Source organism: Oncorhynchus tshawytscha, linkage group LG10, assembly GCF_018296145.1.
Source record: "Oncorhynchus tshawytscha isolate Ot180627B linkage group LG10, Otsh_v2.0, whole genome shotgun sequence".
Taxonomy (NCBI): domain Eukaryota; kingdom Metazoa; phylum Chordata; class Actinopteri; order Salmoniformes; family Salmonidae; genus Oncorhynchus; species Oncorhynchus tshawytscha.
Window position 1 is genome coordinate 61322791 of NC_056438.1, and position 144179 is coordinate 61466969.

At 43.3% G+C, this 144179-nt stretch overlaps 4 protein-coding genes across 6 annotated transcripts in view; 3 read left to right on the forward strand and 1 right to left on the reverse strand.

The window, feature by feature from the left end:
* Positions 1-7488: 7488 nt before the first annotated feature.
* On the forward strand, positions 7489-35102 carry dspa (desmoplakin a). 2 transcript variants are annotated; one of them, XM_024435798.1, is made up of 24 exons: positions 7489-7527; positions 9006-9090; positions 9654-9775; positions 9993-10134; positions 11768-11893; positions 11994-12053; positions 12175-12342; positions 12656-12760; positions 12940-13035; positions 13218-13343; positions 13675-13827; positions 14006-14160; positions 14359-14485; positions 14796-14982; positions 15261-15511; positions 15816-15997; positions 16218-16356; positions 16605-16798; positions 17292-17454; positions 17600-17683; positions 17858-17965; positions 18371-18469; positions 18667-20493; positions 31013-35102. In XM_024435798.1, the coding sequence occupies exons 3-24, from the start codon at positions 9684-9686 to the stop codon at positions 34232-34234; spliced, it is 7806 nt and encodes a 2601-aa protein (XP_024291566.1). In that variant the 5' UTR covers positions 7489-7527; positions 9006-9090; positions 9654-9683; the 3' UTR covers positions 34235-35102. The 2 variants fall into 2 exon arrangements, with proteins under 2 accessions (XP_024291566.1, XP_024291567.1); XM_024435799.1 differs by having other exon boundaries at positions 18667-19164.
* A 3380-nt stretch (positions 35103-38482) lies between these two features.
* On the forward strand, positions 38483-104259 carry LOC112260575 (tensin-3). The gene is given in 27 exon segments (XM_024435800.2): positions 38483-38909; positions 47828-47998; positions 48371-48421; positions 48754-48876; positions 49643-49707; positions 51327-51410; positions 52163-52275; positions 55377-55437; positions 55821-55896; positions 56110-56239; positions 56475-56540; positions 57085-57186; positions 67279-68562; positions 77721-77884; positions 78354-78486; positions 78614-78697; positions 87693-87834; positions 88853-88994; positions 88997-89447; positions 89683-89769; positions 89982-90113; positions 99901-99996; positions 100228-100305; positions 101385-101465; positions 101722-101905; positions 102093-102161; positions 102292-104259. Coding segments are annotated over 26 exon segments (4323 nt in total). The 5' UTR covers positions 38483-38909; positions 47828-47848; the 3' UTR covers positions 102467-104259.
* A 17423-nt stretch (positions 104260-121682) lies between these two features.
* Positions 121683-136173, forward strand: LOC112260576 (insulin-like growth factor-binding protein 3). Of its 2 annotated transcripts, none has more exons than XM_042328824.1 (4): positions 121683-122297; positions 123119-123384; positions 128077-128196; positions 134912-134970. In XM_042328824.1, exons 1-4 carry the CDS (start codon positions 121928-121930, stop codon positions 134939-134941), a joined length of 786 nt encoding a protein of 261 aa, XP_042184758.1. In that variant the 5' UTR covers positions 121683-121927; the 3' UTR covers positions 134942-134970. The 2 variants fall into 2 exon arrangements, with proteins under 2 accessions (XP_042184758.1, XP_024291570.1); XM_024435802.2 differs by lacking the exon at positions 134912-134970 and adding an exon at positions 135867-136173 and having other exon boundaries at positions 121693-122297.
* A 2016-nt stretch (positions 136174-138189) lies between these two features.
* The window catches only part of LOC112260577 (insulin-like growth factor-binding protein 1), a 6742-nt gene continuing 752 nt past the window's right edge, over positions 138190-144179 (reverse strand). The window contains exons 2-4 of the mRNA XM_024435803.2: positions 144004-144143; positions 139432-139560; positions 138190-139279 (exon numbers count right to left, since the gene is read on the reverse strand). Of these exons, the coding sequence (XP_024291571.1) occupies positions 139163-139279; positions 139432-139560; positions 144004-144143 (386 nt within the window). The 3' untranslated portion in view covers positions 138190-139162. The remainder of the gene's footprint in view (positions 139280-139431; positions 139561-144003; positions 144144-144179) is intronic.

The window sequence follows — 144179 nt, forward strand, 5'->3', positions numbered from 1 at the left end:
ACTTTCTCTAATGTCCCACCATCAGATACAGATGGGGCCTGTTCTGGTTCACGGCCACATAGAGAAAAAGATGACACATTGGGTCTGCTCACAGGATCCACTTCCTCCTGGGAGGAGTCAAAGACAGCAGCCACCTGCTGTGGAAGTTGTGTTGTACATGCTTTACGCTCCCTTAACAGTTCATCCAAACAATCCTGTACCTCACTGGCTGTCCAGTCATGAAGGGGGTTGCATTTGAACACTTGGGCCAACTCTTTATCAGGTCAGTTGCATACAAACATGACTGCCAACTCTGAGCACTGATTGGGCAAGGTTCTACCCTCGCTTACAAGGTACTGTTCAGCTGCTTCTGCAGCTTTGTTAGGCCTAATCCAGAAATCTAGTGGACCCTCATTAGCGTAGGGTTTGATTGAGTAGAAATCAGCTAATGGCATACCTGAGCAGATAGTATCCCCAAAGTGTTGCTTGAGAACACTGAACACTGCCTTGTGACAACAGGGTTGTTACACATCCAGACTTTGGTCACATCCAGTGGCCTCCTCATGAGCCTAGCCATCACCTCCCCAACATTCTCAGACCCAGTGTAACCCCTCTTCTCTAGGTAGACTCCCATTAGCTCCTCCCACTCCAGGACAGAGTACTTATCTGAGCCATCACCCCTAAAGAAAGGTGGAGCACTAACATCTGACTTCACAACCAGATTCAGCTTGGACGCATCAATAAAAGTTGACCCACATTGCTCAGGCAGGGGAAACTGCTGGGGTTGGTGAGGGGGATGGGCAGGAGAAAGACTTGAAGCACCTGGCTGCAGTAAACCCGCTCTGATAGATTCTCCTATCTCTGAACCAATCTGCTTAATAAGGTCACTAAACTGACTCGGAGGTGTCCCATTATTACTGAGGACTGGGGATGATGGTACATCAAAAGACAGGGATGGGATACCCTGATCAGGTGGAGTAAACAGCCTACCCCTCCCAGTGCTTGTAAACTCAGGACAAGCAAACACTCTACTCTCAGGAGCTGACTGTACAAATGGTGTAAATGCAAGGACACCCCTCCCTCTAGTCACACTAAAATCCCCAGCATAACTCATTTTATGGACTTGAGAGTCTTCCTCCGCTCAATAGAGCACTAAAATACAATGTCATTTACTGCATTCAAATACAAAACAAATGCAGTGAACAAATTCCTTCAAAACATGCAAATAAACACAAATACCAGTATCTAGTGAATATGCTACATTCATCTTCACTATTTACAATATATATTCGCAAACCACTTATCGCAAACCATCAACACGTGTGCATGCACAGCTCCGGTGGTCGGCTTGAGTTGATCAGTCGCCAGGTCGTGGCACCAGTTTGTAGCGTGGTTCGTTCTGCGTTGTGTACTTTTAATTAGGACACTGCCACAACTATAGGTCTGCTGGTTGGATTATTTTTATTTGCCATGCACACGAAGAGACAACACACAATACTTTAGCCCTTGGCGCAGTCACAGCTCTCCCGCAACTTGCTAGCCGAAGGTCAGGCAAAAGAGAACAATAAGGGGATCCGGAAATACAGATAACCCGCGATGGGCCAAACCAAAATATACAAAACTTTTACAATCACGTGTATGTACAATTTTGATATGAAAAAAGTGTTGTACACCAAAAAAATAACATTAGCTATGCAGCTGTAATTAAATTTTAAAAAACACTGAATTATTATTATTATTAGCAAATTATTAACATCCCCTCTTGACCTGGCCTATTTAAATTGGTCCTATTTGAATTTGGTGCATAATCTAGGGGAACAACATCACACTGCTACACATAGTCACTTTAACTCTACCTACATGTACATATTACCTCAATTACCTCAACCAACCGGTGCCCCCACACATTGACTCTGTACAGGTAGCCCCTGTATATAGCCTCGCTATTGTTATTTTACTGCTGCTCTTTAAATCTTTGTTACTGTTCTTTTTTCTTTTTTAGTAATACATTTTTTACTTAACACTCATTTTTTCTTAAACCTGCATTGTTGGTTAAGGGCTTGTAAGTAAGCATTTCACTGTAAGGTCTATCTATACCTGTTGTATTCGGCGTGTGTGACAAATAACATTTGATTTGATTTACTTAAACTGTAGATAGAGAATGCAAATGACACATAACCCAGTTAATTATTTCTTTGTTTGGGATTCAAACGAAATAAACGCCACTAGGCTCCATTTAGTACCAGTCTGCCACAACTCCAGCTCTCTACAAGCTCCTAGGACATAGCCACTTACTGAAGGTCTACAGACAATGTTGTATCTTGCAGTATCGTGTACACGGCTGACCTCCACTGGCAGACCTAACCAACAACACTACTGTCAACTGTGGGATGGGAATTATTATGTAGATCCTACTCACATAAAGATCAAAGACATAGATCTAAAAATGTACCTGTAATGTAGCACATGCATTTTCAAGGTAATTTTCTTACTCAAAGTGGCTCTGGGCATAGTTTTCATGACAAAATAGCCTGTTCCACAAAAATACAATTATTCAAAGAGCAAATGTTTCAGCAAAACTGTTCATATTGTGCAATATCCCTAATATGCTGCATTACTAAACTTTTCCCACAAAACCTGGTCCTGTCAATGTAGCCAGTCACATGGGTGTCTGCCAATAGAAACCTGACCTGTCCTCACATAGCAAAACCAGCTGTCTCATTCAAACCTGCTTGTTTGTCACTGTGGCAACAATTTCAGGTGTGGCAGGGAGCCGCCCCATAGGGGCATGAGTTGACTTGTGTGTGTGTTGGAAACTGGAAACACTCACCAGCTAGGTTGGTGATTAATGATCGGCTGGAAAGCACTGGAGGTTTGCCTCAGGCTCACACAGTGCTGTCAATTCCAACTTTACTGCTGTGTAGAATGCCCTCTCACTCTCTCTCTCTCACACACGCACGCACGCACACACACACACACACAGCATATGTTTTACTATCCTTGTGGGGGACCTAAAATGTATTTCCATTCAAAATCATACTAAACTACTAAACCTAACCCCTCCCCCTAATTGTTATCTGCGGGGTTTATTTAGTGGGTAGATAGAATCACAAAGTCATTTGATATTGTTTGGAATGATTTTAAACTATTTTCTTCAAACAGGAAATTCAAATGTCAGCCTTTGTATTAAAGTAGTCGCCCCGGTTGACTGGCAGGCTTCCCAGACTTTAGAATGTTCCTTAAGTTATCTAGTATTAGTGTACCAAGTTTGATGATTATTTCACCTATGCACTGGACTACAAGAGGTAAGAGGAGATTGAGAGAGGTTTAGAGGTTAACACAGGGTATTAAAAATAAACACACCCCCCTTGATGACAACGAGAGAGGTGGGTGAGGGAGGGAGCATACATGAAGGCCCAACCCTGTGTCACACCAACTGTACTGTTTAGTCACCACTGAGAGAGTCTGCAAGAGATTCATAAACTCTGACAATGCAACAGAATCCCTCTACACTCACACTTTCCATACTATAGAATTAGACATTAACAACACATACAAAAATGAGGCATGGACATGATAATTGTAACCCATTGTCATATTTCTATTAACTATCTGATGATGCCAACCCCAGTCTGTTGGAGGGAGTTAGTCAGAGTGACACAAGTCTCATCCTGCCTCAGTTGCAGTCTCTGTTAGGTGATGATAGATAGGTGGTGCTCTGTCCTGTGTTCAGAACAGTTCAATTACACTATACACATGATGTTTGTGTAACCGGCATGTTCAGTCTCGTTCTGGGGTTTGTTGTTGGTGCAGTAGGGATTGTTAAACATCTAAGGAGAGAAAGAAAGGAGAAAAGCAAACATGATCATTCCATTGCTGCTGAAAAAACCAAGCAAACAGGATGTGTCTCTTGGGTGTGACTGTGTGTTTGGCCCCTTCAAGACAAGAACAATGGCCTGGTTCTGTTTGTGCATATAGTGCTGGGTGAAATACTGTACATTGCCAAATAGAAACATTACTGTCCTGGTATGGAGGGGTGTCTACACCCCCCCCATATCCATACCAGAGAATGTGCATTTTTGCATGTGTTCCAGTAACACCTATGAGAGGTATACATGTATATGCACATCACTGGTAGAGGTCGACCGATTATGATTTTTCAACGCCAATACCGATACCGATTATTGGAGGACCCCCCCCCAAAAAAAACTGATACCGATTAATCGGCCAATTTATTTACTAATTGATTTGTAATAATGACAATTACAACAATACTGAATGAACACTTTTATTCTAGCTTAATGTAATACATCAATAAAATCAATTTAGTCTCAAATAAATAATGAAACATGTTCAATTTGGTTTAAATAATGCAAAAACAAAGTGTTGGAGAGGAAAGTAAAAGTGCAATATGTGCCATGTAAAAAAGCTAACGTTTAAGTTCCTTGCTCAGAACATGAGAATATATGAATGCTGGTGGTTCCTTTTAACATGAGTCTTTAATATCCCCAGGTAAGAAGTTTGAGGTTGTAGATATTATAGGACTATTTCTCTCTATACCATTTGTATTTCATATACCTTTGACTATTGGATGTTGTTATAGACACTTTAGTATTGCCAGTGTGACAGTATAGCTTCCGTCCCTCTCCTCGCCCGTACCTGGGCTCGAACCAGGAACACATCGACAACAGCCACCCTCGAAGCATCGTTATCCATCGCTCCACAATAGCCGAGGCCCTCGGAGAGCAAGTGGAACAACTACTTCAAGGTCTCGGAGCGAGTAACGTCACCGATTGAAATGCTATTAGCGCGCACCCCGCTAACTAGCTAGCCATTTCACAACGGTTACACCAGCCTAATCTCGGGAGTTGATAGGTTTGAAGTTATAAACAGCTCAATGCTTGAAGCACGGCAAAGTGCTGTTTGAATGAATGCTTACGAGCCTGCTGCTGCCTACCACTGCTCAGTCAGACTGCTCTATCAAATATCAAATCATAGACTTAATTATAACATAATCACACACAGAAATACGAGCCTTAGGTCATTAATATGGTAAAATCCAGAAACTATCATTTCGAAAGCAAAACGTTTATTCTTTCAGTGAAATACGGAACCGTATTTTATCTAACAGGTGGCATCCCTAAGTCTAAATATTGCTGTTACATTGCACAACCTTCAATGTTATGTCATAATTATGTACAATTCTGGCAAATTAATTACAGTCTTTGTTAGGAATAAATGGTCGTCACACAGTTCGCAATGAGCCAGGCGGCCCAAACTGCTGCATATACCCCGACTGCTTGCACGGAACGCGAGAGAAGTGACACAATTTCCTAGTTAAAATAAATTCATGTTAGCAGGCAATATTAACTAAATCTAATATTTAACGCTTGTTAAATCATTACCCGTTTGGCGAAGTAGGCTGTGATTTGATGAGAAATTAACAGGCACCGCATTGATTATATGCAACGCAGGACAAGCTAGATAAACTAGTAATATCATCAACCATGTGTAGTTAACTAGTGATTATGTTAAGATTTATTGATTTTTATAAGATAAATTTAATGCAAGCTAGCAACTTACCTTGGCTTCTTGCTGCACTCGCGTAACAGGTAGTCTGCCACACAGGCTCCTCGGTATCCAAAAATGCTGATTACCGATTGTTATGATAACTTGAAATCGACCCTAATTAATCCGCCATTCCGATTAATAGGTCGACCTCTAATCACTGGTGCTTGAGGAGAGAAAACCATAAATATTGTAATGTTCTATAAGAGATCCTAATAGTGGATCCTGCTGTTCCCTACATATCAAAGATATAGCTCATGATGCAAAAAATAGGATCACATTCTATGATATGATGTATTATATTATACAAAATACAATTAAACATGTCGGTGCATTGACTGATGTTTCTTCATCTTGAAAGTATTGTAATTTATTGATGAGATGCTGATATGAATGGCTTAAACTTCACTATAGTAATTACTAGAAGGGTGTGGAGATAACAGAGATAGAGATTGGTCAACACACACACACCCACACACACAAAATAAGGTTAATGTCTGGCCACTATTTGTAAGTTATAGATGGAGTGGTCGATAACATTGAGAATGTGATTGTCGTAATGTTGACGGTATAATGGCTGCTCATACAGCAGCAATACATGTTTATTTTGTATTTGGATTACTCAGCACCCCTACATCACACGGCTATGGATGGTATTGTAACTCACTTCAGGTCAACTTCACTTGTTCCAGCATAGAACAATCTATTCACATGTGTGGAGTTTCTGTCTTTGAGTTAATGTTGACACTAGTTCAGATATAGCCTATTGCTCATTTATTGTCTGCTCAAAGGCCACTATACTATCTCTTTCTCAGACACTCTCTCCCTTTCACTCTCTCACTCTCACTCATGCACACACCTATGTGTTCAAGTCTCGCATAGCTCCAGGCAGAGTTTAACCTCTGACTCAGACTGGGTGTGTACCTCCTCCATGTCTCTCTTCTCCTTTCCCTTTATTAGCCTGTTGCTCAGACATCTGCTGTACACTATGTCTATATCGAATTGATTAAACTAATAAAACCATTACTTTTCATATTATCGTATTTTGCTTTCTAATGATAAACTAATAAAAACATTACTTCTCGTATTATCGTATTTTGCTTTCTAATGTTGCAAACAGAGAAGAATATTGTCCCAACAATTTCACAGTAGCCTTTAATCCCTTAATATCAATTTCAGCAATTCGTTTGAAAAAGGAGAGACCATAACAATTAAAGAATTAAAGAACTTCACAAGATTGTTGAGGTCGGGAAGGTCGAGTGAGGACAATAACGCTCTTCGCAAGATTCTTGAGGTATGGAAGGTTTAGGACCGTTATTATCGTTACTCGACCTTCCCAATAATCTTGTGAAGAGCGTGACAAATGAGTTCATTCTTTGCACAGCTCTCCGTCCTATTCCCAGCAGGAGAAAGTTAACTCCACCCAGAAATTTAGTCCACTGACGAAAATTAACAAGGGCGTTTTTTCTTTTGAGACAGGTCTCCGTCCAAAAACAACACTCTTCCGTGTTCTCACTAGTACAATATCTGCGCAACGGGAGACGTCGTCGACTGTGCGCGCAGGGACGAGCTCCATTGACGTTTAGGACTACATTTCTTTCAATTCCATTTACCTTTTTTAACAGAATTGCAAATCATAAACAGGACTGGAAATTAGTATGTACGGCTCTCAAAGTAGACTTCCGACCATGATTCGGAGGACTAATTCTCGACCAGACCTGACGAGCGGCAGTTTCACCATTCCCAGGAATGACGGCAGCCAGGTCTTCGTCGGTGGAAACGGTTATCAACAGGAATATGGAGATGGATACACCTATTCACAAACTTACTCCAAATCTTCCTTGGGGGGAGGTGGAGGTGGCGGTGGAGGTGGAGGAGCCTACGGAGGGGGTGGTGGTGGGTCTTACGGAGGGGATGGTGGAGGGGAGGGGGCTACGTAGGGGGAGGTGGAGGGGGCTACGGAGGTGGAGTGGGAGCAAGGTATGTAATGTGTACCTTACATGTATAATTACAGTTAGCCTAAATAAAGCACAGGGGAAATTCAATGGTAACAAAATGATGCCCAGATTTGCAGATTTTCACTTAAAATGTATACCAAACAAAAACCATTGAATTCAAAGTTTAACTAACCATAACCAACCACCATGAATAAGGACTACTTTTAACTATGTTCACTGAACATTTTACAAAAACACATTTACAGAAAGAACTGTGCAGACACAAAGTTTGGTAACAGAATACAACTGAGGGACACATTACCGTAATTCTCTTACCAAACTTTGTGTCTGCACAGTTCTTCGTGTAAATGTGTTTTTGTAAAATGTTCAGTGTAAATTGTTAAAAGTAGTCCTTATTCATGGTGGTTGGTTATGGTTAGTTAAACATTGAATTCAATGGTTTTGGTTTGGTATACACAGTAGTCCTTGTGCATAGAGTTGTATGGTTTGGTACACACAGTAGTCCTTGTGCATAGAGTTGTATGGTTTGGTATACTTTGAACTCAGTCTCAGCATAATTCCGTTACTGTGGCAAAAATGTCATTGGACCAATAGGCCTACACGAGAGTTTTAGAATATAACATTTTATCTGAATTTTTGTCAAAATGTATAAATACCCCCATTTCATGATGTTAACTTCAAAAATATACAAGATTTAAAAAAAAAATGACTGACACCATTCAAACAATAGGGTTTGGAACTATAAAGCCAATTATCTGAGAATCATATTTTTTCAGATAGAACCTTATAGTGCCAGACTCTAGTGTAAATATCAACCTGGACTGTTTTAGATAAGTGTTGAATAGACCATTCATTATACATATATACAATGAAAATGAATGAAACTTTGTTTTGTCAAATACATAATAACAGTCTATTTTATCTGCATATATTATATCATTAGATCATTAAATACCCCAAAAATCCACTGTTTATTTAAAATATTTATTAATTATGATTACATTTAATTACACATTTAATACATTGAAATCAATGGCCTTTGATTTGAGAAATCAAAAGTATGATATATCCATAGCATTATACCCTTATAAAGTGCTGTTTCACATTAAGTTTAGATGATAAAACTACAGTCACACAATAGTGGTCAATTCCCTTATTCTATAGAGTTTCAATAGCCTGGGTTACATTATCCAGAATACAATCACAGACATTACTCAACACATATTCTGGGTCAGAGCCAATATATTAAGATCCATTGGGCTGTGTTCAAGAGCTGAAACGTGTTCGAAATGTTCAACACACCACACACACACCTTAACTCGATCCTCACCCAGCTATTGCTCAAGAAATTATGTCATCGAATGATGTCAACTACCTTGTTAATATTGTTCATATTAGTATAATGCAGATTACGAAAGTTATTATAATGGATGCTGTGTTTTACAATATAATGCAATATAACAAACTTTGATGGTGTGTTCCTTGTTTTGTCATGTTAAGTGTGCAGAGCATCCAAAAGAAAGCTTTCTACCTGCAAGGCCAGTGTCAGGAGTACCTGCAGAGAGTACAGCAGATTCTCCAGGCAGTAAGTACTCCGCATAGGTCAAAGCATAGTTATGGATGAAATCACACTTAAGCATGCATGACTGCATTTACACAGACACTGACACAAGACCATGTTTGGTTGTGGAAGAGCAGAATTTAAATAGTTTTAGCTTTAGCATAATGACATATCTTTTCACTTACAAATATGAAGCCATATTTTTTTCATTGATGTCTGGGATGTTTCTATGTAAACAGAAACAAGTTTATCTGTGTTGATGCAGCATTGGTAGCAGCTGTGGTCTTCAGCTGTGCTGATAATATCTCACTCATCTAGAATTACTCAATAGAAAAGAGCTCTTTTTGCCTTTTTTGTCCATGAATGGGACATTTTTTACAGGTCTGCCATCTTCATTTGATCACTCAGCCCCTACAAAAATGTCAATTCATTATAATTCACATAATTATTCACATTTCTTGTTGCTGCAGGATTATTTTCCGGCTGTGAGCTTACTGGGCAGTCTTTTGGATAGTGTGGGTATGTTGACAGTACTGGGTTGTGTATGTGTGTATTATTGTACTGACCATATGATTGTCCTCCCCCAGCGTGGCCCAGCGGTGGAGGTGGACAAGCTGATGACTATGTCCTCTGAGACTATAGACCAACTGAATGAATTTGCCATAGAGCTGCAGCAAATGAGACAACCCAACGACATCATCATCAGGAGGCAAGGACAGCTGTCTGTGTGAGAGAGAGTTAGAGAGGGACGGAAAGAGTGCATCTGTGTTTGTGTACATGTGAGAGAAAGAGAGAGTGTGTGTTTGTGTGTATTTGATAAATGCATTTGCATGTTTGTTTGCGTTTACATTTGTGCTTAAAAACAGATGGGACAAATCTCCTCTTATCTTTCATGTCTGACACTTCCTGTCTCTCCCTCCCTACAGCGTACAGCAGCTCCAGAGCATGCAGAGTGGGATCATCTCCTCCATCAGTGGGACAACCCAGAGGCAGAACAGAGGAAGCATTGGCTGGGAGGAGAGAGGGAGGTCCTACGCTGATGCCATGTCCTGGATAGGCCAACAGAAGGTATTATAAAACCTGCATAATTTATTTAGTGATTCCCCATAAAGGTTGATTGTATAGGGTGTAACAGATGGCTTCATTGTTCTGGAACTCACCGCCTAGACAATATACCATCCTCATCTCCAAGCTCTAAACCGGTATAGAGCAGTAGGACATTGTGTGTGAGAGAGTGTTTGTGTGTGTGTGTGTGTGTGAAGGGAGGTTGAAGCATGACACCCATCTTATCGCAGAATCTGACCTGCTGAAACACAAAACCACCACAATGCCAAAACATGGACGCTCAGAAAGAGAGAGAGAGGGACAGAGAGATGAGAGCGAGGAAGACAGGAACAGAGACTTATCAAGAGAGACAGGAACATGGGAAAAGAAGGAGAGGAGTGTAAAATCTGACACACACCACTGACTCATTCCAATATGGGACATGACTGATCACTTACATGCATACGAGAACACACCCTACACGCCTTGCTTCCAACAAATTCACTCACTCACACACCACTCCCTGCCTCTCCCTCTCTCCCTATCCCTTCATCTCTCTCACCCCTTCCCTAATCATTATCTCACCTAAGCTCTTCCTTTGTTCCTCATTGCTCAGATTTTTTCAACTCCCTCTGTGTCTTTCTGGCTTTGTCACTGCATGTTGTGTACAGAACTTTGTCTCCTTCTCTATCACGTTGAGTCAATAAAGGTATTGGCAAGAGTGTAACGTCTCCTGAATCTCTCCCCCCATCCCCCACCTCTCTCTCCCTCCGTCCTTCCCTCTCCCTCCCTGCCTCTCTAGTGACCCTACTGTATATGAGTTGTTACATAGCCTCTCTCCCCACACATATCTCCCTCCACCATATCTCCCTCAGGCTGTCCACAATTTAAAAAGTCATGGGGTGGAGGTGGCTGGGGTGGAGGTGGTTGGCCAGGGTGGAGGTGGTTGGCCACCCACCCACCCCCAGCCAGTTTCTACTGAGCAGAACTCAACCCTTTTTCTTATCAAAGCTGAGTGGATTGGAGTGAACTCTACAGGGGGAATAGTTGGAATAGTTTCCTGCTGATGACAGACACACTGATCAGTTAACGGTTATTTACTGCCATCTAGAGAATAGACTTAGGAAGGACACATTTGTTCAGCCTTCCACACAAACAGATAATTGGTTTCGCTAGCACTTTATCACTTTGTCCGACAGCTGGTATGAACTGGTGTTCACCAGAAAATACTCAATAGAATTGCTAACTACATGACACTAAATTTTACTTATTTGAATGAATCCTGAAGCAGAGAGGTTGTTATTCAGTAATACTAATGCTATTATTGTGTATAATATTGAGTTAACACGGCGGCAGGGTAGCCTAGTGGTTAGAGCGTTGGACTAGCAACCGCAAGGTTGCAAGCTCAAATCCCTGAGCTGACAAGGTACAAATCTGTCGTTCTGCCCCTGAACAGGCAGTTAACCCACCGTTCCTAGGTCGTCATTGAAAATAAGAATTTGTTCTTAACTGACTTGCCTAGTTAAATAAAGGTTAAAAAATTAAATAAAAAACACAGGCAAAACCTCATAATGTTGGTGCCATGATTTTACTTTGACTCAGTGTTGTTCGAGAAAATAGAGCTCTATCGCCTGTATATCTGTCTGTCTGTCTGCAGCGTCTGATCGAGACGTCTCCGTGGGGTGACGACGCGGCCACCATCGAGCAGCAGATCCTCAGCCAGAACAAGTTACACAGCTCTATACAGAGGAGCCATGAGGTGGATCACGCCAGGGATGAACTGGTGCGTACGATAGAGTTGACTATAACAGGTGCTCCATGGTCAGGTAATATAGCCATGAAAAACCTCTGTTCCTAATAATCGTCTGTGTGTCTTAACTCAGGCCCAAAAGGATGACAAGGGAGGCCTCCATTCCCTGCAGCAAGAATGGGACAGTCTGCAGGTATGAGTCCGTATTAACAACAAACTATTTAACCAAATAAAGTTATTTGATCATTCCTTTCTTCATAGTTGTATTCACTTGCCTCATTGGGCTCATCTTTGTTCATCTTCTCCTCTGTCAGAAAATGTCATTTGCTCGTACGGGCCAGCTGAGAGAGCTGCAGAACATCATCGAGGAGATCTCCAGGGCCATCATGTGGGTCAACGAGAGAGAGGAGGAGGAGCTGGTGTTCAACTGGGGAGACAAGAACATCGACGTCTACATCCCCAAGAAACAAGAGAGCTACTCCGTAAGGCCTTACAATACTGACATGAAATGTATCTATTCAGTGCACTTACTACTGTAGTCTCGTGTTATCGCACTTCCAAAGTCTTGTTTTCACTCTGCTATTTACGAATGAACATGAAGTTGCAGAATATCAAGGTCTGGTAACCATGAGGAGATATGCCTCCTAGGGTGCGACCCAAATGGCACCCTATACCCTATTTAGTGCACGCCTTTTAGTGCACTGTATAAAGAATAGGGGCCATCTGGGACGTATAACTATACTTTAGTAGTCCTTTTGTAGGTTTACTCACAGACAGTCTATCTTTCTCTCCCAGAAACTGATGAGTGCCCTGGAGGAGAAAGAGAAGGAGCTGAACAAACTGAAGCAGAAAGTGGATGGTCTCCTGAAGAACAATCACCCAGCTTCAGACAAGATAGAGGTGAGAGTCACTTTAGCTAGATTTTCAGAATTCCAGTAACATTTGGAACATTTTGGGAAAGTTACTGGATTTGTATAATTGTATGCTTAGCTCCCCTTTAAGCAGTGAAGTGGTAACATGATTTTGTTCTACAATATTAATGAAGTTGCTACTAACTAATAGGGTTGTTTGTTCCCCAGGCCTATATGGACACTCTGCAAACCCAGTGGAGCTGGCTGCTCCAGATCACCAAGTGTATTCATGTCCACCTGAAGGAGAACGCTGCCTACAGCCAGGTGAATACACACGTAGACATACTTGCATAAACACTAAAGTGTGCATAGACGCACGCATGCACACACACACACACACACACACACACACACACACACACACACACACACACACACACACACACACACACACAGATCACAGTATCTGTATCCCATGTTCTATTAACCTTCCCTCTCTACTGCAGTTCTTCAAGGAGGCCAATGAGACCTACAGCAAGCTGCAAAAGGACCATGAGATCATCCGTAAGAAGTTTACCTGTGATAAAGGAACACCTCTGGAGAACCTCACTGAGCTCCTGAAGAACCTCGAGGTACCTAACACTGAATGACACCTGAGAATGTTTCCATATGGGATCTTTTCAACAAATATTTGATATGAGTAGCAAGCATTTTTGCAGATATCCCTCTTTGACCTCCTTGCTACTCATTATTGAGGATAACTCGATCTCTCACCTGTTTGCATGGCATGATTTAGAAATGGAAATGTGAACAAGATAATGCAAATGTCATAGGGTATATAACAACTATATAGGATGCTTAAAGTTATTTAAAATAGTGGTACCATATTCTTCAGGGAAAGGTATAGGACACGTCCTGTTTCTGTGACCGTTACATGACCCGTGTGTTTGTTTCCCCATGCAGAGAGAGAAGGAGAGGGTTATGGAAAATAAGAGGCCGGTGAAGCACCTGGTGAATAAGTCCAAGAGCATCGTGAGGCTGAGACCACGTAACCCTGAAGAGAAGAGCAGCACAGCTGTTATAGTACAGGCCCTGTGTGACTTCAAACAGGACCAGGTCAGCACCCACACATACGTACACACACATTTTAAAGTGTTAACCCATGAACTGATGTCCCTTATACAAATTCTTACAATACTACCACCCCTAACACACACATACAACATTTACATAGAGAAGATCCGCAACAGTAGTGAGTTTACACTGTTTTGCATGTGTTCTGTGTGTCCTACAGAAAGGGATCTTAAAGGGGGACGAGGGTATCCTGAAGGACAACTCCCAGCGCAGTAAGTGGCAGGTGACGGGTCCTGGAGGTCTGGACATGCTGATCCCATCTGTGTGTCTCCTCATCCCCCCTCCCAACCCCCTAAGCATCGGCCTGGCCAACAAGTAAGACCCCCTCGGCAACCACACTGCTTGGCACTATGACATTTTTGCCATTTAAATGGACTAAATAACAGTGCCATAAAAATGACATTACAGTACTTACAAATAATTTAATGAATGCTGGTGTCAGAATATGTCAACTGACTTTACACTGTTATGACACAAACAGATTAGTAACTGATCCTATGTTGTGTATTGCAGGAATGAACAGTACTATGAGGCTATCATGGGCATCTGGAATCAGCTCTACATCAACATCAAGAGCCTCATCTCCTGGCAGTACTGTGTCAAAGACATCAACCATATCAACTCCCTCACCCTCACCATGGTAAGGCCTTAAACAAGACTATGACTTACACTGCTGACAATCTGTCATACCAATCAATAGTGCTACTCTCACAATATGAACAAGGAACAAAGGTTTTAGGTGGCAATACAACACAACCATTTGGAGATATTAAACGTTGTGTTTGTGTATTAGACATCTCAAGTGTTGGTCTTATTTAGACATTATTTAACTCTAACATCTCATTATTTTTCATCCACAACAAGAAGTAAGTAAATGTTTAATGAGCCCTCTTAGCCCACAGTAGTTGTAAATCTCACTCTTCCTTCCTCTCCATCACTCTCTCTCCTAGCTGTCCCAGATGCGTCCTGAGGAGTACCGTAACATCATTAAGAGTCTGGAGACTCACTACCAGGAGTTCCTCCGCAACAGCCACGGCTCTGAGATGTTTGGAGAGGATGAGAAGAAGAAGATGGAGAGCCAGTATTCAGGAGCCCAGAGCCACTACGACACACTGGTCATAGGGCTGCCTACATACAGTGAGTCCAAGGGTGCCTAGTCTACCCAGTGGAGCTTCTTAGATGGCTTAACGCCTTCTCTGTCTACATTACAAACTGCATCAGTTCAACTGAATTAGTCGGGAAGGTTAATGGAATGAATTTAATAATAACCAGTGGATACTGTGACCCAATTGCTACAGATGTTTGCCAAGAAATCAATTAGATTATGTTGGATGTCAGTTATAATAGGAATATGTATGGCTACTCAATTCGATGCCAGTCCACTAAATTCAAATTGGTTCCATTTCATTTCACAGATCAATCCAACGTGGTGGTGGTCCAGCCTGAGCCGCCCATCAAAGCTAACACTACCAAGATCACCCATACCTCATTGAAGGAGACCAGCATCTCCACCCAGGGCTCTAACATGAGCCTGACCCTGCTCAGTGACCTCCAAGCCCTCAGACGCAGGCTGGAGCTGGCTGAATCAGGCCTCAGCCACCACCTCCATGTTTCCCTGGGGGAGAACAGTGTGCAGGAGTGCTCACAGCACCTCCTGAAGCTGGAGGTATGCAACTGCATCTCATCATTCATTCAATAGATGAAATGGGCCTGTGAGAAACATACACCTTCGCATTTCTTCCTCCTGTCTTTGATGTAATTTATGAGATAGCATGACTGGACAGGTGAACGCAATGTAAGGGAACCTGTGTGGTCAATCCTATCCAATTGTGTTTTTGAATGTTGGATTCATTTAAAGTGTTCAAAGATAGCCAATAGATGGCCACAGTGTCTTTCTCATTGAATAATGTCAATCATCTTAAATGCAAACTATTCTACATGATGGACTATCCCTTGTTCCTGAATCTCAGGGCATACACAATGACCTGGACGGTGTGCGTGATGAGTACCTGAGACTGAGGGAGAGGGTGGTGAAGCAGCTGGAGGGGACGGCAGCAGACTCGGAGCAGGCCAAGTTCCTCAGGAAAGAGCTGGATCTCCTCAACCAGAAACTGGGAGATCTGCAGGGGCTGTCCTCTGCCTACCTCCAGAGGTACGGCTCTCACAGGAGCTCCTACCTCCTAGTCTTCTTCCTATGTTATGAAGTAGATGAGAAAACTAACTGTTTAGCAAATGTTTATTGAGGGTATGTTTCACCTGTGTGAAATGGTTGTAGTTTGTTGTGGTGTTGTTTGTTGTTTCACTGTTGAAAGGTCTTGTTTATTGAAGTGGTTTTGTAACGTGGTCTCTGTGTGTATGTGTTCCCTGGGTAGACTGTCATATCTGCAGAACTTGCTCCAGAGCCTCATCCAGGCTGAGGATGTCATCAAGGTCCACGAGGCCCGTCTGACTGAGAAGGAGACCACCTCCCTGGATCTCAACGAGTTGGAGCGCTACAGAGCTACACTCAAGGTCAGACACACCATCAATCACCACTGCTGTCAATTCATATCTGTCAGTTAGTTCATCTATCTGTCAATCAATTCGGATTGTGAGCTGTGTAATATTGCCCAAAAATATATGTATATACTGCTTTTGCAATTCAATATTCTAATTGTGCATTAGTGTTGTAGAACTGTGAGAGGGAGTATGTTTCAGCAAGATTCGTATCAGTGTCCAATAGTGTGTCTTGAGCATTGCCTGTTTTCTTTCGACTACAGCAAATGAAGTCTGACCTGGAACATAAGAGAGACCTTCTGACGGCCATGGAGAGTGACCTGGCCAATGCAGTCCACGTGAACAGTCAGATCTCAGCTTCCTTACACAAGTGTGATGTGGACCTGTCCAAGTACTCTGAGCTGGTGACCCAGATGTCTGACCGCTGGAGACGCATCCAGACCCAGATCGACAGCAGGCGAGGACCCTTAGATCTCTAAACATCCACTTCTCACATACACTCTCACAAACTCTTCAATACCCAGGCCATGATACGTATTCAGTTCTGATGTCACCTCTATGCCCATGTAGTGGATCCTTCTTGCTAGTATTCAGCAACTATTGACCATGGGACTAACTGTTCCTCTTCTCCCTCATTTTCTCCAGTAAATCAAGCTTTATTTATACAGCACATTTCAGACATGGAATGCAATGCAATGTGCTTCACAGGAAAATACAACTAAAAAACGATGAAAATAAAATCCTTTATATTTACTACACAGCACACTTAAGAGGATAAAAACAAAACAATAACAATACAAATTGACTGACTAAAAAGCACCGTAAGGAAAATAAAATCTTAAAAGGTGTGTTTTAAGATCTCTTAAATATGTCCATAGTTTCGGCCCTCCTCAGGTCTTCTGTCAGGCTATTCCAGAAGCTGGGGGCATAATTACATCCTCTCTCATCAGAGTGTGGGACCTGGAGAAGCAGGAGAAACAGCTGAGACATTTCCAGCAGAGCAGCGGAGTGGTTGACCAGTGGATAGACAACGCTAGACAGCGCCAGGACACCCTGCAGACAGCCAAGTTTAGCAACATCCAGGCTGTCATGGAGCACCTCGACCAACAGAAGGTAGGCCACTGCACAGCCATCCCCAAAATATATATTGTTATTGTTGTTGTGCAATTCTGTACCGTACAGACACTGACTGGTTGTTTCAGGTATGATTGATAGTTTCTAATGCACTCGTGACAAGCCCAGTATGTTTGATGGACAGGTGCTGCACAGTGAGATCAAAGGGAAGAAGGAGAAGGTGGAGGATGTACAGAAGGATGCGGACACCTGCGCTGCCTCCATTAAGGTGAATGCCATTCTTTCACAGCCTGTCATTCTCTCGACACCTTCAATGTGGTTGTCACTGAAAGTATCTTACCAGTTAGAATACCACATCAGCACCTAAAACCCTTCCATACTGTAGCATGTACAATACAAATGCTAAGTGCCTGTGTTCATACGTGGTGCTACTTCATTTCAGGACTATGAGCTGCAGCTGGCCTCCTACAGTGCAGGACTGGAGACCCTGTTGAACATCCCTATCAAGAGAACCATGCTCCAGTCCCCTGCCACTGTGGTCAGACAGGAGGTAATGGAGCAGCCTGTCCAACAGCAGTAGACAGTGTTAAAAATACATCAGGGCTGTATTCATAAAGCGTCTCCGAGTAGGATCAGTTTATCTTTTTAGAGCATAATGAATGCGGTTATATGGACAGGGGGGCAGATCCTAGATGTTTTATCAATACAGTGACTGGTCTTTACCCTGCTAATGTGGGTAAATGGGATCATGACGCCTGAGGTAGCATAAGGCCATTCATTACCATTATGTTAATCCAAATGTGGTAATCCTTGTTTTTTGGATTGATTTTCTATTTGTCTCTATTCAAAAAAGTATCCTACATGTTGGCAAATAAGGTTTCCAATGAACTCTGTTGTAGTGGCTGTTTTTTGTGGCTGCTTGTTTATTTATAAACTCTATAACTAACTCCACTAGGGTGCTGACCTCCAGTCTCGCTACATTGAGCTCCTGACCCGCTCCAGTGACTATTACAAGTTCCTGGGGGAGATGCTCAAGAACATGGAGGAACTGAAGGTAAGGGTGTGAAGGCACAATCATAAGAATAATGGGTTTGCGATATGTAATATATGTGTTCCCTCCTAATAAGACTGTACATTATACATTTCTAGTGATATGACTTTCCCTGGTTACGATTGGATTAGGGTAATCTGATCCTAAATCTGTTTTTCTGGTGAACTACTATCTCATTGCGACACTTTTTCCCTCCTCAGATTAGGAACACCAAGATTGAGATGCTGGAGGAGGAGCTTCGTCGTCTAAAGGAGGACATCGGGGGCCACAGCCAGAAGAACCGTTCCTTAGAGGACGCCCTGTCCCGGTACAAGCTGGAGCTCTCACAGTCTAAAGAACAACTCATCTCCATGGAGGAGGTGAAGAGGACCACAGCTGTGCAGGTCAGCGTGGCCAGGGAGAGCCTGGACAACACCAGCAGCCAGCTGACTGAGCTCAACGACAAGTTGGCCCGTCTCACCTACCAGCTGGACGAGGAGAAGAGGAAGAAGAGGCTGGCTGAGGAGCGCTATACAAGCCAGCAGGAAGAGTACGAGGCGGCCATGCGCCGGCGCCAGAAGGAGCTGGATGAGCTCAACTGGTCCAAGATCGACTTGGAGAAGGCAGTGAAGGACAAGGAGCGCGAGCTGGAGAGGCTGAGGATGCAGCTGGAAGAGGAGGCCACGAGGAGGCGTGGGGCGGAGCAGGAAATCTCTAAGGTAAGAACCCAGTGCAACCAGGAGATGAGCAACCTTAAGCAAACCTTTGAGTCGGAGATCCACGTCACCAAGACCACCATCCTCAAGGCTTCTCAGCAGAAACAGGAGGACACGGCCGAGCTCAAACTACAGTGTGAGGGACTAGAATCAGATAAAAGGGATCTTGAAGAGGAGTTGAGGAGGTTGAGACTGTCTGTGACTCAGACTGAGGCGATGAGGAGGAAGGCAGAAGATGAGGCCCATCAGCAGAGGTCTACAGGGACGGAGGAGTCGAGGAGGAGGAGAGAGCTGGAAATACAGCTCCAGACTGTGGCCACCCAGAGAGGAGAGGAGGAGCTGAGGCAGAAGGAGGCGCTGGCCGAGGCCACCAGGAGCAGCAAGGAGAAGAGCAGGCAGATCATTCTTCTGACACACAACCTGGAGGAGGAGGGCAAGAAGAGAAGTGCCCTGGAGATTGAGCTCACCAAGCTCAGGCAGTCCTACACTGAGCTGCAGACCAGTAATGCCACCTCTCGGGAGGTCATAAACAAGCTCAAGATCTCAGAGCAGGATATCCACCTGGTCCGAGTGGAGCTGGAAAAGCAGACAAACGAGAGGACCAAGGCTGAGACAACTGCCACCAGGCTGCAGAGCCGCATCCGGGACCTGCAGGCTATGGTGGACGGTCTGGAAGCGGACATGGAGAAGCAAAAGAGAACAACCCAGGATGAGTTCACCCGCAGGAAGAGGATTGAGTCTGAGCTGGAGAAGATGACCCAGAGCTGCAGAGAACACACCACCACCCTCAACACCTTCAGGGCCAGGCAGGAAGAGGTGTCCACCTCAGGGAGGAAGTATGAACAGGAGCTCAGGGCTCTCCAGGAGGCTCTGGACAAGAGCCTGCGGGAGCACAAGGCCACCACGGAGCACCTGGCACTGGCATCTGCAGAGTTAAAGGCTCTCCAACAGCAGCTCTTCCAAGAGCAGGGGAAGGTCCGTGAAGTCAATCTCCGCAACGAGAGCCTCTACAAAACCATAGAGGAGAAGAGCCGGCTGCTCAATGATGCCACCACAGAGATCGAGAAACTTCAGAGCCTTACTCAGAATCTGACCAAGGAGAGGCTGAGGCTGGAGGAGGAACTGAGAGGAGTGAAGCAGGAGAAAGAGCAACTAAAACTTAACAGAGATAGTGTGGATGGAGAGAGCCAAGCCCAGATCTCATCCCTGCATGTCCAGCTGCAGAGCAGCAGCAAGATGACACTGGAACTCCAAGCCCTCATCAAGGACCTGACCAAGGAGAGGGAAAAGCTAAAGTCGGATTTGGACAAAGTCCAAAAGCAATCCATAGAGGTATTTTGATTGTTCTGAGGGGCAAATTCCAAATAATTCAAACAAATCTGCATGAATGAATGAGTGGCACTGGGAGGATTAAATTCAAATAATTTACAGTGGGGTCCAAAATTATTGGATCCCTTAATAAAGATGAATGAAAAAAATATTTTTAAAAATCATACAAATACTGAGCTATAGTGAATGGTCAAAAAAAGATATACACTACCGTTCAAAAGTTTGGGGTCACTTAGAAATGTCCTTGTTTTCAATGAAAACATATATGAAATGAGTTGCAAAATGAATAGGAAATATAGTCAAGACGTTGACATGGTAATACATAATGATTATTAATTGAAATAATAATTGTGTTCTTCAAACTTTGCTTTCGTCAAGTAATTTGCAGCCTTGCAGACTTTTGGCATTCTAGTTGTCAATTTGTTGAGGTAATCTGAAGAGATTTCACCCCATGCTTCCTGAAGCACCTCCTATCAGGAATCAAGGTAAGACCCAGATGCAGACACGTCGAATTGACAATGGTTTAATAGTCCAACAGGGGCAGGCAATAGACAGGTCAAGGCAGGCAGGGGTCAGTACCGGACGGCAGACAGGGTCAGGGTAGGCAGAGGTCAACAATCCAGAGGTGGGGCAAAGGCAAAGGTCGGCAGTCAGGGTCTGGCAGAGTGGTCAGGACAGGCAAGGTTTAAAACCAGGAGGGCGAGAAAAAGGACAGACTGGGAAAAGCAGGAGCTAGCAACAGATAAACAGTGAACACATGTATAAATACACAGGGGATAATGGGGAAGATGGGTGACACCTGGAGGGGGGTGGAGACAATCACAACAACAGGTGAAACAGGTCAGGGTGTGACAGTACACCCCCGTCTAGGGGCAACATCTGGCATCCTTCCCTAGGCGCATACCTGGTTGACCAGGGTGTCGGCGTTGAAAATCCACAATGAGGACCCTGGTGGGGGACCAGCACCTCTCCTCCGGGCCATAACACTCCCAGTCAACCAGGTACTGGAACTCCCTGCCCAGAGGTCAAACCTTCAGGGCTGTGAGACATAGGTTTGACTCTGGACACATGAAAGGTGGGATGTATACGAAGGGTACGGGGAAACAGAAGACGAACAGCAGAGGGGCTAATAATTTTGGAAATGGGAAATTGGCAGATAAACCGGGGGGAGAATTTGCGGGATTCCACCCGGAGGGGCAGATCCCGGGTGGATAGCCATACCTTCTGCCTGAGACAATACCGGCGACTCGTGGTTGAATGGCAATCCGCCTGTCATCGATACCTGAAGGTGGTCTTGAGGACGGCTGCCGTGGCAGAGCAGGGAATGGTGTTTTTTTAATTGTTTATTTCTTTCACCTTCATTTAACCAGGTAGGCTAGTTGAGAACAAGTTCTCATTTGCAACTGCGACCTGGCCAAGATAAAGCATAGCAATGTGAACAGACAACACAGAGTTACACATGGAGTAAACAATAAACAACTCAATAACACAGTAGAAAAAAAGGGAGTCTATATACATTGTGTGCAAAAGGCATGAGGAGGTAGGTGAATAATTACAATTTTGCAGATTAACACTGGAGTGATAAATGATCAGATGGTCATGTACAGGTAGAGATATTGGTGTGCAAAAGATAAATAAAAACAGTATGGGGATGAGGTACAGTGCCTTGCTAAAGTATTCGGCCCCCTTGAACTTTGCGACCTTTTGCCACATTTCAGGCTTCAAACATAAAGATATAAAACTGTATTTTTGTGAAGAATCAACAACAAGTGGGACACAATCATGAAGTGGAACGACATTTATTGGATATTTCAAACTTTTTTAACAAATAAAAAACTGAAAAATTGGGCGTGCAAAATTATTCAGCCCCCTTAAGTTGATACTTTGTAGCGCCACCTTTTGCTGCGATTACAGCTGTAAGTCGCTTGGGGTATGTCTCTATCAGTTTTGCACATCGAGAGACTGAAATTTTTTCCCATTCCTCCTTGCAAAACAGCTCAAGCTCAGTGAGGTTGGATGGAGAGCATTTGTGAACAGCAGTTTTCAGTTCTTTCCACAGATTCTCGATTGGATTCAGGTCTGGACTTTGACTTGGCCATTCTAACACCTGGATATGTTTATTTTTGAACCATTCCATTGTAGATTTTGCTTTATGTTTTGGATCATTGTCTTGTTGGAAGACAAATCTCCATCCCAGTCTCAGGTCTTTTGCAGACTCCATCAGGTTTTCTTCCAGAATGGTCCTGTATTTGGCTCCATCCATCTTCCCATCAATTTTAACCATCTTCCCTGTCCCTGCTGAAGAAAAGCAGGCCCAAACCATGATGCTGCCACCACCATGTTTGACAGTGGGGATGGTGTGTTTAGGGTGATGAGCTGTGTTGCTTTTACGCCAAATATAACGTTTTGCATTGTTGCCAAAAAGTTCAATTTTGGTTTCATCTGACCAGAGCACCTTCTTCCACATGTTTGGTGTGTCTCCCAGGTGGCTTGTGGCAAACTTTAAACGACACTTTTTATGGATATCTTTAAGAAATGGCTTTCTTCTTGCCACTCTTCCATAAAGGCCAGATTTGTGCAATATATGACTGATCGTTGTCCTATGGACAGAGTCTCCCACCTCAGCTGTAGATCTCTGCAGTTCATCCAGAGTGATCATGGGCCTCTTGGCTGCATCTCTGATCAGTCTTCTCCTTGTATGAACTGAAAGTTTAGAGGGACGGCCAGGTCTTGGTAGATTTGCAGTGGTCTGATACTCCTTCCATTTCAATATTATCGCTTGCACAGTGCTCCTTGGGATGTTTAAAGCTTGGGAAATCTTTTTGTATCCAAATCCGGCTTTAAACTTCTTCACAACAGTATCTCGGACCTGCCTGGTCTGTTCCTTGTTCTTCATGATGCTCTCTGCGCTTTTAACGGACCTCTGAGACTATCACAGTGCAGGTGCATTTATACGGAGACTTGATTACACACAGGTGGATTGTATTTATCATCATTAGTCATTTAGGTCAACATTGGATCATTCAGAGATCCTCACTGAACTTCTGGAGAGAGTTTGCTGCACTGAAAGTAAAGGGGCTGAATAATTTTGCACGCCCAATTTTTCAGTTTTTGATTTGTTAAAAAAGTTTGAAATATCCAATAAATGTCGTTCCACTTCATGATTGTGTCCCTCTTGTTGTTGATTCTTCACAAAAAAATACAGTTTTATATCTTTATGTTTGAAGCCTGAAATGTGACAAAAGGTCGCAAAGTTCAAGGGGGCCGAATACTTTCGCAAGGCACTGTATTTATTGATAGACTATGTACAGCTGCAGCGATCGGTTAGCTGCTCAGATAGCAGATGTTTGAAGTTGGTGAGGGAGATAAAAGTCTCCAACTTCAGCGATTTTTGCAATTCGTTCCAGTCACAGGCAGCAGAAAACTGGAACGAAAGGCGGCCAAATGAGGTGTTGGCTTTAGGGATGATCAGTGAGATACACCTGCTGGAGCACGTGCTACGGATGGGTGTTGCCATCGTGACCAGTGAACTGAGATAAGGCGGAGCTTTACCTAGCATGGACTTGTAGATGACCTGGAGCCAGTGGGTCTGGCGACGAATATGTAGCAAGGGCCAGCCGACTAGAGCATACAGGTCGCAGTGGTGGGTGGTATAAGGTGCTTTAGTGACAAAACGGATGGCACTGTGATAAACTGCATCCAGTTTGCTGAGTAGAGTGTTGGAAGCAATTTTGTAGATGACATCGCCGAAGTCGTGGATCGGTAGGATAGTCAGTTTTACTGGGGCAAGTTTGGCGGCGTGAGTGAAGGAGGCTTTGTTGCGGAATAGAAAGCCGACTCTAGATTTGATTTTCGATTGGAGATGTTTGATATGAGTCTGGAAGGAGAGTTTACAGTCTAGCCAGACACCTAGGTACTTATAGATGTCCACATATTCAAGGTCGGAACCGTCCAGGGTGGTTATGCTGGTCAAGCGTGCGGGTGCAGGCAGCGAACGGTTGAAAAGCATGCATTTGGTTTTACTAGCGTTTAAGAGCAGTTGGAGGCCACGGAAGGAGTGTTGTATGGCATTGAAGCTCGTTTGGAGGTTAGATAGTGTTGCGGGCATACTCAACCCACACCAGCTGCTGGCTCCAGGAGGTGGAGTTGGCGGAGACCAGGCAGCACAGAGTAGTCTCAAGATCCTGGTTGGCTCGCTCCTACTGGCCAATGGAGGAGGGGTGGAACCCAGAGGACAGGCTGGCCGACGACCCAATGAAGGCGCAGAACACCTTCCAGAACCGGGACGAGAACTGAGGCCCCCAGTCAGAGACCGTGTCCACAGGTAGTCCATGGATCTGGAAGACGTGCTGCACCATGAGCTGGGCCATCTCCTTGGACAAAGGTAGTTTGGGGAGAGGAATGAAGTAAGCGGCCTTGGAAAACCGGTCAACCACAGTCAGGATTGCAGTGTTGCCCTTAGACGGGTGGAGACCTGTGACGAAATCCTGGGATATGTGGGACCAGTGTCAGTGAGGGACAGACAGTGGCTTCAGAAGACCAGTGGGAGCTTGCCGAGGAGTCTTATTCTGAGCACAGACCGTGCAGGCGGAGACAAATACGCAGACATCTGGAACCATTGTAGGCCACCAAAAGCACTGTGGCACGAAGGCCAGGGTCTGACGGGAGCCTGGGTGGCAGGCAAGCCTGGCACAACGGGCCCACTCCAGGACCGCAAGACATTCTGGGATCCAGGCTGGTACGAGAAGGAGAAGTTGAACCATGTGAACAGCAGGGCCCATCTGGCTTGCCTGGAGTTGAGGTGCTTGGCGGTGGGTGCGGAGATACTCCAGGTTCTTATGGTCGGTCCACACGATGAATGGGTGTTCCACCCTCTCCAGCCAGTGCCTCCATTCCTCCAACACAATCTTCTCCGCGAGAAGCTCACAATTCCCCAAATTGTAGTTATTTTCCGTGGCGTTGAGGCGGTGGGAGAAGAAAGCGCAGGGATGTAGCTTGAGGTCAACAATCCAGAGCTGGAGCAAGGGTACAGGTCGGCAGGCAGGCTCAGGGGCAGGCAGAGTGGTCAGGCAGGCGGGCTCAGAGTCAGGACAGGCAAGGGTCAAAACTAGGAGGGCGAGAAAAAAGGAGAGACTGGGAAAAGCAGGAGCTGAGAACAAAAACACTGGTTGACTTGACAAAAAAGACGAACTGGCAACAGACAAACAGAGAACATAGGTATAAATACACAGGGGGTAATGGGGAAGATGGGCGACACCTGGAGTGGGGTGGAGACAATCACAAGGACATGTGAAACAGATCAGGGTGTGGCACCTCTCACAAGTTGGATTGGCTTGATGAGCACTTCTTATGTATCATACAGTCAAGCTGTTCCCACAACAGCTCAATGGGGTTGAGATCCGGTGACTGTGCTTTCCACTCCATTATAGACAGAATACCCGCTGACTGCTTCTTCCCTATATAGTTCTTGCATAGTTTGGAGGTGTGCTTTGGGCCAATGTCATGTTGTAGGCTGAAATTGGCTCCAATTAAGTGCCGTCCACAGTGTATGGCATGGCGTTGCAAAATGGAGTGATAGCCTTCCTTCCTCAAGATACCTTTTACCCTGTACACATCTCCCACTTTACCACCACCAAAGCACCCCCAGACAATCACATTGCCTCCACTATGCTTGACAGATGGCATAAAGCACTCCTCCAGCATCTTTTCATTTTTTTCAGTCTCACGAATGTTCTTCTTTGTGATCCGAAATCCTCAAACATAGATTTGTCTGTCCGTAGCACTTTTTCTCCAATCTCCCCCTGTCCAGTGTCTATGTTTTTCTGCCCATCTTAATCTTTTATTTTTATTGGCCAGTCTGAGATATGTTTTTTTCTTTGCAACTCTGCCTAGAAGGTCAGTATCTTGGAGTCGCCTCTTCACTGTTGATGTTGAGACTTGTGTTTTGCAGGTACTATTTAATGAAGCTGCCAGCTGAGGACTTGTGAGACACTCTAATATAATTGTCCTCTTGCTCAGTTGTGCACCAGGGCCTCGCACTCCCACTCCCACTTTGGCCAGGGCGCAGTTGTAAATGAGAACTTGTTCTCAACTCAACCTTGTTAAATAAGGTTAAATAAAATAAAACTTCTCTTTCTATTCTGGTTAGAGACAGTTTGTGCTGTAATGTGAAGGGAGTAGTACACAGCGTTGTACGAAATCTTCCATTTCATGGCGATTTCTGGCCTTCTTTTCTCAGAACAAGAATAGACTAACGAGTTTCAGAAGAAAGGTCTTTGTTTCTGGCCATTTTGCCTGTAATCGAACCCACAAATGTTTATTTTACCTTTATTTAACCAGGTAGGCAAGTTGAGAACAAGTTCTCATTTACAACTGCGACCTGGCCAAGATAAAGCATAGCAGTGTGAACAGACAACAACACAAAGTTACACATGGAGTAAACAATAAACAAGTCAATAACACAGTAGAAAAAAAAGAAAAGAGTCTATATATATTGTGTGCAAAAGGCATGAGGAGGTAGGCAAATAATTCCAATTTAGCAGATTAACACTGGAGTGATAAATGATCAGATGGTCATGTACAGGTAGAGATACTGGTGTACTGGTGAGAAATGCTTGTTGAAGTTTTCGATTATGTCACGGTCTTCCTCCTCTTCATCTGAAGAGGAGAGGCGAGAAGGATCAGAGGACCAATATGCGGCGTGGTATGTGTTCATAGTGAATTTTAATAAAGAGAACACTGAACACTATACAAAAGAGTAACAAAAAAACAATAAACCAAATACGACCGTGAAGCTACAAATGACACCTGTGCTGACACAAGCCACTAACATAGACAATCACCCACCAACAAACAGTGCAACCCAGGCTACCTAAGTATGATTCTCAATCAGAGACAACTAATGACACCTGCCTCTGATTGAGAACCATACTAGGCCGAAACATAGAAATCCCCAAATCATAGAAAATCAAACATAGACTGCCCACCGAACTCACGCCCTGACCATACTAACTAAATACAAAAACAAAGGAAATAAATGTCAGAACGTGACAGATTAACATGGATTTATCAGTGGTGACCGTGTTACCTAGCCTCAGTGCAGTGGGCAGCTGGGAGGAGGTGCTCTTTTTCTCCATGGACTTTACAGTGTTCCAGAACTTTTTGGAGTTAGAGCTACAGGATGCAAATTTCTGCTTGAAAAAGCTGGCCTTTGCTTTCCTGACTGACTGTGTGTATTGGTTCCTGACTTCCCTGAAGAGTTGCATATCGCGGGGACTATTCAATGCTATTACAGTCCGCCACAGGATGTTTTTGTGCTGGTCATGGGCAGTCAGGTCTGGAGTGAACCAAGGGCTATATCTGTTCTTAGTTCTGCATTTTTTTGAACGGAGCATGCTTATCTAAGATGGTGAGGAAGTTACTTTTAAAGAATGACCAGGCATCCTCAATTGACGGGATGAGGTCAATATCCTTCCAGGATACCTGGGCCAGGTCGATTAGAAAGGCCTGCTCACAGAAGTGTTTTAGGGAGCGTTTGACAGTGATGAGGGGTGGTCGTTTGACTGCAGACCTGTAGCGGATACAGGCAATGAGGCAGTGATCGCTGAGATCCTGATTGAAGACAGCGGAGGTATATTTGGAGGGCCAGTTGGTCAGGATAACGTCTATGAGGGTGCCCTTGCTTACAGATTTAGGGTTGTACCTGGTGGGTTCCTTGATGATTTGTGTGAGATTGAGGGCATCTAGCTCAGATTGTAGGACTGCCGGGGTGTTAAGCATATCCCAGTTTAGGTCACCTAACAGAACAAACTCTGAAGCTAGATGGGGGGCGATCAATTCACAAATGGTGTCCAGGGCACAGCTGGGAGCTGAGGGGGGTCGGTAGCAGGCTGCAACAGTAAGAGACTTATTTCTGGAGAGAGTCATTTTTAAAATTAGTAGTTCGAACTGTTTGGGTATGGACCTGGAAAGTATGACATTACTTTGCAGGATATCTCTGCAGTAGACTGCAACTCCGCCCCCTTTGGCAGTTCTATCTTGACGGAAAATGTTATAGTTGGGTATGGAAATCTCAGAATTTTTGGTGGCCTTCCTAAACCAGGATTTAGACACGGCAAGGACATCAGGGTTGGCAGAGTGTGCTAAAGCAGTGAGTAAAACAAACTTAGGGAGGAGGCTTCTGATGTTGACATGCATGAAACCAATGCTTTTTCGATCACAGAAGTCAACAAATGAGGGTGCCTGGGGACATGCAGGGCCTGGGTTTACCTCCACATCACCAGTTCCAGATACTGAACTAGTCTACAGTTAATGCTCCAGATACTGAACTAGTCTAAAGAAGGACAGTTTTATTGCTTCTTTAATCAGTATGACTGTTTTCAGCTGTGCTAACATAATTGCCAAGGTGTTTTCTAATGATCAATTAGCCTTTTAAAATTATAAACTTGGTTTAGCTAACACAACGTGCTATTGGAACACAGGAGTGATGGTTGCTGATAATGGGCCTCTGTACACCTATGTAGATATTCCATAAAAAATATGCCATTTCCAGCTACAATAGTCATTTACAACATTAACAATATCTACACTGTAGATACACCGTAGAATCTTCTGAACGGTAGTGTATATATTTTATACTAATACAATTGCTCATAGAAATATATTTTGTTTATTAAGAAGTTATAAAAAATGCTCAAAAGATAGGGGTAAAAATGATTGGATCACATGTTTTCAATAATCCAGCTCCCTACCCTTGCGAGGATAGCCCCACTGAGCATTGGAGAACACATTGGGATGGATCTTAGACCATTCCTCCATACAGAATACCTTCAGATCCTTGATATATTTGTTGATTTTGTTGTCAATTAACAATTTGTTTATGGATTTTGATGTGTGCTTGGGGTTATTGTCTTGCTGGAAGATTCACTTGTGGTCTAGTTTCAGCCTCCTTGCAGAGGCAACCATGTTTTTTGCTAAAATGCCGTTGACCTTAACAAGTGCTATTTTCATGTTATCTGACCCAAGCACCACCTGGAGTTTGCTAAACGCCATTTGCACTTGGATTTGAACCGGCGCTATTTCTTATTTTATTTTTATTTCACCTTTATTTAACCAGGTAGGCAAGTTGAGAACAACTTCTCATTTACAATTGCGACCTGGCCAAGATAAAGCAAAGCAGTTCGACACATACAACAACACAGAGTTGTTACACATGGAGCAATGGTCATATGGCATGAAAATAGGGATCTTTGGCCATGCACACCAGCGGTGCGTTTGACCTTTGAAAGAACAATGCATATGCAGAAAATATCTCATCCCTAATGTAAAGAAATGGTTAATTGAACAGAAAATCTAAGTTTCCGGACATGATCCCATTGAAAACCTGAGGTTTGATTTGAAAAGGGCAGTCCATAAGCAGAGACGAAGGATATTAAGGATCTGGAAATATTCTGTATGGATGAATGGTCTAAGATGCCTCCCAATGTATTCTTCAATCTCATAAAATATTTTAGAAAAAGTCTCAGGGTTGTTAACTTCACAAGGGGAGGGTGCTGGAGTATTGGAAACAGGGGAACCATTTTTTTGTGTAAATACAAATCTCTTTATCTCATAAATATAGCATTTCCCCAAAAAATATTTTGCACACTATGGCTCAGTATTGGTATTATTTGTTTTATAGTCTTTTTTGCTCATCTTTATCAAAGGATCGACTAATTTTGGACCCCACTGAATGTGATGATTCATTGTTTTCTATGATTCTGATTCTGATCCACTAAGGTTTTGGCTAACCATTTATGGGGCATTTTTAAACTATGTATAAGGCATTTACAAACACTATGCTCACAATGTATTAATCATTATTCCCACATTTGTAAATGTTAGCTAGAAATTCACACATTTATATACACACCTGCTCTTTCAATTACATAAATTGACCGGGTGAATCCAGGTGAAAGCAATGATCCCTAATTGGTGTCACTTGTTAAATCCACTTCAATCAGTGTAGATCAAGGGGAGGAGACATGTTAATGAAGGATATTTAAGCCTTGAGACAATTGAGACATGGATTGTATATGTGTGCCATTCAGTGCCTTTGAACGGGGTATGCTAGTAGGTGCCAGGCGTATCAGTTTGAGTGTGTCAAGAACTGCAATGCTGCTGGGTTTTTCACTCTCAACAATTTCCCGTGTGCATCAAGAATGTTCCACCTCCCAAAGGACATCCATGCAACTTGACACAACTGTGGGAAGCGTGGGAGTCAACATGAGACAGCATCACCTTTGGAAAGCTTTCGACACCTTGTAGTCCATGCCCCGACTAATTGAGGCTGTTCTCAGGGCAAAAGGGGGTGCAACTCAATATTAGGAATGTGTTGTACACTCAGTATATTTCCTTAGATATCCTGTGTTGTGTGCTTATTCTTTTATCAGGGACTGATGGATTGACTACCAATGGCATGCCCATCTTTTTTGTTGAAATTACACTGGTCACCAATATGTCTTGTTCTCTGTTTCCCATCCAGACCTCCATGATTGTGCAGAAGTCTCAGACCCACTACACTGAAATCCTGTCTGATAGGGACGCCCTTCTGATCAAGTTGAAGCAGCTGGAACAGGACAAGTCCCACCAGGGTCACTATAAAGAGGAACTGAATCGCATCAAGGTTTCCCTGGAGACTGAGCTGCGCAACAAACAGCGTCTCCAAGAAGAACGAGATAAGATGCAAAAGGACTTCACCTACTGGAAGAGCCAGTACGAACTGAAGGAGACCCAGATGAGGCAGAGCGACTCGGACAAGGGCAAGATGGAGAGGGAGAGACTCTCCCTGAAGAGCGAGTTGGAGCGTATGATAGTGGAGCTGAGGACCGTGGAGGAGAGGTATAAGGGCAGACTGCAGAGCTCAGAGAGGGAGGTGTCAGACCTGGCCCTGAAGAGAGACACCCTGGAGAAGGAGTTGCGGAGGCGTCAGCAGAGACCTGACTCCATGAGCATCCAGACCCAGACAGATGAGAAGGTGGTCACCGTGGACCCGTCTAAACTGGTTTTCGATGGGGTCCGCCGTAAGGTCACCGCCCACCAGTTGTGTGACTGTGGCATTATCAGCAAGGCCACCTTGGAGCAGCTGCTGAAGGGAAAGAGGACCGTGGAGGATGTGGCCGTCGACATCCAGCTTAGCCTCAAGGGAACAGGCGTCATTGCAGGCATGGTCAGAGGACCCCAGGGCAGGATGTCCATCACTGAAGCCAAGACCAAGAACCTTCTGAGCAAAGAGAGTGCCCTAATGCTACTGGAGGCCCAAGCTGCCACCGGCCACATCATGGACCCCAAGTTTAACGAGAAGATGTCTGTTGATGTTGCCTCCTCCAGAGGAGTGGTGGACACAGACGATAGAGACGCCCTCATGACAGCTGAAGCAGCCAGTGCAGGCTTCAAAGATCCATACACCGGCAAGCTGCTGTCCATTGGACAGGCTCTGAAGCTGAAACGTCTGGACAAGGAGACAGCCCTCCGGTTGCTACAGGCCCAGGAGTCTGTTGGAGGAATCCTAGACCCAGTTCTGAGTGTGTTCCTCCCCAAAGACCTTGCCCTTGACCGCAATCTGATTGATGAAGACCTCTACAGGGCTCTGAACAAGAAGCCAGCCTGCTATCTGGATCCAGTCACTGAGAAGAAGATCAGCTACAGTGACCTAATGTTGAAGTGTAGGATTGAGCCCGCCTCTGGCATGCTGCTCCTCTCAGCCCCGGAAAAGCCCATGACCGTGCAGGGCCTCAGGGGAGAGGTGTCCGTCACAGAGCTGATCAACTCCAACTTGCTGTCTGAGACAGATGTACAAAAGCTGAACCAGGGCAAGCTCAGCAGCAAGGACATCGAAGACAAGCTCAAGAACTACCTGCATGGTTCTAACTGTATAGCAGGGATCTATGATGAAGCCAACAACAGGGCAATGACCTTCTACCAGGCCATGAAGGATGGTCTGCTCAGACAAGGAACCACCCTGGAGCTTCTGGAAGCCCAGGCTGCCTCTGGCTTCATGATCGACCCTGTCAACAATGTCTGCCTGACTGTGGATGAGGCCTGGAAGAGAGGCCTTGTGGGCAAAGAGTTCAAGGACAAGCTGATGTCTGCAGAGAGGGCTGTCACTGGATACAAAGACCCACACACTGGCAAGACCATCTCCCTCTTCCAAGCCATCGAGAAGGATCTGATTGAGAAGGGCCATGGGATCAGGCTGCTTGAGGCTCAGATAGCCAGCGGTGGCATCATCGACCCTAAGGAGAGCCACCGTATCGATGTAGACATCGCCTACAAGAGGGGCTACTTCGACGAGGAGATGAATGAGATCCTGTCCTATGAAGGAGATGACACAAAGGGCTTCTTTGACCCCAACACCCAAGAGAACCTGACCTACCTGCAGCTGAAGGAGAGGTGCATCACAGACCCCAAGACTGGCCTGGTTCTCCTACCCCTGAGAGACAAGACCAAGCCCCAGCAGACGGTTCAGCAGAGCAGCCAGAATACCATCCTCCGTAAGAGGAGGGTAGTGATCGTGGACCCTGACACTGGAATAGAGATGACCGTGAGGGAAGCCTACCATAAAGAGCTCATTGACTATGACACCTTTCTAAGTCTTTCAGAGCAGGAGTGTGAATGGGAGGAGATTACCATCACAGCTTCTGATGGTTCAGCCCGTCTGGTGGTGGTGGACAGGAAGACAGGCACCCAGTATGACATCCAGGACTCCCTGGACCGTGGCATCATTGACCAAACATCTCTGGAGCAGTACCGATCAGGAACCCTGACTCTCCCTCAGTTCGCTGACCTCATCACCAGCAATAGCAACCTCAGCGAGTTGACAATGACCGCCAGAAACATGGAGGATGTGGCCACCTGCAGCAGCCCCCCCCAGGCCCGCCCCTCTTCCCCCACCGTCCGCAAGCGCTTCAATAACATCTCCATCATCTTCTCCCCGCCAGAGGAGTTTGACGAAGGGAGCCCTGTTGCGGCCATCTTTGACACTGAGACGATGGAAAAGATCACCATTCCGGAGGCTTTACGGAGAGGCTTAGTGGACGCGATTACAGCTCAGAGGTTGCTGGAGGCCCAGGCATGTACTGGAGGCATCATCAACCCCACAAATGGTCAGAGGCTCAACCTACAAGATGCTGTTCACCAAAGCATCATTGACAATGACATGGCCACCAAGCTGAAGCCAGCCCAGAAGGCCTTTATGGGCTTTGAGGACATGAAGACCAAGAGGAAGATGTCTGCGGCCGAGGCCATGAAGGAGAAATGGCTGCCTTATGAGGCCGGACAGAGATTCCTGGAGTTCCAATACCTGACAGGAGGTCTGCTGGAGCCCGGTACGGGCCAGCAGACCTCTATCGAGGAGGCAATCCGACGAGGCTGGCTGGACGGTCGTGGAGCCCAGAAGCTCCAGGACACACGGAGCCACGCCAAGAACCTGACCTGCCCCAAAACCAAGCTGAAGATCTCCTACAAGGAGGCCATGGATAGCTGCATGGTGGAGGAAGGCAAAGGCATGAAGATGCTCCAGGCCTCCTCCATATCCACCAAGGGCATTAGTAGCCCCTACAACGTGTCCAACCCAGGCTCCCGTTCGGGCTCCAGGACTGGCTCTCGTACAGGGTCTAGGAGTGGCTCTCGCAGGGGCAGTGTGGATTACTCCTCCAGTTACAGCTCCTTCACAACTTCTTCCTCCAACACCTTTAGCTCCAACTGACAGTTCTATTATTAAACACACTTACAGAGAAAAGAGGGTGTGGAGTTGATTGGAGTAGACTGCCTATGTGATGTGGCACATTTGTTATGGTTATGGAAAGTGGGTTAGGTGGGGTTAGCATTTGTGATGTGGTATATTTTTCATTAATTGTGTTTAGTTGGTGTTTTGTGCTGTCAACTAAATCTGGTTGGGGGCATAAAGGCTGGGTATATTGAGAAATATGTTAGAATGTTTTGTTAGGATTCATTCTGGATCTATGTCAATGTTTAGATTTGTTTAAACTTGGGTAAAAAGGAATGTGGTGTTGAAGGTGTTGAAATATATAACATTTTACCAACAAAAAAAAACTGCTTTTAAATTGTACTTAGCTTTGTTTTTATGTAGACACATGGTTGTTGTTTGATTTGAATGGGAGGGAATCAATTACTGTTTCAAAGATCCTTCGCTCACAGCATCCCTTTGCTCTACAACAGGGGTAGGCAACTAGATTAAGCCACAGGACCATTTTTGTCTGCGCGAATGGCCTTGCCTTGGAAAATAGTAAGAATCATTTGTACACTGCAAATTGACCACAACTAAGCCCCAAAATAGATTATATTTGAAAATAACATTGATACACAATCACTTTTTAAAAACATTATTTGTGAGAATACTTGTGAAAATATTTTGTAAATTAAACACATTTTTAGCTGAATGGCTGGTGATTTTAGTCTTTTTGACCAAAAACTAACCCCCACTCTACTTGATAATGGCATATATTTTGCAACACAATGTGCTGAATTATAAAACAAGTAATAAACCATTATGAATGAAATAATGTTGTATTCCAAAGGATTGAAAAATAAAAGTTTATAATTCCCAACAGTCATTTGTAAGTGTCCTGTAGAGTTCTTCGTAGGTCCATCATTAGTCTATAAAGATTTAGGAAGCATAATAATAGGGAGAATATTCCCTCATACTATGATGATAATGCAATGCTGCTTTTCAACTGTAACACCAGTGTTCCACTAGTGTATACACCCTTATGTTATCCAGTCCTACCTGTCTTTCCATAGGTAGGACTGACAGTGAAGATTTGTGAAGAACAGAATCAACAACCTTTGCATAATCAAAACAGTTGCTTTGTGAGGTGTTCACTGTCAAAGGTGTAAACCCATGTACACTGTTATCCATTGTTATGTAAATGCAGCCTGAATAGCACCAGCAGGCCTTGCCTTGGCCCCAAGTCAGAGCAGGTCCACCGAGGCCCAGGCCCAGTGAGTCCCAGGAGCCAACACATGTAAATCCTCTGTGGAAATGCACCGATAGTGGGTTCACCCATAGATGGTGCTAACGGCTAATCATTGACGGTTTGCCCAGGGAGTTGGCTTGCGCTCTCACAAACTCAATGGGGTTATTGAAGAACAAGTCCCATACCACTCATACACTGTTCTAAATATTTTTTTGCTGTGGAAATTTACCACACAATCTTAACTGACAACTGCAAATAAGCCATATAATGAAAATGTATACAATCCTTTCATAAGATGATATAATAACATGAAGCTGTTTTAGATGACAACAACCCAGAAATGTCAGTGTGTGTGTAGGCTGGTGATATGAGGACTGTTTTTTTAGAACAATGGCAGGCTTTATTTTGGACAGAGTCAATCATTAGCTGGTCACTCCTTCAGTAACCAAGGTTCGCCACTCACAAAGTGCTGTTATGTAAGCCGGATTCCACTGTCCTCAGGTCAGCTACCAAAGAATTGAATCATCTCCAACATGCCACGGGTCATTGTAACACTGCTACACAACAGAAGGTACAGTTAAGTGAATTTCAATAGTGTTCAAAATGTGTTCTTCTGAAAGCCTGTGGCGACTGCAACCTACTCTATAGAGATGATCTGTCATTACAATGTATTCTTTGTAAGTTTCGGGTTATGCACTTTCTTCCACGTCAACATGTCACACGTCCTGGGGATTGGTATAGCTGTTGTTGCCGATAGTTACTGTAGGTCTATGTACTTACATTTTGTCTGTTGTCTTACTTGCATTTAATGTGGTCCCAGTGGTTGGTATTGCTGTAACCCACTTCCGTTCTTCATGTGTCGTCTTGACTTGCTTCATTCTAGATAATATGCCAAATATTCATAGAAAAATAAACAGTTCAGATGGATAAACATTATAATGATAATATGGGTGTATTTTAGACTGATCTATAGATGAAAAAACATATAAAACAAACACAATAAACCAAACACAAACAAATATTGCTGCATAGGGAATACCTCTCATCTGATACTTACTATACATCTATTGACAGATGACAATCAATAGTCAATTACATATTTTGATGGTGGTCACATCTTTATTCATTTTTACCAGCTGTATATGGTGTATATACTGTACATTATAATGAGCGTAAAGGTCACCCTTGTAAGAGCTACCGGGGCGGCAGGGTAGCCTAGTGATCAGAGTGTTGGACTAGTAACCAAAAGGTTGCAAGTTCAAATCCCCGAGCTGACAAGGTACAAATCTGTCCTTCTGCCCCTGAACAGGCAGTTCACCCACTGTTCCTAGGCCGTCATTGAAAATAAGAATTTGTTCTTAACTGAATTGCCTAGTTAAATGAAGGTAAAATTTAAAAAAATATATATACAAAAGTATGTGGACAACCCTTAAAATTAGGGGATTCTGCTATTTCAGCCACACCCGTTTCTGACAGGTGTATAAAATCGAGCACACAGCCATGTGTGCTCGACAGCCATGCAATCTCCATAGACTGACATTGGCAGTAGAATGGCCTTACTGAAGAACTCAGAGACTTTCAACGTGGCACTTGTCATAGGATGCCACCTTTCCAACAAGTCAGTTTGTCAAATTTCTGCCCTGCTAAAGCTGCCCGGGCACTGTAAGTGCTATTATTGTGAAGTGGAAACGTTTAGGAGCAATAACGGCTCAGCCGCGAAGTGGTACACCACACGAGCTCACACAATGGGACCGCCGAGTGCTGAAGCGTGTCGCGTGTAAACATCGTCTGTCCTCGGTTGCAACACTCACTACTGAGTTATAAATGGCCTCTGGAAGCAACGTCAGCACAAGAACTGTTTGTTGGGAACTTCATGAAATGGATTTCCTTGGCCGAGCAGCCACACGCAAGCCTAAGATCACCATGCGCAATGACGTCGGCTGGAGTAGTGTAAAGCTCGAAGCAGAAGCAGTAGAAACGCGTTCTCTGGAGTGGCGAATCACGCTTCACCATCTGGCAGTCCGACAGACGAGTCTGGGTTTGGCGGATGCTAGGAGAACACTACCTGTCCCAATGCATGGTGCCAACTGTAAAGTTTGGTGGAGGAGGAATAATGGTCTATGACTGTTTTTCATGGTTCGGCCTAGTCCCCTTAGTTCCAGGGAAGGGAAATCTTAACACTACAGCATACATACATTCTAGACGATTCTGCGCTTCCAACTTTGTGGCAACAGTTTGGGGAAGGCCCTTTCCTGTTTCAGCATGACAGTGCCTCCATGACGCGAGGTCCATACAGAAATGGTTTGTTGAGATTGGTGTGGAAGAACTTGACTGGCCTGCACAGAGCCCTGACCTCAACACTATTCACCCAGCATCAGTGCCCGACCGAACTAATGCTCTTGTGGCTGAATGGAAGCAAATCCCAGAAGAGTGGAGGCTGTTGTAGCAGCAAAGGGGGGACCAACTCCATTTTAATGCCCATGATTTTGGAATGAGATTTTTGACAAGAAGGTGTCCACATACTTTTGGTCATGTTGTGCATTTCCTTGAGGGCTCCAGACACTTCAACAAATGGCTCAACTAAGCAGAATAGATTTCAATGATTTTTGTTTTACTTGTTTTACTTGTTTTTGTTTTGTTTTACTTGTTTTACAAATGTTCAGCATAATGTGCCCCCCTGTTCCATCACCCCCACCCATCCCCCTGTCAACTCTGTGTGTGTGTGTGTGTGTGTACGTGTGTGCGTGTGTATGTGTTTGTGTGTTTGTGTTTGTGTGTGTGTGTGTGTGTGTATGTGTGTGTGTGTGCGTGTGCGTGTGCGTGTGTGTGTGTCCATCCACTGGCCCGCTTTGGCAAAAACTGAAGCAGACATGGAGGCAGTATGAGAATGTGTGTGAGTGAGAGAGAGGTGGAGTGGGTGGAAAGGGAGGAGGGAGGGAGAGTGGAAGAGGGAGGGATCAGCGAGGGAGGCAGCCCCAGCCCAGCCACAGTGGGAGGACTATCCCATGCCAGGACTTGTGTCTGCGGCAGCACCTAGCAGCCTTCACTGACTGAAGGAAGTGTGTTGGGGGTTGAGTGGAGCAGACCAGTGCAGCAGTTCAGGAACAGAGTAGGGCTTCCATTTTAACAAGGCCAACAGAAGCCAACAGCCAGTAGTAGGAGTCAGCTGCAACAGCCTGGGAGGGAGCAGCAGTGGGGGCGGCAAAGCCGGACAAAGTGAGCTCACAGAAGTGCCTCTGATCACCCTGCAACCGCATTCCAGCACAGGAGAATGAGCCAGTCAGCCTCCTCTAAGCCTGTGTGACGGGACCTAAACTAAACCTCATCTTCTCTTCTCTTCTTTGCCTGGACATTATCACCCTCCTCTTTTTCAGCAGTGTCTGACTGACAAGGGATTTCAAAGGAAGAGGGAGAATAAAAGTTCCTATTTTCAGTTTTGAAACGGTAAGGTTTGGAGTTTTAAGTAGTTTGTAGTGTTTTACTTGCAGGGGAGATGGTTTTTGTGTTGTGCTAGTACTTCAAATCAGTTCTTGAGTAGTTTCATGCAGTCTGGTGATGTTATCAATGCTTCTCTCTTTATCCTGTGGTTCAAGCACATTGCATTCAGTGGAATTCATTCAAAATATAAAATGGGGGCATTGCTTAGTCTTTATTTACTTTGGCTCTGTGCCCTACTTGTGAGTGTGTGTGTGTGTGTCTGTCTGTGTGTGTATGTGTGTGTCAGCGAGGGGACGGGGGGGAGAGGGGGATGGGGGGGGACCATGCGGAATTCTGAAGAGAGAGAAGGGGGTCATTCAAACTCAACATGCAGTGTGGGTGTGATTTCTTTGAATGATACAGTGAGTGTTGTTAATTAAAAAACCATGATCTCTTCATCAAGCTTTGGCTGCAGCTTTTCACACAGTGAGAGAATCACGCCACTGTGAATGTCCTACTGGTTAAGCTTTCTTTTGTATTGGTTTGGTACTCCATGATAGTTGGGGCTTTGCTGTGCTGGAGACCTTTCAGAGCTAGCATAGTCCTCAATGAGTCTGCAGCATTTCTTTTTTCATTTCATTTTTTACAAAATTTGTTGAATGGCTGGTCTGCTGGGAGGAAGAAAAGATGGAAAGAGAAAGAGAGATATACATATTCTTCAAGCCACAGCTGCTGTGTGGTATTCCAGGCCTCGGGGCTGCACTTTTTAGGCAGCCATTGTTGATGACATGTACAAGAGTCCCTCTTACCTCACATTGGCTACACCCTCCTCCTTACCTGTCTAGATATCTCCATTTCTCTCCTTCCTGTAGCTATCTATCTTTAAAACAAACAGAAGAAAAGCTCTACTGCACCATGAACACACACATAAGAACACACACATACAGATAATGTTTAATAACTACAATAGGAACTGTGAGACAAGTGTAGAAAGAACACAGAAAACATGGGAGTTCAATTCTCTTCTCTGTCTCTCTCTCTCCTTTGATAAAAGAGAGATTACAAAGAGCTAGCTGAGAGACAGATGGATAGGACCCTGATAATGTGGTTTGGAAGAAGGCTAGTGTGTGTGTACAGTAAGCCAAGTAGAAAAAGGCATTCTGTTCTTCACAGGGCAGGGACTGACTGTAGGGCTGAGGGCTGCTGGGGCAGTATAGTGTCACAGAAAGGAGCAGCTAGCCGCACAGCACACATATGTAAGCCATTAGCCAGAGTGAAGAGAGGGAGAGCACTGAGAGAGAGAGAAAACGGGAGGGTAATCCATTTTGGAACGCATTCCTCTATGACCTTGGGAACGAAGGTGGTAATTAGGTGGTGCTTTAGGAGGCTGGTGGGTGCTGCTGCTGCACACAGATTCAGCCAGAGGCAGGGAAGCAGCTCGCTTTCATTTCCCTTCAAAACATCCTGTGAAAATGAGACACAACTATATGATTGAGTTCCAGAATTGCTAAATAAACAGCATTAAAAATATCCCCTTTTCTCCAGTTCCCCCTCCTGCTGCTTTTACAGATTCCACCGTTTTGTTTATTTCGGCCCTTCGGTGTTGAATGGGCCTCAAAGCCACAGCGTAAATGCATCGAGCGAGACAGGAAACAGGCAGAACAAACTATGGCCTCTTCTCCCCAAAGCCACTTCATCCATCCAGCCTATTATGTTGTTGTGGGAGATGTTATCCTCCCTGACTGTTTAAAGTGTGCTGCTGCTGCTGCTTCTATTCATGCCAGGTATAAGAGCATGCATGGTGCTCTGTCTGACTGACTGATGGGAATTAGGGTGGGTTATTAGATGGTGTCCAGATTTGAATGCTAAATACCTTCAGGAGCCCACAGTCTATGCAAACTAGCAGTAGCACTGAGAAGTGATATACTGCACCACAAGCAAAGAACATGCAGTGTTGAGGTGAAGAGTTGAACCTCAGCCATACAAAACTAAAGCGCAGGCTCAGCTATTCCAACCTTCCATATTGTGTGTGTCCACTCCCTATAAAATAGAGTTGGACAAGAAAGACACAAAGACAACATTGGCAACAATATAAGAATTCCAATGCTCCATTGAACTCATATGCTTGTTTGCAGAGGCCTTAACTCTGTGACCCAAAGCCAGCGGAGATCCTACAAGTACTAAAAGGTGAAAGGACGGGTTGCAAATGACATATGACAAGGGCCTATTAAAAAACATTCCACCTTAGCAGTCTCCCCATAAGCAGCCGGACTTCCTGAAACGTTTAAAAACATGTCTGGTGTGGCTGAGGGTCGAAGATGAATGTTTCCCTGGCTGCCGAACCAAGCACACTGACTCCCAGAGAGACAGTAGGCTATGTGTGGCTGGTTTTTACATTGGTCCACAGCACGACCATGTCCTCCCATGCTGGGCTCTACTGAGCCATATCCCTCCCTTGCAGAAATATCAAATTTAGTTGACTTAGCTTTCATCCTTCATTCCACTATTCATAAATGGAAGTATGGCACATCCGACTTAATACCATATTAACTTTAGGTCCTGATGGAGAGGCTGACTCTACTTTATTGACCATAGATTTGGGTTTTGGCAATGTTTGGTTCAGAGAGAACTGGGAGGTTTCTTTTCTGGAGTGTAAAGTTGGTGGAGATCCATCTGCTCTCCTTTTCACCACTGGAACATATTTTGGTTTAATGTGACCATGGTGAATTCTCATCTAACCCAATAATGGACTGCACTGCCACAAACTGTCAGTCATGAACCAAGGCCAGCCAATAGGAACACTTCTACATTTGATGTTTTGAGTCATGGAATGGAACTTACCACGAGCCAGCCAAGGGGTGATTGTTGGCCATCACATGTTGGCAATATATCCTAAGAAAGTAATAGTGTGGTGAACCTACATCCAATAAGGAATATTGGCTATTCCTGAGCAGTCAAATGATTGAGTAGATGGTGGCTATTTGATGCCAACCACTATCCCATTGATCTTTAAATCATGGACTTTGTTCACTACATTCTTTCCCTGTTCAATACCTCCCGTATTTATTGACTGATCTACTGGTCCATTGAAATATGCCCAATTTAGTAAGACATGGCTATTATTGTAGTTATTGATCTGGTTTCTGGCCAGACACTGCTGGTGAAATAGTACCTGCTTGGTAAGTCAGGACATATGAATGATATTTACCAATAAAACTATGATTAGGACTTCTAAAGATGGCCAGCTGTGGTAGTAAGCACTGTGGACTTTATGGCTGCAGAGTGAGTTTTATCCCCTCCGTGTGGCTTAAGACACTGTCTTTAAAGGATTATACTGCTTCCCTCACCTTAAGCTGTTTCATGTGCTGCTCCTTTTCCCTCTACACCAAGGACTCCCTCTCTCGGTTTTTCCATTCCTTTAACAGCCATAGTTTATGCTCGTTTCACTTCTCTTGAGTTTCATCCACATCTAATGCTTCATTTCAATATCCATCCATATATATGTTTTTTTTTAACAAATCACTCTCACAGTCACACATACACACAGTCTCCACTCCATCATGATCACCCGAATGTGCCTTTCGTGGAAAACGTAACTGAGGATTCTGAAGACGTGTAGCAACCGGACTAATAACATACAAACAAAACTTGGATGTCTTAATTGGACTTTGTTGCTGTCGTCCAATCCTATGATCCCAATTGGATGACTTTATTATTTGTGACAGGCCAGAATGCTGAGTTTTTGTCAACCGTTGTCACCAACATGTGCTAAAAAATGAAAACAACCATGATGTCACTGTTCACATGATTGGGCCACGTTTCCATCCTCTGAGGCTGACCAACATTGATTACTAGTTGGTGGATTTTATCCTCAGCATATCAACAGCGCTCAGTGTTTCCTCTGCGTAGGCTGTCACTGTGAATAAGAATGTGTTCTTAACTGACTTGCCTAATTAAATAAAGGTTCCATTTCCCGGCAATTTAAGATGGAATATTCCATGCAGTGTCAACTACAGCCAGGTGAGAGGTGTAGTTTCCAGGACTGATCAGGGCTGGGTATCAATAATCTGAGATGCTACCTCTCTTCGCCTCAGACCTCTCCTTCATGATGACTGAAAGAAAGGAAACCATTGGAGACTATTGAGACGCAGTCCCAGGCCTCACAGTGCTGAGTGATCTATATACATCTAAGCCTCGCTGACAGCGCCCACGCACCACAGCCCAGCCAGCATTTATCCATACCTCCAGGGGCTGTGTCAGCCAGGGGTTCCCGAGTAGACACACCTAAATCCCCTAGAATCCTTACCTACACTAGTATACCTGTTTCAGCTTGTTCTCTATGAAGCCTGCTGCTGGCAACCTACTTTTCAAACACCACTCTGCTTAGCCTAGGCCTACGCCTTCTCATCCGCCATTACTCTACTGTCTACTCCCAGTCATTGTGCCATGGGTGGGCTGTGCTTTCCGATCCTTAGCTCGGCTGCCTGGGACGGTTGTTTTGCCCTTGTGGCCGAGCGCCATGCCCTGAACCAGGAACAAAAGCACTCCTTGTAAATTAAAGAGCAATGATCTGTAGTGCATGTTGGGGCAAGTCACTGCTGTTTTCCTGACATGACTGATGAGAGACAGAATGGGACTATGGGAGAGAAAGGTTTAGTTGAAAGGAACTACCGCAGTGTAGAGTATGTCTGGATGATTTATAGTGATATGTGATTGAGTATAAAATGATGGAGTTTTAGGATTACATGAAATAGATGAGTGGGTTTCCCTAACTTGTTTAAAATATCTGTGCTCATATTGGAATGTAGATTTGTCATCAGGTATACTCTGAAATATGTTTTGATGTATCTAATAATAAAAAAAAGTAGGATAGTTTTTATGAAATAATTAAATGTCAATATAATGTAGGCCTACCCTCCATAGAGCTTCGTGGGATGAGGAAGACTTTGCCCACATTGATTCTATCAAATACCTTATCAAGGGCCGACTATCAAACACAGACTTTAACCTCAAACAGACTTTCAACTCAAACAGGCTTTAACCACAGCGTTTTGAATAACTTTATTAAGTACAGTGAAATGTCTTTCTATACCCAAAATAAAGTTATCAATATCAATGTAGTTCTAAAAGTAACATAAAGTACAACAAAAACACATATACAGGGTCAGTTCCAATAGCATATTTACAATGTGCAGGGATACTGGAGTGATAGAGGTAGATACAGTACTGTATGTAAAGGGGTAAGTTGACTAGGCATCAAGATATATGGCAAACAGAGTAGCATCAGTGTATATTATGTTTGTGTGTGAGTGTGTGTGCGTGTGTGTAGAGTCAGTATAAATGTTATTTGTGTGAGCAAATTAAGTGTGTGTTTGGGTGCATTTGCGTGTGTGTGTTTGTGTGTATGTGTGTGTGTGTTTGTGTGTTGGAGTGTCAGTGTGCGTGAGTGTGTAGAGTCCTTTGAGTGTGCATAGAGTCAGTGCAAAAAAATGTAAAAAATACAAGGGTCAACTCAGGTAGTCCATGTAGCCATTTCGTTCTCTATTTGGCAATCTTATGGCTTGGGGATTGAAGGTAAAGTACTAGAGGTTACCCATCTCCTCTCTCTGAAACTATGCTCTGACACTTTCTTAAACACAGTCCAGTCCAATCTCCCTCTCACCTAGTCCCCTCCGCCACTGAAAACACAACCCTCAAATGTTGGCCAGTCAACCTTTTCATACATTTCTAGACAGTTTTTCCTGCAGCTTCCGGAGAAAATGGACATACCCTGCTATTACACTAACTGCAGACCCTTGTGACACCCCCTACATACACACACACACACACACACACACACACACACACACACACACACACACACACACACACATGCACACACACACACACACACACACACACACACACACACACACACACACACACACACACACACACACACACACACACACACGCACACACACACACACACACACACACACACACGCACACACGCACACACGGCCCCTTTTCATTCTTCTCCGAGGGGTTTAAGCCCCTGGGTGCAGTGGTCCACGGCCCCCTGGTTTTATGGTCCTGGCCCCTTTCTCCAGAGTCCTTCAAAGTGTTTGCCTTTAGCCTGCAGTCACTTCAGACTTGATTACAGTTTTTAACAATCACTTTGGCACTAATTTCAGAACCTTGTGGTCCTTTTTCAAAACTCTAGACACAAAACTCAAAACGGCCATCACTTGTAACACAGGCTGTCCAATGTTAAAAACATTGCATTGTGCATTCATATCTTTAAAGAAACCTTGCACTTGCAGAATCATCGGTTAAAATAACTAATTTTTCATGAAATACCATAGGAACATTAATTTAGATCACCCACACACAAGATACCTATAGTTTCACTGTGTAGTTGTTCATACAATCATTAAATATTGTAGTACAAAATATGTGATACATGTTTCATGATGCTACTACACGTAAATGCATCACTGTAAAAGGACTAGTAGAGAGAATACTACAGACAGAGTGGAATCATTTAATAAAATATTACATTATTACATTTAACCATGCTTGCACCATTTGAGCATGGTGGAACCTGACATTATCCCACACAATGACATAGGTCATTCTATCAGCTCTACAGACCTGATTTAGCTCATCAAAGACGGTTACATTCAAACAGCGAATCATGTGGCTGCCTGCAACTCAATATATAGAGTATATAGAGTAGAGAGCTCTAGATGTTGTTCGACCAAACATTAGAACGGGCAAGATGCGTAATCTAAGCAACTTTGACCGTGGTATGATTGTTGATGCCACACATGGTGATTCCAGCATCTCAGAAACAGCTGCCTTCCTGGGAATTTTATGCACTAGAGTCTCTAGAGTTTACAGAGAATGGTGTGATAAACAAAACACATTCAGTGAGCGGCAGTTCTGTGGACAAAACCACCTTGTTCATGAGAGAGGTCAGAAGAAAATGTCCAGACTCATTCAAGCTAACAGAAAGGCCACAAACGCTCAAATAACAGCTGTTTAAAACAGTGGTGTGCAGAAGGGCATCTCTTAACGTACAATACCGTGAATAATTCAGGCTGTTGTGGAGGCAAAAGTACTAGATGGGTGTACCTAATAAAGTGGCCGGTTAGTGTACAGTAATGTCAAATCTGAAAACATGGTCTGGAAAAGTGGTACATGTGACCATAGAAACAGTGTCTGATAAAGAATGATGATGAAATATTACATCCATAGATAATGTAGTCCAATTGGTTCATCTTCCACGGTAATTGGTGTCAATGGATCTCGTTATCCTGAAACCTTCATGATCTAAACATGGAATATCGTTTGTCAGTTTCCGTAAAACTATGCATTAAGAGTAACGCAACAGTTACTTATCATTTTGAACAGTTGTATCAATTGATAGTTAGATCATTGTAATGGAATGAATAGACTGTCATCTCAGATGTAATGTGTGAATTGCATTTTGAAATGGTGACACTTTGATGTTAAGTAGTGTCATTTTGAACAGGTGGTTTTAGTTCAATGAACAAGTGATCTTAGCTTTATTGGTATTGTATCCAAGCAATTAGAAAGAGAGTTAAAGCTTTGAAAAATGTGCATTTTGATCATTGGTTGTGCATTTATGTCTAGAGTTTTGAAAAATGACATCAAGGTTCCGAAAACAGTGCCAAAGTGATTGTAAAAAACTGTAACAGGCACATTCAGATCTTTTCACTGTTAATCACAACAAACAATCAGGTGACCGGACTGAAACACGACATTTCGATTCAATCCCTTTGTCGTTGGGAGTGTGTGGTGTTAGGGTCGGAGCAGAAATACATTCCAAGCTGACTATTTGTGGTCATCCTGTTGGTCTAGATTAGATAGAGGTCAGGCATGCAATAAACTGACACGTAGATATTGAGAGTTTTGTTGTTTCGTAATTCTATCTCTACACAGCCATGCCAAAGCTATCCCTCCGTGGTAACTAACGTGAAATCAATACTGATCTGAGTGTGTTGTGAATTTATGAAATTTCCTTCGGTTTGATTCCTTACGTTGATTCTCGTTGTTACTGAGATTATAAAACTGATAGAATGACCTACAAATAAAACATGATTCTGATGTGAAAATGATTCCTAGAAGAATTCACGCTGGGATTTGTATTGTGGTATTTTGGATGGATTATCTTCGTAGGGGCGCCAGTTAACTGCCTGCCTGTTGTTTAAAGAATCACTTCCCTATTTCCCAGCTGACAGGAAAGACAGAGCACTAGGCCAAAACACAGATCACAGATGGATAGATAAGAGATGTGTGGATGAGTGGGGGAAGCCTCTCTCTCCCGCTCTCTTTCTCTCTCCCCAGCAGATACACAGGAAGTTCATGACCATGAGGTCACAGGAACAAGCCATATTTCAGGACTACACAGCACACGACTGGTTTAAACTGGAAGACAACGGAGTTTTCATGTTTTTTTGTTGTTTCATTGTTGCTGTCTGTCTTGTTTTTACTGTGCGAACTTGAGAATGATCAGTTGGTGACTATTTCCTTGTTTTCATATTCAAAAGTAGTTACTTTTTCCATGGGGTAAATGGAAATTAGGAATACAACTAAAGTGAACATAGAAGTGGAAATAGTGTTTCATCATCATCTGCAGTAACCTATCATGAGGCATAATGGCAGTCAGTGTGGCACCTGTGCAGACAGACAGTTAAATGTAAACATATGTCCTCCTTTGTCATACAATCTACAGTAGGCCTGTGTTCCTATTGTAAAGGTATCAGTGGGGTGGCAGAGCACAATGGCTGACACCAAGGACTTTGCTCATCAAACATTGACTAGAGTGAAAACATGCATCCTGTCAATGGGCAGAGGAAAGTGTGTTGCAGGCCCTGAGGCATCTCTCTCTCTCTCTCTCTCTCTCTCTCTCTCTCTCCTTCCCTCCCTCCCAACAGGAAGAAGACCCAGATGTGAGAATGGATGAGGGATACGAACTTGACCTGACCTACGTGACTGAGCGCATCATTGCCGTGTCCTTCCCTCGGACATGCTCAGAAGAGATCTACCTCCACAACCTGAAGGATGTCACACGGATGCTCAAGTCCAAGCACGCAGATAACTACCTGGTCAGTTAACACTACTCTCGTGCATGTGTCTCACACCATTCTTCATCTCACTTGTAGTGCATAGACTATTGAGAGTTGTAGTTTGCTTTGTTTATTTGGTTTAAAGTGTGACTGTTATTCACCCTATGTCATTGTCTCATTGACACATTTTGTGGTTTCTAGAGAAGTGATGTTGACAGGACAAGAGCCTACTTTAACCTCAGCTCAACCATTTAGTGTGGAGCGCTGTGAAGCTTTCTTTAGTTCATATGGGAAAGAGGAAGTGAAAACGGTTGAAACAGTTACTTTTTAATAAGATAGTTATAAAAGGCATATAATAAAATTGCAACACAAATGTATGTATTCATGCGTACATATCTCTTTTCTTTCTAGATTATCAACCTGTCGGAGAAGAGACATGATCTCTCTAAAATGAACCCTAAGGTAAAGCAACCATACTGTGTTTTTCCAAATGTGCAACATAAACAAAACATAGGGCAAGACACGAGGTGCTGAAGAGATACAGGTATCAACAAGCTGCAGAATGACTCGGCTGTATTTGCTATAGCTAAATCAATGGATATAAGTGGCAACATGGATCTCAACCGTATGTGTTTGAACAACTGTCTAACGAGATAACCCTTTGATTTAGAAAGGCTGTCTCTAGGATTTCTGGAGACTCTGTGCGTGCTAAATAGATTGTTTAGGTTGTATAGAGGTTTTATTGATTAGAACTATCTATAACAGAGTGTGTGCGACCTACCTTGTGTTTGCAGACTCTGGACACGGGCTGGCCTGACCTGCATGCCCCTCCTCTGGATAAGATCTGTACAATTTGTAAGGCCATGGAAGGCTGGCTCAACGCTGACCCTCTGCACGTGGTGGTCATACACTGCAGGGTGAGCAGCATCCTCATCACTCTGTCATCACCCTCTCACCATCTCCCAGTTATTTTCTTCTGGCCAAAGATCACTTGTCTCACCTTATCATATAAAGTCATTGTCCAGTAAAAAATCGAACTTTTTTAAAATTCTGTTAACTCATACCCAAATAATGTTGTTGACTTGTCTCATACTATTTGTGGTCAAAGCATACATTTGAGCAAAAAACACTGGTCAAACAGACCATTTCCAATGTACAATCAGCTGTGAACTCGCATTAATATTTTTAATGACCGGTATACGCCCACACCATTCTATAGTTGGGGTATGCCCACACCATTCTATAGTTGGGGTATGCCCACACCATTCTATAGTTGGGGTATGCCCACACCATTCTATAGTTGGGGTATGCCCACACCATTCTATAGTTGGGGTATGCCCACACCATTCTATAGTTGGGGTATGCCCACACCATTCTATAGTTGGGGTATGCCCACACCATTCTATAGTTGGGGTATGCCCACACCATTCTATAGTTGGGGTATGCCCACACCATTCTATAGTTGGGGTATGCCCACACCATTCCAACACAGGGAGCATTCAGCAGAAGGTACTACCGGTTGGCGAGTGGGGTCATGGTAATGGTTCCGGGGAGTTAAAAAAATATTTATTGTTTATTTATAATCTAATAACACTACCTGGTACTGTTGCAAATGATTATGCCTAAGCATTGGCACACAAATATGAATGAATTTGACATCTTGTCTCTTGTCTTGTATTTCAGGGTGGGAAAAGCAGAATTGGAGTGGTCATCTCATCGTTTGTGATTTTCACTGACATATCTGCCAGGTAACTGCTGCAAAAAATGGCATCTCAAGTAGCTTTTTATCAATAGTTTCATTTATTGAGGTTTAGCATTGTGAAATATGACTTCACTCTAACCAAAATATCTGACCTCAGGAGAGAGTGAGTAGCACTGATTGAATGTTTGGGTCCAAACTCCTTGTCAACTCCAACCAAATGTCTCAGATAAATATAGGCCTAGAAACAAAGATAATCTATTTCACTGTCTGACCACTACTGGTCCACTCAGCCCTTTCACTGAATTCCACAGTCATTCAGAACTTGAGTCAAACAATCAATACATATGGTTGTGGGATCAAAGGCAAGCCACAAGTCATGAGTCACGCGTACAGAATTACACACTCTAAATCAACATGGACAATACTAGACAGTTGTGACAGTCAGCTTATGACAGAAACGGACGTTTATCACAAAGGTCAATGTAATTTTCTCTGAATGGACCTGGAAATTAATTTAGCAATTAAATATGAGTTTCAGTAAGGCACTTGAGTAGAAAATAATTTCCCCTCAAGCACATGCAGTTCCTGTAAGTGGATAAAGTTACACAAACAAAGATGAAAGTCATTTACACTCTGAAAGGATATCCAGAGCAGCTGCAACTCAGCTAATCCCTAAAGCCAAGAACCGACTGCAAACATTTAGCGAGAAAGTGGTTCATAAGGTGAAGGGAAGTGCTGTGTGTGTTTGTGTGTGTAGGTGTGTGTCTCATGGAGATCCTTTGTGCAAACAGCCCCCGTGTGATATGGGTACACATTGGCCCAGGCCTGGCTGGAGAGGGGAGAGAGAGGCTGATAAAGAGGGAAGGGGAGAGAGAGAGCAGAACAGAAAAAGAGTGAGGACGGTGAGGGGAGGAAAGAAAGTGAGGGGGAAGAAGAAGAGAGGCAGAGAGAGGCAGGGAGATTTAGAGGGAGATATATGGTGGGAGAGGGAGAGAGAGGCAGAGAGAGGCAGGGAGATTTAGAGGGAGATATATGGTGGGAGAGGGAGAGAGAGGCAGAGAGAGGCAGGGAGATTTAGAGGGAGATATATGGTGGGAGAGGGAGAGACAGATGAGGAAGAGAAAAAAAGACAGAGAGAGAGCCCTCTAGTGAAAAGCCCCCAGCGCCGGTTGGTTTGAGGCCTGTTGGTACAGCAGTAACTGGGTACACACTCTGACCTCTTTCTCCTCTCCTCCTCTCCTTTTTGTTTACTCTGGATTGTCTTCCTCTCTGGTTACTTTCTCTCTTCATCGCTGTCAGTGTGTGCATGCTCACATTTGTGTGTGTGCGCATGTGTGTGTGCGTGTGCATGAGTGCGTGTCAGAGAGAAACAGAATATGTATTGAATAAGTGCCAATGTTTGTTTACAGTGTGAGTACCTCCACTCTGTCAGCCAGGAGGGTCTCTGGTATAGGCTGACGACTTACGCTCAGTTCAGTTTAGTTCACTGTTCCCTTTTTTAAAACTAAAGGTCTTAACTAAAGCTTACTTACCATCATTGTCAGGAGTGTTTACCCTGTCAGTGCTTAAACCCTAAACAGTAGAGTAAGTCAGTGTTTAAGCCTAAACAGGAGGAGGGTAAGTCAGTGTTTAAGCCTAAACCATGTCTGTGTCTGTCTCACATAGTGCTGATCAGGCCTTGGACCGCTTTGCAATGAGGAAGTACTATGACGACAAGGTCTCAGCATTGATGACACCTTCTCAGAAAAGGTATGGCCTCTTCTCAGGCACAATATTCATCTCCTCTCTAGTACTGAGGAAATGCTCATTGTGTGATATGGATGGTGAGGTAAAGGTGTTTCCCCACACCCTCCTTCATCTGCCTCCATTCCTCCCCATTCCTCCACACACGCACACACACACACACACACACACACACACACACACACACACACACACACACACACACACACACACACACACACACACACACACACACACACACACACACACACACACACACACACACACACACACACACACACACACACACACACACACACGCGCACATGTTAGGGCAAGTTCAGGTCCCAGTCCCACCAAGACCAATAGAAAACCTACTGCATGTCTTTGTCTTGTTTGTCCATTCCCATAGAAAAGGGCCTGTGATAGTCGCTCCATTGTGTGTAATTGAAACAGAATGGGATCCTGTGGTGACCTGGTGCAATCTAATCCTGCTGCATCACACTGATTCCCTGTGACTCAGTCATGCTGTGGGCGCCTCATAAAGAATATTCCCATCACAAACACACAGGCTCAATGCATCTCAGAGCGGTCCTTTTCCCATGTGTGCTTCAGTAACTGGATTGCAATTGTCATGGATGGACTTATCCATTGATGTCAGGGTTGTAAGTGATCTGTTGTTGTCCACCGTAACCTATATGCAAAGGGGTTTAGTTAGTGAGGATCATCTAGCTAGCTATTGTGTGGATTACTATATCTCTTCTATTCTTTCATGCCAGGTATGTTTGGATCCTGAACAGTCTCCTGGGTGGGTCGATGAAAATGAATGCTTCTCCACTGTTCCTGCATTGCATCATTCTTCATGGGATACCCAACTTCAACCCTGCAGGAGGTAACTGAAAACACTCTTTTGTTCACCTATTGGCCGACTAGGAGATACAAATGCAAATATTCTACTCAGTCAATATAGATGGCAGGACAATCGAAACATGTAGTGTATCTGAGTTTTAAAACGGCTTCTGAAGTTTGTTGTTTCTACTTTGACATTATAGTCATGATTTTCCCTTTCACAAAATGTATTAACCCCTACAAAAATGTCCATTCATTATAATCCACATAATAATGAACATTTCCTGTTGCTGCTGGATTATTTTCCTGCTGTGGCAAACTGCCTCAAGTTAAAATCCTACATCTGCAGAAGCTAAAAGTCTGACAAATAACTACCAATAAAATCCCTATGAGGCTATCTAGATAGAAGTGGGATTCTCAGAGATCTTGCATGCTAAATGAACCTCTCCTTTCACACGGACTGAAGCACACATGCATACACGCACATGCACATATGTAAATACGCACCACAGAATAACTTCTTTATGGTTTGTAGTAAGGGAATCCACACCCATTTTTTTTTACATAAACAAATGTTTTTTTTATACACATTTCAAATCAACAACAAAGGCTTCCCTGAGATGGAACCAGTGACCTAATTTGAGCCGGATACTGACGGAACAGGATCTGGCACCTCTCAAATTTGGACCTTTTTTTCCGAAACCCATTTGCCAGGGTCAGTTCCTCTCTTGGCATGAAAAATAATTGTCACTGTTTGCAATGTGAAAAATTATAATAAAATCAATCAGAGTTATTTCAGTTTGCCTTCTCTGTAATTCTCCTGGCACCTAAAAAATGTAACGCGTAATGTGAAAACATACCTGATATTCTAAGAATTGATTGGTGTTGGGCCGAACCGGGTTTATGGTTTGCGCAACATTGTAATCTGTATAGACCATTGCTGTGGTGAGAGAGAAGCACACCTGTATCTCTCACAGAACTAGAATGACATTCACTTTCTGTGATCTCTCCCTCTCTCTGCTCTGATAGACACGCGCCTGCAATTCTCATCTCTCCAGGATTGCACATTGTTTATTTCCTTTAGAATCATACACTCTTAGCTAAAAAATATGCTATATAGTACCAAAAAGGGTTCTTCGCTGTCCCCATAGGAAAACCCCTTTTTGTTCCAAGTATAATCCTTTTGGTTCCAGGTAGAACCCTTTCCACAGAGGGTTCTACATGGAACCCAAAATAGTTCTACCTGGAACCAAAAGGGTTATCCTATGGGGAAGGCTGAGGAACCCTTTTGGAACCCTTTTTCTGAGTGTAGCTGGAGGAAGGTTGCGGGAGGTAACACAGCACCCCTGATGAATTGAAATACATTTGCCAAAGTTATAGAATTACTGCTGTCTGTTCAGAAAGAAATGAAATCATTCTGAATACCACAGCAGGATTAGACCAATAATTTAGGCGCAGATCAAAAACGTTTAAGCTTTTTTTTAGCCTAGCTGCAGATTGTGTGTAGCCCAATCACAAGGCATGCCTACAGTCAGGAACGTGCGGCAAATCTGTCAGTGAACAGCATGCAGCCAAAACAGGCTTTTTGCAATATTTCAAATAGCCAAACATTGCGGTAAAACACAGGTTTGAAAGCAAATGGATTCTGCTGAAAAGAGAAGAGTATTGTCTGTAGGCTACCAGATATGTGATCAACTTTTAAATAGGCCTATTGAGCGAACAGCATTGTTTTACAAAGTAAAACAAGAAAGACATAGGCTTTTGGCATGAGCGCATCGGCCATCGGCGGTGAGTGAGCTAAAATCAAATCAAATCAAAGTTTATTTGTCACGTGCGCCGAATACAACCTTACAGTGAAATGCTTACATACAGGCTCTAACCAATATTGCAAAAAAGGTATTAGGTGAACAATAGGTAAGTGAAGAAATAAAACAACAGTAAAAAGACAGGCTATATACAGTAGCGAGGCTATAAAAGTATCAAGGCTACATACAGACAGCGGTTAGTCAGGCTGACCGAGGTCGTATGTACATGTAGATATGGTTAAATTGACTATGCATATATGATGACCAGAGAGTAGCAGCAGTGGAAAAGAGGGGTTGGCGGGTGGTGGGTGGTGGGCGGGACACAACAGATAGCCTGGTTAGCCAATGTGCGGGAGCACTGGTTGGTCGGCCCAAATCAAATGTTACTGGTCACATACACATGGTTAGCAGGTGTTATTGCGATTGTAGCGAAATGCTTGTAACGCTGTGCATCATTGGGTGAGTCAGTGAAACTGGAAAGCTGTTTTACACTATAATTTTCTCCCCATATTGTACAATATGTGTGTTTCCACACATACAGGCCTAGGCTATTGATGGATTCAAGACCAGGTTGTTTTTATTGATCTCAGATTCTCAATGTGTGAGGTATTTAAAAAGATTATGCTGAAGTCTCCAGTCATCTTAAACTATGTAAAACGATGTAAAAGGCTACATTTCTCCTGCACCCTCTTCTGCAAGCGCCTCTACTCCACTGCTCTATGCCAGCACGCAAAAGCCATGATATGCATGCAATGCTTTATTATAAATATTCATTTATGTATTAAATATTCATTTCACTTGTTCATAAATATTCATTTATAATAGCACCCCAGGTCAGCCCCTTCTCGGCTCAATTTACAAATGAAGCACTGGATGGAACTACTGGTACAAACCTCTGTTAGAACAGCAGTTGACCACAGTGGAAACATACAGAACATGTTGCATGTGACATGCCTATAGGTTGCTTGAGAGGCTGCCAATGTTTCACGTGCCGCTTACATAGAGATATGCCTAGTAGCATCTTAGAGACTGACAGAATTTGTCAAGTCGCAAATTGTCAGGTCAGATTTCCTGTGCATTCTCTGTAACAGCCCACAAGAAGCTTGAGGGAAAGGATTTATGCCATTTCATTAGCAATACATCTAAGAAATTATGACTAACTGTCACTTGATACCAACATGAATTAATACATGATACAGTATAACATAACATTAATGAATTCATGATGCAGTACATTGATACAATGCCATTTCAAAAGGTAACCTAATCATAACACTTGTTCATTTGGTCCCCATTCTTTCTGCTGAATTCCACTCTTTTCTATTTCTCTTTTTTCAAGTGTGTTGCCCATATCTGAAAGTGTACCAGGGAATGCAAGCTGTCTACTCCTCCGGGGTCTAGTAAGCACACATTTAAACCCCCTACTCCTCAGGGGTTTAGTAAGCACACATTTAAACCCCCTATTCCTCAGGGGTTTAGTAAGCACACATTTAAACCCCCTACTCCTCAGGGGTTTAGTAAGCACACATTTAAACCCCCTATTCCTCAGGGGTTTAGTAAGCACACATTAAACCCCCTACTCCTCAGGGGTTTAGTAAGCACACATTTAAACTCCCTACTCCTCAGGGGTTTAGTAAGCACACATTTTACAATTTAGTTTCACAATAAGTGATACCATTTTCTTTGAAGCATAATTGGTTGTTGTTCTAATTCACTGTCTGTGAGTGTCAGTGATTGGTCATAGAATGTTCTCTCTGATTGGTTGTTTGTCTCTATTACCCAGTCACATTGGGCCTGGGCACAGAGACAGGATATGCATCAGTCTGGAACCTGCTCAGCTGCTAAAGGGAGACATAATGGTAAGAACAACTTCTCATAGCATCACATAACATATGTATTGGAATGTATTGGGTATAACATACAAAAAGAAATATGGAAGTCATGATAGATAACATTAACAGAAGACTTTAAAATGGTAAGAAACATAGCAGATGCCAACAACTGACTTGATAAAGGTCACATGAATAGCCACACAAACTGCTGTTACACCCTGTCTCCCCCTGTCTCTGCAGGTGAAATGTTACCATAAGAGTGATGTCACTTCGGAGCGTGAGGTGATCTTCCGGCTCCAGTTCCACACGGGAGCAGTGCAGGGCTACAACCTGATGTTCGAGAAGGAGGACATGGAGACTGCCAATAAAGGTACACACACACACACACACACACACACACACACACACACACACACACACACACACACACACACACACACACACACACACACACACACACACACACACACACTTGGAAAGGCCTAGAGAATGTCTCTGCTGGACATCATTTTCCTTTATAAAGACCACATATGCAGCATCATTCATTTTTCCGTTGCGTTACAACGTAGCCACACTCACGGCATTCCTTTGTGTTGACTCTGCAGAACCTAGATTTCCTGATTACGGGAAAGTAGAGCTGGTGTTCTCCGAGGGCCCGGAGAAGATCCCAGGTATTTTTCTAAATCCTTAACCCAGTTAGAAAAGCAGGAGGGTTTGAAAACCTCCAGACACATGGTGCTTTCACCACCTAGCTTCCCCCTCGATCCCCCCTCCTTCCCCCTCTTCCTCCTGCCGAGATGAGGATGTGGAATTCCGTAGAGGGGAAATGTAGTGTGAAGTATGTACTGACAGATAGGTAAAACAGCATAGCATGCCCTGCCTCCCAGCCCCACAGGAGGGTGTGTAGGGGTGTGTGTGTGTGTGTGTGTGTGTGTGTGTGTGTGTGTGCGTGCGTGCATGCCTGTGTGAGCTCATGCATGTGTCCGAGCATGTGTGGTCTACACAACTAGTAAAAAGCAACATTCCTTCACCTCTCAGTTGGAAGATGAAAACACTCCGGCCACAAATCACTTCTAGGAAAGAAACACAAAAGGCTTCTTTCCAACAGTGTTCCTCAAAAGTTTAAACCTATAAGATTGCCCCACTGATCCCTTGCGGTTGATTGGACCATATAAGAACCATCTCAGAGTGAATCCTTGGTTTTGATTGGTCTAGGTGCAGAGCGCTGGCAGAACGGGGCAGACGTCAGTGTGGACTACAACACAGCCGACCCTCTGACACGGTGGGACTCCTACCAGAACATCAATGATGGGGAAGGTAACAGCAGTCACTCTGACTTATTTATCCTCATTACAGTGTGGAAGATAAAGCTTACAATCACTCTAACTTACTATCACATGATCCACCATAACTAACAAACAAGTTCATCCAGTTATCAAGCCATATCTGGGTCAGTAGTATAGCATGTCAGTTTCACAAGTTTTATCAGGAATTTATCTGCTTACATTGTCCACTCTGCCATTACTAGGGTGTTTTTTCTGACCAGTAAAATCTCTGGGCCACATGTAGGCTGTCCCTGTCAGGAACAACTCCTTAACCAAGCTCCAGTTTTACCAACACAGGTACACCCAGGTAAAACCAATCAAACCGCATCTGATTCAGTCACTGCTTATTTTTTATAAATGAACAAATGGATAATTCCTTAGAGAGGCCAACCCACTGGGCACAGATGTCAATTCAGCATCTATTCCACATTGGTTCAACATAATTTCTTTGAAATTACATGCCATCAATGTTGATTCAACCAGTCCGTGCCCAGTGGGAAGTGATAACTGCAATATTTTTTCCAGTGAAACAGATCTCTCAGCAACCCTGTAAACAGTACTGCAGAGCTTGACAGATTCATAGTCCTATGCTCTGGTTGGCCCACCTCATTCTGTACTGTATCATATAGGGACCACAGCGTGATTACATTAACACACACACAGTCAGTCGTCACTGGCCTGGTTTATGTGGCAGTGGGACCCATTGCTCATAAGAAAGATTTGCACCAGGGCAAGTTGTATGGAAAACTGCTTTATTTACTATGGCGAACAGAGGATATAAAGGATAGCATATCCTTTTGATGAACCAAAGGCACAGAGATTCTCATACTGCTAAGAATGGCCATGTCAATCTCAGCTTGGGTTAGGGTTAGGAAAATTCTAGTGAGATGTTTCAGTAGGTCTTTTGGGTTGTTATTTGCTAGCGACAGAATAGTGCTGCTACCATAGGGCATACAGCAAGCCAGGGGTCATAGAGAGAACGGGTAGCTCCCCAGAGAATTCTGTTGTTGTTGTTGTATCAAATTAATAGGCATGCTTCAACCAACCCACTCACGCAGGCGGGGGTGTGCTCTCTCTCTCTCTCACACACACACACACACACACACACACACACACACACACACACACACACACACACACACACACACACACACACACACACACACACACACACACACACACACACACACACACACACACAGTCAGGGCGTCCCCTCCTTGCTGTGGTGGTTGCTGCTCTGCCAGATCTCTCTTCTCAACCGCGGAATTCACAACAACCTCCCAGAATAGAGCGATATGGTGGCATTAAACCATGAATCCACCCAGGCCCGTTATACAATAAGCATTTATATATAACACCCATAGAAGCCATTTGATGATAAAGACAATTTGTTATATTGCTTTTTTTTAACTCAACTACACAACTTTTATGTTTGAAGTGTTAGATCAAGAGTCTCTGGGCGCGTAATGAAAGAGCACATTTTTTAAATGAAAATATTAATTAAAGGCATACAACAACAGCCTAAACAAAAAATAAAAGTGTTGCTTTGAGGTATTCCTGTGGAATATTTACGGCCTTGTTTTCTCATGGGAACTCTAGATTGGAGTGGAAAGACTGGGAGCTCTACAGGAATTCAGCAGCTACTTACCAGTCCATTGGCAGCTCCCAGTGTCCCTCTGACTAGCTGACAATCAGTGGGTTAAGGGAAGGAGAAAGTAAATAAATAAAGGTACTCTTGCCATTTTAAAGACTGCTTACCACCTCAGTGTTATGTATGTGGAAAGCCAACATCATTTACTTCAACGGCTTTTTAAATCTAATCTATTTGAAATTTGGGTTGATCTTCTAGTATACCATGGTGCATTGATCTTTAATGAGGGATATAAGAATAGGTCCTTTAGAAACAAAGCCTATTAGATTTCTTTACCAGGATTTTCTTTCCAGGATTTTCTTTTACACAATACTTTACCTCACACAACTTACTGGAAACTGAACTACTCTTTCCTGGGTAAATGTCCTCTCCATCAACAGAAACAAATCCAGCCAGTGTTTGTTTTGTTTTTTAGAAACTCACTTCCCGTGTACATGAATCAGGGGGTGTCCCTGTAATCATTACCAGGTGTGTCAACAACCGCCTTTGAGCCTATTCACAGATAATGCCTAGACCACAGTAGACTTCTCCAGTACTGTGGGCTCCCATCTCTCTCAACTCTGTTTCTGCCTCTAGCTCCCGGTGAGTGAGTCAGTGAGTCAGTGAGTCAGAGTAGAGCCATTTAACAGGCCGGCTGGATTAATGAGGAATGTTTTAGCTGAGGGCTGTCTGGCTGGGCCTCAAACTGGGCCTTAAAGGGAAGATTGCAGAATTAGGTTGCCATTAAACATTCTGATTTGCTTCATCCTTCCAACTAAATGTCCCAATATGACATATCACTTTACATTTGCAATTTACGAGAAATGTATATTTGATCAGAATTTGACTGAAGTTATGTAAGAAAATATTTCAGAAATGTGACATAAAGAGGAGCACTAGCAGGGCGAAACTGTCCACAAGATGGTACAGACCCACATCATGCAGAGTCCTACTATTGTTTTTGAAAAAAATGTTTTGGCACCCTGAATAAAGGGAACATCTGACCATATCCTGTGATTTATTTATTATGTATCATTCTTTATGAAAACACATACAGCTCACGGGCTTTTTTCATAGCCCTTTTACACCCCTGGCTTACCCCTACTAGCTAACCACTGCCTTGAAACACATCACTTATTAGCAGTTCAGCACATCAGCATTTCTCCTACTGTTAGATATTAGACATTGAAAGTCTATAGCCAAACTGGCTAAAACTCTGTTGTTGGCCGATGGTAGCTATAGCTAGCCACATCCTAATCTGAGTGCTACTCAAACATTGGCTACCATGATATCCTGCAAGTTATGATCAATAAAGATCAGCCAGTTTAGCAAAAATAAAGACATACCTTGAAATAAAGAATTACATTAATCCGATTGGAATTTTACAATTTACAATTTAAAACGTATTCTATTAATGGAGTTGCTGTAGCTTTCTTTCTAGCTAGCTTCCATCCCCAAACCCCATGCTAGATCTGTGTGAGTGGGACAGTTCCTTATGCATGGCCAGGTGCACTTACAGTGCATTCGGAAAGTATTCAGACTGCTTGACTTTTTTTTAAATCCCTCAGAAATCTACACACAATACCGCACAATTACAAATCAAAAACTTTTTTTTAAAATCTATTTTAGCAAATGTATTAAAAAAAACGGGAATATCACATTTACACAACTATTCCGACCCTTCACTCAGTACTTTGTTGAAGCACCTTTGGAAGCGATTACAGCCTTGAGTCTTCTTGGGTATGACACTACAAGCTTGGCACACCTGTATTTGGGGAGTTTTCCCATTATTCTCTGCAGATCCTCTCAAGCTCTGTCAGGTTGGATGGGGGGAGCGTTGCTGGACAGCTGTTTTCAGGTCTCTCCAGAGATGTTCAATCGGGTTCAAGTCCGGGCTCTGGCTGGGCCACTCAAGGGGATTCAGAGACTTGTCCCGAAGCCACTCCTGCGTTGTATTGGCTGTGTGCTTAGGGTCATTGTCCTGTTGGAAGATGAACCTTCGCCCCAGTCTGAGGTCCTGAATGCTCTGGAGCAGGTTTTCATCAAGGATCTCTGTACTTTGCTCCGTTCATCTTTCCCTCAATCCTGACTAATCTTGCAGTCTCTGCCTCTGAAAAAAATCCCCACAGCGTGATGCTGCCACCACCATGCTTCACTGTAAAGATGGCGCCAGGTGCCCTCCAGACATGACACTTGGCATTCAGGCCAAAGAGTTCAATCTTTCAGCCAGAGAATCTTGTTTCTCATGGTCTGAGATTCCTTTAGGTGCCTTTTGCCAAACTCCAAGCAGGCTGTCATGGGCCTTTTACTGTAGAGTAGCTTCCGTCTGGCCACTCTACCATAAAGGCCTGATTGGTGGAGTGCTGCAGAGAGGGTTGTCCATCTGGAAGGTTCTCCCATCTCCACAGAGGAACTCTGGAGCTCTGTCAGAGTGACCATTAGGATCTTGGTCAGGGTTCTTGGTCACCCTGACCAAGGCCCTTCTCCCTATTGCTCAGTTTGGCCGGGTGGCTAGCTCTAGGAAGAGTTGGTGGTTCCAAACTTCTTCCATTTAAGAATGATGGAGTCCACTGTTTTCTTGGTGCCCTTCCCTTTTTTGGTACCCTTCCCCATATCTGTGCCTTGACACAATCCTGTCTCTGAGTTCCTTCAACCTCATGGCTTGGTTTTTGCTCTGACATGCACTGTCAACTGTGGGACCTTATACAGACAGGTATTGCCTTTCCAAATCATGTCCATAAGGCTGTAATGTAACAAAATGCTGTAACGTAACAAAATCTGGAAAAAGGTAAGGGGTCTGAATGCTTTCCGAATGCACTGTATATAGTTATCTTGGTTTTTCATAATCTACTAGCAATATAACATGACAAAACTCTTTGGGCACTTTAGTACCTACAGTTGAGGTCGGAAGTTTACATACACCTTAGTCAAATATATTTGAACTCAGTTTTTCACAATTCCTGACATTTAATCCTAGTAAAAATTCCAGGTCTTAGGTCAGTTAGGATAACCACTTTATTTTAAGAATGTGAAATGTCAGAATAATAGTAGAGAGAATTATTTATTTCAGCTTTTATTTCTTTCATCACATTCCCAGTGGGTCAGAAGTTTACATACACTCAATTAGTATTTGGTAGCATTGCCTTTAAATTGTTTCACTTGGGTCAAACGCTTCGGGTAGCCTTCCACAAGCTTCCCACAATAAGTTGGGTGGATTTTGGCCCATTCCTCCTGACAGAGCTGGTGTAACTGAGTTTGTAGGCCTCCTTGCTCGCACACGCTTTTTCAGTTCTCCCCACAAATGTTCTATAGGATTGAGGTCAAGGCTTTGCGATGACCACTCCTTAACATCCTGAGTAATGTCTTGAGATTTTGCTTCAATATATCCACATAATGTATCCATAATATATAATATAATATATCCACATAACAATGGTCATTATGGTCAAACAGTTCTACTTTTCTCAAAAAAGTATGATCTTTGTCCCCATGTGCAGTTGCAAACCATAATCTGGCTTTTTTTATGGCGGTTTTGGAGCAGTGACTTCTTCCTTGCTGAGCGGCCTTTCAGGTTATGTCGATATAGGACTCATTTTACTATGGATATAGATACTTTTGTACCCGTTTCGTCCAGCATCTTCACAAGGTCCTTTGCTGTTGTTCTGGGATTGATTTGCACTTTTCACACCAAAGTACGTTCATCTCTACGAGACAGAATGCTTCGCCTTCCTGAGTGGTATGATGACTGCGTGGTCCCTACTTGCGTACTATTGTTTGACCAGATAAACGTGGTACCTTCAGGCATTTCGAAATTGCTCCCAAGGATGAAACAGACTTGTGGAGGTTTACAATTATTTTTATGAGGTCTTGACTGATTTCTTTTGATTTTCCCATGATGTCAAGCAAAGAGGCACTGAGTTCGAAGGTAGGCCTTGAAATACATCCACAGGTACACCTCCAATTGACTCAAATTATGTCAATTAGCCTCTCAGAGGCATCTAAAGACATGACATCATTTTCTGAAATTTTCCAAGCAGTTTAAAAGCACAGTCAACTTAGTGTATGTAAACTTCTGACCCACTGGAATTGTAATACAGTGAATTATAAGTGAAATAATCTGCCTGTAAACAATTGTTGGAAAAATGACTTGTGTCATGCACAAAGTAGATGTCCCAACCGACTTGCCAAAACTACAGTTTGTTAACAAGAAATTTGTGGAGTGGTTGAAAAACGAGTTTTAATGACTCCAACCTAAGTGTATGTAAACTTCCGACTTCAACTGTACTTACCTGATTCACATCAATCATTGAAGTCACCAGCCGTTATGCTGCAGTAGCACTGGTGGTGTCAGTGGACTTGAAGCCTACATTGACTGTGAGCACAGAACCGGTTTTTAGCCTCAGCTTCATGGTGAATCCACTCTTCCACTGTTGGTAGCCATCAAAATGACCGAGGCACCAGGGGTTCCCCTCCTCACAAAGCGGTCAAACTTCTTACATTTCGGACAAACATGCATGCCGGTAAACAGTGGTTGTAGTGCACTGCCGCTACCATCAGGCCGTTCCCTTCTTGACATCAAAGCCGCAATTGATTGTTGGTGTATGAGTTCTGATCAATGTAATTCAAATTGCAAAAATAGAAGTGCATAACATATTTTTCTTATACACTGTTGCTTAAAGACTGTTTAGATAGAATTGAATCCATCTGCGTTGTTCATTTTGTGGAAATATATTGTGCAAACTTCCCTTTAACGGCAGCTAAGCCAGGGCCTGGCCAGGAGGGATAGAAATGAGGAAGATGATGGTCATTAAGCTTCATGACTCACAGGCCTGTCATACAGTAGGAGAGGTGGAGGAGGGATGGAAGATGATAATAACAGTAATGTGAATGGAGCAGAGTAAGAGTAGGGTCATTTCAAAGGTGTAGCAACAACAGTCCCTCTGGGGGTTAAGAATAGTTGGCTTCAGAGCAACAGTTTTGCAGCTACATTCCCATTTGCCCTAATGCTTGTTGAGTGTGAAGTGTTTTATAACACCATAATAACCTAAGAAAATGTACAATTTCTATCCAAAAGTTGTTTGATCAATGCCTCCATTCCTCCCCACCCCACCCGTTTACACACACGCACAAACACACATAATTTGCTCACACACACGTAACAAGCACCACGCACGTGTAACCGATGTGAAATGGCTAGCTAGTTAGCGGGGTGCGCGCTAATAGCGTTTCAAGCGGTGACATCACTCGCCCTGAGGCCTTGAAGTAGTGGTTCCCCTTGCTCAGCAAAGGCCGCGGCTTTTGTGGAGTGATGGGTAACGATGCTTCGTGGGAGGCAGTTGTTGATGTGAGCAAAGGGTCCCTGGTTCGAGCCCAGGTAGGGGCGATGAGAGGGATGGAAGCTATACTGTTACATTGATGCTGTTGACTTGGATCACTGGTTGCTGTGGAAAAGGAGGAGGTCAAAAGGTAGGTAGGTGTAATCAATGCAAAATGGTTAGCTAGTTAGCCGGGTGTTCTTTTTAGCAAGAAATAAAGGCATTTCACTGTACTAGTGCAAGTGACAATAAAAACTTGAAACTTGAAGGTCTAGGATAGATGAAATGGATCAAAGATGAAGACCACCAGATGGGACCATACTTGATTAACCACTCATGAACCTCAGCCAGTGTGTGTTTTACGATTTACAAAAACAGTAGAAACAATTGTTGAACCCCATAATTGAGGCGAGGGCACATCTGTTTCCACGTTGTGTTGTACGCAGCACGGATGGCAGACATGTGATCTCATAATACACCTTAGCGAGAGAAACACAACCTGGCTATCTGGGCAGGTTTCAAAAAACCAGCAGAGAGCCCAACTAGAAGGCAGGCTTGCTCTAATGAAGTCTCTCTCTACAGTGTGAAAGAAAGCGGGAAGGAGGAGAGGAGAAGAAATGTTGTTTTCAATCCTCAGATCCTCTCTGCTTCTCTCTCTCTCTTTCTCAATTCTTCTCAATTCAATTCAGGGGCTTTATTGGCATGGGAAATATATGTTAAAATTGACAAAGCAAGAGGAAATAGATAATAAACAAAAGGGAAATAAATAATAACAATTTACAGTAAACATTACACTCACAGAAGTTCCAAAAGAATAAAGACATTTCAAATGTCATAATATGTCTATATACAATGTTGTAACGATGTGCAAATAGTAAAGTACAAAAGGGAAAATAAATAAATGTAAATATAGGTTGTATTTACAATGGTGTTGGTTCTTCACTGGTTGCCCTTTTCTTGTGGCAACAAGTCACAAATCTTGCTGCTGTGATGGCACACCGTTGTATTTCACCCAGTAGATATGGGAGTTTATCAAAATTGAGTTTATTTTCAAAATCTTTGTGGATCTGTGTAATCTGAGGGAAATATGGGTCTCTAATATGGTCTCTCTCTCGCTCTCTCATACCCTCCTCCTCCCTCCCGGCAGGGTAGTCTCCTGATGCAGCCGGGCTCGAGTTCGGGTTACAGCTCAGCACCGAACCCGCCCCCACCCCATGGCCCCTCCCTCACCCCATGGCCCCTCCCCACTTGTTTACATTCCTCAAGGTCCCCCTTGTATGGAGTGCAAATACTCTCACCTTCCTTCTCACTGCTAGCAGGACCAGTATGTGTGTGTGGGAGCCTACTATCTGTTTGCTAAACTTCACAGTCCTTATTTATCACCTCCTGCTCTCCATATCTTCCCTCTATTTCCCATTTTGTTATGCGGGAGATGGTAGTTGTCTACTGCGTGCACTTATTTACCTGCAGCCGGTGAAGGAGAAGGTAAGAGCTGTCTGCATTCTTTTTTGAAGAAGAAGGGGGGCCTTGAGGGAAGAGGAAGAGGGGGGGAGAAGTGGGAGGGTAACATACTGAGGCACCAGAGGGAGAGAGCGAGAGAGAGGAGGGAGACATCTGTCTTCAGAATTGTTACTACCTTTGCGTTGTAATGTTGTAGAGAGATCTGTTGGAATTCTCCTAGGAGTTCTGTTCTGACCTGGAATGTAGCCTGCTGAGGAGGCCTGAGACTTGCTGACTTGCTGTAGAGAGCTGGATGTGAGTTCAAGAGAACCCTATGTGTGTGCTTGTGTGTGTGCGTGCGCGTGTGTGTGTGTGTGCGTGTGTGCGTGTGTGTGTGCGTGTGTGTGTGCGTGTGTGTGTGTGTGTGTGTGTGTAGGGGGAAACCAGCATAAGGCAGGGTAGAGGAGGAGGGTATCTCTTTTATCATGCGTGTCTGGTATTCAGATCCTACAACAGCCCTATTGGCTTGACTGAAAGGAAAGTACTTAACGCACCAGATTGAGACAGAGGCACCAGGGTCATGTTGCTAACTCTCCTTTGTTGAGCTAGAGGAGAGTGACACTGATTGTGGAATGGTGCTTTTACCCACGACTTCAACACAGCCTTCGCTTGCGCATGGAATACGTCTAATGCATTGAGCTGCATTCTGTAAGCACCGGTTGCTTGTCTTGTTAGCTAGCTAGAACTCTTTCATTTTCTCTTCAGTAATCTATTCGAGGAATGAGCAGGAGCGATGGATTTGACTGTGCTGCTTTGATCTCTGACTGTGGTTGTATTTTTCTGCCCAGGGTTTAACTGGGCTGTTTAGACATATGTTGGAGGGTCAAAGGGTAGTGGGGACGGGTTGGTAAATCACCCCACAGTGAGGAATGCAGAGATCAAACACTGTGACTGACTGACTGGGGACTAAACATTACTTTGTCTCTCCTATATCAGCACACAGAGAGACAGATGGGTGGCTTCTTGGCTTCCATTACCAGTTAGTTATATAACCTGAACATGAGGAACACCGTACAGCACAATGTACGAATGAGAGTTATAGGTGGGGGTTTTTTCATTCGCAAAATAATGTGGCTGATGGTTAGAACTTGGGAGTTCTTGGAGTGGGATCAACTCTAGCCTAAATCATTGTTGGTTGGTGATACTTTTGTGGTTTTATTTAATCAGAATGGTTAGATTTTGTGATTGGTTTGTGTTGTTTTGGTTTGAGATTGAGGGGAAACTATTCTGTGCTGCACTGTTATCTAGGAGAACACTCTTGTCATGTGCAGTTGAAGTGCTGACAATTCCCTTGCTTTGTTGTTCTTACAACCTGTAGCCTACTCATTGTCCACCAGCTCTGGAAATGTGGCATACTTTTGAGTTAATGTGTGTGTTCATTTGAATGTTTGTGTGTCAAAGGGTGTGAGTTTGTGTATCCCTGTTTGTTTTTATCAGCGAGCTGTACTTGTTGTTCATTCCATGTGATTGTGAATGTAAGAACTTATTTGTGTATGTGAGAATGTGATCGTCTTTTTGGTCATGTGAGCATCTTTGTGGTCATCCACCTGTATGTGTGTGTGTCCATGTGTGGTCATGTCTGTGTGTGTCTCCATACCAGCTGACCGTTTGAAGACGCTCCATCTCTTGTCGTTCCAGTGCCTCGCTCTCAGGGCCTGGCCCAGGACAAAGCAGCCCTGTCCAAGAGGAGCGCTAATGGGGGAGGATCCACCAACATGACCCTGGGCCGTGGAGCCCACCGAGCCACATCTATCACCAGCAGCCCCGACCACAGCGACCACGCCCTGTCAGCCAGCAGCGACTCAGGCCTGTCCAGCACCTCCCTGTGGACCGACCGACCCCCAGTTCCCATCACCACCAGCACCAGGTCCCAGCAGGGTCCCAGCCGCCAGGAAAAGGCTCAGCTGAAGCGCCTGCTGAGTGGGTTCGGCCTGGAGGAACCCTCCCGAGAGCTTGAGGAGATGTCTGAGTGCGGAGGTGGAGGGCCAGGAGGGGTGGCCTTCCAGAGACTGGTCCAAGTCCAGGTGCATGTCGTCGGAGACCCGCGGCCCCCCAGGGAGAGGGAAACGGACATCCTGGATGACCTGGTCCTCCTGTCGGGTCACGACCTGCACAGTGTGGACAGCCTGGGAACCCTGTCATCGTCCTGCCACAAGAGCAGCCAGAATTCCCTGCTGTCGGATGGCTTTGGCAGCCCCGGGGGAGAGGAGCTCCAGCACCAGCCTCACCACCAGCCCCAGCACCACCACCCAGCCCCTCCAGCCATGGAGGAGTATGAGAGGGCCTACGCTGAGGCCCGGAGGGGCTGTCTGGGCCAAAGGAGTGCTCCCATCTCTGCATCCACCCCAGCCAGCACTGTTCCCATGCCCAAGCAGCAGGTCTACCTGCAGGGCAGCTACTCCACACACACCTGGGTGCGCCAGCAGCAGATGGTAGCAGCCCATCAATATGCCTACCTGCAGGCTGAGGAGGGTGAGGAAAGGGAGAGGTACCCAGCGGACAACAAGCAGCAGGAGGGAAGCCCACCCAAACCACCAGCCTCTACAGTGCCACAACAAAGCTCCGTGCTGAGGATGGACACTGCTGTCCAGAGAACGGTGATGGCCCTGCCACAAACTCACACTGAGCAGTCTCCTGCGGTCGTCAACAAGAACAAGCGAGACGAGGAGTTCAACTCTTTGACCGTGGACATTGATAACTCCATCGACCAGCTCAACCAGTTGATTATGGACCTGGACCCCACGTTCATGCCGGTCCCCACACGCTCCAGCTCGGTCAAGAGGAACGGAGGTACAGGGATGCACGTGAATGGCTCTGCCACCATCACCACCACCACCGCCACCTCAACAGGCTGCCCCAATGGAGTCAGTCACAGACTCATGGATAACAGTACAGCCGCACTGCAAAGCACACAGCAGTCAGGTAAGACAGACAGCAAGCTTTGGGTGTGGTGGTGGTGGTGGTGTGGTGATATGAATGGTGGTGGTTAGGGATGGGCGATATGGCCAAAATCTCATATCCCGATAAAGGTAATTTCATATCCCGATAACGATACATATCACGATATAGCACATTTTCTGTAAATTCAATTGATTAAATAAGCATGTTACAAAATATAAAATATGAATGTATAAAATCTAAAAAGTTAAATAGAAAACACTTCAAATATAGTTGCAAACAAAATAAATATAGGCCTAAAATATATATATATATATATATATTTGGGGGCCTTGCCTGTTTTGCATGTTATTTTGGCATTAATACGTGTCACATATCAATTTGCATTTGGTACTTTGGGTCGAGTGTTAGGACCAACTCACCAAACCCCCGTTTCACGACCGTGTAAATTAGGGCCATGTCTTTTCAGATGTAAGTTGTAACGGCAGCTGTTATCTCCTTCCATCTCCGTGATTCTTTGCCATACGGTGTGCCGCAGGAAAAAGCCTCTTGCAACGTCTGAGTCGGGGGTTTGTTTTGAGCACTTGACTGTACTTTTTGTGGGTCTCATCCGTAGACTCTCTCTGTACTGTTTCACATGATTCTTGCGTAGGTGGTAAAATAGGTTAGTGGTGTTTGAGCCTGTTGTCTGGACCAGCCTGCAGCATATTTTGCAGTGGACGGTTTTCTGGTTCGTGTCAGAATTTTTATACCCGAACCACGTCCATGCGAATGAAGTTGCCCCTCTTTTAGGTATGAGCTCCGTGTCTCCGTGCTCTGTGTCACATTCACTCTCTTCCATGTTTGTTGGTGTTGCAAATTTCCGCAAAGCATCGTCCAATTGACAAACAATATTGCCATATAGAGTGTGATCTGAGACACAACGAAATAAACGATAATGGTGATTCAATAATAGTACTGGTGGTAATGATAGCGGTGGTGGTGGAAATGTGACGCAACCTCTGCAAATAGCAAAGCTTCATGAAAAATGGTGGTGGTAGGAAATCAATGAGACAGTCAGATTTGGTAATGCATCTGTTCTGGGAGAACTTCAACATGAAATCCTCACTGCTCTTACAACATAGTGTTAACTTTACCAAAACACACGTTTGCCCTCTCTCCCACCTGGAGGGCTGTTTGCCAGTGTAAATAGCAGGGTTCCTGACAGCTTTTCAGATGTTTTCAGCTTGTTTTTGCTTCAGAGGGCATTGTCGAGGCTTGTCTGTGTACAGCTATCTCACTCAGGAATCAGAGGGAGAGAGAGGGCTGTCATCAGCTCTGTAGATCTAGGCCCACACATCTCTAGAACATTCATGCATCTGGGACACTATACTGCTGTCATGGAATGTCTTTGAAAGTTCCTCACACGTTCTCAGGACCTACTTGTCATTTGCTCACTGAAGCTGCTTTTATCAGTAGAAACACCAGCTTGATGTTTCTTGCTTTCAGTAAATAGTGTCTTCATGTTAAAGGGAATATTCCAGCTGTCGGTGTCAGCAGGTCCCCCTGTTATCCATCTAAAATCATTTAAAAAGAAGTGGAGGAATATTATATCTTACTTACTTATTGCTTATTGCATATTACTTATATGTTTTGAACATTGCAATAGTTTTCCACAAAACACAAAAACCTTGCCTTATCTTTAGTTCAGATGCCAAATATTTCCCTCTGGAAGTCTGGATATTATATTGGTCTATTATGCCCTTGTTCATGGACATAAACGTTGATTCTGAAACACTGTGCCAAAGAATCCTAGGAGTGTTCAGTGCTTATCAGTGACTGAAAAGTAGCCTACGTCTCCTACGTCCACCAGCTTTGGACCTTAGATGTTCACAGTATTTTGGTCTGTAATCTGAAACCAGCTAATTTCATAATCTCACTTTTGTTCGTTTCCCTCTATTAGTGATACCTACAGTATCTTGCAGATAACTATTCAAATGTACAGATTTAATCTTACGCACTTACTAAAACCACAAATATTTTGTATGTTTTCATTTCACCAAACTTGGCCGTGTTTTCTCAGTTGTTGTACTTGTGAATGTTGATGACTCAAGTACAAGCATGCAGTGCAGTTCATTGGCTCTGGAACTGTGGTCCACCATTTTGTTTCTACCTGGAGTAAGTGAGTGCGGTCTGGCTGTCAGTAGAGTGTGAATGACGTTAAGATATGTACCTGGAGCAGCCAGGGGGCACATAAAGAGGTTAGCGCAGGGCTCTGGAATTTCCAAGAGAGGAACAAGTGTGCCTGCCCGGAGGCATCGCATTTTCCATCTGATTTCAGAGACTTGTACCTGTCTGTGCATATCCGGTACATACAGTGGAACATCCAGACTGACGCACAGCACAGTACAGAAACACGCTGTGTTTGGCTTATTTACAAAAAGGCCATATACAGATGTAGCACCTTAATTTGATCACTCTTGTTGCTGAGAATTGTCCCGCACAGCAGGAAATGCAAACATGTAGTGTATTTGAGCTTTAAAAATGATTCTAAACGTTGTAATTTCCACTTTGAAATTTCAGACTTGATTTGCCCTAATAATAAATGTATCAACCCCTACAGAAATGTCAATTCATTATAATCCACATAATAATTCACATTTCCTGTTGCTGAATTAGGATTTTCCTGCTGTAGCAGACTGGATGAAATTATGATCCTATATCTGTATATTGAGTTGGTTTAGAGTAGACACATAAACACATAAAGAATAATGTAGTAACTAAAAAAGTGTTAAACAAATCCAAATATATTTTATATTTGAGATTCTTCAAAATAGCCACGCTTTGCCTTGATGACAGCTTTGCACACTCCTAGCATTCTCTCAACCAGCTTCACCTGGAATGCTTTTCCAATAGTCTTGAAGGAATTCCCACATATGCTGAGCACTTGTTGGCTGCTTTTCCTTCACTCTGCAGTCCAATTCATCCCAGACCATCTCAATTGGGTTGAGGTTGGGTGATTGTGGAGGCCAGGTCATCTGATGCAGCACTCCATCACTCTCCTTCTTGGTCAAATAGCCCTTACACAGCCTGGAGGTGTGTTGGGTCATTGTCCTATTGAAAACAAATGATAGTCCCACTAAGTGCAAACCAGATGGGATGGCGTATCGCTGCAGAATGCTGTGGTAGCCATACTGGTTAAGTGTGCCTTGAATTATAAATAAATCACTGACAGTGTCCCCAGCAAAGCACCATCACACCTACTCCTCCATGCTCCACGGTGGGACCCACACATGCGGAGATCATCCGTTCATCTACTCTGCATCTCACAAAGATACGGCAGTTGGAACCAAAAATCACAAATTTGGAGTGAGTAGTGGTTTCTTTGCAGCAATTCGACTATGAAGGCCTGATTCACGTGTCGGTTACTTGAACTCTGTGAAGCATTTATTTGGGATGCAATTTCTGAGGTTGGTAACTGAAATGAACTTATTGTAATGGCATTCCTCCTCCTCTTCTGAGAAGCGAGAAGGATCGGAGGACCAATGCGCAGCGTGGTAAGTGTCCATAACGTTTATTTTAAGACATAAACTGAACACTATGAAATACAAAACAATAAACGTGAAAATGAACGAAAACCGAAACAGTACAGCGTGGCAACAAACACTCACACGGAAACAAACACCCACCAACCAAAAGTGAAACCCAGGCTACCTAAGTATGATTCTCAATCAGAGACAACTAACGACACCTGCCTCTGATTGAGAACCATACTAGGCTGAACTCAAAACCCCAACATAGAAAAACACACATAGACTGCTCACCCCAACTCACGCCCTGACCATACTAAATAAAGACAAAACAAAGGAAATAAAGGTCAGAACGTGACACTTATCCTCTGCAGCAGAGTTAACTCTGGGTATTTCTTTCCTGTGGCGGTCCTCATGAGAGCCAGTTTCATCATAACGCTTGATCGTTTTTGTGACTGCACTTGAAGAAATGTTCAAAATTCTTCAAATTTTCCAAATTGACTGACCTTCATGTCTTAAAGTAATGATTTACTGTGGTTTCTCTTTGCTTATTTGAGCTGTTCCTGCCATAATATGGACTTGGTCTTTTATCAAATAGGGCTTTCTTCTGTATAACACCCCTACCTTCTCACAACACAACTGATTGGCTCAAACACATTAACTTCTTGGATATAGGGGGCGCTCTTTTAATTTATGGATAAAAAAACGTGCCCGTTTTAAGCGCAATATTTTGTCACGAAAAGATGCTCGACTATGCATATAATTGACAGCTTTGGAAAGAATGATTTATTTAAATGATTTATTTGAATGCTTTTCTGGTTTTTGTGAAAATGTTGCCTGCTGATGCTAACTCTAAATGCTACGCTAGCTACACTAGCTGTTACACAAATGCTTGTTTTGCTATGGTTGAGAAGCATATTTTGAAAATCTGAGATGACAGTGTTGTTAACAAAAGGCTAAGCTTGAGAGCTAGCATATTCATTTCATTTCATTTGCGATTTTCATGAATAGTTAACGTTGCGTTATGGTAATGAGCTTGAGGCTGTATTCACGATCCCGGATCCGGGATGGCTAGTATCAAGAAGGAAAGAAATTCCACAAACTTTTAACAAGGCACAGCTGTTAATTGAAATGCATTCCAGGTGACTACCTCATGAAGCTTTTTGAGATAATAGTTTTATTTTTATTTAACTAGGCAAGTCAGTTAAGAACAAATTCTTATCTACACCGGCCAAACCCTGACGATGCTGGGCCAATTGTGCGCCGCCCTATGGGACTTCCAATCACGGCTGGTTGTGATACAGCCTGGTATTTAGTGATACCTCTAGCACTGAGATACAGTGCTCGGGAGCCCCAAATACCAAGAATGCCAATAGTGTGCAAAGCTGTCATCAAGGCAAAGGGTGACTTCTTTGAAGAATTTCAAATACAAAATATATTTGGATTTGTTGGTTACTTTTTTGGTTACTACGTGATTCCATATGTGTTATTTCATAGTTTTGAGGACTTCACTATTCTACAATGTAGAAAATAGCAAAAATAAAGAAAAACCCTAGAATGAGTAGATGGGTCCAAATGAGAGATTTTTCCTGTATAAGTACACAAGACTTGGAAAGGTACCCCTGTTATGCTAATGTTTTACATCTATGTAAAACATAGATGTATCTTGACAGACAGATATAACTGCTGTAGCTATAGATAACATGTGTAGAGCAGCTGTATAGGAGACATACACAAACACTGGCACACTCATAACCACTCCACATAAAACGTTCTGAACATTACAAGCAAACTCACTCTACGACACAGCTACGACACAGTAAAACTTAAGCCCAATTATAAATGCATGAATAGAGTTCTGTTTTGACTCCTTTTCTTTGTAGAAATAGGCTAAGTACTGTCGTACTTCAAATCAAATCAAAATGGATTTGTCACATGCTCCAAATACAACGGGATTAGATTTAACCGTGAAATGCTTGCTGATGAGCCCTTCCCAACGATGCAGGGTAAAAAAAATATATATATAATAAAAGAAAAACAGTAACAGAAGAGGAATTAAATACACACGAATGTAGCAAAACATTCCAGATCAATGTGCAGAGGTATGAGGTATTTGAGGTAGATACCGTTGTTTGCGAAAGTAGTCACCCCCCTTGGCATTTTGCCTATGTTGTTGCCTTACAACCTGGAATTAAAATAGATTTTTTTGAGGGTTTGTATCATTTGATTTACACAACATGCCTACCACTTTGAAGAAAGAGAAATTACAGGTTGTAATGCAACAAAATAGGAAAAACGACCAAGGGGGATGAATACTTTTGCAAGGCACTGTATGTACATGAAGGCAGGGTAATCTTAGTAGGCAGCAGGATAGATAATTATAATAATAAGAGTAAAATAAAGAGTAGAAGCAGCAAATCACATTTTTTACTTGCGGGCCCTTCCCAACAATGCAGAAAGAAAGAAAATAGAAAAATAATACCAAAAATAATGACTGAGTGGATAACATAACCCTAACCCAAATCATGATATCATCCTTGGAATGTATGTTATGTCTCTACAAAGTGACGTCTCCCAAAAACAGAAAAAGATAGCAACACCCCAAAAATGACCGTGTTTACAAGCCAAAGGGCAATGAAGACATCCCACCTAATATAGGGCGTTAGAGAGGTGATAGTGAGAGTTATTAGCAGTGTTAGTCTCTCACATGGTAATGAGATCGCCATTCATTCAGATCCCTCTCAATGAGCTCAACTTCCCATGATGCCTCTTTAGGACCATACACTCTGCACCAAATGTTGATTTGACGATATATTTGCCAGAATCAATTTGCAAATTTCAGACGGCACTCTGGTCAGAGGTGTACCTTAGACCGCTCTCGGCCAGCAAACGCTACCAGTGTGTCCCCCCACAAGCCCACCCACCCACCCACAGCAGAGACAAACAGAGACAAACTTCCAGTCGAAGCTCGCATCCACTTCAAGACCCTGGTGCTTGCCTACGGAGCTGCAAGGGAAACTGTCCCTTCCTACCTTTAGGCTATGCTCAAACCCAACACCCCAAACTGAGCACTCCGTTTTTCCACTTCTGGACTCTTGGCCCTCCCACCCCTACAGGGGTTCAGCTCCTGCACAGCCTAGTCAAATATCTTCTCTGTCCTGGCACCCTAATGGTGGAACAAGCATCCCCCTAACATCAGGACAGTGGTTCTGCCCATCTTCTGAAAATGTCTGAAAACCTACCTCTTCAAAGAGTATCTTAAATAACCTACTAGTACTGACTTTGCTGATAAGTACTTTGTTGATGGAAAATGTGCTTACTACGACTGTGATATGTGGTTGTCCCACCTAGCTATCTTGAGATGAATGCACAAATTGTAAGTAGCTCTGGATAAGAACATCTGCTAAATGTAAAGGTACTAAGGCACGGGCATGCCGAGCCTGACTGAAATATACTGGTTTAGAAAAACAGACACACATTTAAAAAATAAAAATGCAAGAAAGAAAAAAATATGCAAATGAAGTCCAAAATAACACACAATGATAGTCACAACAACCTATACGCACACGCACACACCAACACACACACCTCTGGCTGTGCCCTCAGAGAATGTGTGTGTGTGTGTGTGTGTGTGTCTGTGTAATCATCCTGTGCATTAGTACAGTCGTGGCCAAAAGTTTTGAGAATGACACAAAAATACATTTTCACAAAGTCTGCTGCCTCAGTTTGTATGATGGCAATTTGCATATACTCCAGAATGTTATGAAGAGTGATCAGATTAATTGCAATTAATTGCAAAGTCCCTCTTTGCCATGCAAATGAACTGAATCCCCCAAAAACATTTACACTGCATTTCAGCCCTGCCACAAAAGGACCAGCTGACATCATGTCAGTGATTATCTCGTTAACACAGGTGTGAGTGTTGATGAGGACAAGGCTGGAGATCACTCTGTCATGCTGATTGAGTTTGAATAACAGACTGGAAGCTTCAAAGGGAGGGTGGTTGCTTGGAATCGTTGATCTTCCTCTGTCAACCATGGTTACCTGCAAGGAAACACATGCCGTCATCATTGCTTTGCACAAAAAGGGCTTCACAGGCAAGGATATTGCTGCCAGTAAGATTGCACATAAAACAACCATTAATCAAATCATCAAGAACTTCAAGGAGAGCGGTTCAATTGTTGTGAAGAAGGCTTCAGGGAGCCCAAGAAAGTCCAGCAAGCGTCAGGACCGTCTCCTAAAGTTGATTCAGCTGCAGGATCGGGGCACCACCAGTACAGAGCTTGCTCAGGAATGGCACCAGGCAGGTGTGAGTGCATCTGCACACACAGTGAGGTGACGAACTTTGGAGGATGGCCTGGTATCAAGAAGGGCAGCAAAGAAGCCTCTTCTCTCCAGGAAAAACATCAGGGACAAACTGATATTCTGCAAAGGGTACAGGGATTGGACTGCTGAGGACTGGGGAAAGTAATTTTATCTGATGAATCCCCTTTCCGATTGTTTGGGCCATCTGGAAAAAAGCGTGTCCGGAGATGACAAGGTGAGCGGTACCATCAGTCCTGTGTCATGCCAACAGTAAAGCATCCTGAGACCATTCATGTGTGGGGTTGCTTCTCAGCCAAGGGATTGGGCTCACTCACAATTTTGCCTAAGAACACAGCCATTAATAAAGAATGGTACCAACACATCCTCCGAGAGCAACTTCTCCCAACCATCCAGGAACAGTTTGGTGATGAACAATGCCTTTTCCAGCATGATGGAGCACCTTGCCATATGGCAAAAGCGATAACTAAGTGGCTCGGGGAACAAAACATCGATATTTTGGGTCTATGGCCAGGAAACTTCACAGACCTTAATCCCATTGTGAACTTGTGGTCAATCCTCAAGAGGCTGGTGGACAAACAAAAACCCACAAATTCTGACAAACTCCAAGCATTGATTATGCAAGAATGGGCTGACATCAGTCAGGATGTGGCCCAGAAGTTAATTGACAGCATGCCAGGGCGGATTGCAGATGTCTTGAAAAAGAAGGGTCAACACTGCAAATATTGACTCTTTGTATCAACTTTATGTAATTGTCAATAAAAGCCTTTGACACTTATGACATGCTTGTAATTATACTTCAGTATTCCATAGTAACATCTGACAAAAATATCTAAAGCTTAAGCGGCAAACTTTGTGGAAATTAATATTTGTGTCATTCTCAAAACTTTTGGCCACAACTGTACATCTCTACATTTCTCATGGCTATAGGATGACAGGGCTTTCTGGGAGGCCTTAAATTAGCACCCCGGTGCTGAGTGGGGGGTCACCCTAGGCCAGGCTGTCACAAGTCTGCCCCCCACCTCACATCTCCCCTCGGTCCTCAGCTGTCCACTCACAACAGACACTAGTACTAAACAGACACTAGTACTAAACTATACTCAATATTATGCCAGTTGAAGGTATTGGAGAGGTATAACAACTCCTAGAGAGTGTAATCAAGAAGTTAGAGCCAGAAGTCTTTGGTATGATATTGCTTCACACATTGCATGTCACTAACATCGCTTAAAGGGTTGACATTCTTCAGAAGCATGTTTTTCCTATAGACTTGAGGTGGTAGTGCTCTCTGGGTAGTTCAGCATCAATGGCTAGTTCTCACCCTCCGTTCTGTCTCTTTGTGTGTCTGAGCAGCCGTCCCATCATCCATTGGTGATGTCAGAGTGGACGCCATGCAGGGTCTGAGTCGGCAGGTCAGTGATGTCACAGATCACCCAGGGTTCTGTGGCTCAGGTTGGGGTGTGCAGGAAGACTACAGGAGCACACGGACCTACTCACCCTGCGTACCTCACACACAGGTAGCTGAACATACCGAAACCCTGACTCGCTGACTCATTACCTTGTAGTTTAGAACAAACTATACAGACTATAGTACTACATAGAGCCATGGCTATATGGAACGCAAGCAGTAGAATCCGATTTTAAAAACTGATAAAAATACACCTTATGGAACAGCGGGGACTGTGAAGAGACACACACACAGGTACAGACACACATACACATACACATGATAAGACACGCACTCTACCCACATGTACACATAGATGTTGTATTGTAAATATGTGATAGTTGAGTAGTGGTCTGAGGGAACACACTTAATGTGTTCCCTTTCACTTTGTGAAAAGGGTTATGAAATGTAATGTCATGTAATATTTTACTTGGCTTGTCATGATGTGCACAATTAAGTGCTGTGTTTTGCTGTGTACCATTTTTGCTTTGTAAAATGTTGTGATGTTCACGCATGTTTTTGCTGTGTGTGTGTTTCAGCATGGCATGCTATTTAGGAGTGACAGTGTGGACTACAGAGCTCAAGGTCCAGAGATGGACAGCGGAGTGGAGGCTGGTAGTGACATGACTCCTCCTACTCCTGCCTTCCCCATCTCTCCCCCTACACCTTATGGTAAGAGCCTCCTTCATTGTCTTGGGCCTCTTTTCAAAGGTGTGTGTGTGATTGCATATGATCGTGCTTGTGATCATTGCTGAATGACTGCATTCTGAACCTAATCTCTTCTTCTATCTTTCCACAGTGAAAAACATGCCGGAATTCCCTCACCTGAGGCAATCTCCATCTCCCAGCATGCAATCCTTTGGAGCTTACAGGATGGAGCAGGGTAGGTCATGGCTGTGTGTATCGCAGCACTAACATTCTCATGAATTAATTCTTCATTCAAGTGAAGTGAGAAAAATGTTTAAATATATTCCATAATTCAATGGTCTGGTAAGACCGGTGTGTGTCTATTTGTCAATAACAGCTGGTGCACGATGTCCAATATTAAAGAAGTCTCAAGGTTTTGCTCGCCTGAGGTAGAGTACTTAATGATAACCTGTAAACCATGCTATCTACCAAGAGATTAATCATCTATATTATTTGTAGTTGTCTTTTTACCACCACAAACCGATGCTGGCACTAAGACCGCACTCAACCAGCTGTATAAGGCCATAAACAAACCAGAAAATGCTCATCCAGAAGCGCCACTCCTAGCGGCCCGTGGACTTTAATGCAGGCCATCTTAAATCTGTTTTACCTCATTTCTACCAGCAGTTCACATATGTAACCAGAGGAGAAAAAAACTCACCTTTAGACCACCTTTACTCCACACATATAACTCTGACCTTAATTCTGACCATAATTTCTGCTTACAAGCAGAAACTAAAGTATGAAGGACCAGTGACTCACTCAATACGCTACCCGACTGTTTTGCTAGCACAGACTGGAATATGTTCGGGGGTTCATGCAATGGCATTGGGGAGTATACCACCTCAGTCACTGGCTTCATCAATAAGTGCATCGACGACGTCATCCCCATGCTGACTATACATACATTTGCCAACCGGAAGCCATGGATTACAAGCAACATCTTCACCGAACTAAAGGCTAGAACCGCTGCTTTCATAAGTAGGCGCTACAGAGGGTAATGCGTATGGCCCAGTACATCACTGGGGCCACTCTTCCTGCCATCCAGGACCTATATACTAGGCGGTGTCAGAGGGCCCAAAAAATTGGCAAAGACCCCAGTCATAAACTGTTCTCTCTGCTACCGCATGGCAAGCGGTATCGGAGCTCCAAGTCTTGGACAAAAAGGCTCCTTAACAGCTTCCACCTCCAAGCCATAAGACTGCTGAACAATTCATCAAATGGCCACCCCCCCACCCCCTCCGCTGCTGCTCGCTGTTTGTTGTCTATGTATTCTCACTTTACCCCTACCTCCATGTACAAATTACCTCGACAGGCCTGTACCCCCACACATTGACTTGGTACCAGTACCCTGTATATAGCCTCGTTATTGGTATTTATTGTATTACTTTTATTTTTATTTTGTAATTTTTTAAACTTTAGTTTATTTAGAAAATATTTTCTTAACTCTATTTCTTTAACTGCATTTTTGGCCTGTAACTAAGCATTTCACGGTAAGGTGTACACCTGTTGTATTCGGCGCATGTGACTAATACAATTTGATTTGATTACAGCAGTACTCAAAATATACTTTTTTTTTCAGAGTACAGAACAATCCATAGAAATACCACTAGTCTCTACATAAAGTGAATGGATATATTGAAATGTCAGGCCATTGTGAGGGGAATGTATCATGTGGCACTTGACCTTTGACAAAGCCATTTGATTGGAGGAGTCACACGATAGAACAGTGGAACAATGGATTTGTGGTCTATGTAGGGAAGTGGAGACATTAGAAGTGAAGGAGTCTATTCCACTCATTCTCTCTCATCCTCCTATCCCTCTTTACTTCATCTCTCACTCTATTAAAGACAGAAAGTGGGTGTCAGAGAAAGAGAGTGAGTGAGAGAAATAGCTCTAGGAGACAGAGCCCAGTGATGAGGGTTTGAATTCAAGTAAGTGGTTTACGTGTGTTCATTGTTCATCACTGCTTTTAACTATCATGAGAACTTCTCTCGGAATGTAATCGACCATAGCCCTTTTAGGTGTACATTATGTTTATGTGTTTATATCTGGTTGTCTTTGTTTTTCCTGTGGTATTGCACCATTGCTGGTCACTTTTCCATAACGAATGTATGATCCCTGCCTGTAGTTGGGGATTTTGTGGTGGTTGGAGGCAGTGCACTAAACAAAGCCTTCTCATGGACTGCCTCCTTTCCCTGGGGGTTCCATACAAGTCTCTCTCCTCCCATGGTCGGTTTGGAGAACGTCTATGTGGTTTCAGTACTGAAAAGAAACAGTTTTTTTTATAGCACATAGTGGCGAAGCCTTGAATGACTAAAACAGTAAAACATGTTGTTTGTGCGTAGCCTTGTTGTGGTCTTAGATTTTTCTCAGTGGTGGAAACGCCCAGTTATAAATGTGGTTGTTCTCAGAGATTGGGATGTCTTGGTTTATCATCTACTGGCATACATCTTAAACCATTATTTTAGAGTATAGAGACATAATCAGACATGGCATAGATCCCTTCTGTGGTTCCCTCCCTCCGAAACAAGACCTAAAGAGGGTTTTTGTTCCAAATCCAGTTGAGTAGTTGGCAGAGTTTTGCCATCCTGTTGTGGCTGTGGGTCATTGGTGAGGCATGACAGTGATGATATCCGAGGTTACACTCACACACACAAAGTGAGACTCATAGAGGTGACCTTCATGTTCATCTCTTTGTCCCTCTTTGACCCCCACCAGCCTGTTGTCATGGTGATCTGTGTCAGAGGGGTTGTGAGAGTGACAGCACCCCCAGACTGATCTGTGGCCCCACTGTGCCCACTTTGCCCAAGCACGCACCGTGTATAGAATCACCGCATTCAGACGTGCCATGTAACCATGGTTATGCAGGGTCGAGGAATCGGGGGGCTCAAAAACCATTTTCTTTCCCCAGTGAAAGTACCTCTGTGTCAAAAGAAGGGTCGAGGGACAAAAAGAAACCAGTACCCCTCTCTCTCGTTTCGTTGTCTGCCTTGTCCTCCACATTCCCATAGAGGTAACTGGGACCCCATGGAAACATCAGTCAGTCACTGAGCTGTATGGAATCTGTGGACTGGAAACATGTGGTTTCAGGTTCTGGGGGCAGGCACATTTGTATTACATTTTTAATTCACCTTTATTTAACCAGGTAGGCCAGTTGAGAAAAAATTCTCATTTACAACTGCGACCTGGCAAAGATAAAGCAAAGCAGTGTGACAAAAACAACAACACAGAGTTACACATAAACAAATGTACACAATAGAAAAAGCTATGTACAGTGTGTGCAAATATAGAAGAGTAGGGAGGTGAGGCAAAATAATTACAATTTAGCATTAACACTGGATTGATAGATGTGCAGATGATGATGTGCAAGTAGAAATACTGGGGTGCAAAGAGCAAGAGGTAAGTAACAATAGGGGGATGAAGTAGTTAGGTGTGCTATTTACAGATTGGCTGTGTACAGGTTCAGTGATGGGTAAGCTGCTCTGACAGCTAATGCTTAAAGTTAGAGAGGGAGATATGACTCCAGCTTCAGAGATTTTTGCAATTCGTTCCAATCATTGGCAGCAGAGAACTGGAAGGAAAGTAGGCCAAAGGAAGTGTTGGCTTTGGGGATGACCAGTGAAATATACCTGCTGGAGCGCGTGCTACGGGTGGGTTTTGCTATGGTGACCAGTGAACTGAGATAAGGCGGGGCTTTACCTAGCAAAGACCTATAGATGTCCTGGAGCCAGTGGGTTTGGCAACAAATATGTAGTGAGGGCCAGCCAACGACAGCATACAGGTCGCAGAAGTGGGTGGTATATGGGGCTTTGGTGACAAAATGGATGGCACTGTGATAGACTGCATCCAGTTTGCTGAATAGAGTGTTGGAGGCTATTTTGTGAATGATATTGCCAAAGTCAAGGATCGGTAGGGTAGTCAGTTTTACGAGGGGATGCTTGGCAGCATGAGTGAAGGAGGCTTTGTAGCGATATAGGAAGCCAATTCTAGATTTAATTTTGGATTCGAGATGCTTAATGTGAGTCTGGAAGGAGAGTTTACAGTTTAACCAGTCACCTAGGTATTTGTAGTTGTCCACATATTCTAGGTCAGAACCGTCCAGAGTAGTGATGCTAGTCGGGCGGGAGGGTGCAGGCAGCAATCGGTTGAAGACCATGCACTTAGTTTTACTAGCACACACTGAACTTTATCTGAGAAGTAGTTGGTGAACCAGGTGAGTCAGTCATTTGAGAAGCCAAGTCTATTGAGTCTGCCGATAAGAATGCGATGATTGACAGAGTCGAAAGCCTTGGCCAGGTCGATGAAGACGGCTGCACAGTACTGTCTTTTATCGATGGCGGTTATGATTTAGTTTCGGACCTTGAGTGTGGCTGAGGTGCACCAATAACCAGCTCGGATACCAGATTGCGGAGAAGGTACGGTGGGATTCAAGATGGTCGGTGATCTGTTTGTTAACTTGGCTTTCGAAGATTTAAAAAAGCAGGGCAGGATGGATTTAGGTCTATAACAGTTTGGGTCCAGAGTGTCTCCCCCTTTGAGTAGGGGGATGATCGTGGCAGCTTTCCAATCTTTGGGGATCTCAGATGATATGAAAGAGAGGTTGAATAGGCTAGTAATAGGGGTTGCAACAGAATGCCTAGCCCAGCTGAATTTTTGGGATCCAGATTTTGCAGCTCTTTCAGAACATCAGCTGTCTGGATTTGGGTGAAGGGGAAGCGGGGGGGGGGTGCAAGTTGCTGCAAGGGGTGCTGAGATGTTGGCCGGGGTAGGGGTAACCAGGTGGAAAGCATGGCCAGTCGTAGATAAATGCTTATTGAAATGATCGATTATCGTAGATGTATCGGTGGTGACTGTGTTTCTTATCCTCAGTGCAGTGGGCTGCTGGGAGGAGGTGCTCATATTCTCCATGGACTTTACAGTGTCCCAGAACCCTTTAGAGTTAGTGCTACAGGATGCAAATTTCTGTTTGAAAAAGCTAGCTGTAGCTTTCTTAACTGACTGAGTATATTGGTTCCTGACTTCCCTGAAAAGTTGCACATCGCAGGGGCTATTCGATGCTAATGCAGAACGCCACAGGATGTTTTTGCGCTGGTCAAGGGCAGTCAAGTCTGTGGTGAACCAAGGGCTCTATCTGTTCTTAGTTCTACATTTTTTTGAATGGGGCATGCTTATTTAAGGTGAGGAAGCACTTGGAAAGCACCATGGTGAGGAAAGCACTTTTAAAGAGCAACCAGGCATCCTCTACTGATGGGATGAGGTCAATATCCTTCCAGGATACCCGGGCCAATTCGATTAGAAAGGCCTGCTTGTTTAAGTGTTTTAGGGAGTGTTTGACAGTGATGAGGGGTGGTCGTTTGACCGCGTAGCCATTACGGACGCAGGCAATGAGGCAAAAATCGCTGAGATCCTGGTTGAAGACAGCAGAGGTGTATTTAGAGGGCAAGTTGATCAGGATGATATCTAAGAGAGTGCCCATGGTTACGGATTTAGGGTTGTACCTGGTAGGTTCCTTGATAATTTGTGTGAGATTGAGGACATCTAGTTTAGATTGTAGGATGGCCGGGGTGTTAAGCATGTCCCAGTTTATGTCACCTAACAGTACAAACTCTGAAGGTAGAAATAGAATGAATAGAACAGGTGTTCCAATTGAAGTCAATGACGGCATAATGGCTGGAATGGCAGCCATTGCAGGTGAACCCATAAGAGCAAAGAAGAAAGTAAAAGCAGGAAGTTAAAGAAGGAAGTGTAGCCATCAATATGTGCTGTGATTTGTTGATTCAACTCAACTGACATTACAAAAAATGCATTCCATTGCATTAGCCACATCAGTTAACATCATTTGAATGAACATTGTACATTACCATGGTAATTACTGCATCACAATACCAGGAAGCCATTGCGAGCGTACCAATGAGTTTACCAGTCAAATATCTATGGCTAGACACCTGTCAGGGTTTCCAGAGCTATGATTGATGAAATAAAAGCTTTACTCAATTATGTCTGGGGACTTTTAATTTCTGCTTGAATTAATTAGTCTGATTTGTTGACTCAGTGCCACTGCCTGCCAGGCAGCAGTAAAGGCCTGCCAGGGAGAGTAATCTGCTCCGTACTGAACAGATCGATGAATGGCTGCTGTACTGTTGAGCTAGAAGCAGACTGACTTACTGATTGACTGGAGAATGATTTAACTAACACCACTGCTGACTGTTCTGTTTGGTATTGGATGTATTCTATTATACTGCACCTGGGGTAAGAGTTTAGGCATTTTTGCCCAGATTTTGTTCATGTGATATCCAGATGTTTTAGAGAAATTTAACTGTATTTATTTTGGAGTGTTGGTCAATGGACGGTCTGAAACAAGCAAATAAGAAAATCCTAATGTTAAACGAGGCAGTGTCAGAGGAGGGCCCTAAAAATCTTCAAATGCTTATGTTACATGTGCGACCAGAGGAAAAAAAACTCTAGGCCACCTTTACTCCACACACAGAGACGCGTACAAAGTTCTCCCTCGCCCTCCATTTGGAAAATCTGGCCATCACTCTATCCTCCTGATTTGTGCTTACAAGCAAAAACTAAAGCAGGAAGTACCAGTGACTCGCTCAATAGGGAAGTGGTCAGATGACGCAGATGCTAAGCTACAGGACTGTTTTGCTATCACATACTGGAATATGTTGAGGACTACACCACATCAGTCACTGGCTTCATCAATAAGTGCATCAATGACGTTGTCCCCACAGTGACCGTACGTACATACACCAACCAGAAGCCATGGATTACAGGCAACATCCGCACTGAGCTAAAGGCTAGAGCTGTCACTTTCAAGGAGAAGGACTCTAACCCAGATGCTTATAAGAAATCCCGCTATGCCCTCCGATGAACCATCAGGCAAAGCGTCAATACAGGACTAAGATTGAATCCTACTACACCGGCTTGTCGGATGTGGCAGGACTTGCAAACTATTACAGACTACAAGGCACTACAGAGGGTAGTGTGTACGGCCCAGTACATCACTGGGGCCAAGCTTCCTGCCATCCAGGACCTCTATACCAGGCAGTGTCAGGACGGCCCTAAAAATCTCCAAAGACTCCAACCACCCTTGTCATAGACTGTTCTCTCTGCTACCGCACGGAAAGCTGTACCGGAGCGCCAAGTCTAGGCTTAAAAGGCTTCTTATCAGTTTCTACCCCAAGCCATAAAACTCCTTAAGAAGAGCTAATCAAATGGCTACCCAGACTATTTGTTATTTTTCTATTTTCTTCTTTCTTCTGCATTGTTGGTTAAGGGCTTGTAAGTAAGAATTTCATGGTTGTATTCAGCATATGTTTTATTTATTTATTTTAATTTTACCTTTAATTAACCAGGTAGGCAAGTTGAGAACAAGTTCTCATTTACAATTGCGACCTGGCCAAGATAAAGCAAAGCAGTTCGACAGATACAACGACACAGAGTTACACATGGAGTAAAACAAACATACAGTCAATTATACAGTATAAACAAGTCTATATACAATGTGAGCAAATGAGGTGAGAAGGGAGGTAAAGGCAAAAAAGGCCATGGTGGCAAAGTAAATATAATATAGCAAGTAAAACACTGGAATGGTAGTTTTGCAATGGAAGAATGTGCAAAGTAGAAATAAAAATAATGGGGTGCAAAGGAGCAAAATAAATAAATAAATAAAAATTAAATACAGTTGGGAAAGAGGTAGTTGTTTGGGCTAAATTATAGGTGGGCTATGTACAGGTGCAGTAATCTGTGAGCTGCTCTGACAGTTGGTGCTTAAAGCTAGTGAGGGAGATAAGTGTTTCCAGTTTCAGAGATTTTTGTAGTTCGTTCCAGTCATTGGCAGCAGAGAACTGGAAGGAGAGGCGGCCAAAGAAAGAATTGGTTTTGGGGGTGACTAGAGAGATATACCTGCTGGAGCGTGTGCTACAGGTGGGAGATGCTATGGTGACCAGCGAGCTGAGATAAGGGGGGACTTTACCTAGCAGGGTCTTGTAGATGACATGGAGCCAGTGGGTTTGGTGATGAGTATGAAGCGAGGGCCAGCCAACGAGAGCGTACAGGTCGCAATGGTGGGTAGTATATGGGGCTTTGGTGATAAAACGGATTGCACTGGGATAGACTGCATCCAATTTGTTGAGTAGGGTATTGGAGGCTATTTTGTAAATGACATCGCCAAAGTCGAGGACTGGTAGGATGGTCAGTTTTACAAGGGTATGTTTGGCAGCATGAGTGAAGGATGCTTTGTTGCGAAATAGGAAGCCAATTCTAGATTTAACTTTGGATTGGAGATGTTTGATATGGGTCTGGAAGGAGAGTTTACAGTCTAACCAGACACCTAAGTATTTGTAGTTGTCCACATATTCTAAGTCAGAGCCGTCCAGAGTAGTGATGTTGGACAGGCTGGTAGGTGCAGGTAGCGATCGGTTGAAGAGCATGCATTTAGTTTTACTTGTATTTAAGAGCAATTGGAGGCCACGGAAGGAGAGTTGTATGGCATTGAAGCTTGCCTGGAGGGTTGTTAACACAGTGTCCAAAGAAGGGCCGGAAGTATACAGAATGGTGTCGTCTGCGTAGAGGTGGATCAGGGACTCACCAGCAGCAAGAGCGACCTCATTGATGTACACAGAGAAGAGAGTCGGTCCAAGAATTGAACCCTGTGGCACCCCCATAGAGACTGCCAGAGGTCCGGACAGCAGACCCTCTGATTTGACACACTGAACTCTATCAGAGAAGTAGTTGGTGAACCAGGCGAGGCAATTATTTGAGAAACCAAGGCTGTCGAGTCTGCCGATGAGGATGTGGTGATTGACAGAGTCGAAAGCCTTGGCCAGATCAATGAATACGGCTGCACAGTAATGTTTCTTATCGATGGCGGTTAAGATATCGTTTATGCTCTTGAGCGTGGCTGAGGTGCACCCATGACCAGCTCTGAAACCAGATTGCATAGCAGAGAAGGTATGGTGAGATTCCAAATGGTCGGTAATCTGTTTGTTGACTTGGCTTTCGAAGACCTTAGAAAGGCACGGTAGGATAGATATAGGTCTGTAGCAGTTTGGGTCAAGAGTGTGACAATGTGACAAATCAAATTTGATTTGAAAGATGTTTAGTGCATTCTAGCCCTAGTCCTTGAATGTATTTATCCAATATGTGTCATTTGTCATGTATGCCCTCTCACACCCCAACAGAGCCTCACGGTTACTTAGAGATGATTGGTCACCTTCCCCAGTCCACAGATGAGGGCCTACCAGACTCCTCCTCCAGCAGCCATAGGTCCTTCGGCTCCTCTCGCTCTGCCTTCACAAGTGGGACGCTCCAACGGACAGACAGGTATAGCCAATCACAAACAAGCCTTTCACATAATTATTGGAAGCCTAGCTCATGTTTATTCAAAGGTAATTTCTTGGAATATACTGTAGTAGATGGTTATGGACCCAATCACATATGTTTATATATACTGAAGAAAAATATAAATGCAACATGTAAAGCATTGGTCCCATCTTTCATGTGCTGAAATAAAGATCCAAGAAATGTTCCACATGCACAAAAAGCATATTTCTCTAAAATTTTGGACACAAATTTGTTTACATCCCTGTTAGTCAGCATTTCCCTTTTGCCAAGATAATCGATCCATCTGACAGGTGTGGCATATTAAGAAGCTGATTAAACAGCATAATCATTACACAGGTGCTTCTTGTGCCGGGGACAATAAAAGGCCACTCTAAAATGTGCAGTTCTGTCACATGACACAATGCCACGTCTCAAGTTTTGAGGGAGTGTGCAATTGGCATGCTGTTCGCAGGAACGTCCACCAGAGCTGTTGCCAGATAATGTGACGTTCATTTCTCTACCATAAGCCACCTCCAACATCATATTAGAGAATTTGGCAGTACATCCAACCAGCCTCACAACTGCAGACCATGTGTAACCATGCCAGCCCAGGACCTACACATTTGGCTTCTTCTCCTGCGGGATATTCTGAGACCAGCCACCAGGGCAGCTGATGAAACTGAGGAGTACTTCTGTCTGTGATAAAGCCCTTTTGTAGGGAAAAACTTATTCTGATTGGCTGGGCCTTGCTCCCAAATGGGTGGGCCTATGGCCTCCCCTGCCCAGTCATGTGAAATCCATAAATTAGGGCCTAATTTATTTATTTAAATTGATTGATTTCCTTATATGAACTGTAACTCAGTAAAATCATTGAAATTGTGGCATGTTGTGTTTATATTTTTGTTCAGTATATTTATGGTTATAGGCTAAATGTTCTGAAAATACCTTATGGTCATACAGTTTGATTATAGTTGTGTTTTTGATTATCTTCTAATTTTGGTGTTCCTCGTTTCTCCAGCCCCTCCATGGGTCAGCCCTGGCCAGAGGACAGAGCCCTCCTGAGCCGCCACGCCTCCCTCAGCACCTGCCCCACCCCCAGGCACCCCCTCCCCACTCCATGTCCCTGGACTACGGACACCACTCCCCTCCCATGCACCCCCACCCGGCCCCCAACGCCCACAGCTCCCCCCGGGGAAGCCAACGGAGCCACAGGGCCCGCTATGCCCTCACCCACAGCCCCGCACACAGCTTTGATGAGCAGGACGACTCAGGTCTGGGGAGCTACGGCACCGCCGACTGCCCAGTCTCTGCCTCTCCTCTACTGGGGAACGGAGGCATGGAGAGGGGCATGTTGATGTCTGGTTCCATGGACCAGCAGGGCACCACCCGGACCCAGCAGCACCAGCAGCTCCAGGCCCAGGGGGCCTTGCCTCCGCTGCTGCCCGAGAAGAGGAGGGCGTCAGACGGGGAGCACTCCCTGGGCACGGCCTCCCCAGCCCCCAGCGGGTTCTCCAGCCCACACAGTGGGAGCTCCCTCAGTATCCCCTTCCCCAATGTCCTGCCTGACCTCTCAGCCTCTACACAGATGCCGGGCACTGCCTCACCTCTGCCAGGTAACGCTCTAGCTAGCACAGTCAATAGCCAATCACTTATATGAGCTAATGGCTCGGGTTGGTGCAATACTTTAAAGAAGGTAATCAGTACTGTATCCTTTAGGTACTGCACTGTGAGTGTTCTCTGTCAATTTGGATTTGCCACATATGGATGTCTTTTAAACTTAGTGTTTGAATTCCTGAGGTCTTTGTGCATTGGCTAATCTCTGGTCTGTTTGTGATACTGTATTTCCAGATGTCCTGGCCATCAAGCAGGTGACTGTAAAATTTGTGCAAGACACATCGAAATTCTGGTACAAGTCTGATATCTCCAGGGACCAAGGTAAAAACATGAGGAAATACTTGTCTTGTCTACCAACTGTATTTTGTCTGCTGAATTTCCATGATGCTCTTCATCATGTTGAAAGTGATTTTGTCCAGTTTTAGCAGAGGCTCCAATTTGCAAACTCCTCCATGAAATATCTTCCTCCTCTCCTCCTTTACTCCTTTACTCCTTTACTCTATACTCCTCTTCTCCTCCTCTCCTCCTCTCAGCTATCTCAGTCCTGAAGGACAAAGAGCCTGGGTGTTTCATTGTACGCGACAGCCACTCCTTCAGAGGTGCCTATGGGCTGGCCATGAAGGTGGCCACACCCCCTCCCTCAGTCCTGCAGCAGACCAAGAGAGGTAGGCATTGGCTGAAATATATAAATGGGCGGAGCTTTGGTTCGACTCAAAGCGGTGCCTGTTTGATGTAGGAAATGGGAGTAGAATGATGATTGATGAAGCACATATATGCTGACCTAAGTCCGTTTTGTGTTCACCCATGGTCATCGTTAGAATTGTTGGAGAATAAGCTGATCCTAGATCTGTGCCTACAGGCAGGTTCCACCCTAGTTCCAGAACCTTTCAGTAGAACAGGGGTATCATGGAATGAGCCAACTGAGAGGCAGCATCCTGGGAATCTAACAATAACAATCACCATAAAAGCCCTCTACTATTACACCCCTATGACCTTACTTCCATGGAGGGAACATGATAGTCACCTCTCTGCCCCTCTCTCTACAACTCCTAGCTCTGGGTCTCTCTTCTGGGCAGTATCATGATAGAGTCAAGCAGCCCTTCTCTTTGCCAACTAGTCTTAGATGTGGCAGCTAGTGTTTCAAGACAAACAATAGACATGCTGTCTTTATAAACTTGCACAGATTTCAGGACTTTCTCCAGAGATACTTTTTGCCTTACTTTACCTGACATATGGCCGCTGAAAAAAAAACAGCATAAACCAGCTTAGGCTGGTGACCAGCCTTCATTGTGTTTTCAATGGTTACCAGATTTTGTTGTGTTTTGGCGGGTGACCAGTCTTCACTGTGTTTTTGCTGGTAACCAGACTTTGCTGTGTCTGCTGGTGACTAGCATTTTCAGTTTTTTTTTGCTGGTGACCAGCCTTCGCTATGTGTTTTGGACACATAAGCTGGTCACCAGCATACCAGCATACCAGCATATGCTGGTCACCCGCAAAACCAGCATCAAATCACATTATTCTGGCTTGCAAAGTGATGTCTAATTCCTATTGGAATCCGCCTCACTGGGGATATCCAAAAATGTGAACTTTTATTCACACAATCTGCAATCAAAATGACTGCCAGGGTTACCATTTCAGTAACAGGTGCATTAAGTCCAACTAACAGATTGGATCAGTTTATAAATTGTACTCTATTTATCTTCGTGTAGTATGAAAGTTGAGATAAATACAATTGTGTAAATGTCTAGTAGTTATGTCTAGATTTGTTTCAAAGCACTGGATTGGCCACATACGCTATAAACAGGGTCCCTGTAAGACCACAATTGCTTTGCAGCATGTTCAGGATTTCTTTAAAAAGTGAGTCAGTATACCATTTGAATAAACTAGATATGCTAAATAGTGTTGTGTTTACATTTTCTCAAAGTCAGCCAGCCAAGAGTAGGCTTACCTATAGGTGAGTATGGGTGACAGTGACTGATCAATTGTTTAATTCAAGAGAGGTTTTATCCGAGCAAGGGTTCAACATCATTCCTGAAGTCAAATATATCTACAGGTCTACACAATATGTGCAGGGTAATGTTCATGAATGTGTTGTAGCATTAACCAACCCTAACACCGAACATTACCATAACCACATGTTTTCAATAAAAGACACACAAAACAGGTTATGCTATTAAAGAATCCACATTGAACAGGCCAATACACTAATGTCTAACTTTATAAACGTGTTCTTAAATTATTCACTATTTTGTTTATATCGCTTATGAGACTGGACATGGAATGGAAAGAGGTCAACAGAAGAATCCCCGACTTGTGCGAGCTTGGCAAATTAGAAAAACAAGATACCCAACTTTGACTCAAAATGCAATTAGGCTTCTTCCTGTAGCTTAGAACATGACACTTTTCCATTGACTTCTGCAAGAATCTTCATTGCGCACACACGAATTACAGGAAGTAATGTAATCGCTCGTTGAGTCTCTTGGTCGATTACCGTCTCTGATTCAAGTTTCTCCAGTGATAAAGTTGTACATTTTCTGTGACAAAAAGAAATGAGAGGATTTCATATTATACATGTCAGACACATAGTGTTCTATAATATACTTCAATCTGAACGTTTTGTTCACATAATGAGCCTTATGTCCCCGCTTCATCCTTTTCTTAAATGTTTTTCTTTTCTTTTTTGTCTTTTTTTAATTGAATATCCAAAACATACAATTTGCTTGCAACAACTACACCACACCAGTCATCCAACAGACTCCCATTCAGTGCGATACACAGAAGCATCTAGGGTCGATGCCCTGCTCAAGGGCACGACGACAGATCTCCCACAAGGACAAAAAAGAAACGGGGACGCAAACCCTTCAGGATCCTCCCACAGTTCCCCATAGCTGTCCCTCAACCATCCAAGACCCCTCCCACAGTCACCCCCCTAAGAAAAAAACAAGAAAATATATAGAACCCCCCTCCCCCAATGACCCAACAACCAAGAAAATGAACTCATAAGATATGTGCGTGTCCTTGTATGTGTGTATTTGAATAAAAGTGTGTGTATATGTATGTTTACAAACTTCCTAATCCTAATCCTTTTCTTTAGGCTAATATACACAGGCTACAATAATGTTTTATGAAATGTTACTAACATTATAGAAATATCTACACATTCTAGCTATACCAATAACACCAGTAATCAATGCAAATATCCAATGTTGCTACTTGCAAGTAATTTCCAGCAGCAGTAAGGTCATCCCTTTCTTGCTCGTGTGCGTCTTCTACTAAAACAAGTCCACATGCTGAACAGCAACTAGCCATGTTGGAGTCCATTTCAGTGGGGGATGGGCAATGTACAGTGCATTCAGAAAGTACTCAGACCCCTTCACCTTTTCCACATTTTGTTACGTTACGAAGTTATTCTAAAATTAATTAAATGACCTTTTCCCTCATCAATCTACACACAATACCCCATATTGATAAAACAAAAACAGTTTTTTTGACATTTTTGCAAATGTATTTAAAATAAAAAACATAAATACCTTATTCAGACCCTTTGCTATGAGCCTCGAAATTGAGCTCAGGTGCATCCTGATTCCATTGATCATCCTTGAGATGTTTCTACAACTTGTCTATATAAAGGCACACACCTGTCTATATAAGGTCCAACAGTTGACAATGCATGTCAGCAAAAACCAAGCCGTGAGGTCAAAGGAATTGTCTGTAGAGTGCCGAGACAGGATTGTGTCGAGGCACAGATCTGCGGAAGGATACCAAACAATTTCTGCAGCATTGAAGGTCCAAAAGAACACAGTGGCTTCCATCATTCATACATGAGAAGTTTGGTTGCAACAAGACTCTTCCTAGAGCTGGTCACCCGGCCAAACTGAACAATCGGGGGAGAAGGGCCTTGGTCAGGGAGGTGACTAAGAACCCGATGGTCACTCTGACAGAGCTCCAGAGTTTCTCTATGGAGATGGGAGAACCTTCCAGAAGGACAACCATCTCTGCAGCACTCCATCAATCAGGTCTTTATGGTAGACTGGCCAGATGGAAGCCACTCCTCAGTAAAAGGCACATGACAGCCCACTTGGAGTTTGCCAAAAGAGCACCTAAAGACTTTCAGACTATGAGAAACAAGATTCTCTGGTCTGGTGAAACCAAGATTGAACTCCTAGGCCTGAATGCCAAGCATCACGTCTGGAGGAAACCTGGCCCCGTCCCTATCGGTGAAGCATGGGGGTAGCAGCATCATGCTGTGGGGATGTTTTTCCGCGACAGGGACTAGTCAGGATCCAATTGTTTACCAGATCGACAAAAAAGTTCAGTGCACCGGTAGATCACGTGTGCCTTGCATGCAAGCCGCGCACAAACAATTTGTTGTCTGGGGGGGGGTGATTTGTTTTTTTTTTGTGTAGTTGATCCTTTAGTTTTTTTGCCATGGGGGAGAAAGTTGAATTTGCAGTTTTATAGCTAATCTCAGGCTATTTACACATATTGCAGTTTTAAAGCAAATTTCCTGTAGTAATAAAAAAAAACATTTAATGTGTTTAATAGGAGAAATTATGAGACAAGATAAAGTTGCCTGGTTTCAGGATCAGTTATCTTATTAATAGAATGTAATAAACACATTTTTTCCAAAAGAAAAAAGGGTAAATTATCTGGTTCATAACAATGCTTGGTAGAAAAATGTACATTGACATACTTTCATATCCTTTGTTCAGTCTCTTTAACATACATATACAGTGCCTTCAGAAAGTATTCACACCCCTTTATTTTTTCCACATTTTGTTGCGTTACAGCCTGAATTTAAAATGGATTACATTGAGATTGTTTTTGGTCACTGGGCTACACACATTACCCCATAATGTCAAAGTAGAATAATGTATATACGTATATTTTTAAACATTTTTACAAATTAATTAAAAATGGAAAGCTAAAATATCTTGAGTCAATAAGTATTTAACCCCTGTGTTATGTAAAACCTAAATCAGTTCAGGATAAAGATTTGCTGATCAAGTCACATATTAAGTTGCATGGACTCTGTGTGCAATGATAGTCATTTAAAACTCATGTTAAACACTATCTCATCTCTGTACCCACACATGCAATTATCTGTAAGGCCCCTCAGTTGAGCAGTGAATTTCAAACACAGATTTAACCACAAAGACCAGGGAGGTTTTCCAATGCCTCGCAAAGAAGGGCACTTATTGGTAACAGACATTGAATATCCCTTTGAGCATGGTGACGTTATTAATTACACGCTGAGGTCTAGAGTCAGAGACCGAGGAGGAATATTGGGACAGATTGAGCGAGGAGTGGGTGGCGAAAGTTGAGGGGAGTGAACCAGAGACTGTCAGTGAGTTGAGGGATAATGTGGAGGAGAGAGAAATGAGAGAGTTATTGAATTGGTGGAGGATGCGCGACATTTGCCCTAAGGAGCGTGTTATCGATTTAAAGCCACCTGGGTCAGCTCTCTGTACTCATCCTGAGAAGTGTGTTAAAGTTCCGGTGCAAGTAATGCCGCATCAGGCCTCCAGTGCACCTCCACAGTCCAGTATGTCCTGTCCCTCCTCCCCGCACTCGTCCTGAGGTGCATGTCACCAGCCCTGTGTCACCTGTACTGGCCCCACGCATCAGGCCTCCAGTGCACCTCCACAGTCCAGTACGTCCTATCCCTCCTCCCCGCACTTGCCCTGAGGTGCGTGTCACCAGCCCGGTGCCACCTGTACCGGCCCCATGCATCAGGCCTCCAGTGCTCATCCACAGTCCAGAGCGTCCACAGTCCGGAACCTCCTGAGACGGGCCAGTTCCTCCGGCGATGAGCCATGGTCCGGAGCTTCCGGCGACGATCCCCTCACCAGAGCCGCCATTGAGGATGATGTATCCATGAGTGGAGTGGGTACTTCAACCCGCACCGGAGCCGCCCCCAATGTAGATGCCCACCCGAACCCTCCCCTATTGAGTCCCCTATTGATTAATTAATGAATAAATCATGTATCTCATGCTATACAAAGATAAATAACATACACTTTTCTAAACTAATCCAATCTGTTAGTTGGATTTATTGTACCTGTTACTGACATCGTTGTTCCATTTTACATGTTTTAGTTATGGTTATTTTTCCATATTTCTAACCCTGGCAGTCTTTCTGAATGCAGATTATGGGATTCCACTCCGGCTAAATTTTTATAGAAATTACTTTGCAAGCCAGCATAATGTGACTTGATGCTGGTTTTGCTTCAGCTTATATTTGTTTCCAAAACACAGCAAAGGCTGTTCACCAGTGAAAACACAACAAGGGCTGGTCACCAGCGAAAACACAGCGAAGGCTGGTCAGACCAGCTCGACCAGCTAGAGCATGCTAGTCTTCCAGCATAACCTGCAGGGGTAGGCAGTTCCAGTCCTCGAGGGCCTGATTGGTGTCACAGTTTTTCCCCAGCCCCGGCTAACACACCTGACTCCAATAATCACCTAATCGTGATCTTCAGTTTAGAATGAATTTTGATTAATCAGCTGTGTTCGATAGGGATGGAGAACAAGTGTGACATCAATCAGGCCCCCGAGGACTGTAGTTGCCCGCCCCTGATGCTGGTTGGCCAGCACAACCATTTAGACCATGCTTGTCAAACCAGCTTGACCAGCATCCGACCAGCTTAGACCACATGGACCAGATTGGAATTCATCCTGGTTTATGCAGTTTTTTTCAGCAGCAGAGTTAATGTTTTATAAAGCACATTGAAATACAGCCACAATTCAATTCAGAAATAGCCTGTCATGCAATATTTTGCTTTGTTCATGCTTCCTGGAACTAATGTCTTATTTTTATGGCCGATGCCATTTCAAATCAAATCAAAATGTATTTGTCACATACACCGAATACAACAGGTGTAGACCTTTTTGTGAAATGCTTACTTACAGGCCCTTAACCAATAATGCACTTCAAGAAATAGAGTTAAGAAAATATTTCCTAAATAAACTAAAGTAAAAAAATGTAATCTAATCATAAAGTATCACAAGAAAATGACATAACAATAATGAGGCTGTATACAGGCTATACCGGTACCGAGTCAATGTGCGGGGGTACAGGTTAGTCAAGGTAATATGTAAAGTGACTATGCATAGATAATTAACAGCGAATATCAGCGGTGTAAAAACAATGTACATATTACGGGTGGACATTTGATTAATTGTTTAGCAGTCTAGTGACTTGGGGGTAGAAGCTGTTAAGGAGCCTTTTGGTCCTAGACTTGGTGCTCATGTATTTATTTTTTTTAATTTTATTTCAACTTTATTTAACCAGGTAGGCTAGTTGAGAACAAGTTCTCATTTACAACTGCGACCTGGCCAAGATAAAGCATAGCGGTGTGAACAGACAACAACACAGAGTTACACATGGAGTAAACAATAAACAATAAACAAGTCAATAACATAGTAGAAAAAAAAAATCTATATACATTGTGTGCAAAAGGCATGAGGAGGTAGGCAGTAAATAAGCCATAGGATTGAATAATTACAATTTAGCAGATTAACACTGGAGTGATAAATGATCAGATGAACATGTGCAGGTAGAGATACTGGTGTGCAAAAGAGCAAAAAAGTAAATAAAATAAAAACAGTATGGGGATGAGGTAGATAAATTGGGTGGGCTATATACCGATGGACTATGTACAGCTGCAGCGATCGGTTAGCTGCTCAGATATCAAATGTTTAAAGTTGATGAGGGAGATAAAAGTCTCCAACTTCAGAGATTTTTGCAATTCATTCCAGTTGCAGGCAGCAGAGAACTGGAAGGAAAGGTGGCCAAATTAGGTTTTGGCTTTAGGAATGATCAGTGAGATACACCTGTTGGAGCGCGTGCTACGGGTGGGTGTTGCCATCGTGAGCAGTGAACTGAGATAACGCGGAGCTTTACCTAGCATAGACTTGTAGATGACCTGGAGCCAGTGGGTCTGGCGACGAACATGTAGTGAGGGCCAGCCGACTAGAGCATACAGGTCGCAGTGGTGGGTGGTATAAGGTGCTTTAGTAACAAAACGGATGGCACTGTGATAAACTGCATCCAGTTTGCTGAGTAGAGTATTGGAAGCTATTTTGAACCCTGTGGTACCCCCATAGAGACTGCCAGAGGACCGGATAACATGCTCTCGGATTTGACACACTGAACTCTGTCCGCAAAGTAGTTGGTGAACCAGGCAAGGCAGTCATTAGAAAAACCGAAGCTACTGAGTCTGCCGATAATAATATGGTGATTGACAGAGTCGAAAGCCTTGGCTAGGTCGATGAAGACGGCTGCACAGTACTGTCATGTACTGCTTGCCGTGTGGTAGCAGAGAGAACAAACAGTCTATGACTTGGGTGACTTGAGTCTTGGGCAATTTTTTGGTCCTTCCTCTGACACCGCCTAGTATATAGGTCCTGGATGGCAGGAAACTTGGCCCCAGGGATGTAGCGCCTTACGGTCAGATGCCGAGCAGTTGCCATACCATGATACTTCTTTGGTGATGTGGACACCAAGGAACTTGAAACTCTCGACCCACTCCACTTCAACCCCTTCGATGTTAATGGGGGCCTGTCCGGCCCTCCTTTTCCTATAGTCCACGATCAGCATTGAGGGAGAGGTTGTTGTCCTGGCACCACACTGCCAGGTCTCTGACCTCCTCCCTATAGGCTGTCTCATCGCTGTCGGGGATCAGGCCTACGACTGTTGTGTAGTCAGCAAACTTAATGATGGTGTTGGAGTCCTGCTTGGTCATGCAATCGTGGGTGAACAGGGAGTACAGGAGGGTACTAAAGCACACACCCCTGAGGGGCCCCTGTGTTGAGGATCAGCGTGGCAGATGTGTTGTTGCCTACCCTTACCACCTGGGGGCAGCCCGTCAGGAAGTCCAGGATCAAGTTGCAGAGGGAGGTGTTTAGTCCCAGGATCCTTAGCTTAGTGATGAGATTTGTGAGTGCTATGGTGTTGCACGCTGAGCTGTACTCAATGAACAGCATTCTCACATAGGTGTTCCTTTTGTCCAGGTGGTAAAGGGCGGTGTGGAGTGTGATTGAGATTGCGTCATCTGTGGATCTGTTGGGGCGGTATGTGAATCTGGTTATATTTCAATTGAAAAGGACTTCTAAAGAAAAGAGAAATCATTATGATAATCTCAAGTCATATTCAGACATATTTCTAGGAATAGGCCTACAGAACACTAAGCTTGATATTTTTTTACCCCGAACTTCTACCCTAACTAGGGCTGTGACGTTCATGGAATTTTGGATGATTGTTATTGGTCATATTGGTCAGCCAAATGACCACGGTCACCGCTATAATTGTTTGAATAGAAGAAAAAAAAGTGTTACATTTTTATATATATATATATTTTTTTTAAAGCTCCTCTCCTGGAATCCTGCTGCTGCAGGGAGGGGGACATTTCCTAGGCAACCAAAGACTTGTTTGCTACACCACCGTGCTTGTTTCAGCAAGGAGCAACAAAGTTTAATCACGTTGTAAAGAGTCCATGTTACCGCTGAAACGGACTCAACCGCACGAATGCCCGGCCGTCACACTTTCAGTCAGCTGTTCATGCCAAACAAATTTACACTTATGACGGTTATTTTATTTTCGTGAATGTCTCCATCCAGATTCGTTGATTACATAATTATACGGTAATGTGCCAGCCCTAACCCTAACCCAAAGGAACATGATCAACTAATGTGAATACTTCTGGAATGTGTTGGTGTTGCTCACTGGGAAAGAAAGAAAATGGGTGCTGATAGTAATCCTGTAAGGCCTCAGACACACCAATAGCGTTTGCTGGCCGAGAGTACTTAGCACCTGTGAACAGAGTGCCGGCCATTTCCAAATTGAGTGTGCATCAATTTTACATGTAGAATCGAGTGAAAGTTTTTGCAGTCAGACATCTACAGCGGGTGGTCCCTAAAACACCGTACGCTGAACGACACCGGTGCCCCTATGCCCAGCCCAGAGAACAACCCACTGAGCCCTGAGTCCTTTCTCCTTTTGTTCTGGTGTCGCTCTCCCCCTAAGCTTGCAGCAGGCTAGCACCTATAGTAACATTATGACGCAGTCCCTCTCCACACCTTCAGCTTTACTTTGTGACTCCTTAAGAGATTGAATCCCGTGCCGGTTCCAGATGAAGGATTTTCTCAGGTCCCTTTGTACTGGAGGACATTCCTCAGATCCTCATGCCCCTCGGACACACTGTTGTTAAATCATAATAACACTTATCTCAGCAGTGATTGGATAAGAGTTATGTAACTCTTAGAATTCAGGAATAGGAGTTAACAGGGGTAATAGAACTTAGACACCGGTAACACAAACCCTAACCCTGATTACAGCAAACAGGTATAATGCATTGATACGGGTTATACACATGTTATGAGCATTTATTAAATTACTATGTATCATAACGTTCTCTCTCTCTCTCTCTCTCTCTCTCTCTCTCTTTCTCATAGGAGGAGATCTGTCCAATGAGCTGGTCCGTCACTTCCTGATTGAGTGTACACAGAAAGGAGTTCGGTTGAAGGGCTGTCCCAATGAGCCCTACTTTGGTGAGTGTCTCTTCTCTAGCACACTTTACATACACGATTGAGGACAGTGATAAAACAGTGGGGACCTCTGCTGGTTACTCTGTGTAACCAGCAAAATAATTTGAAATGTTTCAGAGTTCCCTGTACTGGATAATCAACACAACTGCCCTTCAGACCTTGTGTTGAAAGCTCATCACAACTCTAAATTGCTATGATGTTTATAGTATGTTTTCTATTGTTTTTGTTTTCCAGGAAGTTTAACAGCGTTGGTGTGCCAGCACTCAATCACTCCACTGGCCCTACCCTGCAAACTCATCATACCTGACAGAGGTGGGAAGCTACTTCTTAGTATCATCATCAGAATAGATTTTACATTCACACAGTAGAGAGTGTTGTATTTGACAAAACATGTTGTGTCCTGTGGAAAAGCTAGTTAAATGAACACTACTCTCTCTTCTCTCTGTGCAACTAAATGTGACAGGGCTATAAATTGCAGTGCCGTTTAGAATGATATATATATATATACAGTACCAGTCAAAGGTTTGGACACACCTACTCATTCAAGGGTTTTTCTACATTGTTCACTATTTTCTACATTGTAGAATAATAGTGAAGACATCAAAACTATGAAATAACACAAATGGAATTATGTAGTAACCAAAAAAGTGTTAAACAAATCAAACTAATTTTATATTTGAGATTCTTCAAGTTTGCCTTGATGACAGCTTTGCACACTCTTGGCATTCTCTCAACCAGCTTCAACTGGAAAGCTTTTCCAAAACTCTTGAAGGAGTTAAGAACAAATTCTTATTAGATCGAATCCTTGTTCAGGAGCAGAACGTCAGTTTTTTCTTTACCTTGTCAGGTCAGGGATTCAATCTAGCAACCTTTCGGTTACTGGCCCAAAGCTCTAACCACTAGGCTACCTGCCGCCCCATTCCAGGTGACTACCTCATGAAGCTGTTTGAGAGAATGCCAAGTGTGTGCAAAGCTGTCATCAAGGCAAAGAGTGGCTACTTTGAAGAATCTCAAAAATAAAATATATTTTGATTTGTTTAACACTTTTTTGGTTACTACATGATTCCATATGTGTTATTTCATAGTTTTGATGTCTTCACTATTATTCTACAATGTAGAAAATAGTAAACATACAGAAAAACCCTTGAATGAGTAGGTGTGTCCAAACATTTGACTGGTACCGTAAATGATGTGATTTATTAGCCTGTGCATGCAACTCTTGTCAACTTAGATGAATTGCCTCTACATGGTTTACTATAAACCCAAGTCATCAGTGGCAGGGCCAGTAGAGAGATTAATTCAGTGATATATCAATGCCTCCTTTATCCCTCCTTTATCACTTTCTTCATTACATTGTATAGAATATATTTTTTTCCCCCCAATGTCCATAGATCCTCTTGAAGACATGGTGGAGAATACTACTACACAATCTATTACCAACTCTGCTGCTGAGCTGCTCAAACAAGGAGCAGGTAGGGCTTAAATCCTTTACTAACCACAAATCATCGTTATGCACATGTTTATACAGGTGCATGACTATTAGATGAATCAATGGGGATTATATTAAAGGCTCATAGTGAAGTATTGGGCAACAACAACAACCTCAGTTCCTTAGTGATTGTGTAGATAACATGTATTTGGTCTTGCAGTGTGTACTGTGTGGTTCCTGTGTGTGTTCAGTGTGTAGTGTGTGTTTCATCAGTGAGTAACGTGTGTGTTTCTCTGCAGCATGTAACGTGAGGTTCCTGGGCTCGGTGGAGATGGAGTCTCTGACGGGGTACCAGGCTGTGCAGAAGGCCACCAGTGTAACGCTGGCCTCAGACCCTCTGGGTTCAGACCCTCTGCCCACCTCCACCGTGGTCCACTTCAAAGTCTCCTCACAGGGTATCACCCTCACCGACAACCAGAGGAAGTGAGTTATGGAGAATACACAGACAGAAAGACAGACACAAACACACATATAATATGTATGGTCACATTAGGAATGCATTTAAAGCTAATATAAAATGATACATACATATATATATATATATACAGTATATATATATACAGTAATAATATGCATTTCTCTTTTTCCCTCCTTCCCCTCTTCTTTCCAGGTTATTCTTCAGAAGGCATTATGCAGTGAACACTGTCATCTTCTGTGCATTGGACCCTCAAGATCGGAAGTGAGTAAAGATGCCAGAATAAACATCATTTGAAATAAGAGTACGGTGGGACTAATATCATCACCTTATACTGTTTGATAACTTGCTGACAGTATGTTCTTCTTGTGTTCTTTCCCCCATCCATTCTTAGGTGGAAAAAAGATGGCTGCACTTCAGCAAAGATCTTTGGCTTTGTGGCGAGGAAGACGGGCAGTGGGCAGGACAATGTGTGCCACCTGTTTGCCGAGCACGACCCCGAGCAGCCCGCCAGCGCCATTGTCAACTTTGTCTCCAAGGTGATGATTGGCTCCCAGAAGACCAAGTAGACCTGCCACGCTGCTAGCTGATTGGCTAACGGGTCTGTTTCTAAAACTGGAAACTGTATTGTACAACCCACAACCTGAGGGTTATGACCCAGGACTTAATACGTTGGACTGGAAGCCAGCGGAAAAGAGTTCCACCCACAGAACTAGAATGAGTTCTGTGAGTCTCTATTTCTATGTTTCCACCACCTAAGAATGGGATACAACGAACAATGGATAACTGGACATGGGATAGATTTCTCTTGATAACGAGCATGCAAAGACTTGTAAGTTACAGCTCCACCTCCTATCCAAGTAAACTCCGAGTCACAGCACAGAGGGAGCTGTGGACCATCAGCAGGACAGGAGACTCAATCAAATATTTCTTGAGTCAAATGAAAACTCAAAACTTCCTTTGATTTCATTTTCTAATAGACTCTCGTTATGATGAGCATTAGGGGTGTGTATGCAGGGAAACATAGAATACAACAGGTATATTATAACGTGTATTTCATTTATTGTTATAGAACTAATACAGGTGTTTGCATTTCTCTCTTGAAGGGGTTTACAGTTTTATGTATCCCCGCTCTTTACAAGTTAGTTACATATTCCTATTCTCAACATGCTCTGTATGGTGTGATACTATACTAAAGTTAGTTACATATTCCTATTCTCAACATGCTCTGTATGGTGTGATACTATACTAAAGTTAGTTACATATTCCTATTCTCAACATGCTCTGTATGGTGTGATACTATACTAAAGTTAGTTACATATTCCTATTCTCAACATGCTCTGTATGGTGTGATACTATACTAAAGTTAGTTACATATTCCTATTCTCAACATGCTCTGTATGGTGTGATACTATGCTCAAGGGGACCCTAGCAGCCTGGCATGTAAGGGTTTGTCATGTCTAATATTTAACCAAAATGAAATAAACAATATAAATAAAGCATTACTCAAGCTATTAAAAAGGGTAATGAAAAATACTTAATGAAAGATTTTTTGTTGTTGTAAATGCATCAAATACTATTTTTAAAGTAATCTATTGACCTTCAAACATCCCTACACTCATGTTTTACCATCCCAATCATTTCCCTTGAACTTTGATGTTGCTCTGGAAATGTATGTGAGTTTAACCACTATCAAAACTAAAATACACACAAATGCTATGATCTGGATGGGGAGTGTTAGGATGAATTAAACCACAGACCAATATTTTATATGTAAACCTTAATATATTATATGATTAGTTTATCTAATTAGTTCATTACTTGTACTTCAAACTCCTTTATTACTTAATTCAGTAAAACTTTGTCTGGAAGAATGTTTAAACATTGATACATCACAGTTTGTTTTTCCTCTGGCTAGTCTCAAATAATTGTTTTCAATTGTATTTTTGGTGGTATATTATCTAACCATATATTGGAATGTCTCATTGTTAATATATTATATATTATATATATATATATAATATATAATATATATATATACATACATACATACATTAGAGGAAAATTGTATTATATATTTCATTTGGAATTCATATTTTTTGTGTGTTGGAACAATAGGTGATTATTGAGCTAAATGGAAAAGTGCAAATGTATTAACATTACCCACTCAATGCACCGTGTGAGCTCAATCAAGCGCAACTTTTAAAACACATTTTTGTCTAAATTGATTTCCTGATCACTTATTTCTTTATGTCAAATAATCTGGACAGGGACCATCTAATCCAATACAGCTTCGTTGAAATATTATACAGTCATTGTTTATGTACATTTTTATTGTATTGTTTCATATTTTTATCATGATGTGCTAGTTATACACTTTATATACAAAAGTATGTGGACACCCCTTCAAATTAGTGGATTTGGCTATTTCAGCCACACCCATTGCTGACAGGTGTATAAAATTGAGCACACAGTCATGCAATCTCCATAGACAAACATTGGCGCTAGAATGGCCTTACTGAAGAGCTCAGTGACATTCAACGTGACACCGTCATAGGATGCCACCTTTCCAAAAAGTTAGTTCCTCAAATTTCTGCCCTGCTAGAGCTGCCCCAGTCAACTGTAAGTGCTGTTATAGTGAAGTGGAAACTTCTAGGAGCAACAAAAGCTCAAACGTGAAGTGGTAGGCCACACAAGCTCACTGAACAGGTGCTGAGGCACATAGTGCGTAAAAATCGTTTGTCCTCGGTTGCAACACTCACTACCGTGTTCCTGCCTCTGGAAGCAACGTCTGCACAAGATCTGTTCGTCAGCACAAGAACTGAGCTTCATGAAATGGATTTCCCCATAGCCGAGAACTCGCACACAAGCCTAAGATCACCATGCGCAATGCCAAGTGTCGGCAGGAGTGCAGTAAAGCTTGCCGCCATTGGACTCTGGAGCAGTGGAAATGCGTTATCTGGAGTGATGAATCACGCTTCACCATCTGGCAGTCTGACGGACAAATCTGGGTTTGGCAGATGCCAGGAGAATTCTACCTGTCCCAATGTATACTGCCAACTGTACAGTTTGGCGGAGGAGGAATAATGGTCTGGGCTTTTTTTTTTTTTCCCAGTGAAGGGAAATCTTAACGCTACAGCATACAATGACATTGTAGACGATTCTGTGCTTCCACCTTTGTGGCAACAATTTGGGGAAGGCCCTTTCCTGTTTCAGCATGACAATGCCCCCGTGCACAAAGCGAGGTCCATAAAGAAATAGTTTGTCGAGATTGCTGTGGAAGAACTGCGAGCCAGACCTAATCGCCCAACACCAGTGCCCGACCTCACTAATGCTCTTGTGACTGAATGGAAGCAAGTCTCCGCAGCAATGTTCCAACTTCTAGTGGAAAGACTTCCCAGAAGAGTGGAGGCTGTTGTAGCAGTAAAGGAGGGACCAACTCTGTTTTAATGCCATTGATTTTGGAATGAGGCGTTCGACGAGCAGGCGTCCACATACTTTTGGTTATGTAGTGTATCATCTACAGTCTGTACCTCATAATACCTTTACTATCTCACATTTGGAATAATAATTAAGTGTCGTATTGATCCTGCAGCAAGTGACATGAACAGTTAATTTGTATATTAGAAATTACATTTTCAATGTTAGATGTAAATAAACAAAAGGGAAAAGTAATGTCATTGGTACATTTATTTATTCTCAAAAAGTAGAGAGAGAGAGATCTGACTTTCAATTCAGGTACCACAGAATGAGAGAGATTTGTTGAGTTTGGCAGTATGTCTGATTTGTATGTCTGTTGTTCCACCAGGAAACCAGAAGAGGGTGCTAGTAACACACAAATCCTTAAGCGTCTAACCTGGGTGGAGGAGATCTACTAAGTTAACATATGGGATTGTTTTAAGATGATCATACCATGTACCATTAACTATTAGATTTGGAATTTTAGGACCCCTTTAGCTATCAAAAATATATATAAAAAAATTATTTGATGAAACATTGAACTTGGCCTTACTGCTATTAGCCCATAGAAACAAACACATTGAACAGATTCATACATGGAAAAACAGATAGTCATAAAGAAATCTAAAGATAGTCTGTCTTGAAGTGTCTGTCCTATATCTGAGAGAAATAAGAAAGATCAGAAAACTATTTTAAAAATGTACACACATTTAACACATTTCTTTAGGCACTAAACTACTTCCATATATACACCCATAAAATGTTTTAACTGGTACAAGTCTTGTGAGGCATGTGTGTGCATCCATAGAGGGGTCATATTAGCGTTTAGCCCAAACTGTTCGGGTGCTAGGGGGGGGGGGGGGGGGGGGGGGGGCGTAGAACAAAACGGACAACATCATTGTGTTCATGAGAGTCCTCTCTTTCCATAGAGTGGTCATATTAGTTTGGATGCTACAAATGTTTTTGTGAGAAGACCGATTTTCTGAATATCTCATGGTCTGACAAACAATGCTATAGCTCGGCCACCTTCCACCAAAGATGCGGAAGGCCGCCATTGGCTGATGCTCTTTCTTAAACAGACGGATACTGATGGGGATTCTTTGTATTATACTAAATAGATTTCCACGGGGGGCACGGACATCGCGTCTAGGGGGTATGTCAGCTAACCTGTACAGGAAACACTTCGGAGAAAGGGTAAGAGAGATTGGATCACAGAAATAGAACGCACAGACATACACACTTGCACAAAAGCAGTATTAAAATAATTATTGATTAGAAGATGATCTGTCCAAGATTGTCATATGACTCTGTCCTTCCTGGATTGTCTTGTGCACTCACTGCATTGTGTTTGTCCTGGATCGTCTTGTGTACTGTGTCGATCCTGGATCGTATTGTGTGCTGTGTCAGTCCTGGATTGTCTATTGCACTGTTGATCCTGGATCATCAAGACTATCGCTACAAATCGTGCAAATGTTGATGATGTCACAAGGCAGTTTATTGTCTGATTGGATGATGAACCCTAAAGACAACACAGGAACGTGTCATTTAACACTTGGAGAAATCAGGTCGTGTTCCTCTGCTCTCTCTGGGCGGTGCAGGTCTGGACAGGTCTGTCTTTGACTGGCCCGGTGGTGAGACTGAGGTACAAATTGCAGGGTGAGGAGAGTGGAGGAGAGGGGGAAGGTGGGAAGGGAGAGAAACCCCCTACTGTCCTTGGACAGGTGGTGAAAGTGAAGAATTCCCGGGGAGGGGAGGAAGGGAGTGTAGGTGTCTTATTTAGTCTGAGTTGGCCACAGAGAAAAAGGAATTTGGGGAATCCAAAGTCCAGAGAAGCAGACAATACTAAAATAAAAGAAGGGAATTCTCTGAGGAGGTAGATGTTTTACGAGAACAGATTGTGCTATTGCAATATTTCAGACAGGTAATAATTAGCATCCTCATTTTCATTTAACAGAGAGACAGAAAGAGAAAGAGAAAGAGACAGAGAGAGAGAGAGAGAGAGAGAAAGAAAGAAAGAAAGAAAGAGAGATAGAAAAAATCCCACTCATTGTATGTATTGAGCACATTGTCCATAAGTTACCATCACAGGGTTCAACGCGTGCACCTTTCATAAGATCCATCCAGTAGTCTCTTGTACAGAATAACATACATCATAATTACAGAATACAGAATACACTGGGGAGAGAGAGACCTCTCGTTGAATTTCCATGCATATTGTTCGTTCATAATAAATTGGGTTCAATCAATTCTAGGAAATACTGTAATATCTCAGAATACACTGGATACTGACCGGGAATTCCTCAACTACCACCACTATTCTGGAACCTCCTACCTTCTGACCCTAAACACAAACCCAATCCCCACTGATGAGTCTCAACCAGGGCAGGGCATAATCGCCGCCATTGTCTTGTGTGTTCTGACCTGCTCATGCGCCCGTTACAGACACTGATTAGGGCTGTCACACATACAGTAATAATAAATCCAGCTCCGCCAAACAATTTCACATGTTTGCACAAGGCTGTTTCTGGGAGGAGCTCTTCAAGTCTGGATTGGTAAGTGGTGGCCCCAGTTCCATAGAACTTTTCCTCCTCCCTGCTCCCCATCTCCCTCCCTCCATTCACTTGTTGTTTAATTAGGGAGGAGAGGAGGAGGGGATGAAGAGGGAAGGGAGGTCCCCTTTCGGAGGAAGAACAAAGGTAGCGGCGCAGAAATAGAAAGTTCAATTTTGGGATCGCTGCACAATGCCATGCACTGTTTGATTTTGGGCCGTCTTTGCCACCCAGCGTCATGTAAATACCTTTTTATGATTACAGGATGCCCTTTACCCTACTCTGCAGGAGCTATAGTATTAGAATTATACATTACCCTAGAGGTTATATAGATGTAAAGCAGTGTGCAGATCAAAGGATTTTACTAATCATATACAACCAATAACCGTGCAACAAATGTCGGCCTAGATTACATTTTTACCATTACAGAGATGCAATGTAATATTACAGTCATTACGAAAGAAGAAAAAAAACATAATGTTTCATTATTACTTTTCCGACCTGCCAACAGAACAACACGGCTCAACAGCTCCAACACATAGCAGGGTAGGAAGGAGGGACAGAAGGTACTGGGATGGTATCTGATGGATTGTGGGCCTGCTGTTGTGTTACACTTGACTGTGCTAAAAGTGGAGGTGGTGACCCATTTACTGACTGTATGCATGGGGGAGTGTGTTACAGGCCAGACAACAAAGACTTCTAATCACTCCCAGTCTCTCGCTCTAACTCATACTCCACTTCAACAACACTATTTTTGCGTCCCAAATGGCACCCTACTCCATCCATATGGCACTACTTTTGACCAGGCCCCTTAGGAAATATGGTGTATTTGGGACGCACATGTATTGACTCGACTGACTGCCCTCATGGTCACAACTTCGCCAATATTATATAGACCTGCTCAGCCATGACTAGGCTTACATTAGGTGGACACCGCAGGAACAGCAGAGCAGTGCATTGAAGGGTGTCAGAGCTGGTTTGTGTGTGTATGTGCTGCGTGTGTGCGTGCATACAGTGCATTCGGAAAGTATTCAGCCTCCTTGACTTTTTCAACAATTTTGTTACGTTACAGCCTTATTCTAAAATGTATAAAGTTTTTTTCCCCTCATAATAATAACAAAGTGGAATCAGTATTCAGAACCTACTGACTTACTTTATACTTTGTTGAAGCACCTTTGGCAGCGATTACAGCCTTGAGTATTCTTGGGTATGACGCTACGAGCTTGGCACACCTGCATTTGGGGAGTTTCTCCCATTCTTCTCTGTAGATCCTCCCAAGCTCTGTCAGGTTGGATGGGGAGTGTCACTGTACAGCTATTTTCAGATCTCTCCAAAGATGTTCGATCGTGTTCAAGTCCGGGCTCTAGCTGGGCCACTCAAGGACATTCAGAGACTTGTCCCGAAGCCACTCCTGCGGTGTCTTGATGGTGTGTTTAAGATCATTATCCTGTTGGAAGATTTCCCTTGCCCCAATGTTTGTCCTTCTGGAAGGTTTTCCCATCTCTACAGAGGAACTGTGGAGCTCTGTCAGAGTGACCACCTCCGTGACCAAGGCCCTTCTCCACCAATTGCTCAGTTTGGCTGGGCGGCCAGCTCTAGGAAGAGTCTTGGTGGTTCTAAACGTCTTCCATTTAAGAATGATGAAGGCCACTGTGTTCTTGGGGAGCTTCAATGCTACAGAAATGTTTTGGTATCCTTCCCCAGATCTGTGCCTCGACACAATCTCAGAGATCTGTCTCGAAGCTCTACGGACAATTCTTTCAACCTCATGGCTTGACATGCACTGTCAAATGTGGGATCTTTTATAGACAGGTGTGTGCCTTTCCAAATCATATCCAATTAATTGAATTTACCACAGGTGGACTCCAATCAAGTTGTAGATCATCTCAAGGATGATCAATGGAAACATTTGCAAAAGAAAACTAAAAACCTGTTTTCACTTTGTCATTATAGGGTATTGTGTGTAGATTGATGAGGAAAAAATATTTTATTTATATTAGAATGAGGCTGTACTGTAATAAGATGTGGAAAAGTCCAGGGGTCTGAATACTTTCCTAATGTACTGTATGTGTGAGTGTGTAGGTGCATGTGAATGAGTGTTTTTGTGCGTACAGTATGTGTATGGAGATTCTATCTCACTCCCAAAGGATACAGCTCTCAACTAGTATCAGAGGTAGTGTGGTGGTTGTGCCATTTAACCTAGATTTTCACTCTCTTTTAGTCTACTCTGCCTCCCTTTTCAAAGCTCCAAAGTTTCAACTGTCTCCTGACTAACTTACCTTTCCAGTAGTTTTAGCAGTTTATGTCATCACATAACATAACAAGTAAATTTCGCAACTACTCCCCTGCCTGATTCTAATTCATGCCTAGACATGCCATAAGCAAAGCCAGCCATAGGCGGCCTTTGATTTGTATGGAATAGTAGGTATATGATCTGAACAGGGTCCCTATAGAAAAAGACAGTAAGCTTAACCAATCAGCTGATTGCCAAAGCTGTCAAAGACGATTATAACTCTATGAAACTCTCAGCACCCCACTGTGATGACAATAACTCTGGTTCTTTCCTTTCCACGTAGGCAACACACCACATCTCACAGCCACAGACCACCAACACGTCCAAAATAAATGAACCATTGAATGTCCTACGACTGCCAAGTGGAGTTATTCCATCCACCACCTATGATTTGCATGGGGCCTGACTTGTCATTGTCCACCAGCAGAGCACTGAATTTGTGTCTGTGTGAAAACTCTATGTGCAAGTCACCAACAGTACAAAGGCTACGCACCTGAAGCTATGCATTCATGTGCATGGGTATCAATGTGTGTGTGTGTGTGAGTGAGGTGAATATTCCTGGGAAATGCATGTGCTCACGTGTGTATGCAAACATGCATGCAATGTACACATACAGTTGAAGTCTGAAGTTTACATACACTTAGGTTGGAGTCATTAAAACTTATTTTGCAACCACTCCACAAATGTCTTGTTAACAAACTCTAGTTTTTGCAAGTCGGTTAGAACATCTACTTTGTGCCTGACACAAGTCAGTTTACAGACAGATTATTTCACTTATAATTCACTGTATCACAATTCCAGTGGGTCAGAATACTCTAAGTTGACTGTGCCTTTAAACAGCTTGGAAAGTTCCAGAAAATGATGTCATGGCTTTAGAAGCTTCTGATAGGCTAATTGACATAATTTGAGTCAATTGGAGGTGTACCTGTGGATGTATTTCAAGGCCAACCTTCAAACACAGTGCCTCTTTGCTTGACATCATGGCAAAATCAAAATAAATCAACCAAGACCTAAGGAAAAAATATTGTAGACCTCCACAAGTCTGGTTCATCCTTGGAAGCAATGTCAAAATGCCTGAAGGTACCATGTTCATCTGTACAAACAATAGTATGCAAGTATAAACACCATGGGACCACGCAGCCGTCATACCGCTCAGGAAGGAGACGCGTTCTGTCTCCTGGAGATTAACGAATTTAAGTGCGAAAAGTGCAAATCAATCCCAGAACAACAGCAAAGGACCTTGTGAAGATGCTGGAGGAGACAGGTACAAAAGTATGTACAGTATATCCACAGTAAAACGAGTCCTATATCAACATAACATGAAAGGCCGCTCACAAAGGAAGAAGCCATTGCTCCAAAACCGCCATAAAAAAAGCCAGACTACGGTTTGCAACTGCGCATGGGGACAAAGATCGTACTTTTTGGAGAAATGTCCTCTGGTCTGATGAAACAAAAATGGAACTGTTTGGCCATAATGACCGTTGTTATATTTGGAGGAAAAGGGAGAGGCTTGCAAGCCGAAGAACACCATCACAACCGTGAAGCACGAGGGTGGCAGCATCATGTTGTGGGGGTTCTTTGCTGCAGGAGGGACTGGTGCACTTCACAAAATAGATGGCATCATGAGGCAGGAGAATTATGTGGATATATTGAAGCAACATCTCAAAACATCAACATTAAAACTTGCCAAATGGACAATGACCCAAGCATACTTCCAAAGTTGTGGCAAAATGGCTTAAGGATAACAAAGTCAAGGTTTTGGAGTGGCCATCACAAAGCCCTGACCTCAATCCTATAGAAAATTTGTGGGCAGAACTGAAAAAGCATGTGCGAGTAAGAAGGCCTACAAACCTGACTCAGTTACACCAGCTCTGTCAGTAGGAATGGGCCAAAATTCACACAAGTTATTGTGGGAAGCTTGTGGAATGCTACCCGAAACGTTTGATCCAAGTTAAACAATTTAAAGGCAATGCTACCAAATACTAATTGAGTGTATGTAAACTTCTGATCCACTGGGAATGTGATGAAAGAAATAAAAGCTGAAATAAATCATTCTCTCTACTATTATTCTGACATTACACATTCTTAAAATAAAGTGGTGATCCTAACTGACCTTAAACAGGGAATTTTTACTCTGATTAAATGTCAGGAATTGTGAAAAGTTTAAATGTATTTGGCTAAGGTGTATGTAAGCTTCCGACTTCAACTGTAAGTGTCCAAAACTACATATCTAGGCTATCATAAGTGTTCAGTGCACATGTGTGTGCAAGCATGGGGAACAGCACTGTCTGTGCAGTTCCCAAAGTCAGCGGCTGCTGGTCGGCGCCACTCTCAGCCCACTTCCTTGCAGGTCTGCAAACTGTCAGGCGGGGTGCTCACATGCGCTCTCCACCGTCTTCCCCCATCGCTCTGGACTAATTGAAGCTTTGGGTTGGGCTGCCTAGATGGGCTGGGGCCTTGGCTGGCCTCCTGGAGGGGACCACGACAACACCAGACTAACTACAACAGGACCAGGCAGGGTCCCTGCTCCTCGCACAACACAAATTGACCGCTCCAAAAACAAGACGGGGTGGAAGGGAGGGTTAGAGGGAGTGCCTCCAGAAATAGACACACAGAAGATGGTGGCCATAATGTATGTAATCTGTCTGTTTGTTTACAGTCTTTGGACTGGGCTGATGATTGGATATTCTTGCAGCTGGATTGGATATTGAGACTCGGTAGTGTGTCTGAGATTGATATTGAAGGGAATGGTTGGCTGGATAAAGAATAAAATTCTATCTGCAATGAAATACAGTAACATTATAACATCTCATAATTTATAGGACTCAAGGTATGCACCCACATCAACTTAGAGTAACAGTTTCGTCCGTCTTCTGCAGTTTTGTACTGTACAGTTTTGAGAGAGTTATAAGAGAGTCAGTTAAGAGAGGGAATTTGAAAGGCACTCAGGCGGAATCAATTATCCTTTGTGTGTGAGAAGGTCACGGGCTATAATAATAACAGTGACTGTACCAGACGTCATGGGATCTACAGACTCCTTCCTGCAGGATAACCCCCACACACACACACACACACACACACACACACACACACACACACACACACACACACACACACACACACACACACACACACACACACACACACACACACACACACACTACCCTTTCCTAGTCAGGCATGTTTGGCTCAGCTCCAGCTGATTGGACTATGTGCTTTCCTCTCTGTGAGCTTTGGCACTTCTTGCAGATTCTTGGGCTCATTTCACTGTCTCTGCAGTAATGCCATTCAGCACCCAGCAGATCCCCCACACTCGCTCCAAGCCTGCCCATATCATATCTTCAGACAGTCAGACTCAGGCAGTATTCAGACTCATTGTTTGAATCAAGATTTGATTATGAAAATTGTATGCCAGAGAAAGGCAATGTTGTTGGTGATGATAATGATGATGATGGTACTGACTGATAGCAGTAGTCCTCAGTCAGTCTATAGCTGTCTTGAATACAGCAGTAGGGCCTACATTCATACTACATTCCTGATAGTGGTCTCTTCTACAGTAGGAAATAAATAGGGGCAGTTCTGCTGTACATGTGCTCTAAAAATCACGGACTGAATCGTCCAAATTGTTTTAAAGCGGTGGAAAATTTCCTTGGATTAGAACTTGAGCGACTGTTGTTGTTGGCCGAGATTGCTTCTGACAACGGGGTATGTTAAACACGTGTATAGTAATATCCTGTGTGTGAAAAAGCGCATTCTTCACACTCCGTCTTTATTGAGTGGCTGTGCTGCGGGACTACATTCCACCCCAAGCCGCCAATGCGTTCTCCCGGTGCCCAAATGAACGCTCTCCTTCTGCGCTATGCGGACTATGCGCAGGTGCATGATAGTCGACAGATCCTTCAACGAAAAAAACTGACCGGGGAAAGGGGAGGAAAATCAACACTCTTTCTTCAGCATATGAAACAAATATTTGGCATTCCACTGCGTGGTGCTCTGCTGTAGACTCAGACCTGACTGTAAACTGTCGGTGGGAGGCCACGTCTTGTACCCAATTCATTTGACACTTGAAACATTTTTAACGCAAAGCAATAGCCCACCTTTCTCTTTTCTGTTTGTTATTCTTTTGAAGACATGTTGGAAATGTAACCTACTGGTGAAATTCTTATCTGTTACCAACTAAAATATCGGGTTTAAATTATATAGAGATGTAGGCCTAATTATGCAGGAATATATCTCCCGCAGCTATGCAAGAAAGGTGTCCTTCTTTTAAGGTATAGGTTACTTTGTAGGTCAAGGGCGAAATTGTGGGGTAGATATGTGGGGGGCGGAACAGTAGAGGGTGGTCCGTGCGTGTTCCCCCGTTTTTTGGGGGACATTTTAAAACGTATTTCCTGCAATACTCCACAGTTTGACATTACTTAGTATGCCTCTCTTGAGGGACAGGGTATTATGGGGTAACTAGTCCACACTAAGAACGATGTCTAATTGTTCTAAAAGCAAATTTACCGGTAGAAGATTATGGGATAGGGTGTCACACATTTCTGTTAAAATCCATTTAATCAGTTTTATTTAGAAATTCATTAGTAAATAATACTTAAAAGCTAAGTCTAGTTGTTTTATTTAAATGATTTAAATACCTTTTGGGGGGAAATGGTTTTGCACATGTCAGCATTAATATCTCCACTATGAGGAGATTTGATGTAAAGTCCCTCTTTTTAACTCCCCTGCACATTAATGTTATTTGTTCTTTCTTTGTTGATCCTTTGACATAAAATACATATGTACAATTGCACTAAATATGATTTGAATAATGCAAGATTTAAAATTCCAGCAGTATTTAAAATGACGTTCAAGAGTAAAAGTTTTTCATTAGTTGTTTTTAATTCATTAAAAAATGTATTAATTGGAATATAATATGGTAATTGAATATAGCTAATGACTTGACTAATTAATTCAGTGTACCATCGATGTGGCAACTCTCTTATGCTCTGCTATTGCACGATTCTAATTTGTACATAGGTCACAAATGAAATGATCCCCAGTAAAATTGGAGCACAACTCATGAGTCCACCTCCTGCATTGCTCACACCTAATTCAGTCCCCAGCTGTGACTGAAAACAGGGGAAGAGATGCCAATTGAAAAGCTCGCTCTTAAAACGTAGCTAGCTATCTATATCTATTCTGAAAGCTATCTATATCTATTCTGAAAGCAATCTATATCTATTCTGAAAGCTATCTATATCTATTCTGAAAGATATCTATCTCTATTCTGAAAGCTATCTATCTCTATTCTGAAAGCTATCTATATCTATTCTGAAAGCTATCTATATCTATTCTGAAAGCTATCTATATCTATTCTGAAAGCTATCTATATCTATTCTGAAAGCTATCTATCTCTATTCTGAAAGCTATCTATCTCTATTCTGAAAGCTATCTATATCTATTCTGAAAGCTATCTATCTCTATTCTGAAAGCTATCTATATCTATTCTGAAAGCTATCTATATCTATTCTGAAAGCTATCTATATCTAAAGCTATCTATATCTATTCTGAAAGCTATCTATATCTATTCTGAAAGCTATCTATATCTATTCTGAAAGCTATCTATCTCTATTCTGAAAGCTATCTATCTCTATTCTGAAAGCTATCTATATCTATTCTGAAAGCTATCTATCTCTATTCTGAAAGCTATCTATATCTATTCTGAAAGCTATCTATCTCTATTCTGAAAGCTATCTATCTCTATTCTGAAAGCTATCTATCTCTATTCTGAAAGCTATCTATATCTATTCTGAAAGCTATCTATATCTATTCTGAAAGCTATCTATATCTATTCTGAAAGCTATCTATATCTATTCTGAAAGTATTCAGACCCTTTGACTTTTTCCACATTTTGTTATGTTACAGCCTTATTCTAAAATGTATTAAATCGTTTCCCCCCCTCATCAATCTACACACAATACCCCATAATAACAAAACAAAAACAAGGTTTTAGACATTTTTTAAACTTTATACCAAATAAAAAGCGGAAATAAAACAAGTACATAAATATTCAGACCCTTTACTCAGTACTTTGTGGAAGCATCTTTCATGTCTTGAGCGCTCTGGAGCAGGTTTTCATCAAGGACCTCTCTGTACTTTGCTCCGTTCATCTTTCACTCAATCCTGACTAGTCTCCCAGTCCCTGCTGCTGAAAAACATCCCTGCCAGCACCATGCTTCACTGTAGGGGTGGTACCAGGTTTCCTCCAGATGTGACGCTTGGCATTGAGGCCAAAGAGTTCAATCTTAGTTTCAGCAGACCAGAGAATCTTGTTTCTCATGGTCTGAGAATCCTTTACATGCCTTTTGGCAATCTCCAAGTTGGCTGTTATGTTATTACCTCAATTACCTTGACTAACCGGTACCTCCTGTACCGGTACCCCCTGCCTCATTATTGTTATTTTACTGCTGCTCTTTAATTATTTGTTAATTTTGTTTCTTAAAACTGCATGGGCTTGTAAGTAAGCACTTAAAACTGCAAGTGCTTGTAAGTAAGCATTTCCCTGTAAGGTTGCTGTCTTTCAGCGTGTAACTAGTATTGCTTCCATCCCTCTCCTCGCCCCTACCTGGGCTCGAAACAGGGACCTATCTATGGCTCGAACCAGCGACCTAGCCATCATTCCACAAAAGCCGCGGCCCTTGCAGATGAATGTTAACAACTACTTCAAGGTCTCAGAGCAAGTGACGTCACCGATTGAAACGCTATTAGCGCGCACCTTACTAACTAGATAGCTATTTCACACCAGTTACAGGCGCATGTGACAATTAAAATTTGATTTCATTTATGTACCTTTTACTGAGGAGTCGCTTCCATCTGGCCACTCTACCAAAAATGCTTGATTGGTAGAGTGCTGCAGAGATAGTTGCCCTGGAATGTTCTCCCATCTCCACAGAGGAACTCTGGAGCTCTGGTTCTTGGTCACCTCCCTGACCAAGGCCCTTCTCCCCCGATTGCTCAGTTTGGCCAGGCGACCAGCTCTAGGAAGAGTCTTGGTGGTTCTAAACTTCTTCCATTGAATAATGATGGAGTACACTGTGTTCTTGGGGACCTTCAATGCTGCAGAAATTGTTTGGTACCCTTCCCCGGATCTGTGCCTCGACACATTATTGGAGCTCTACGGACAATTCCTTTTACCTCATGGCTTGGTTCGTGCTCTGACATGCATTGTCAACTGTTGGATATTATATAGACAGGTGTGTGCCTTTCCAAATCATGGCCAATCAATTGAATTTAGCACAGGTGGACTCCAATCAAGTTATAGAAACATCACCGGGATGATCAATGGAAACAGGATGCACCTGAGCTCAATTTTGAGTCTCATAGCAAAGGGTCTGAATACTTATGTAAATAAGGTATTTCTGTTTTTTAAAAGTTTAACCTAAAATGACAGACCCAAATGTAACTGCCTGTAACTCAGGACATGAAGCAAGGATATGCATATTATTGATACCATCTGAAAGGAAAGACTTTGACGTTTGTGGAAATGTGAAATGAATGTAGGAGAATATAACACATTAGAGAAAGCAAGAGAAAGGCCAAAACATAATATTCCAGGTTAGGCACAATTCAGATGTTGGCCACTAGATGGCAGCAGTCTATGTGCAAAGTTTTAGACTGATTCAATGAACCATTGCATTTCTGTTCAAAATGTTTTATCAAGCCCAAATGTGCCTAATTGGTTTATTTGCAAAAAACAATGAAAACCTGTTTTTGCTTTGTGATTATGGGGTGTTGTGTAAAGAATGCTAAGGGGGGAAAATGATTTAATCAATTTTAGAATGAAGCTGTAATGTAGCAAAATGTGAAAAAAGTAATGTGGTCTGAATACTTTCCGAATGCACTGTATATGACATCAAATTTATGTCAGACGATCTGGTAGTAAGGTTGCTAGCTAGCACTCCTAGCATCTTATGCGAACTATCTAGCTGGTTAGCATTTACTGCAAGGTAAAGTTGCTAGCTAGCAAGTTAGCATAAACTAGCGCTAACTGGGCTAGTCATTGTCTAAATAACTGGTAGAAACACATTCATAACCATAAAGGGGTAACTAGCCCCCGGGGGCCAGTTACCTCCTAGTAAGGGGGGGTAAGTTGCCCCCAACAAACTCATCCAACATATTACTACTTTACTAAAAAAACATCAACATTTTTCTCTCTTAACCAATGGAATATTTATCTTAAGGCTTTCCTTCTTGTATATTTAAAAAACAATTCTAGATCTAACGTCATATATTTACAACTTTTTCAAAATATCCCCAAAATTTAAACAACTTACCACAAAATTGTTTTGTTGAAATATATCCAAAAGTTGTGATGACAGAGAGGACATTTTTTTGTTGAGCAAGAGCAGTGGCAGCCAGGGAAAGTGTTGAGAAAATAATTTGGTGACATCTTGTGGTCTTAATGTGAATTACAGGGGTGGGCCAGTTACCCCAGGGGCTAGTTACCCCCTAGTACCCTATATTCAGGGGTGTTTTAAAAACACAAAGTGGAAGGATAAGTCACCATCATCAATTAAAGTATTTCAAGGGACATATTTAGAAGACACAAAAGATAAAGACTGAGTACTATTATAATGATGCACACAAATATTTACATAGGATATCATCTACTAAGTTGATCATACATTGACTATCAGGTTTTGTAATTTTCATAGTTTACAGGTGGAAGACTTTTGGGGGCTGAGGTAAAAGATACATTCCAGTATATTTAGAGTCCTGATATTCAGTCTAACAAACAGCCATCATTAAGACAATAGTTAAAAGTTGACTTTTAGATATTGGTCACTGGCACAACTTGGGGTTCAGGGTGGTCTGAGTTAAACTAAGAACTGGCTGAATGCCTGAAGGGGGGGTGGGAAGAGAGAAAGAGAGAGAGAGAGAGAGAGAGGAGTGTCTCCATTAGCACAGTAAATTGCTCCAGGAGTAATATTTTACTTACTGGTATTGAAGCTTGAGGGTTGATGTAATTGGTTCCGGGCTGGGCTCTAAAGTTGGCTGACAACACGTCTAACTGCTGGGCAAGTGCTGGCTTTACTCAGGCTGAGCAGGGCACTGAAATCAGGGGCGATTCTATGATTTTTTTTTCTCGTTTGCAAAACCAGAGAAAGAAGTGTAGAAAGATTGAGGGGCATTGGGTAGTGAAAGTGTCTGTAAACAAAACAATGTGCCAAGTCCTGGCTTTGTGAATATTTCAGCCATGAATAGAATTTGTACCATGTGGCATTAAAAGCCTTCTTCCTGTGACCTTGTCCTTGCTGTGTTCTGGGGAACATCTTCATCTTAGGCTGTACTGGACCCACCTCTCTGGATTGTGAAGTATCGAAAAGTATAAATACAATATGAAGATTAGTCTCTCTCATTTGAATATCAAAGTTATATGTGGAGAAATGGTTAAAACCCACTGACTGTAGGTGCTATGACAAACTACCATGTAGGCCTACTGACTTGGTCAAGCTATGTCACACATCCTCAGAACCCCAGAATCATGTCCTGAAAGGCAAGGTTGAAGAAAAACATTCAGAGTTGGGATGGTCTGTCCAGGTGTTGTTCGGTCGACACATTCTCGAGTCCAGACTAGGTTTGAGACTACACAATATTCCATAGGCCTACTACTATGTGGTGTGGATAGTATGAGAGGTTTAGTAGACTATGTGGGACAATAGATCAATTGTACATGGTAAAAACATAAATGACTTTCCTGTATTAGTTTAATAAATAATAATGGAGCTGTATGGCTGTATCGTTTACATTATTTATTTTATCAAATAATCAAGAGCTACTTACATTGTTCACATGCAGTATTGTCACGACTTCCGCCGAAGTTGGTCCCTCTCCTTGTTCGGGCGGTGTTCGGTGGTCGAAGTCACTAACCTTCTAGCCATCGCTGATCCACTTTTCATTTTCCATTGGTTTTGTCTTGTTTTCCATCACACCTGGTTCCAATTCCATCAATTACATGTTGTGTATTTAACCCTCTGTTCTCCCCCTATGTCTTTTTCCGTAATTGTTTCTTGTAGTGCTGGTGCACTGTATGCTGGTATTACCAGATTTTGTTTGACCCATTTGTTTGTAATGTTCTGTTGACGATGGTTTATGGATATTAAACCTCACTACAAGTTTTCACAAATTATCTATGTATTTCTGACCTAATCTTCTCAATAACGCTTGGAGTAATGTCAGGTGAAATTCAGTTCCTTGACCTGACACCTATTTGAATGCTTGCGATTTTGATATGGAATGGGGCCACAACAGACACACACACAGACTAGACTCAAGCCTGCATGCATGCACACACACACACACACACACACACACACACACACACACACACACACACACACACACACACACACACACACACACACACACACACACACACACACACACACACACACACACACACACACACACACACACACACACACACACACACAGACACACATACAAAGTTTTTTTTCCTTGAAAAAAGTCAACCAAAGACAGCTGACTCATTATCAAGTCAAGTAATCCTGTAGCAAACAATGGAATTTGCCATCTATTGACATGGTTTGGCCGAAGCACTCAATCAGGAGTAAGGAGATTGTAAGGGGGTTTGTGAACGGATCTTTCTCCACATTGATTGATGGAACCTAGTGCTGTGAAAACCAGTGCAAATGTGCATGCACACCACACACACACACACACACATACTATATACATGCACCTGCATGTGTGCACACACACATTTCTGTGTAAAGTGTCCCACCTTTCCCTTAAGCCTCTTACACTGATGTTGATTTGGCCACTTTTTATTTCTCTTTCAGGCACTTGTTTTTCCGTCAATTTCATGGACATAAGGTTTTCTATTCCTGTTAAAACTGGTACTCTGTCAAGTTCACAGAAAATACCCCGACTGACATCAGAGCCCTCAGAATAACGTCAAAGGTAGTCTTTTTTTTTATTTTTATGTTCATCCAATATTAAGTCTGTAGAGAAGTCATACAACTAAAATGAAGCTAGTTAAAGTGCTGGCATACCTAAAGAGAAAATCCACAACAATCCGTTTCAGAATGAGCCTTTAAAGTTTGATCCGATGGATTGTTGCCTTTTTGGATAGTTTATTGATTACTTATTTGCACACCAAAACATATGTTTTATTTATTAAGCTACTTTTTTCATCGAAACTTCTAAGCAAGTTTTCTCAGAAAATATCAGCGAGGAAGTTAAGCGGCAGGCAATTAGCAATACAAACAAGCAAACCGCGGACGGGGATGGTGTTGGAGAAATATAACCACTCTCAAATTCAGACAGATCTATGGATCCAAGGACTGACTATTAATGATATCAACATTATAGTTTTAACCATGTTTTGAGTCTATATAGTGCTTGTTTACATTTACTTTGTTTACAAACATTGGAATAAAAAAGCGTACATACTGATGGGGTTGAACTAAGCTCATGAGGCATTTAAAAGTTATATTATTGGGTACATATTAATGTATGTGCAAACATGTATGTAGCAACTGCTGATTCCCCCTTTAAAGCAATCCCACACACAGGCAACTCATTTGAGGGGGTGTGACATTTCAGTGGATGGCTCTATATATTGAGACGTTTTGTCTAAAGTGGTTTCATGTGAATTAGGTACGCATCAACTGCAGAGTTAAATTTAGGACAATACGCACCACGACCTGCCCGAAATCATTACAATGGAGACCTGTTATCGCACACTTTGGATGACAGTTGTTCTGGCATTGATTACGCGGAGATCAGCCGCGGTAGGGCCGGTTATCCGGTGTGAACCTTGTGATGCTGGAGCCCGGCTCCTCTGCAAGCCGTTGCCCAAGGACTGCACCGAGAGAGTTCGCGAAACTGGCTGCGGGTGCTGCATGACTTGCGCGCTGGCATTTGGACAGCCGTGCGGGGTGTACACGGGGAGATGTGGCTCCGGGATGACATGCCAGCAGCAGCCCGGCGAGACGAAACCTCTCCAAGCTCTGCTGGAGGGACGAGGACAGTGTGCGATTGCAACCATTAAAAGATCCACCGCCGCTTTACCTGCCGTCAATGAGATACAAGGTAAATGCCAAGATGATGACGCAGTTTGGAAAGGTTTTTACGCATGGTTTACCAACTGATTATTATGTTGTTATAATTATTATATTGTTATAATAATGTCGCCTGTAAAAATTTGCTAACTTTGCTTGTCATCAAACATCTGGATGCAAGGTAGCCTAAAGTATAATTGATCACCTTGAGCTATCCGGTTAGATGAAGCCAGCCTGTGCGTAATATATCCAATATTGACACAATTGGATGGACACAGTTATACTGTATGTTTTTATTATGGTGAATTCGACAGCAAGAATGGTGTCTTTTACAATTGTAATTATTGATAGAATGGTTTTAACTCATGACATGGTGGACATCGATGTTTGACCCTGTCATTTTGCTGTATTCCTCTCTATGATTCTTTCATCAATTTTCTAACTGTGACTGTGGGGTTCTGTGATACAAGGGTTTCATGAAGATTATTGATGGAATGAGTCTGGAATGATTTGACAGATGTCAATATTTATTTCAAACTATAGTGTGGTTTACAATTGTAAATCACAACTAATTTACATTTTGTCATTTTGTAATGTTAAATGTCATCTGATCTCTCCACCCTCTCTAAATCAGTAATTCATGTAAAACTATTATTAGCTTGGATGAACTTCAAGGGAGTGACAAAAACAACACCTGAACCAGCACAGATAGACCATTCACATGATTCACGTGATCCAAACATAAACCCATTAGTATTACTATACTTAATATTATCCATATAATGTATAATACTTAAAATAATTATGTAATTTTGGGAATGAAAATAATTCCTCCAAAATAATTTTTGGCAGAGAATGTGGGTGGTACTCAGGAGGAGGAGCAAAACACCACCGCCCCAGTGATCCAAGCCCCCCAAGCCCTTTTCAGCACCAGCAGACCTCCTGTTGGCCCCCCCAGACTCCCCCACCACCCCTCTCTCCTCCACCCTGTCAAGGCAGTGGTCATCCACAGGGAGCAGCTGAAGAGGGCCAGGAGCTACAAAATGGAGGAACTCCCTGGAGCTCACAGCACAGACCAACAGAACTTCTCCCTGGAATCCAAGCAGGAGCCAGAGTATGTGAGTACCAGGTCCACTGTTTTGCTTTCTCTAGGAACAGTCTTTCAGAAAATGTTCTCCTCTTCCTCCTTCTTCGCTCTAGGTTTTGGTGTTTTTCTCCTCCCTTCTCCTCCTCCTCTCTCTCTCCTCCCCATTTTCTCTGTGTTTTGGTGTTTTTCTCCTCCCTTCTCCTCCTCTCTCCCTCTCTCCTCCCCGTTTTCTCTAGGTTTTGGTGTTTTTCTCCTTCCTTCTCCTCCTCTCTCTCTCCTCCCCATTTTCTCTAGGTTTTGGTGTTTTTCTCCTTCCTTCTCCTCCTCTCTCTCTCTCCTCCCCGTTTTCTCTAGGTTTTGGTGTTTTCTCCTCCCTTTTTTCTCCTCCTTCTCAGGTTTTGGTGTTTTTCTCCTCCCTTCTCCTCCTTCTCTGTTTTCTCTAGGTTTTGGTGTTTTTCTCCCTCTCTCTCTCTCTAGGTTTTGGTGTTTTTCTCTCTCCTCTCCCCATTTTCTCTAGGTTTTGGTGTTTTTTTCCCTCTCCTCCTCTCTCTCTCCTCCCCGTTTTCTCTAGGTTTTGGTGTTTTTCTCCTCCCTTCTCATCCTCTCTCTCTCTCTCTCTCTCTCCTCCCCGTTTTCTCTAGGTTTTGGTGTTTTTCTCCTCCCTTCTCCTCCTCTCTCTCTCCTCCCCGTTTTCTCTGTGTTTTGGTGTTATTCTCCGTCCGTCTGAGGGTGATGAAATGTTCAGAGTATGGGTACTGACGGCTGGCGGTGGCGTGGTGGCGGGAGATTGGTATGGTGGTGATTGGGTACAGTAGCTCTGCCTCTGTGGGTAACCTGTTGTTTCGCAGCAAGGCGTCCGCATGCCTACTGGGGGAGCGGAGGGGAGCGGTGGCGGTCTGGAGGGGAGCGCCGAGTCTCAGAGCAAGTTGATGATGGATTGGCCCTTTGCGTGTGCCTGTTTGGACTCGCCCTCCTCCCTCCTCTTTCAATTTTTTTATCCCGTCTTTAGCCTGGTGGCAGAGAAACGAGTGCAGCACAAGGAATTAACTCTGCCTTGATTTGCTTTGATCAGAGACTGGAGCTGGACTTGAGGATAAGGCCTGTCGGGTCCTTTCTAAGGCCTGTCGATCCCCTGGCCTATCCCTTTGTGTAAAGTGTTAGCTAGTTTCTAAGCAGCTTTCAGCAAAGTGTAAGCCCTCACAAGGTGAATTCATTTCCTATTAGTTGCCTCTCTTTCTTCTTATCCCTAGTACCAACATGGTTTGGGTACTACTGAAGGGTAGTGCGGTAGTGCGTTAGGCTACAGGTGGAGCTTGGTGTAGCCTAATGCTAATGATAGCATCCGTGTCTAAGTCAAATCAAATCAAATTGTATTAGTCACATACAACAGGTAGCTCTACCTTACAGTAAAATGTTTATTTACGAGCCCCTAACCAACAATACAGTTAAAAAAATACGGACAAGAATAAGAAATAAAAGTAACAAGTAATTAAAGAGCAGTAAACAGTAAAATAACAATAGCGAGACTATATACAGGGGGTACCGGTACAGAGTCAATATCTGGGGGCACCGGTTAGTTGAGGTAACATGTACATGTAGGTAGAGTTATTAATAAAGTGACTATGCATAGATGATAACAACAGGGAGGGGGGCAATGCAGATAGTCTGGGTAGCCATTTGATTCGATGTTCAGGAGTCTCATAGCTTGGGGGTAGAAGCTGTTTAGAAGCCTCTTGGACCTAGACTTGGCGCTCCTGTACCGCTTGCTGTGCAGTAGCAGAGAGAAGAGTCTATGACTAGGGTGGATGGAGTCTTTGACAATTTTTAGGGCCTTCCTCTGATACCGCCTGTTATAGAGGTCCTGAATGCCAGGAAGCTTGGCCCATTGATGCACTGGGCCGTTCGCACTATCCTCTGTAGTGCCTTGCGGTCGGAGGCTGAGCAGTTGCCATACCAGGCAGTGATGCAACCACCATGCTCTCGATGGTGCAGCTGTATGAACATTTGAGGATCCATGCCAGATCTTTTCAGTCTCCTGAGGGGGAATAGGTTTTGGTGTGCCCTCTTCTCGACTGTCTTGGTGTGCTTGGACCATGTTAGTTTGTTGGTGATGTGGACACCAAGGAACTTGAAGCTCTGAACCTGCTCCACTGCAGCCCCGTCGACGAGAATGGGGGCGTGCTCGGCCCTTTTTTTCCTGTATCCACAATCATCTCCTTTGTCTTAATCACGTTGAGGGAGAAGTTGTCCTGGCACCACACGGTCAGGTTTCTGACCTCCTCCCTATAGGCTGTCTCGTCATTGTCGGTAATCAGGCCTACCACTGTTGAGTCATCGGCAAACTTAAGGATGGTGTTGGAGTCTTGCCTGGCCGTGCAGTCATAAGTGAACAGAGTGTACAGGAAGGGACTGAGCATGCACCCTTGAGGGGCCCCTGTGTTGAGGATCAGCGTTGCGGATGTGTTGTTATTGTACCTACCCTAACCACCTGGGGGAGGCCCGTCTGGAAATACAGGATTCAGTTGCAGAGGGAGGTGTTTAGTCCCAGGGTCCTTAGCTTATTGATGAGCTTTGTGGACACAATGGTGTTGAACGCTGAGCTGTAGTCAATGAACAGCATTCTCACATAGATGTTCCTTTTGTCCAAGCGGGAGAGGGCAGTGTGGAGTGCAATAAATATTGCATCATCTGTTGGGGCGGTATACAAATTGGAGTGGGTTTCTGGGATAATGGTATTGATGTGAGCCATGACCAGCCTTTCAAAGCACTTCATGGCTACAGACATGAGTGTTACAGTTCGGTAGTCATTTAGGCAGGTTACCTTAGTGTTCTTGGGAACATGGACTATGGTGGTCTGCTTAAAACATGTTGGTATTACAGACTCGGACAGGGAGAGGTTGAAAAAGTCAGTGAAGACACTTGCCAGTTGGTCAGCGCATGCTCGCAGTACACGTCCTGGTAATCCGCCTGGTCCTGCAGCCTTGTGAAAGTTGAACTATTTAAAGGTCTTACTCACATCGGCTGCGGAGAATGGGATCACACAGTCTTCCGGAACAGCTGGTGCTCTCATGCATGTTTCAGTGCATGAGAGCACCAGCATAGAAGTAGTTTAGCTCGTCTGGTAGGCTTGTGTCACTGGGCAGCTCTCGGCTGTGCTTCCCTTTGTAGTCTGTAATGGTTTGCAAGCCCTGCCACATCCGACGAGCATCAGAGCCGGTGTAGGATGATTTTTTCTTAGTCCTGTATTGACGCTTTGCCTGTTTAACGGTTCGTCGGACGGCATAGCGGGATTTCTTATAAGCTTCCGGGTTAAAAAGCGGCAGCTCTTGCCTTTAGCTCAGTGTGGATGTCGCCTGTAACCCATGGCTTCTGGTTGGGGTATGTACATAGGGTCACTGTGGGGACGATGTCATCGATGCACTTATTGAAGAAGCCAATGATTAATGTGGTGTACTCCTCAATGCCATCGGAGGAATCCCGGAACATATTCCAGTCTGTGCTAGCAAAACAGTCCTGTAGCTTAGCATCTGCTTCATCTGACCACTTTTTTATTGATCTAGTCACTGGTGCTTCCTGATTTAATTTGTACTTGGAAGCAGGAATCAGGCGGAAAGAATTATGGTCAGATTTGCCAAATGGAGGGCGAGGGAGAGCTTTGTATGCGTCTCTGTGTGTGGAGTAAAGGTGGTCATGAGTTTTTTTTCTCTTAGGTTGCACGTTTAACATGCTGATAGAAATTTGGATTTAAGTTTCCCTGCATTAAAGCCCCTGGCTACTAGGAGCGCCGCCTCTGGGTGAGCGTTTTCTTGTTTGCTTATGGCGGAATACAGCTCATTCAATGCTGTCTTAGTGCCAGCCTCAATCTGTGGTGGTGTGTAAACAGCTACGAAAAATGCAGATGAAAACTGTCTAGGTAGATAGTGTGATCTACAGCTACCTCAGGCGAGCAATGGCTCGAGACTTAGATATTGTGCATCAGCTGTTATTTACAAAAATACATAATCTGCCGCCCCTTGTTCTTACCAGACGCTGCTGTTCTATCCTGCCGGTACAGCGTATAACCAGCAGGCTGTATGTTGATAGTGTCTTCGTTGAGCCACAACTCCGTAAAGTATTAGATATTACAGTTTTGAATGTCCGTTTGGTAGTTTAATCTTCCGCGTAGGTCATCGATTTTATTCTCCAAAGAGTGCATGTTTGCTAGCAGAATGGAAGGAAGTCGGGGTTTACTCAATCACCTACGAATTCTCAGAAGGCAGCCCACCCTCTGGCCACTTTTTCTTCACGCAAATCACGGGGATTTGGGCCTGTTCCCTGCAGTATATTGTTCGCGTCGGGCTCGTCAGACTCGTTAAGGGGAAAAAAGGATTCTGTCATTCCATGGTGAGTGATCTCAGTCCTGAAGTCCAGAAGTTATTTTCGGTCATAAGAGACGGTAGCGGCAACATTATGTACAAAGTAAGTAAAAAAATAAGTTACAAACACTGCAAATAAACGAACAAAATAACCCAATCGGTTGGGGACATGTAAAACGTTAGCCTTCTTCTCCGGCGCCATTGTTCCTAGAGATTGAATTACACTGTACCAAGTAAGCACACTTTTGTGGCTTCTGTTAGTTTCACTGTTCCAATAGGATAAATACATTATTTGAGCTGTAGGTAATAGACAGAGTGCTTTGGATTGGAAGAAGTAAGATGGGTCATTATAGTATGTGTGTGTTTAGGGTCCCTGCCTTAGAGAGATGGAGAGTGTCCTCAAAGGACTGAAGATCACAGACATCCTCAACCCCAGAGGCTTCCACATCCCAAACTGTGACAACAAGGGCTTCTACAAAAAAAAACAGGTAAAGAAATCCTACAAACACACCGTAGGGATAAAGATGCCATTTTATGAGTCAGTCCCCCAGGCTCCTTGGCATTACCCGAATGTGTCAAAGCCATGCTTCACCCGAGGAATACGAGCCCAGATACCAGACCCACCTATTTGAACAGTGTTATAGAGGCCAGGAAAGTCACCCCCATTTGAACATTGTAACTACCATCATCTTCCCACTTACCCTTTCTTCATCAATGAAGATCGTAATGTCAGTGGCTCATCATACATACTAGATTCACATCTAGAGCAGATCCATTCCTCCAGATCTGCTTCACTGGTTATTAGAGCCTCGTCACTTCTCAGCCACACCATTTGGGGTTGGCTCTGGAGACATGGAACCACAGACCCCAGCAAGCACCCAGCGCGGCTCAAACGGCGGCCATTTCGCGTGAACCCTCCCAGGGAGACAGACGTCAAGGTGGCCGCCGGCACCCGCTGCTCGCTCCCCATAATTGCCAGACTTTTGAAAAAGCAGTGCCGAAAATAGAATCTTCAGCCATTTCAAACATTTGCGTGGTCCTGGTCCGCCCACAATAGGTTTATAATAAATGAGTGTCCCTGACGCGTTCATATGGAGGCACTTAGTCCACCAGCGCCATCACGGCACCCACCAAAAACAAAGCAACATTTCTATTACATGCCACAGCACAGAGTCTCCTGCCTAATGGACGTGCCTCTGTTTGACCTGCAATCATCTCATAACCAGAAACAACCAGAACACCAGGCTCATTGTCTTTGTTTATATAAAATGTATGTTTGTGTCTCCTCAGGGATGGCAGGCAGGGAGGGAATGGCAGACATTTAATGTCTGGGAGTTCTGCGGTTCCCATGAGTCTCAGACCCAACATGTCTTATTAACTATAAATGTATACATAGTTTGGAGGATGAAGTGAAGCATGTGGAGTTAGATGGTGGTAATGGTAAAGTGATTAAGCATGAGAGGTGCATTTAGAAGAGCTTTTAATGCAGCCTTTAAATGCATTTTTCCAGGTCTTGTCTTCTTTTTATTACTTTTATTAGATTCCCAAGCTACTATTTAGTGGAGTCATTCTTTGACTCCAACGTTCCAACTTTTGAATGATTTTTTTTTCCTGAAAATGTGACCTAACCTCTCAGCATGTGTACTTTAATAAAAGTATACTACTTGATTGGTCATATAGATTAAATTATAACAAAACATAATTTGTTCGGAGAAGGGAAATAACATGATAATTGGGTGCCAATATTAGAGAGTTAAGATGCAGTAGACACGATAGTCATATTTTGACTGGACAGTCCAATACACAAATTCTACTGTGCAGGGTCGCTTTTACAGGGTTGAGCCTATCCTATGGTGTCTGGGGTCAGATACCTAGACACGTAATATCGAGCAGAGAAAGGACTGACTTCCATTCTGATGAACTCTTTAAGAGAGCGACGCCATTTGTTCGCCTTTCTTTGCCCTTCAAATTAATGCCTGCATGTTTTACTAGAGAGGACGCTGACCTTTAGTCAAATTGGCAGTAAAATAACAGCCCTTGGGTTGCTCCGGAGACTCTGTAAGTCATTTGTAGTACCCATAATTTGGAGCTTTGGGGTATAATCAGCAACAGATGATTTGTACTGGCCACCGGCTCACTGAAAATAGATATTGGGTCTCAGTTGTTCACAAACGGGCCTAAGCAAATATTTGACCAGGTTTCTGTTTATCTTAAAGCTCTCTATATGTGTCTGGAACTGGAGGTAGACCGTAAAAGCAGCTGAAAATACCACCAGCATGCGTCCCATGGCCAAGTCTCCTCAGGTCCTCAGCACAAAATGGACGTTAATGTCCTTAACCATTTCATGTCCCACTTCCTCAAGTCATTTTAGATGGCCATTGTGCTAGATGACTATTGGTAATTACAGTACAAGCCTAAATCTTTTTATTGTAGTTTCTCTCCATGTAAGTATCTCTCTCCTTCTCTCTCTTTCTCCCCCCCTCTCTCTCTCTCTCTCTCTCTCCCGCTGTAACTCTCTCTCTCCCTCTGTAACTCTCTCTCTCTCTCTCCCTCTCTCTCTCTCCCTCTGTAACTCTCTCCCGCTGTAACTCTCTCCCTCTCCCTCTGTAACTCTCTCTCTCCCGCTGTAACTCTCTCTCTCCCGCTGTAACTCTCTCTCCCTCTGTAACTCTCTCTCTCTCCCGCTGTAACTCTCTCTCTCTCTCTCTCTGTAACTCTCTCTCTCTCCCTCTGTAACTCTCTCTCCCTCTGTAACTCTCTCTCCCTCTGTAACTCTCTCTCTGTAACTCTCTCTCGCTCCCTCTGTAACTCTCTCTCTCTCTCCCTTTGTAACTTTCTCCCTCTCTAACTTTCTCGCTGTAACTCTCTCTCTCCCTCTGTAACCCTCTCTCTCTCTCTCTCTGTAACTCTCTCGCTGTAACTTTCTCGCTGTAACTCTCTCTCTGTAACTCTCTCTCTCTCTCTCCCTCTGTAACTCTCTCTCTCTCTGTAACTCTCTCTAACTTTCTCGCTGTAACTCTCTCTCTCTCTCTGTAACTCTCTCTCTCTCTCTCTGTAACTCTTTCTCTCTCTGTAACTTTCTCTCTGTAACTCTCTCTCTCTCTCTGTAACTCTCTCTCTCTCTCTCTGTAACTCTCTCTCTCTCTCTGTAACTCTCTCTCTCAACTCTCTCTCTGTAACTCTCTCTCTCTCTCTGTAACTCTCTCTCTCTCCTCTGTAACTCTCTCTCTGTCTCTCTCTGTAACTCTCTCTCTCTCTCTGTAACTATCTCTCTGTAACTCTCTCTCTCTCTCTCTCTCTCTGTAACTCTGTAACTCTCAATCTCTGTAACTCTCTCTCTCTGTAACTCTCTCTCTCTCCTATCTCTGTAACTCTCTCTCTCTCTCTCTGTAACTCTCTCTCAACTCTCTCTCTCTGTAACTCTCTAACTTAATCGCTGTAACTCTCTCTCTCAACTCTCTCTCTCTGTAACTCTCTCTCTCTCTCTGTAACTCTCTCTCTCTCTCTCTCTGTGTAACTCTCTCTCTCTGTAACTCTCTCTGTAACTCTCTCTCTCTCTCTGTAACTATCTCTCTGTAACTCTCTCTCTCTCTCTCTGTAACACTCTCCCTCTCTCTCTGTAACTCTCAATCTCTGTAACTCTCTCTCTCTCTGTAACTCTCTCTCTCTGTAACTCTGTAACTCTCTCTCTCTCTCTGTAACTCTCTCTCTGTCTCTCTCTCTGTCTCTCTGTAACACTCTCTCTCTCTCTCTGTAACTCTCAATCTCTGTAACTCTCTCTCTCTGTAACTCTCTCGCTCTCTGTAACTCTCTCTCTGTAACTCTCTCTCTCTGTAACTCTCTCTCTGTAACTCTCTCTCTCTCTGTAACTTTCTCTCTCTCTCTCTCTCTGTAACTCTCTCGCTCTCTGTAACTCTTCTCTGTAACTTTCTCTCTGTAACTTTCTCTCTCTCTCTCTCTCTCTGTAACTCTCTCTCTCTCTCTCTCTGTAACTTTCTCTCTGTAACTCTCTCTCTCTGTAACTCTCTCTCTCTCTGTAACTCTCTCTCTCTGTAACTCTCTCTCTCTGTAACTCTCTCTCTGTAACTCTCTCTCTGTAACTTTCTCTCAGTAACTTTCTCTCTGTAACTTTCTCTCTGTAACTCTCTCTCTCTCTGTAACTCTCTCTCTCTGTAACTCTCTCTCTCTGTAACTCTCTCTCTCTGTCTCTCTGTAACTTTCTCTCTGTAACTCTCTCTCTGTAACTCTCTCTCTCTGTAACTCTCTCTCTGTAACTCTCTCTCTAACTCTCTCTCTCTGTAACTCTGTAACTCTCGCTCTCTCTCTGTAACTCTCTCTCTGTAACTCTCTCTCTCTGTAACTCTCTCTCTCTCTCTCTCTCTCTGTAACACTCTCCCTCTCTCTCTGTAACTCTCAATCTCTGTAACTCTCTCTCTCTGTAACTCTCTCTCTGTAACTCTCTCTGTAACTCTCTCCCTCTCTCTCTCTAACTTTCTCGCTGTAACTCTCTCAATTCAATTCAATTCAAGGGGCTTTATTGGAATGGGAAACGTGTTAACATTGCCAAAGCAAGTGAGGTAGATAATATACAAAGGTGAAATAAACAATAAAATGTAACAGTAAACAGCGAGAAATCGCTCTCTCTCTCTCTCTGTAACTCTCTCTCTGTAACTTTCTCTCTGTAACTTTCTCTCTCTCTGTAACTCTCTCTCTCTCTCTGGAACTCTCTCTCTCTCTGTAACTCTCTCTCTCTGTAACTTTCTCTCTGTAACTCTCTCGCTCTCTGTAACTCTCTCTCTCTCTCTCTCTGTAACTTTCTCTCTGTAACTCTCTCTCTGTAACTTTCTCTCTCTCTGTAACTAACTCTCTCTCTCTCTGTAACTCTCTGTAACTCTCTCTCTCTCTGTAACTCTCTCTCTCTGTAACTCTCTCTCTCTGTAACTCTCTCTCTCTCTGTAACTTTCTCTCTGTAACTCTCTCGCTCTCTGTAACTCTCTCGCTCTCTGTAACTCTCTCTCTCTCTGTAACTCTCTCTCTGTAACTTTCTCTCTGTAACTCTCTCTCTCTGTAACTCTCTCTCTCTCTAACTCTCTCTCTCTCTCTGTAACTTTCTCTCTGTAACTCTCTGTAACTCTCTCTCTGTAACTCTCTCTCTCTCTGTAACTCTCTCTGTAACTCTCTGTAAGTCTCTCTCTCTGTAAACTGTAACTCTCTCTCTCTCTGTAACTCTCTCTCTCTCTGTAACTGTAACTCTCTCTCTCTGTAACTCTCTCTCTCTCTCTCTGTAACTCTCTCTCTCTCTCTCTCTGTAACTCCGTCTCTCTGTCTGTAACTCTCTCTCTCTGTAACTCTCTCTCTCTCTCTGTAACTCTCTGTCTGTAACTCTCTCTCTCTGTAACTCTCTCTCTCTGTAACTCTCTCTCTCTCTCTGTAACTCTCTGTCAACTCTCTCCGTCTGTAACTTTCTCTCTGTAACTCTCTCTGTAATCTCTCTCTCTGTAACTCTCTCTCTCTCTGTAACTCTCTCTCTCTCTGTCTCTCTCTCTGTAACTCTCTCTCTCTGTAACTCTCTCTCTGTAACTCTCTCTCTCTCTAACTCTCTCTCTCTGTAACTTCTCTCTGTAAACTCTCTCTCTCTCTGTAACTCTCTCTCTCTGTAACTCTCTCTCTGTAACTCTCTCTCTCTGTCTCTCTCTCTCTCTGTAACTTTCTCTCTGTAACTTTCTCTCTGTAACTTTCTCTCTGTAACTCTCTCTCTCTGTCTCTCTCTCTGTAACTCTCTCTCTCTGTAACTCTCTTTCTCTCTGTAACTCTCTCTGTCTTTCTCTCTGTAACTTTCTCTCTGTAACTCTCTCTCTGTAACTCTCTCTCTCTAACTCTCTCTCTCTGTAACTCTCTGTAACTCTGCTCTCTCTCTGTAACTCTCTCTCTCTCTGTAACTCTCTCTCTCTGTAACTATCTCTCTGTAACTCTCTCTCTCTCTCTCTGTAACTCTCTCTCTTTCTCTCTGTAACTCTGTCTGTAACTCTCTCTCTCTCTGTAACTTTCTCTCTGTAACTCTCTCTCTCTCTCTGTAACTCTCTCTGTAACTCTCTCCCTCTCTCTCTAACTTTCTCGCTGTAACTCTCTCAATTCTCTCTGGAATCTGTAACTCAAAGGTGAAATAAACTAACAGTAAACTCTGTAACTCTCTCTCTGTAACTTTCTCTCTGTAACTTTCTCTCTCTCTGTAACTCTCTCTCTCTGAACTCTCTCTCTCTGTAACTCTCTCTCTCTGTAACTTTCTCTCTGTAACTCTCTCTCTCTGTAACTCTCTCTCTGTAACTTTCTCTCTGTAACTCTCTGTAACTTTCTCTCTCTCTGTAACTCTCTCTCTAACTCTCTCTCTCTGTAACTTTCTCTCTAACTCTCGCTCTCTCTCTGTAACTCTCTCTCTCTCTCTGTAACTCTCTCTCTCTCTGTCTCTCTCTCTCTGTAACTCTCTCTCTCTGTAACTCTCTCTGTAACTTTCTCTCTGTAACTTTCTCTCTGTAACTCTCTCGCTCTCTGTAACTCTCTCTCTCTGTAACTCTCTCTCTCTGTAACTCTCTCTCTGTAACTTTCTCTCTGTAACTCTCTCTCTCTCTCTGTAACTCCCTCTCTCTCTGTAACTCTCTCTCTCTCTCTGTAACTTTCTCTCTGTAACTCTCTCGCTCTCTGTAACTCTCTCTCTGTAACTCTCTCTCTCTCTCTGTAACTTTCTCTCTGTAACTTTCTCTCTGTAACTCTCTCTCTCTCTGTAACTTTCTCTCTGTAAGTCTCTCTCTCTGTAACTCTCTTTCTCACTGTAACTCTCTCTCTCTCTCTGTAACTCTCTCTCTCTCTGTAACTTTCTCGCTGTAACTCTCTTTCTCTGTAACTCTCTCTCTCTGTAACTATCTCTCTGTAACTCTCTCTCTGTAACTCTCTCTCTCTCTCTCTCCGTAACTCTCTGTCTGTAACTCTCTCTCTCTGTAACTCTCTCTCTCTGTAACTCTCTGTCTGTAACTCTCTCTCTCTCTCTGTAACTCTCTCTCTCTCTGTAACTCTCTCTCTGTAACTCTCTCCGTCTGTAACTTTCTCTCTGTAACTTTCTCTCTAATCTCTCTCTCTGTAACTCTCTCTCTCTGTAACTCTCTCTCTGTAACTCTCTCTCTCTCTCTCTGTAACTCTCTCTCTCTGTAGCTTTCTCTCTGTAACTATCTCTCTCTGTAACTCTCGCTCTCTCTGTAACTCTCTCTCTCTCTCTGTAGCTCTCTCTCTCTCTCTCTGTAACTCTCTCTCTCTGTAACTTTCTCTCTGTAACTTTCTCTCTGTAACTCTCGCTCTCTGTAACTATCTCTCTCTGTAACTATCTCTCTCTCTGTAACTCTCTCTCTAACTCTCTCTCTCTCTCTCTGTAACTCTCTCTCTCTGTAACTTTCTCTCTGTAACTTTCTCTCTGTAACTCTCGCTCTCTGTAACTCTCTCTCTGTAACTCTCTCTCTAACGCTTTCTCTCTCTGTAACTCTCTCTCTGTAACTCTCTCTCTCTGTAACTATCTCTCTCTGTAACTCTCTCTCTCTCTCTGTAACTTTCTCTCTGTAACTATCTTGCTATAACTCTCTCTCTCTGTAACTCTCTCTCTCTGTAACTTTCTCTCTGTAACTTTCTCTCTGTAACTCTCGCTCTCTGTAACTATCTCTCTCTGTAACTCTCTCTCTAACTCTCTCTCTGTAACTTTCTCTCTGTAACTCTTGCTGTAACTCTCTCTCTGTAACTCTCTTTCTCTGTAACTTTATCTCTGTAACCCTCTCTCTCGCTCTCTGTAACTATCTCTCTCTAACTCTCTCTCTGTAACTCTCTCTCTCTGTAACTCTCTCGCTGTTACTCTCTCCCTCTCTCTCTGTAACTCTTGCTGTATCTCTCTCTCTGTAATTCTCTCTCTGTAACTCTCTCTCTGTAACTCTCTCTCTCTCTCTCTGTAACGCTCTCGCTGTTACTCTCTCCCTCTCTTGCTGTAACTCTCAGTCTCTCTGTAACTCTCTCCCTCTCTCTCTGTAACTCTCTCTCTGTAACTCTCTCGCTGTTACTCTCTCCCTCTCTCTGTAACTCTCTCTGTTTCTTTCTCTCCCTTTCTCTCTCTCCCTCACACACACAGTGCCGTCCATCCAAGGGCAGAAAGCGAGGGTTTTGCTGGTGTGTCGACAAGTATGGGCAGCCATTGCCAAGTTTCAACGGGAAGGAGAGAGGAGACACCCAGTGCTACAACTCTGAGAGCCAATAAGACCTAAGCAGCAAGAAGGAACCAGAGAGAGAGAGAGAGAGGCGGAGAGAAAGAAAAAGGAGCCATGAACACACAGAAAAACTATGAGGATATTGGGATCCAAAAGGGTCCAAAATGGCTGGGCCTGGACGTGTTGGCTGGCATTGATGATACTTCGGCCAACAGGAAGGCAGGGCAGGAGGATGGAAGGCAGGGCAGGAGGATGGAAGGCAGGGCAGGAGGAGTGGCTTGAGAAGAGGACTCATCCAATCACACTCCTTGTGTCCAACACACACCCTCCAATGCTATGTGCTGCTCCTATGCACTGTAAGCAGTGTGTGGATGGATTCTCCATAGACAGAGGGCAGTACTTCTAAGGACAAATTAGATAATTAATTCCATTGCAGAGGGCTAGCCTTGATGATTACAGACTTGATGACAGAGACTTATATACAGTAATTCTGTATGTTTGATATGTTACTATATGTATTTGTGTGGTTGTATGTGTGTGTGTCTGTGTGTGTGTGTGTGTGTGTGTGTGTGTGTGTGTGTGTGTGTGTGTGTGTGTGTGTGAAAAATACAAGTGTGTCTATCTGTGTAACTGCTGGTGTGTGACCACCATGTGGCACAGTACAGTACAATGTCATAAAAAGCCTTCCCACTTTGTGCCAGAGGATACATACATCAGCTTTTAGTCCAACCTGTATCTCACTGCAGCATCACTGCCCTTTCCTCAGGACCATTTAAGGGAGTTGACTATAAAGCTGGATACTGTTCTCATCTTCCCTATGCAACTCATATACATCTTCATGTAAGTACATTCCCTATACTTCCACCAGTGGAACATACAGTGCATTTGGAAAATGTTCAGACCACTTGACTTTTTCCACATTTTGTTACGTTACAGTCTTATTCTAAAATTGATTAAATAGTTTTTTTCCCATCATCAATCTACACACAACACCCCATAATGATAAAGCAAAAACATTTTTTTACACATTTTTGCTAATTTATTAAAAGTAAAAAACTGAAATATGACATTTACGTAAGTATTCAGACCCTTCACTCAGTACTTTGTTGAAGCACCTTTGGCAGCAATTACAGCCTCGTTAGTCTTCTTGGGTATGACGCTACAAGCGTGTCACACCTGTATTTGGAGAGTTTCTCCCATTCTTCTTTCCAGATCCTCTCAAGCTCTGTCAGGTTGGATGGGGAGTGTCGCTGCACAGCTATTTTCAGGTCTCTCCGGAGATGTTCAATCGGGTTCAAGTTCGGGCTCTGGGTGGGCCACTCAAGGACATTCAGTGACTTATCCCGAAGCCACTCCTGCGTTGTATTGGCTGTGTGTTTAGGGTCATTGTCCTGAACCTTTACCCCAGTCTGAGGTCCTGAGCACTCTGGAGCAGGTTTTCATCAAGGATCTCTCTGTGCTTTGCTCCGTTTATCTTTCCCTCATTCCTGACTAGTCTCTCCCAGTCCCTGATGCTGAAAAACATCCCCACAACATGATGCTGCCACCACCATTCTTCACCGTAGAGATGGTGCCAGTTTTCCTCCAGACGTGACACTTGGCACGTTTTTCTGTTTTCAGAGATTCCTTTTCACCTTTCAGCTGTGCCTTGGTTAAAAGGTCAATATTCTCTATCCTTGTATCAAAAAAGTGTATTTATAACAAATAAATGCAGTAAAGTTGACACCAGCTTCCAGTGCTATGCAATTTACTTTTGTAAGTGTGTTGTCTGAATATGCTAAAGATTTCTAAATGTCCATGATCATTATTGATGATGCTGAGATTTGGAAAACTTTGTTCTCAATTATAACTTGGTATCCCTCATAACTATTGCCACCGGAGGTTCTGTTGAGGCTTGCTGCAGAAGTAACCCTGCATGTTGCTAGCTTCTAATTCCCACCAGGGTTGTCCCCGAAATGGTACCCTGTTCCCTATGTAGTGCACTACTTTTGACCAGTTCTATAGTAGCGCACTACAGGGAATAGGGTACCATTCTATACTTTACCCAGGAGTCTTTTCTCATAATTGGTTGAGAACCAAGTGTTCCCACAACCTCTGGGTTAATAAAGCCAGCGGATATACAAGAACCTCTGTTACACAAATAAATACTTATTTTAATGAAGTTACTGGTGTCTTCATTCAACTCTCCAAACTTGCCGCGTCCTTAATATGTTCTACGCTACAGAAACGTGCTCTAAAACACAAACGTTGAGGTTAACGTGTTTATTGAAAGCACAAAATTACAACAGAGTAACTAACATAGGCTATACATGATTTGTAACAAACCAAACAAAAAGTAATAGCAGCATATCTCATCACATATTTCTGACTTGCTGTCAGGAATAGTTTGACATATAATAAATACAGACATTACATCAAACAAAAGAGAACTTCCTTTCAGACAAATGAAACAATGACCTCACATGAGGAGGGTGGTGTATGTGCAGAGAGTTGGGAGAAAAAAGACTGTCCCAAAAAACATCTGCCAAACCAGAAGACCTGCACAGACCAGTAGAGGTAGATGAAGACAGAAAAACTCCCCCAAAACCAAACAGGGGCTTGGATGAGCAGTGATATGTTTGTGCCTGGCCACCAGATGCATACTTGTGGAACTTTAAGCATTTCCCCAATACCCATTGAGGAAATGTCAATGAGAATACCTTCCGAAACTGTCAACATGTTGAATGAATGAATGAATGGCTGTGTTGTTTCATTTACTGTGCACGGGTCCACCTGGTTGAATGAATCAAAAACAGATTCTGAAGACCCTGAACTGGGTTTGGCAGAGCTGGAGACCTGTGGTCTTCAGAGATGGAGTTATTTAGTCAGAAACACAAATGCATACACTGTTGCCCTGTTTACAATCAGAAAATAGGAAACATAAACAATCTAAAAATTACAAATGGTCCATACTTGTAAGCACATACGCATTTTGAATAAATAAGGTGTGATACATCACGTAAATAAATTAACAGTAATTAGATCAAAATAAAAAATGTGTGCTTATTTGAATGAGTGTGTATTTATACGTGTTTGTAAAAGAAAGTCAGTATATATATATGATGTGGATGTGTGTAGGTTTGAGGACACCTATATGTGTGTTTAAGTGGAGTAAAAAAAGACTGTGTGTCAATACGTGTGCATGCATGTGCCTGTGAATGTGGGTCAGAGTGTCCATGATTTAGAGCTCCAGCTGGCACTCTAAGCCGGGTAGATAATTGGACCCCAGAATCTTCTTCCCATTCCAGGAGGACACACACCAACACCTGGCATGGGGTCCCACCAGAGACGACTCACACTAGAACACAACAGAAGAGGGGGCAATATATTCAATTACATGGATCAACTTCACTGCATTGATAAATGTTTTCCTGGTCAGATCACACTATCTACCACTAATGAGCTAATGCTATTGCTAAACAAACCTACAGCTCAGGTGCTATGCCTTACCTGCTTGGCCTTGTAGAAGCCATGTTTGTCACAGTTGGGTAGGTAGAAGTTGGTGAACTTCTCTCCTAGTTCCTGCTGAGAGCTGGTTATCTTGTCCAGAGCTGCATGCAGCTCAATGTGGCAGGGACCCTGGGGACAAGACAAAGAGAACAGTCAACATCTGATACAAAACATACTATATAATAAACGCAGCAAGATGGACATAGAATACGTTATGAAATCAAATCAAACTTTATTTGTCAGAAACACTGAATACAACAGGTGTATTTATACCTTCCCGTGAAATGCTTACTTACAAGCCCTTAACCAACAATGCAGTTCAAGAAAGAGTTCAGAAAATATTTAACAAATAAACCAAAGTAAAAAATTATTAAAAGTAACACAATATAGTAACAATAACGAGGCTATATACAGGGGATACCGGTACCGAGTCAGTGTGAGGGGGTACAGGTTAGTCGAGGTAATTTGTACATGTAGGTAGAGGTGAAATGACTATGCTTAGATAATAAACAGAGTAGCAACAGTGTAAAAACAAATGGAGGGGGGGGGGTCAATGTAATAGTCTGGTGGCCATTTGATTAATTGTTCAGCAGTCTTATGGCTTGGGGGTAGAAGCTGTTAAGGAGCCTTTTGGTCCAACACTAAGTTGTTATATCTGACTAAGAACATTCAATTGTCATGTGTTAAAATGCTAAGCAAATTTCATCTCAAGGGAGTAACATTTTCTCACTGAGTCTGGGTTTTTTTTGTTAAAAGGGCAATAGCTTCCTCTGGTGGCTAAGAGCTAAATTGTCTTGAACTCTAAATTAGGTTCTCTCCACTAAGCTACAGCTGAAGAAGAAGAAAGTAAGTCCAGGGCCATATAAAGCACCTGATTTAGGATCAGCCCTTACGAAAAAACAGATTGCAGTCAGAGTGCAGTATAACTGCAGTATTCTGCAAATACTGTGTTCAACATACCAGTTTTTTTTTACTACAGTAACAGTGCAGTCTAACTGCAGTTATTCTACAATTACTGCATCCAAAATATCAGTCGATGCAGTTGCTGCACTTTTACTGCTGTTTCAATACTCCAATCTTTTTTGTAAGGGAGTTTAGCCTTTTAGATCACAATGAGTAAGATTACATGCAGAGGGGGAGTACTGATTCTAGAGCAGAAGCTTGATACATATGTAAGTTGTGCCCACCTGTTCCACCATTACAGTCTGAAGACCTACCAAACTTTGACAGTAAGTCAGATCAGGGATGCGATGTCCACTCCCTCCCACACATTTTGAAATTGCATTTTTGTCACCCCCAGATTTATCATTGCAATGTGATACAAAAAGCGGCAACAGTGTGCTTTAGGACCATGCGGACGCCTCCGTGCAGTTGGGTAGGCTGTTTGGAGTGTTCAGCCTGCTGGATTAAGGACCTCGTGGACACCACAGAGCGGGCTGACAAGCTGTGTGAAGGCAAAGCTGCTGGAAGGCTGGCTGGACCAGCTTGAGAGAGTTGAGTATAGTTCAGTGTGTATGTTGTTGCACTCTCTCACCGAGTTGTAAAAGCAAGCAGAGCAGAAACTGGCTACTATTTAGGTAAGGTAACTGTTGTTTAACTTAACAGATTTTTTTTACTAGTGTTTATTTGCAGTGTTGTGCTAGTATTATAACTGACATGTAACAATAGCTAATGTTTTATCCCCTCTCGACTGAGATGAATGAATAAACTATGCTAGCTACCACAGCCAGGTCAGCTCTAGCCTCCAGTTCTGTCAGACAGTGATATGAGGTGGATTTGCTAGATGTAGTTTGAGGCAATGTAGTAAACTATAGCCTAATCATAGGTCTATTTAGGAAGTAAATTTAACTGCCCCCATGCCCATGCATAGGCTACAGCCTACTCTATTTAATTGAGACTACAAGCGCACCTGATTTCGCAGGTGTGGCTACTGAACTGGAAGCAGCAAGAATGATGAGCGGCACTTGCTAAAATTTGGCATAGGCCTATAGGACACAGCCTACCCTTTAGGAGGACCATTTGCAGGCAGAGGCAAATAAATGGGTAATCAATACTTATTGAAAATGAAAAGGTTCAACGCTAGCTCACGACTTAGCCTATGTGCCCGTTATGCCTTTTCCTTTTCAATAATGATTACATTTTTTGATTGTACTTTCGACACACGTTTGTTCAACGCCCTCCACTTCTTGCCATTATCAATATTTATTTACAGACACTATAGTAAACTACAGTCTATGAAATATACTTAACTATAATTATTCACTGCCATGGGATTCTCCGCCCATGTAGGCAGCCTACTCTATTTCAATGAGACCACACATACTAGGTGCACTTGAACTCTCACGCCCAACTAGGAGGGGTAGACTACTGAAGTTGAAGCAGCAAATTCTGTCTGAATAATGCAAAAAAATATATGCTTTTAATACAACAGGTAGGCGAACGCATGCAAAGCAGAAAGAGGACCGTTTCCAAATGATCTGTGAGACAACAAAAAAATAAAAAATTCTGAACCCCACTCCCACTCACAGCTTGAAAAATGCTGACAGCACTGCAATGATCACAGTCAGGAACTGCAGGTCCCGCAGGAATCCCATGGGAATGTAGCCCTCTAGTGCAGTCAGTACACAACACTATGCTCATCATGTCTTAGCAGGATCAGATGGTGACAGTGCTCCCAGCAGGGTCAGACAGCCAGGGAAGACCAGTCTATGGAGCTCAAGTAAATTTTGCAGTATATTAACAATATCAGTGAATGATACAAAGTTCCATCTTGAATTGATGGGTAGACCTACTGTAGATATATGACAGCAGCTGAAGATTAAAGTTACAGTCTGGGATCTGAGAATAATGGTCATTCCAACTATTGAACCATTGATTCTACTCTTGGAGAATACAATGAATAAACGTACACTAAGGTAATTATTTGTCATGCCTCATTTTAAGAGGATCAGATGGTGACAGGGGTCTCAGCAGGGTCAGGCAGCCAGGGAAGACAAGTCTGACAGAGGTGAGGTGAATTTTTGCACATACAACAATTAATTCTCTCTGTGTAGCAAACACTGGACAAGCCAGATGCTATTTTAAGGCAGTCTGACAAAGGCAGTCTGACAAACCTCCAAAGTTGATTTCCAAACTGTTTCAAGGGTTTCAAGAGGCTTTTCCTGATGACACAAAACATGTCAAACTAAAATGCGAGGAGGATCTGGTAGAAGCTATCGATGATGATGATGATGAATGGATACAGATGTGTTAGAATGCCCAGTCATGTTCATATCATCTCAGACATAAATGATTGCAGTTTAAGACCATCCATAGAACGTACTATATGCCAGTGAAACCGAATTGGATGCACTCAGAAATGTCATTCCTCTCCTGGGGGTTTAAAACACACAAGGGGACATATTTGCATATTTTATGGGCTTGTGAAGGCTGCATGGCTGAATTCTGGTAAAGAGTATGTTCTTTTGTCTCAGCATGTCTACAGATTCTCCCTTCTCACTGTTGATACCGGAGACTTATCTGAAAAACTGTGTATCCAAGCATTTATACTGGCTAAGAAATGAATTGACATTAATTGGAAGGTCGGTCATCCTCCTACAATGTCAAGTTATGGATCACTAGATTTGATTTATTACTAAGATTAAGGGCATGATGGGCAACTTTCATAAGGACTGGATGCCTTATATGGAACACAGTACAACTAAAGGAGTCTGTATTGAAAAGATACCCACTTCAGGGGAGATTCCTATTTATTCCCTAGCTGCTGGGCTGCTCAGTCCGAGCCCTGGGGTCTGTCGTCCTGTGGGTTGTCACGTTGTCACTCCTAATACTACCAAAACCAATTAGGAATGTTTCACTAAGATCCTAAAGCTGAGTGGGGTGCGTTGGGTTGGGGCGCTACAGGGTGGTGGACCCCTAGGGACAGGACAGGGCAACCCAGCTATATTGTGTGCAAATAAAAAGAGCTCTACAGTATTATTAGTCCTATGAGATGAATTATATGGAGGATTTGCTGTTTGTGTGTTAGTGTATATTTGAGGTGTATGTCAGGTTTTTTTTGCTTCATTTTTTGTTTCCAAACCTTTCCCTTTGGGAATTAAACAAAATTAAAAGTGTGACCTGAGAAGGAAATTGTGTTGGGAAAAGAGTTGAGTTATTGACTAGATTTGTTGGGGTGGCAACGCGGTCTGGCTGGTCGGTCTGGCTGAAATTTGATGCAGAGGATGTCTTAATAAAGACAATCAAAGTATTTTTTCAAGAGTTGTTCATTTGTTAGGCTATTGGTTAAAGGTGCAACACAATATTTATTATTGAATTACCTTTGATCAAGTTCTGTCTTATTAACCACATAAGCATATTTATTAACTTAAGGATCTCTTACCTAGCTTGATGACTGTGGGCATGTTTGCTTACTTTTTGTTATAGACTGGATTGTGTAAAATTGCAGGAAATTAGCCTTAGATAGCCCCCAAAATCTGGGGGGGGGGACCCCCTGACTCTCCACCAGGCTATGTCCCCCCCACTTCTAAAACCAAAGTGGCGGCCCTGCATCAGATTGAATACTGTGCATACCTGTTCCACCAGTTTCTTGCGGATGGTGTTGACCTTGGCCTTGATGCTCTCCTGAGCACCCTCATTTTTGGTGTCAAAGGGGGTGTTGAGTCCCAGGAAGTAGGCTAGGGAGCTGTGGTCTGGCACCCCTTCTACTTTCTCTGTGGATTAGAGAGAGAAATTAGTGGGTAAGTATA

Coding starts and splice junctions, on each gene's coding strand:
- dspa (XM_024435798.1), top strand. CDS start 9,684: ATGACTATGTCCTCTGAGACTATAGACCAACTGAATGAATTTGCCATA. Junction 17,684..17,857: donor CCTGCGCTGCCTCCATTAAG/GTGAATGCCATT, acceptor ACTTCATTTCAG/GACTATGAGCTGCAGCTGGC. Junction 17,966..18,370: donor CCACTGTGGTCAGACAGGAG/GTAATGGAGCAG, acceptor TAACTCCACTAG/GGTGCTGACCTCCAGTCTCG.
- LOC112260576 (XM_024435802.2), top strand. CDS start 121,928: ATGGAGACCTGTTATCGCACACTTTGGATGACAGTTGTTCTGGCATTG. Junction 123,385..128,076: donor CCAAGCAGGAGCCAGAGTAT/GTGAGTACCAGG, acceptor GTGTGTGTTTAG/GGTCCCTGCCTTAGAGAGAT. Junction 128,197..135,866: donor GCTTCTACAAAAAAAAACAG/GTAAAGAAATCC, acceptor TCACACACACAG/TGCCGTCCATCCAAGGGCAG.